Source organism: Lathamus discolor, chromosome 3 (genome assembly GCF_037157495.1).
Source record: "Lathamus discolor isolate bLatDis1 chromosome 3, bLatDis1.hap1, whole genome shotgun sequence".
NCBI classification, from domain to species: Eukaryota; Metazoa; Chordata; class Aves; order Psittaciformes; family Psittacidae; genus Lathamus; species Lathamus discolor.
Window position 1 is genome coordinate 53,112,394 of NC_088886.1, and position 144,179 is coordinate 53,256,572.

The window sequence follows — 144,179 nt, forward strand, 5'->3', positions numbered from 1 at the left end:
ATAAGATCAGTATTCATGTCATGTCTAAAAATGAAAATCATACCTCCATAATACATATTTTTATACTGGAATTCAAGATTCCCAATTTATACATACACAGTAATAAATTCATTTGGGGCACTCATATCAAACCCAATGCTCATTTGTAACCAAGAAACACAAGAAAGAAGAAGGTTGAAACATCTATTGTGCTATTAAAATAAAAACTAACACAGAATTAGGGAATTGGGTAAGAAGAGGCTACTGACCAACTTTTTGCATTGAACAACTAGAGAATACCTCTTATTTGTTCATGGTCTCCAGGCAAAACAGGTGACATTTAGGCATCCTACAGAAACAACACCTAAGAAATAGAACTTGCCCACATGCGTGGATAGTTCACTACGCAAAACAACCAGGACCATCTTTCGTGAGAAATACAGACACACAACTTGAAATACTTTTTCTGGTTAGCACAGAACAATATAAAATCTTTAGGATATATTCAATATTTTTCTTGTAGTAGACTTCAGTCTAATAACTATCTAAACAGCAGGCTTAAACTCTGCAATATGACATAGAATACAAAACCTAGAAAAGCAACACAACCAGAGTTTACCTGGCTGCAGAGAACTGCAGACAGGTTCAGGCAGATCCAGAGAAAGGAGAAATGAGAAAATTTACTACATGTTTTTGAAGCTTGATAATTCTATGACCAAATCAAATAACCAATACTGAACACTTTTTCCAAAGACATTATCACATGCCTTCCACATTAAGGACTGGTTATCCCTCATAGCTGAAAGGAAAACACAAACCAGCCTACTAAGATACTGAATACACTGAACTCAAGGGAGTAAATAAATGGGTGGTGGGGTGGGATAGAAAGCAGAAGAGGAATCAGATTCAGCTGAATCCAATTTAGGCTGATCACCCCCATCCAATTCAGGTCTAACCACTGCACCTGATCTCACTTAAGAAGTGCTTATTACATTAACTTTATGTTTTCTGTGCAAGATATTCAGAGCAAAAATCAAAAATGTACTGTAGGTTTTATCAAGCTGGCCATAAACCCATGTGGTCAGAACAATAACTTCTGTAGAGATTGCTTATCTTGACAGGGTAGTCCTTTAAAGTACTGATGGACTTTGAATAGAGCTTTTAAGTGTGCAAAGACAACTCCTGCACAGCTGGGTTAGTTGACAGGTCAATTGAGATGTCAAAAAGTTCTGTAAAGTAGTTAAGTAACTGCAGACAGGTCGAACTTGTCATTCATACAGCACAGTTACTCACTGACATCTACATGTCTAACATGTTTGTCTCAAATATGATGTGGCTTCTGCTGATGAGATATGGTTTAAATTTATGAAAAATAAGAGAATGTTCTTAGAATGGATGAGTGAAAACAATTGTTCCCAAGTGTGCCTTTTACATCCCTCCTCTTCTTTCATTACGCCTTTTTTCTTAGGGGTCCTCAGGCATGAGGCCCAAGATCTATTTGCAGACTTTAATGTAAGCTCTGCATTTTTAGACACAAATGGAATTTGAACTCTTCTTCTTCACACATTAAAGCTTACATCACATCTACTACTGTCAGAGACTTAAGTATTGCCTTACCACCCACCCTATGTAAAACAGAAAAAGACAACATGTAGCATAAGCTGATGAGGCTCACTTACTGACTCCTTCACTACTAGTGGATATTGAACCTGGTTCACTTATTGACTCCTTCACTACTAGTGGATATGGAGCCAAGTGTGGTTTACCTTTTAATGAGTAGACAGCACAAACCATCTTGTATACCGTCCCTAGAGGTGTTAAGATGGAGTTACCATTTATCTCCTTAGGCATTTCTAGCAATCAGGCTGCACTGTTTTTCAGGCATGATAGGATCTACTGTTTCTTGAACAGATTTTTTTTCTCTAAGAAGCACCTACTGAGATACTTGAGTGAGATTTCCATGGCTTTTGTGCAATTAAAATAATTCTTAATTTCAGTTGAGGTGCTTTTAATCACAAGCAAGACAGTTTATCATTCAGAATTCAAGCAAGGCAGGAAAGTTTCGTTCTGCTACAGATTTTCAATAGATCTTCTGTGAATATGCATTTGTTACTTCAAAAAACGTGTGACTTAAGTTCTCTTAAAAAATATTTCACTAAGGGGTGGAGGGAAAAATCCAGCACCTGCACTGAAAACAAGGATGTAAGTTAGGAATCATTAACACAAACAGAATACATCATAGCTGATTACATGGGGGAATCATCTGAGCCTCTTGTGGTTCAAACTACTCTATCCAAAAGAAAGACTACAAACCATCATAGAAGATATTTCTTAAGTTGATAGAATATTTCTGAGCTAAAAAATGAAAAAAATTCACTATTTTCTCATACTTTTTAAGCTTGAACTCACAGGAACAGAGATCACAAAAAAGTCAACATCTACAAATATCTTTTGTACTAGTTAAGGAGTGGGGGGTGCTTAGCCTTGAGTAGGTAACACTGCTCCTTTAGGGGAATTCTATGCAGTTTCATCTGTGCAAGATCTAATCTTAATATTCTTTTCAACCTATTTTTTTCTTTTTCTTTTTTTAGTAATGCACTCCGTGAGAACACATCTATACGGAAATTGGTTACGAAGATTGTTGTAAGAAATACTTGTCAAGTATATGGTATTGATAGAGCATTTCTTAAATATAAAGAGTAAGATTAAGATATGAAAAATCAAAAGTTATTCCATATCTGCACTTTTTACATTGCTAAGCACAGTACCTGCGTGCTTTCTGTATTAAATGAAAATGATTATCTAAACATCGTATATGCAAGAAGGGTTCAGCCTCAGCACACAAATTGATTAATATATCCACTACCATTTTAACAGTAAGCAATTACCCTTTACCACAAAAAAAAGTACCCAGTGAAGCTAGAGCTTCCATGAGATATTTATACATGTTTTGGGTTCTTTTTTAAGATGTATTATACATGGATTGCTTCTCAAATACTTACTGTTATCTTCTTAGATCAAATGAGAGAAGCACTGTTTTTCCTAGAGCCTTAGCCCATCAACACTACAACAGGCACTAGCAGTTGTTCAGAGCACAGAGTTTTCTTGCGAAGTTCTGTAAATGAGATAGTTGAAAAAAGGGAATAGTTTCTGGAATTGAAGACTGACCAAAAGACTGTATTTATATACCTATATATGAATAAGTATTGTCTAAAACATGCAAACAAATACTGACTGCTGAGCTAGGTATTAGAAATTGCTGAGTTAGGTATTAGAAATTGAAGTTAGTCCACTCTATTATGTTAGTACACGAAATGAAGCTGAACCAGCACAATTACAGTCATATCATATCCAATGGCTTTATTTCACCAAATTCAGAGCCACCAGCCAAGAAATAATAATGTTTCTTCTAATCAAGGAAAACAGATTTCCCAACAAAATCAGTTAAGTTCACATTTCTTTCTGATCTTTAAGATGGAGGATGCTTTTCTCTCTCACATCACCTTCCTGCTCTTCCTCTGGTCCCTGCTGGAGCGTTGTGAGTGGCTGATGTCCAGCCCACAGGTGGGGTGCAGCTGAGGCCCATGCTCCTCACAGGCAATATACCATGGAGCAAGGCTTGCTCTGTTGCTTTTTCAGTGCCATTCCACAAGCTCAGTGAGACAGGCAGGGGTTTGTGGCTCCTCAACTCACAGAAAATGTGAAAAATTGCACAAATATCAAAGCTATCCGTGTAACACTGGATGAAGCTTTTGTGTTCTTTAACTGATCAGATCCTCTCAGCATGAGCAGAAGGAATTTTGTTCACCCAAAGGAAAAATAATTTGGGTTAGAATATGTAAAACTTAAAGTGCCTTCTGAAAAAAAAAAAAAAAAAGACATTTATGTATTTATGCTCTTGTGCCAAATTAGAGAGCTCTTAAATGCTAGCAACTATTTCAGGCTGTTTAACTGCTGTGTTTCCTTTCTTTTTTGCCCTGGAGCATGGAGACATATTTTCCAGTGCAGGATAACATGGAAATAAGCACCATAATCTCACTGGTCTCTATTTTTTTGCCTGAAAACCAGAAGCATAGTTGTTACTAAGCTGTTTATTCAGGCCAAATCCCCAGGAGGGCTGCAGCAACCCTCCAGGGGGTTTCTCTGGGCACAGTCGCACCCCAGCAGACTGTGCCCCCTGTGCAGTGTTTGATCTCCTCTGTTGAGTTTCTCTCAATCCCTACTATAACTTAAACTTTGATTCATGAGGAATTAAATTTAATCTGTTTCAGTATATTTTATGCTCCTCTGATTTATTCAAAGCTGAATAAAAGCATTGCAGTACTTACATTTCCTATTTTATTTTGGGAACTGTATTATTAGTAGCCCCATTCAGGAACTAGATTAACTCAAGTCAAGCAGATTAAAAACCCAAGCTACACCTGTGGTATTCAGCTTGCACTTTAATCTTATCCACTAAATTAAAAAAGGTCTGGATAAAAATGAGACAGATTAACATATCACTTGTCTCACAAAAGGGTCTTTATGGCAAAAGAAGATTCAGTTCTGCAAGTCAGGTAAATTTTCCCCTGCTTTGGTGGAAAATACCACCTCCTCACCAAACTATTCTATTCCATTGAACAAAACAAAACAGTCCTTTTGAGCTGTACTTGCAAAAATCTGGTTTTAATATATACCCAAATGAAAGGAAAACACTACATTTCTCATGTTTGATTAATACTGGAAGAAAAATTAAAATCCTTTATTCTATAGCCAATAAATTTATTATTTGATACTCCTTTTTAAATGAGATTCTTGTATTTCTTCTTCTAGTCACATTCTTATGTTATGTGAGTGAGCTTTCTGGTTTTAAAATGAAGTAGAATTGAATAAAGGATTAAGATAATAAATATATATAAGAATGATATTAATATAATGTGTATTTTTATACATAAATATATTATATGAGCAGCTAGTCCATTTTTTATTTTGCTCTGTATAAGGTAGAATATATCTAAATAAGCTCAGACAGATTGAACAATAAAATGAACATGACAAAATGGGGTTTAAGTCAGGAAACAGAACAGTAGAACAATTTCCTGAGTTATTTAAATGCTTTCATTGGAGAAATGTCATTACATACTTGAATTACACTGGAATATAATTATATAAACACCACAAATAACAATGTTTTGCCAAGAAAAACAGAAGTTAAGAGATGGGAATTATTTCCTGCCATATTTCTTCATTTTGAGATCAGGTTCTGGTTGCTGTAAGAAATAAATCAAAAGAAAAATTCTAAATTTATTTTAGGAGCCTATGTCCTTTACCCTTATGCACATACTTATCTTAAAGTACTGCACATACTTATCTTAAAGTACTGCACATACTTACCTTAAAGTATTTGATATGTGAATAGCTCAATATATTTAATCCCCTGCAGGTTTAAGATGCAGCCCTTACTAGAAAGCCCTCCCTTTGAACTGTTTTGGTGACCTTAATCAGAATTTCAACTCCAAAATTTAGCATCACTGAGGATGCTTATGAAAAAGTGCTCAAGAGCAGCTATTACTAATATTTTCTTTTCATTGGCAAAGTCAGAGAAAGGCTTTTCTTCTTTTTACGTGTTATTCTTAATTGTTGTACTATATGTAATATAAATTTAAAGCAAACATTTGCCTGGTGTGTCTAGCTGAAATGAAAAACTTCAGAACAACACTATAAGAAATAGAGACAAAACTATCTGGGAAGTTGTGTTTACTTAAGAGCATAGAAGTTGAGTGAAGCTTAATGGCCCGAAAGTGGTCAGACAAGCAGGTAATTATAAAATTTGTATTATGGAATGCTTACTATCACTTAGACTTTTAGATAAGTAAATTGTTGTAATTGAGCACAAAATAACACATATTACTATTCTAACACACTGATTTTAGGGATTGCTACAAAAATATGTATGAGCAGAATGTGAGCCTTATCCAGCTCCCAGATATCCATTAAAACTTGAAAGCTGGCTGTAGCTCTTCCTACTTGATTTGTCATTAACCTAAACAACCCTGATTCTAATCAGGTGCACACATCATGGGTAATAGTCACTTTTCTACTCATAGAGACACCATATTTCTAGAAGGACGTTAAGCTATATTCTATCACGTTATGAATTGAAAAGGGGGCCTGCGTGGAGACAGTTTCAGTTTAAATACACTACAATTAAATTCATTAATTGTTCCATTAAGCTGTATGTTATATGCAAGCATCTCATCTTAAAGCAGCTTTTTTCTTAAACTTAGCTTTTGGGAAAGATTAATTTTAAGTAAGTGACAAAGAACTTTCTCTCCAAATATGGCGCCAAACTGAAACAGATCCATTTTTCCTCTCCTGTCTTCCCCAGTCCTTACTGATATCATTTATACCCAGGGATGAGGTAGAGACAAGAAAGACTGAATAGCAGTGGATTATTTTTTCATTCCATCCCCTGTTACAAACTCCCACATCAGTCACTACTTAGGCTTTTTTTCCAGAAACAGCAAATGTTATTTCCTACAACATCCAGCTGAACCTACAACCGGACAGCAGCTTTACAAACAGACATTCTTGCTTTCCTTTGTGCCTCAGTTTCCCCATTTGCAAAAAAGAGGTAATAATAATACCCATCTTTTATAAAGATATATTATTTTTGAACATTGTTCGAATAATACTCAGTTTTCTGAAAAAACTATTCTAAGTGCACAATTTGTTAAAGCTAATGCAACAGAATAATGTTGGCAAAATGCAACGGATATTTGCATCATTGTAAGGCAGACAGTAAGTGAATTAACCTGTAATATTCGAACTTAGAACAGACAACAGCTGTAAGAGTTAAAATATTTATAATATTTGTGAAGTTTTTATCCTAAGTTTGACAGTACATTGATTGAGGGAAGTAGTCTTGGTTTATTTATTAGCACAAAGTTAGTGGTCAAGAAAAACTAGTACTCTTCCAAGAAAGCCATAAATAAGTTGAAATCTCTAATTTTGAGGTATTACTTTTTGATTATTAGATATATTGCACTTACATGTATGTTTCTCCTTATACAGACATAAAACACTAACATTAAAAGAAATGAAAAGAAAGTCAAGTTAGGCTACCATAATCTCTCAGAATAGGAAGAATCACTGTCAAAGATAAATAAACCAAGTACAAGGGGAAGTGAGGTGAAGTATAATACCATTTGGGGGAAAAAAATCAAGGCAATAATATTCTTTCCAAGCAGTGGCACATACTTTTGGCCATCAATAGAAAGATCTTTTTCTTTATAGTACCTTTATTTATATCCCAATATGAAAGCTATGTAAGCACAGCAGGGAACAGAAAAATATGATGTGTTTCTATTATGAAGAGAATCTCGATGTATTATTGATTCAGATTAAGATTATGCCTGTTTTAAAATACATCCTGTCCTTAAATAAAACAGTCCACTCAATCAATAAATTTTAAATCAAGTAAAGACAGAATTGTTGGAAACTCAAAATGTGGACTTCGGAGGTAATTTGTTTAGTACAAACATACTGGTTGCTGTAGCACATTGCAGCTACAATCTGACCTGTGTAAAGACGACATGCCCATGGAGGGCCCCTGGACACACACCAAGAAAACTGTTCATTTGAACCAGTGTGCAGAAGCATAACATAAATGATATAGAAAGCCTTGAAAGAAATGACTTATACAATGATTTTATTGATTCTGTACCTTGTTTTTGTCAAGAAATTTCCTGTCAGAAGAGGCGAGGACCTGCCATACAAAACCAATAGAATAGTCCACCCACAGCAGACAAAAATAAAGAATTTTGGACTATCAAGAAATTAAAGCAATTTTTGTGTTTGAGCATATTGGAGAATAGAGGTTTGGATTCAAAAGAAAAATATCACTTCTTCCTGACAGTCTGTTAAAATAATATGACATGCTTCCATAGTAATACTACTGGAAGGTACACAATTCTTTATGTGTGGGGACTGTCTTCAATAAACAGTAGTAGAACATTATAGGATTTTATTAATTAAATCAGTTAATGACAGTGTATTTAATTTCTAATACTTGCATGGCCTTATGGTCTGTCCCTAAGATCCCCAGAGGTTTTTATGTTTAGCTTCATTAAGGCAACTGCAAATGGAACTACATTACAGTGGGGTGGGAAGGGATGGTGGAAAACCACATGAAGATAGGAAAAGCTGTTGAAAAATCACATCAGACTCAGGGACCTGAGGTCCTATTCTCAGGTTAAGGACAAGTTTCCTCAGAGAATTTGTTCAACCTGAAGGGCCACAAGGACTCATGTCCTTGAGCATTGCAAAGGTAATTGTAGTAAACGATAGTCACAATTACAGCTTTTGGTCCAATTGAAGTTAAGGCTTCCTGAGGTTTCCTGAGGATTTTCTGCAGGAGGAAAGGAGGAGACAGCTGAAGTCACCCCAGCAATGTGTCTGCATGTGGCTTCATGAGTATATTTCCACCACTTAAAAGTCTCTGTATTCTGCTATTCTTACATATTCACACACACACACACACACCCCTCCCACCCCCTCCACCTGCTGGCCACACTCCTTTTGATGCAGCCCAGCATACGGTAGCCTTTCTGGGCTGCAAGTGCACACTGCTGGGTTAATTAAACTTTTTGTCAATCAATTCCCCAAGCCATGAAGATGATAAGAAGGCTGGAGCACCTCTCCTATGAAGACAGGCTGAGAGAGCTGCGGTTATTCATCCTGAAGAAGACTGCAGGAAGACCTGATAGCAACCTTACAGTACCTAAATGGGACCTACAAGAAGTCTGGAGTGGGACTTGTTACAAGGATGTGTAGTGATAGGACCAGGGGGAATGGCTTTAAACTGAAAGTAGGTAGATTTAGAATAGATTTTAGGAAGAAACTCTTCACTTTGAAGGTGGTGAGACAATGGAACGGGTTGCCCAGAGAAGCTGTGATTGTCCCATCCCTGTCAGTGTTTGAGGCTAGGCTGGATGGGGCTTGCAGCAGCCTGTTTAGTGTGAGGCATCCCTACCCATGGCAGGGGGCTTGGAATTAGATGACCTTTAAGGTCCCATCCAATGCAAATCATTCTATGATTCTATGATTTGTTCAGACAAACACCATTTAGGCTACAATGTAATCTCTAGTGGGAGCAAGCTGAAGCCTAAAAGTGCCTTGCATTTCAGACAAATGGCCCTATATTTGACTTTTCATCAAAATTAGTGGGATGTTTTTCCAAAAAAAAAACCCAAGAAAACCTAACTTTTTGTCTTCCTGCTTTCTTTACTTCACATAATGATACATGAGAAAGCCAATTAAATGAGAGGAAAAGGAAGAGAGAAGAATGAAAAGCAAGAGATTTTTTTTAATTACTTCTATATACATTCTGACTTTTTGTTAACAGATTCTGATGACCAGAAATATAATCAGATTATCAAAAAAATGACAGACAGATCACACAGTGAATTAATGTGCTGGCAGATTCACTGAACATCCATGTCAGGCAGAGAATTAAAGAAAAGTCTTTTTGCAAGTGTTTCAGCTACATCTTTTATGCAAATTTCCTTCTTTCAGCTACATTCAGGGACTGCAAAAAGATAACATACCATGTCATGCAAAAATGTCTATGCACTTTAAAGACATGACATGCAATGCATGTACACAAAAAGGGTCATCTCTAGCTGACAATACATATTGCTCATGCTGTTAATAGAAAATATAGCATTCTTACAAGAGGAGAATACACCCGTTTTTCTTTCAACCACAGTAAAAGCACTAACATTATCAACACCTTTCTCAAAAAACCTTTACTTCAAGGGGTGTCCTCTAGTTGTGGGCACCCAGATAAAGACACTGCAGTCTTGTATTGCTTTTAACATGAAGCTTAGGGAAGATAATAAAACAAATGTTTTTCTAGGCCCCTTTCATTCAATCCTTTCTCTAAATATCAAGTTGAGTATTTTCAGTCAACAAGAATACCTCACACTGCTGTAAGGCACTATAGTTTGCAGCACATGTAGTTCAGGATTACAGGCTTGTTATTAACTGTGGATGTAACATGTAGAGTTCTCTAGATGACACAAGTTGTTGGAAACAACATGTAGAGATTTTCTGTTAGGAGGTAGGTTACATCCATATGACTGAGGAAAAGATGGTGAGGGACCTTACAAGAGGTTTCTATAGTCATAGACAAACAATGTAATTGATAGAAAAGCACAAAGAAGAGGTTTTGTTTTACCAATCCAGCGCTCTTTTTGAGCCTTTCACTCATTCTAAACATGTTGGGAATTTTATGAATATGTTTGAAGCAAGTTTAAAGGACCTGTCTCCACACCTGTACCGCTTCCAGAGAAGCACTGGCTTTTCATGATAACATTATCAAGCAAATATAAACACCAGAGATTATGAAGAGGGTAACTATGGCACCACAGGCTGGCCTGAGACCATACTCTTTGAATAAATATGATAACCCATTGAAGGCTTTCCCTATTAGCTCCATTTTTCCTTTATCTCAGATCTGCTTCCTTCACAAAATTATCTGGCTTGAGGTAGCTACACTAGTGTAGGGTGCTGTTGGAGTCTTATGCTCATCCACTAATAACAGTGCAACAGTTTAAACTCTTTCCCAATGCTAAACCACAATTTTATTTTTTAAGAGCTGATTCTATCATGTCAGCAAGATTGAGCAGAGTGACTCAATGAACTAATTGCAAATACCTGCATTTCTAAAGACAGTCATATACTATGGCTTCCTTCTTCCTCTGTCCCTGTTTGTCTCTGTCTCCAGAAAAGGTCCTTTAGTGTTCAACTGCCTGTTGTGTTTATCCTTCCCTGAGGAAAGAGTTAAAGGAGGAAGGAGGAAAACATCTACAATTAAACTGCTCTTTATATTGTTCCTGCCTCTTGGCAACTGTATGTTGTTATTCAGTGGTTTACAACTCTCCCTCATCAGTTTAGAAATAATAAATAACATAGGGTCTTACATTCATATTTGCAGTAGAAAAGGAATGCTGGGAGTTACAAATTGCTGCTGAAAAAAGTCAACTACACTCAAGGGGGCAAAGGCTGGAAAGTTAAATCTCTCAAAAGGTTCTCTAAGACAAGAAAACACTAAAGAAAATCAAGTCTGTAATGGCTTGAAGAAATTCCTAATTCGAGTATGGTTTGTTTAGAAGTTTGCATATCTGTCTAAAAGCCTAAGTAGAAAGCAAACTTATCTTGCAGGATAAGAATAGGTTTAAGACATACCTGTAAGGAATTTTCTTGCAAAACTGCCAGCTTGTGACCTGCACAAAGGTCTAGTTTTTATTACACTTTTATTAGCCCAAGGTTGTAGAGGTCTTTGGGAAACACTTGCCAATTAGTCTATATTCAATGTTTTATTCTCTTCACAATTGAACAAAATCATCAAATAAACTTGAAAGCACAACTGTCTTCGGGTCTAGTGATTCAGGGGTCTGACAGGTGAGCTTTGGAATCACAGATTTTCAGACTGGCTTGAGGAATCATAGAATAGTTAGGGTTGGAAATGACCTCAAGATCACCTAGTTCCAACCCCCCTGCCATGGGCAGAGACACCTCACACTAAACCATCCCACACAAGGCTTCATCCAAGCTGGCCTTGAACACCGCCAGGGATGGAGCACTCACAGCCTCCCTGGGCAACCCATTCCAGTGCCTCACCACCCTAACAGGAAAGAATTTCTTCCTTATATCCAATCTAAACTTCCCCTGTTTAAGTTTCAACCCATTACCCCTTGTCCTGTCACTACAGTCCCTGACGAAGAGTCCCTCCCCAGCATCCCTATAGGCCCCCTTCAGGTACTGGAAGGCTGCTATGAGGTCTCCACACAGCCTTCTCTTCTCCAGGCTGAACAGTCCCAACTTTCTCAGCCTGTCTTCATACGGGAGGTGCTCCAGTCCCCTGATCATCCTCGTGGCCCTCCTCTGGACTTGTTCCAACAGTTCCATGTCCTTTTTATGTTGAGGACACCAGAACTGCACACAATACTCCAGGTGAGGTCTCACGAGAGCAGAGTAGAGGGGCAGGATCACCTCCTTCGACCTGCTGGTCACGCTCCTTTTGATGCAGCCCAGGATACGGTTGGCTTTCTGGGCTGCGAGCGCACACTGAAGCGGCTCATGTTCATTTTCTCATCGACCAGCACCCCCAAGTCCTTCTCTGCAGGGCTGCTCTGAATCTCTTCCTTGCCCAATCTGTAGCTGTGCCTGGGATTGCTCCGACCCAGGTGTACGACCTTGCACTTGGCATGGTTGAACTTCATAAGGATGGCATCAGCCCACCTCACAAGCGTGTCAAGGTCCCTCTGGATGGCATCCCTTCCCTCCAGCATATCAACCGAACCACACAGCTTGGTGTCATCGGCAAACTTGCTGAGGGCACACTCAATCCCACTGTCCATGTCAGCGACGAAGATGTTAAACAAGACCGGTCCCAACACCGATCCCTGAGGGACACCACTCGTTACTGGACTCCAGCCAGACATCAAGCCATTGCTAGTCGGGTTAAAGACAATAGAAAGGGCTTCTTCAAATACATAGCAAATAAAACTAAAACAAGAGGCAATATAGGCCCACTGCTGAACGAAGTGGGTACCCTGGAGACAGAGGATATAAAGAAGGCAGAGGTGCTGAATGCCTTCTTTGCCTCTGTCTTTACTCCTGCAGACTCTCCCCGAGGGCCCCGGATTTCTATAGCCCCAGAAGGAGTCAGGACAAAGGAGGAGTTTGCTTTGGTAGATGAGGATTGGGTTAGGGATCAGCTATGCAAACTGGACATCTGTAAATCGATGGGTCCGGATGGAATGCACCCACGGGTGCTGAGGGAGCTGGTGGAGGTCATTGCTAGGCCACTTTCCATCATCTTTGGTAAGTCGTGGGAAATGGGCGAGGTGCCTGAGGATTGGCGGATGGCAAAGGTCACACCAATCTATAAGAAGGGCAAGAAGGAGGACCCGGGTAGTTATAGACCGGTCAGCCTTACCTCCATCCCTGGAAAGATGATGGAACAACTTATTCTTGACTCCATCACTAGGCATATCAAGGATGAGGGGGTCATTAAGAACAGCCAACATGGTTTTATGAGGGGGAAGTCATGTATGACCAACCTTATAGCCTTCTATGAGGAAGTGACTAGGTGGAGGGATGATGGTAGAGCGGTAGATGTGGTTTTTCTTGATTTCAGTAAGGCATTTGATACTGTCTCCCACAACATCCTCATAGATAAGCTGAGGAAGTGTGGGCTTGACGATCAAGTAGTGAGGTGGATCGAGAACTGGTTGAAAGGAAGAAGGCAGAGAGTTGTGGTCAATGGCGCAGAATCTAGCTGGAGGTCTGTGACTAGTGGAGTTCCTCAGGGGTCGGTGCTGGGACCGGTGCTGTTTAATATTTTCATCAATGACCTGGATGAGGGAACTGAGTGCACCCTCAGCAAGTTTGCTGATGACACAAAACTGGGAGGAGTGGCTGACACACCAGAGGACTGTGCTGCCATTCAGCGAGACCTGGACAGGCTGGAGAGTTGGGCGGGGAGAAACTTGATGAAATTTAACAAGGGCAAGTGTAGAGTCTTGCATCTGGGGAAGAACAACCCCATGTACCAGTACAGGTTGGGGGGTGACCTGCTGGAAAGTAGTGAACGGGAAAGGGACCTGGGGGTCCTGGTGGATAGGAGGATGACCATGAGCCAGCAATGTGCTCTTGTGGCCAAGAAGGCAAATGGCATCTTAGGGTGCATTAGAAAGGGAGTGGTTAGTAGGTCAAGAGAGGTTCTCCTCCCCCTCTACTCAGCCTTGGTGAGGCCGCATCTGGAATATTGCGTCCAGTTCTGGGCCCCTCTGTTCAAGAAGGACAGGGAATTGCTTGAAGGAGTCCAGCGCAGAGCCACAAAGATGATTAAGGGAGTGGAACATCTCCCTTATGAGGAGAGGCTGAGGGAGCTGGGTCTCTTTAGCTTGCAAAAGAGGAGACTGAGGGGTGACCTCATCAATGTTTACAAATGTGTAAAGGGTAGGTGTCAGGATGATGGAGCTAGGCTTTTTTCAGTGATATCCAGTGATAGGACAAGGGGCAATGGGTGTGAACTGGAACATAGGAAGTTCCACGTTAACATCAGGAAGAACTTCTTTACTGTAAGAGTGACAGAGCACTGGAACAGGTTGCCCAGGGGGGTTGTGGAGTCTCCTACACTGGAGATATTCAAGGCCCGCCTGGACAAGTTCCTGTGTGATGTACTGTAGGTTACCCTGCTCTTGCAGGGGGGTTGGACTAGATGATCTTTTTAGGTCCCTTCCAGCCCTTGGGATTCTGTGATTCTGTGATTCTGTGTGTGGCCATCCAGCCAGTTCTTTATCCACCAAGTGGTCCATCCATCAAATTGATATCTCTCCAATTTAGAGACAAGGATGTCGTGTGGGACAGTGTCAAACGTTTTGCACAAGTCCAGGTAGATGACATCAACTGCTTTACCCTTGTCCATCAGTTCTGTAGCCCCATCATAGAAGGCCACCAAATTGGTCAGGCAGGATTTCCCCTTAGTGAAGCCATGCTGGCTGTCACCAAGCACCTTGCTGTTTTTCATGTGCCTTAGCATGCCTTCCAGTAGAATGTGTTCCAAGATTTTGCCAGGCACAGAGGTGAGACTGACTGGTCTGTAATTCCCTGGGTCTTCCATTTTCCCCTTCTTGAAAATGGGGGTTATATTTCCCTTTTTCCAGTCTTTGGGAACTTCACTTGACTGCCATGATTTTTCAAATATGATGGCCAGTGGCTTAGCAACTTCATTCGTCAGCTCCTTCAGCACCCACGGATGGATTTCATCAGGTCCCGTGGACTTGTGTACGTTCAGGTTTTTAAGATGGTCTCGAACCAGATCCTCTCCTACAGTAGGCCCAGGGTCTTCATTCTCACAGTCCCTGCGTCTACCTTCTAAGACTTGGGTGGTGCGGTCAGAGCCTTTGCCAGTGAAGACCGAGGCAAAGAAAGGAGGAAGGGAGGCACCTCTGGAGATCATCTGGTCCAATGACACGGTCAGAGTAGGGCCTGCCACTGCAGGTTGGTCAGGGCCATGTCCAGTCAGGTTTCAAATGTCTCTAAGGACAGAGACTTCACAACCTCTCTGGACAACCTGTTCCTCTATTACATCTTCCTTATGTTTATAGGGAATTTCCTGTATTTCAGTTGTGCCCATCTCCCCCTGTCCTGTAAACAGGGCACCACTAAGAAAAGCCTGGATCCATCTTCTTAATTCCCTCCCTTCAGTGTTTAACCACACTGATAAGATCCCTCCTGAGCCTTCTCTTCTCTAAGGTGAACAACTGCAGTTGTTTCAGCCTCTACTCAGATGCTTGAGTCTCTTGATCTTGCAGTCCCTTCACTGAACTCACTTCCAGTATGTCCAAGCATCTCTTGCCCTGGGGAGCCCAGAATTAGACACACAGACCAGATGTGTTTAACCAGTGCAGAGTTATGGGGGAGTATCATGTTCCTGGACTTCCTGGCAATATTCTTGTGCACCATGACCCCAAAGTCCTCCAATGCACAGCTGCTTTCTAGCTGGTTGGGCCCCAGCCATGTACTGCTGCATAGCATTACTCTTGCCCAGGTGCAGCAATTCACTTTTCTCTTTGTTGAACTCCATGAGACTTCTATCAGCCTGTTTCTCTCAAGGTCCATCTGAATGACAGCACAACCACCTGATACATCCAAAACTCCGCCCAAAACTCTCCCCAGTCTTGTATCAACAGGAAAGCTATGCAGGGAGCACTCTTCCTCTTTGTTCAGGTCATTAAGAAAGATGTTAACGCAGTAGTGGACTTAGTATTCCTGAAGGCTGGTCTTATCAGTAAAGATTGAGCCCCAAAAGGCATTGAATATCTTGGCCTTTCTCATGTCCTACACCAGATCCCCTTCCCCATTCAGGAACAAGTCCACATTTGCCTCAAGCATTTAGCTGCTGTGATTTAAAATGTTCCCTCTGGCCAGCTCTACCCCAGTATTTTAAAATGGGATATATTTTCACAGTTTGGGAGTTTTACCTTCATCAGCAGTTTAAGCTAAGTTGCTGGACTTACATGACGCCGGAGCTACATGACACATCCAGTCTGTTGCCTCTGCTCTTCAGGTAGTTACTTCCAGCTGAGAAGAAAGGTGTAAAGGGTTAGCATTCTCTATCACTGCATCTAAATCTGCCAGAGCTAATCTGTCAGAGCCCTGACTTACATGTATAAAATGCCCAGCTTGTGAGCACCTCTAATAGGCAGTACCTTCTCTCCAAAGGACAAAGGGTGAAATATTGTAACAAACAGGTACAAAATGAATGCTTACTAGACTAGAATTAACTGGTAACAGAAAGCAACCAACAAGTAGGGATCTCCTCTCTTTTTTCCTTTAATGCTATTTGCTCCCTATTCTTTCACCATTCACAGTGTAAACATGGGAAAAACTTAAATTTTTTATCCACTGCCTGAGGTTCAGTACTACAGGACATACTCAGTGCATGACAGTGAGGTGAGTGACAGCATGTCACTCATCACACCACTTAGGATGTGGTATGTTACAAAATGGCAGTAACATATCAAAGAAAATACGTGACATGACAATCACTTCAGTGATAGCCATGTAGGTTACTCAAAAAATCTGCAGTCTTTGCTTGCTTGCTCTCAGTCCCTCCTCACTTGGAATAAATGCTTGTGCCAAATGTAAAATGTTTTAATAGCAATGTTTGGAATATACAATTACATGATAAACTTTCAGGGTAATTATCTGCCTTAATTTTTTAGCACAATTATAAGCACTGTCCACAGAATACTTTCTCCATCTGAAATGATACTGTCAGTAGCTGCTCAGAGAATAGACTATGCACCCTTGCACAGCTTATTCTGCTGGAATAACACAGGAGAAAGCAGGAATTCATGGTCCCCCTTACTTCATTGACATAGAATCATAGAATGGTTTGGGTTGGAATTCCCTGGGCAGCGATACCTTCCCCTAGACCAGGTTTCTTAAAGCCCCATCCAATCTGACCTTGAACAACTTCTATGGGCAACCTGTTCAAGTGCCTCATTACCCTCACAGTGAAGATCTAACACAGACTAGTAATTTTCCACCGAAATCATCAGTCACTGAGAATGAGCATTACCACAGGCTCCCATGTCTTCTCACAGGTGACTACTTCCCAGCACAGGAAAGGTGTTGCAAATGGGAAGGCCCCTTTCCTGGAGGGAAAAGGGCATGAAGATGACCTTTACTAAGGGAAGAATAGGACTAAGAAAAGGTGAAGGATTCATTTAGCAAGTTTAAATACCTGCTCAAAACTGAGAGTTTAAACACAATATCAGTAGAGAGAAACAGCACTGATCTAAAATTTCTTCATATGTTCAGAGCTAGCAATATGACAAATGAGAGTTCAGAATTACTTCTCCAGCTTTAATTCAAAGACCCAGAGTCAGTGAGGGGAATACTTTCTACAGCTCCCTGACTGCAGTTTTTTTCCAAATAAATTTTCAAAGAAGGATTACGACATAGTTTTTGTATTAAAAAAAAAAAAGGCAGAAAAACACTTTTAGAGCACACAACAACAGAACTGAAATCCAGCAGTTCCACCTCCCATAAACTGATGCTTGATTAGATGCTGAAGAAAAGTGAAAATAAAAAAGAATCTCTCATCAATTAGTTTGGACAATGAAACTAAATAAATAGTGCAGATAATGACAAATACACAAGAAGATTTTTTTTTAATTATTATTTTTTATCTCTAAATCCCGTAAGATGTTATTAGAAACAAAAGTCAAACAATGAAGCCTGCAATAAATGCAGCTTGGTTTCCTGTGGATTTGTGTCTCAAGATTTAAGCTCTGATTTGAGCTTCTCCCCAGTACGGGAATTCATAACCTTTCTCTCAAAATGTGTTCCCTCTCTTTGTTGTCTTTCCCTCAGTCCAAATGCTTATGGGGTCTTACTTTGACAATACTACAGAGAACTCAATTATCTTTGATACTTCTGCCCTTCTGTCAAATTTGGTTTACAATGGCCAGCAGGTTCAAAAGTTATTAGACAAGACATTTAGACAGTCACATACAAGCCAAACAAACACAAAAATAGCTATAAAAATTAGGGTAAAAAATATTTTTACAATAATCTCTTATCTTTTTATGTTCAGTTTCATGCACAGAGAAATATGTGACACCTGCAACCTTATAATAAGGAAATTCTAATGAATAAGTCAGATTGCTGTTTAAGACTGAAGAATTTCAGAGGACAGAATAACACTGCAAGATTTCCTAGCAGCTGAAATTGTTTTGGCAAACACTGACCCTTCCAAATCTTTACAAAATAACACCAAATGCTACTTGTGCTAATGAAACCAGCTTTTTACTAAATTAAACAGGAAGTAAAGGTAGCAGGCTGAGCTCACAATACGGACTTCAGGGCTCAGCCCAGCAGCATCTAAACTGATGTCCACTTTCAAGACACTGGTAAATCTGTTTGATTCACTATCTTTTTTTTTTTTCCAGCTATTTAGGTCAGATCAAATAACGTGTAATTTTGGATTAAATGTAAAAGTGCAGATAAGATGACCTCTTTTTATTTATCCCTGTACACTTTTTACATCTAAACACCCTAGAAGTACCCAGAGTTTGCATTTTGCTAAATAAAGCACTTTAAGTAAGATTTTTGTAATGAATGTCATAGTTTTTAATGCATATGTTAGTCTCTTATTCAGAAAATATACTACTATGATATTTAAAGACACAAAGATTACTTTTGTAACACAATGTCTATGTGTTCATTTATGGGGGGGGGGGGGTAGCTAATGAAAAGATTAACCTGAACACTAAGGATACATTTAACATAATCCTGTCTCAGGCTCATCGCTACCTCTGTGGCACTGCTGACCTTGAGAAGCTTTCATGTTAGCAAAAAAAGGTCATACAGACCTAGGACACAGAACTAAAAAATAAAAAATGCATTGCCATTAAGACTGTTCATCACTCTGCAACATGAAAATTGCCACAGGTTCCTGCCTTCAAATGACATTTTTGGGTTTTGTTTCATTAATTAATTTATTCAGTAGTGTTAATCAGAACATATAAACAGGACATTTATATGAATGCCATGTTTTCTATGGCAAGAGCAGCTGAAATAAAAATATCATAGCACCTGACCTCATATGACAGAGAAAGACAAAGGCAGAAAGTCACCTTCCAACCGCCAGTTTTGGAGAGTAGTCCAGCAGAAACAAACCAAAGAAGGCGGCCCAGTGGAATGATCATAAAGGGAGAAGTTGAGACTCCTGTCATGAGTGGACTAGGCAGTGTCTTTCTCAGCATGGGGCACTGGCAATCCCACAACACTAGATCTACATACTGCAGGAGTCGGTCATTTGACAAATCCATGACTGCAAGAAGGAAGCAGCGTTCTGACAGGAAAGATTCCAGCTTCTTAAAACTCAAAGCTAACTTATTTCACAAACTTCTGGGTACAGATCAAGGTCTCACTTTTCATTAAGCTGCCTAAGTAAACACTAGAGCTTTTTTAGTAGCAAAATGAATACATTTTATAAGTCTCTTTAATGTCACAGAAACAGAAATCTGATGGTTTTGATTGTTTTCTGGGTTTAAACCATGACAGTGGGTTAAAAGTGGTTTCAGCATTGTGAGAATGCACACTATTAAAAATCAGCCAATAAAATTCTTACCACAACATCTATAAAGTTTTGTGTACTTAATTCAGGATTAGGCTCTGCTTGCATTGAATCAGTGGAGCACACAGTGCCTCTATGGCCTGCACCTCTGAAAAACTGCCTTTTAGAGAACAAAACCACTAGCAAGATAAATAGGAAATGCAAAATAAGATAAACATAGATTGCATAGAATGACATAATTTAAATCAGATGAACAAGCAACCTCAGCAAATTCAGGCATAACTTGTAGGTAGCTAACATTTCTCTGTGATCTTCATGGTTCATTTTTCTTGTACAGCAACAATACTAAGACATCAATTTTTTTTTTTTTTTTATTTCAAGGTCATTATTAATGTGCTTTCATTTAAAATACTTTGCTTAAATTTATTTCACTCTGGTTAAAATGGAAGAGAGTACTTTCAAAAGACCAACAAGATTTGCACTTTGTTGTCTAGAACTCTCCATTTACTTGTGTCCACAGCAGTTTGGGATGACTGAGATCAAAGGCTGAAGTTAATTCTCCAATTCAAATAGTAAAAAGTAGAAACAGTTAATATTTCTTTCTTCAAACTCACTGTGTCAAGACAACAAAAACATATTGCCCCTGGAGGTAAGGGAAGGAAAAATGATCATATTAAAGATTTGGTTTTAATCAGTTCAAATTGTGAAATATGCAACAAAAAAGTTAGCATACTAAATGACAGAAAAGGCAAAAATGGCAGTGCATTTAACGCTCTCCCAGGGTACTTTTATCACAGAGCTGCGGGAACTAGGCTTTTCTCAGCAGCCTGCAGTTACCCTCAGTTCATCTGGCCAGGTCTTTTACTGAAAGAGAGCTTTTCTTTCAGTATTTATGTAGTGCAGCAGGCATCTGTTTACCTCAGAGGCATAAAAGTAAATCTGGATGTGTTTGATCCATCGTGCCACAGCAGCTCGGTTGCCTATGGAAACACAGGCTCCCTTTCAGGGAGTTCACACAACAGGCCTTGCAGTGCTAGAGAATGCCATCCATTTCAGCCACTCTATTATTTGTAGGTATTCTGCTGATATATATAAACACACACGTACATATATAACAAAATATTGTCTGTCATACTCCAATATGATTGAATGAGACAGGCCCTGAGTCTCATATTAATCATCTGTTTATTTAAAAAACATAATCCCCTTTTAAACAAATTGATAGTTCAAATCTAATAAATGTTCAAGATATAGCCACCTGTTTTGTTCCTCCACCTTTCACTGGGCAGATTGTTAAGCACTTTGTGGACAGGAGCTTGAAAAATGTTTCATACTTAGTCACAAATTTAGCTTTTGAAGATGACCCTGAGCATGGACTTTTAAAATGCTGCAGAGAATGGACAACACACCAGCAGCACCGTTCTTAAAGGTTTCCTTTCAAAAATCACTTATTTGTGAATATGTTGTAACTTCCTAAGTGCCATTAATGTGTAAAACCCTGTACATTTTCCAGATAACTGATCAAGTATGACACATTTCAACAGATCTCAGCGCAGTGTAACAATAGTCTTTTTCCCAATAAGAACCTGAGGTGCTACAGAAGGAAAGTGGTCAGATCCATGACTTCAGTGCAAAATGCACGATGTCTTTGCTCCATGTACAATGCAAGAATGGGGTAAATCTTCAGCTGTAGACACCAGCAGCTCCAGTGTTGTAAAGAACATGGATCAATGCCTCCTCCTTCTTCATTGACATGATTGAAGAACATCTTCATAAAAGTTATACATTAGGTGATTTTGCTTCAAGAAATCTTGCAGGAACCTTCAGATTTCAATTTAAGACAAATAGCAGGTGAGACGATCTTATTAAATCTGCTTTTATTTACAATTCCTCAATGTTTATAACTTGCATTTTGGCATATGATTACATTACTAGGTATCAAAACAAATCAACAATGCTCAACATCTTCAGTTAAAATGAGAAGCCTTAATTTTACCTTTCTTTATAAGCATTACTTTATATGCAGTAATAATGTTTCATATCAAATAAAAATAACAAAAACCCCAAAACTCCAAACAAAAACTAACCAACCAAACAAAAAACCTGCAACAATTTAAACTGGAATGTCTTTTTACATTAAGAATCTAGGGCCAAAGAAACCTTGAAATTGTCATTTCTATAAATATTCATATACCTGTGAACAGAGAACTTCAGAAGCAGATTTGACAGTGAAGACAAAGAATAGCTTCTTCTTAGATGACTAAGATCATTTGAACAATTTATTGATAAGTCAATGTACAGAATAAGTACAAAGAGGACAAGCTGCACTTGTTGCCAAAAAAATTGATTACGAGAATGCCCGGCATCTGAATTCATAAGTGTAAGAGTACTAGGGGTAGTTTTGCTTTGCAAAAGTCTCACATCATAAGAGATATATATCAACAATCTGAAGTTTCCATGACCTCTACTTTTTTTGTTTGGGTGTTTTTATTTGCTTGAGGGTTCGGTTTGTATTTTTTATAACTGGAAGTATGTTGAAATTCATACAAGGTTGTTTTTTTGGTTTTTGGTTTTTTTTTGGTTTTTTTTTTTAATCTTTCTATTGAGCCTGAGTTATGCCACAATTTGCAACAATACAGCTGTGGGGAAATCCAAGACAATAAACTTTCATGTCAGAACAACCAGGTTATGGTCAATTTAGCTGCCAGTTCTGTCATCCTTCCTATATAAAGTGGTACTCACATGAGTAATCCCATTAAAAACAGAAGTATGACTTGTGCGCTAAGTGCTATTTAATGGAAGGGTAGCAGGCTGGATGTGGATAAAGCAAGACTTATTAGTTGATAAACCCATTGCTTCCTGGGGAAGGGCAAGGGGAACTTCTGGATATCATCTAATTTCCCAGAGGTACCAACAATTTCCATCTGTAAAAGCTAAATACTTCAGAAGTTATATGAGCGATCAAAAGCTACACAGGATTGGCAATGACTGCTTAAGATGTCATAGCATCAGCTTTAAGAAATATATGTCAAAACTCAAGCTCCATCACATGTGAGACATTTTGAGGCATTTTTATTTCAGGGCTACATCTGTAGCTGTGTCATCTTAAAACCTGTCCTGTAGCTGGGTTGCTGGTTACTGTACAACATACAGACATACTGCAGGAGGATGAATAAACAAAATGGTGCAACAAGGAGAGACATTTTTACCTAAAACCTTGTACATGGAACTATGCTGATTTCTTTTCTTAGCTCAGTATAATTTTCTATACCCTTTCTGCCCTATAACCCAGCAAGACCCAGGTTCAGCACCAGAACCCTACTGATCTGCAGATTTGGATACACTTGACAAATATACTCCTTTAGTCCTTTTCCATCCTGCATACAAAATAAACTAAAACATAATCTGGCCACCCCACCAAGTATTCATGCTGATTAACAGCTGTCAAGATTTAGGCCTTCTAGTAGATATATTTAACAAAGCAAGGAAGACTAAAATTCTGGAATAAACCAGTTTCTCATAAAATGTAGCTCCTAGAATGTTAGCCTACTTAAACTCTTAGGCTTTTTCTCACTATCTGGACAAGAGAGCAAAAGACAGAATATTGCTTTTTAAAGGGTCACAACATGTCTGGTACTTGATTGAAAAAAACTCACAGATATTCTTAACGTTGTTGTATTAATTATGTTCAGGATACCTGACACAGCAATAACTCTGTAATAAATGCATACGCTGGTTTTGGCTGGGATGGAGTTAGTATTCTTTGTAGTAACTTGCATGAGCTATGCTTTTAATTTCTGCTGAAAACACTGTTGATGACACAGGGATGCTTTTGTTATTCCTTAGCAGTGCTTACACAGCATCAAGGCCTTTTCCACTTCTCACACCACTCCACCAGTGAGCAGACTGGGGATGAATAAAAACCTGGGAGGGGACACAGCTGGGACAGCTAACCTCAACAGACCAAAGAGATATTCCATATGACATCATGCTCAGCATAGAAAGCTGGGGGAAGAAGAAGGAAGAGGGGACATTTGGAGTGATTGCATTTGTCTTCTCAAGTATGTCTTTTCTGGAGATGGCTGAACACCTGTCTGCTGTTGGGAAGCAGTAAGTGAATTCTTCACTTTGCTTTGCTTGTGTGCGTGTCTTTTCCTTTACTTACTAAACTGTCTTTGTCTCAAATCATAGGGTTTCTCACTTTTACTCTTTTGATTCTCTTCCCGCATCCCACTGTGGGGGGAGTGAGAAAGTGGCTCTGTGGGTCTTGGTTGCCAGCTGGGGTTAAAGCATAGCAATGCATCATCCTATAGACCTAAGAAATGGGAAGACAGCAGCCATAAATAAAGAGTAACCATCAGCTGAACACTTTCAAACAGGTGGAAACACTAAACTTCTGCATTACAAACTTAAAAGAGTTAGGATAAGAGAATAATTTTAAAAGAAAGTCCAGCAATAGCTTCAAAGCTAAATATTTTATGCCATGTTCTGTTTGTTTGTTGATTTTTTTTTTATTTCAGCCTTTAATAAGAGGGGGTTGAACTAGAACAAAAATTCAGGTTGAAAAGCAGGCACATTTGACAAGTTTGGTAATACATGAATAGAACTTCAAGCATTATATGCAGATTAAAGATTGAAAAAAGGTTGTTCTTCATAATTAAAGAAACCATACGCTCTATGAAATCAGTCCTGGCAGTAGGATAGTTTGCAATTACAGCCTTATTTTTAAACAAATCTTGTTAATTCTGCTATATTCTCTATTCCTTCTTTATTTACTAAAATATTAAGATCACAGAGTTGTTATGAAAAAGCGCGCTTCACAGTTGAAAGAGTATCACAGAAATAATCATGCTACCTCTCCACCTACAAACAGGTGATAGGTGTTAAAGATTATTTTCTTCTTTAAAGTGAAAACTCAAGAAATAAATTAAGAAAAAAAAAAAAAAGTACTGCCACAATGAGTTGGTCTTGCTCAGGATACTGCCTGCATAGATATGATAATGAACAGTGTTCAAATGGAAAGAAGCCTGCAGTACTGCCTACACATTCTAAAACTAGAAGGGTCATTGGGACATCTAATTCAAGCAACCATCTCACCATAGTCTTCGGATTCCTCCAAATATTTTTAAAGTGGGAGTGGACATTATTATTTTTGTAACTGTATTTATCTGTATGGTATAAAGCTTTGACTTCTGTTTTTGTCTTTGTTTAACCCCAGCCAGCAACTCAGCCCCACACAGCCACTCTGCCACATGATAGCATGGGGGAGAGAATCAGAAGAGTAAAAGTGAGAAACTCATGGGTTGAGATAAGAACAGTTTAAAAGGTAAAAAAAAAAAAAAGCCATGTGCACAAGCAAAGCAAACTGAGGAATTCATTCACCACTTATCATCATCAGGCAGGTGTTCAACCAGCTCCAGAAAAGCAGGGTTCCATTGGATGTAATGGTTACTTGGAAGACAAAACCCCATGACTCTGAATGTCCCCCCTTCTTCCTTCTTCCCCCACCTTTATATGCTGAGCATGACCCCATATGATATGAAATATCCCCTGGGTCAGCTGTGGTCAGCTGTCCTTACTGTCTCCCCTCCCAGCTCCTTGTTCCCCCCTAGCCTGTTCTCTGATCGGGTGGCGAGAGGCAGAGAAGGCCCTGACTGTGCAAGCACTGCTAAGCAGTAAGGAAAACATCCCTGTGTTACCAACACTGTTTTCAGCACAAATCCAAAACTTTGTCCCATACTATCTACTCTGAAGAAATTTAATTCTACCCCAGCCAAAACCAGCAAAATTTTTTAGACTTTTTTTCAGTAAAATTTACCCATACCTCTCCCTTTTGAATAGAAATAAATTTAATATATCATTCATCAAGAGTCTCCAAAAGATCAATGCTATCCTTATTACTTCCATTATAAAAACTCATAATAGGGTGGTTTCATATATGGAGCTATTAGTCAGTTTCACAGACATGCAGGCACGTTTTTATAACTATATAATAGGTACAATTTACAAGCATAAATCACAGTTTTCCTAGATGCCAGAGTTCCAACACAATAAAAATCAGTCTGCCTATATAAAAACATGAATCACCCTCTACACATCAGAAATGCAATTCACTTGAGAAGAAAACTTCTTCCTAAGAAATTTAATGCAACTTAATTTAAGCTAGTCATTTCACTGTACTTGCAGTCCTGTGAGGCCCAGGTCCCCTTCCTTACTAACCACTCAAGTTAAGATTCTAGATTTACATGGCTTGCACTTACCTGTATTCATTGCCACCATCCCACAGGCACGCATACTGTGCAGCTCACATCCCTTCAAGCATTAACATCAAGCAGCTGAAAATGGCTTATGCCAGTTCTGCTGTTCTGACTGCTGAGCAAAAAGGACAGGAAATCATTATAGTCAAAACATTTCTTAAAAAGGTCACTTTAATACAAAATTACATCAATCACCTTTAAGAAAAAAACTACCTTTCAATTGATGTTATTCATCCATGGGCTAATATCAGCCTTAGTTTTAAAAAAGTTAGGCTGGTTCTGGAGAAAAATCATTAAAAATTAACTATGTCTTTCAAGAGAGATTTAAGTCTTGTATGAGAAGGTAAATTTACATGAGTTGTTTCATATTATAATCAAAATGGTCATTTGAAAAGTTTTTTTCCTGAAGACATTACTGTGAAAATAGTTTTAATGCAAAAGAATCAGCCAAAGAAGATGACTGTGGACTGGTTACGCACACCATAGAATCCAAGCCTTTAGCTCACACATGTAGCATTATACAAGTAAAATAAGCAAAATTAAGCCTATAATTCATATACCTATAAATCATAACACATACACATATTCAGAACTCAGACACTTTACATGAGGTATGTGACTTTGTATGAAACTTCAGGAGTGGATTTTGACATGGCCACTGTTTTAGAACATCTTTTGGATTTGCAGATAAAGTTTTCTATGTCTAAAACATTTTACTGGGAATGGCTAACTGCATTTGCAGGTATAAATAAGGCCCCAGCTTTCAGCCAATAATACTCACATAGCTGCTAAAGTCAGTAATAAAACTTCCAGTGACTTTGGTGATACAGGATCATGCTCATGCATCTTAATTCAGACTATAAACCACACTTACCTATATCAGGGTAGATAAGCATGTGCTTAGGAGCATGTGTTCAAATGGAAGTGAAGGACCTAACCATGTGTTATGTGATTCGCTGAAGAAGGATGGATAGATAGTTTGGAAGCAGTGACAATATCTACGGTGGTATTACAGAACTGAATTCTACATGCACACAAATTTCTTATTTAAATGTAACCTGTTTAATTTTTATATATATATAATTAACATACATACAAAAATCATGTACAAGCAATGTAATTATACAGAATTTTACAACATGTGGCATACATCCAATCTCCGCAATTTTGTCCTATGCATCATAATCAGACCCATATTCTGCTACATTAAAAAAATATCTAGTATCTGCAGGGCATCTGCTAGTGGGATTACTTACCTACACCATATTGATTCCAGTGAAGGTTTTTCAAAGCTAAGGGCTAACCTTGTAAGTTAACATGTATGCTGCAATCTTAAAAACAATGCCTCAAAGTTTTATTTTGATTTATCTGCAACACATCTGTGCATGGATTTCTAAATATTATATTCAAGCTAGTTAATTTCAAATCAACTGCAGCACTATTTTAAAAAGTGTTGGTACAAAACTAAATGTCACTTGATTGTTATTCTGCTTAGCGGAGACTACAAATGAAGGATCACTGAGGGAGCAGAAAGAAACTCCAGTGAGAAGTAGGATGAAAATGGAGCTGAGAATGTGAAGAATGAACAATTGAGTGTGAAAAAGAGAAGCACAGATGGAGAATAAAAAATTCTCATACATTGAGACAAGAAGGAACAAGAAGCTTACACAGGCCATTGAGCTGTGCTGTTGTCACTTTTTGAGGGTTGGCATAGTCACACAGTGATAATCTGGCATAGTGCTTTCTTCAAGTGAAGGTTGACTTAAGAAAGGTTGACTACATTGAAATAATAACTCACAAGATGTAACTAATAACTAAAACATAATTTTCTATGCTCTGCAACCCCCTCATATCCATCCTTTGTATCCCCTTGTCAAGGGTACACAATCTGGTATGCATGAATATACTGGAGACTTCAGTCCCTTTTAAAAGCAACCAACTCTTTCAAACTTGCAGCCCTACCCAGAAGAAACAACTGAGATGAGAAGCTTGCTGCTCTGTGAGCAGAGCATCCTGAGCTCACGTGACGTTTCTGTCATGCTGTGCTGGGGTTGTTCTCCTTGAAGGTAAGGAACCATCCTGAAGAGCTGCAGACATGCTGCTGCCCCCTGGCTCTGGAAAAGCCATTGCAACATAACTGCAATGGCAGGAGTGGAATTGTTCACTTTCCAGTTTTTCAAACCATGGTTTCTAAAGGTAACTGCGGTAATTAGTCCTAAATGTGCCATAGAGAAATGTACGAGAACATTTCCAGCAGGTAAGGTTTTTTAAAAGTCTTTGCCAACACTTTGATCACAGAATGAATTGTCTGGAATACTGTGAACTCTTACGAAAAATGAAACTGGGGTGTTGCATCAATGAAAGATATTTTATTGTATTCTGTCAATGAGACATATGCTATTATATTGTAAAGGTACAGATTCAGACTATAAAATCAGCTTTCCATTTCTCTTAATAAGAGACTTTACCAAAAGTAAATTACATGAGTTTTCATCTCTGTATTCTTAATAAGGAGGTGGTTTTTTTTTTTTGCTTTTTGTTAGAAAGCTAATATAGTATTTATGAAGTCTGTGCACTGAGGAGTTAAGGACTAATACTGAATATTCAAAATGTTACAGGATTTTTAATCAAAAGGGAGTATGATAATATAAAAACCAAAGCATTTTGTCAAGAAAAAAAAAAAAAAAAAAAGAAAGGGTAACAAAAAAAGAGGAATGTTTAATATTGTACGAAGGGAAGGGTAAAGATGGCGAAAGCCAACTAGCATTTCATAAATTAAAACAGGGTGTATTTTTTTAAAACAGAAGATGCCTTCTAGACTTCATTTGTGTTTTCAGATGAAAGAAGCAACTCTCTAAAGAGAGCAAATATAGACACTGAAAAATCATCACTGCATCTAAAAAGAAATGTGTTCTTATTTTATAACCATAAAACTATGGACTGCATCTTTTATTATTTAAGGGGTCTTGCTTTTCTGTTCTGTCAAGAAGACTTCAAGGTCAAAATGTCTGTGTACTTAATGCCACTTTAGATGCCAACGAAAGGAGATTACAAGAAAAATGAGAACCCTGGGGCTTGCCAGGCCTTTCTGGGTTAAATGCACCTCGTAAAGGCAAGGTTATATAAATGAAGAGAATCCATCACCTGATATTGTCATGGGGAATTTATTCACATTAAAAAAAAAATAATAAATAGGTTAATAATACAAAATAGCAGAATGTAGTGTGTATGAAAAAGAAAATTTAACAGTATAATATGTATAATAGAAAGTCACAAATTCTGCTATTATTTCAAGTGTAGGGGGAAGTACTTGTTAGATGTCGGAGAAGAACTTCAAATGAGGCTAAACCTTTTCAAGTTGGCATAGTCTGTTCCTTAGAAACATAAGGACCTGCTGAAGGTAATCCAAGATTGAAGGGAACTTGTCTAGAATCCAGGAAGGTAGGAGAAACTTGCCCACATCTCAAAAACATAAAATTTACATCTATTTATATTAGAAAAATGTACTAAAGTGTGCAACCCAAGGAATCCTGTTGGTGGCAACATTTCAGATGACAATATTGTTTATCATCAGTGTAGACACACATGTGGAGAGAAGTTTCCCTGTCACAGAGTTTCAGCACTCTGTAATAGTTGTAGTCTTGCCCAGAAAGATACAGTAAGAGTTGCTTCTCTTGACTTACTGTAGAATGGCTAAACAGATTTTCAAGGTCTCCACAATCTCTGTTTTTCTTAAGGATTGATGGATTTTTACTTTTTTGTTTCTCTGTTTCAGTCCTCTCACGTTGTTGGAGATAGGGCAACAAGACATGAAGCCACATCTTATTATAATAAGAAACTCAACTCAACATGCTAGACATACGATTTGTTAGTCATAAATCCTGCATTAAAATCAACAACTCTGAACAGCTGAGTTCAGTAAAGACAGTGCACATGTTTAGCTATTTAATTTCCTTTTCTCAATACCCTGATAGAAGTAAATGAGGGTTTCCTGATAAGTTTAAGGTCTAGAGAAAATTCTTTCCATCCGTTTGTTATCCTTGGTGTTCAGATTTGGAGCAATATTCCTCTTTGGTACACAGATGTAATCAAATGCTGATATCAAGTAGATCAAAGACGGAATTACTCCTCTGGAATTTATAGCAAATTTTACTGCTGCTAATTGAAAAGAGTATGCCTTTTTGTAGAGACTATATACTGCTGTAGTGGAGGCAATACATTAAACAAGGCAAAGAAAGGTGTCAGGAAACAGTTTGTACACAGTTTCCAGGAGTAAAAGCTGTCAGAAAAGGAAGAAGAAAAAGAGCCCTTTACAAAGGGGTTTAAGTGAGGAAAGAGACTGAGACCAGGATGAAAGGAAGAGAAGCAATGAAGAGAGAGGAGATGCACAGAAGGTTAAGGGACCAGAGTCTGACTGCTGGTTCAGAAGGACAAATGGGTTTAGAGCTACAAAACTTTCTCTGCCAGAAGAACCGCCCCCCCAGACTAGTTGAAAACGAGGCCTCTGCAAGAGCATGCTCAAAGAAATGAAACAATACCAATTTCTCATATGGTGCTATGATATTCTCTTCCACTACAGGAATACAGCAGCTTTCTTGTCCACAAAACCTCCCTTGAAATCTTTTTGACCTTCGTGCATCTTTCATAGAGGAAAAAGAGCAGGCAGAGTATAGTTCCTGCCAGAATACTATCCTCTGGTGTTTGCTGTCTTAACCATGGGACACCAGAAAAGCAGAGTCAGCAGCTGCAGGTGTTAACATACATATTTTAGGAACAGAATGCTACACACAGGAAAGGAAACACCCTCCACTTCAAAAAGGCACCTTATCATTAGGCAAGGGCTCTAGCACAGTACTGCACGCACTTATTTTGGCCCCAGTCTCATTCTTCTTCATTGCAACTTGTAGGTTATCCTGTTCTTTACTAATGTCTTAGGCTGGGCTCTTTACCAATGACAGAAAACAGGAGGCTCTGCAGCACCTAGAGGAGCTAATATTCTTCCTTGCTTGCAGAAACAGCACAAGCCCTGTAACCAACTTAAGTTGCATATAAAGTCTGCAAGATTTCCAGCTGCAATCTTGTTTGTTGAAGCTTAATAAATGCTTTCTTACATAACAGCTGGAGGATCAAACTGGTATTTTGATTTCAAATTGTTCTGTAAATGTGGACCTTCCAAGGCATAAGTAGCCAGAGAAGTAGGTGTCAGTGACACACTGAGATTGAGCCCACCAAAGTCCATAAAAATACTTTTTGTAAAACCACAGGATTTTTGATTGACCTTTAAATCAAATTTTCTGATTTAGCCCTGTGATTCATTGTATACAGGCAGACATGGAGCATGACTATTGTGCAAGTTTCCAAGATAAGAAAGAGGGTACTCACAGCTGAAAGCTGCAGTGTTACTATCAGCCCTGGTGACACTAAACCAGCAGATCTGATGGTTTCCATCCCATGGCTTGCTTCTGGCTATATCTTGATTTATACCAACACTCTTGAAGCATTATTAATGTCACAAGAGGCAGACCTGTCAACTGGAATAAGACTCTTGGCAAATTTGCTCCTACCTACTTTCACTTTCAGGTTCATCAGATATGGCACTTGTTTCTGTCATCGCTCAACTACAGATATGAAACATGAGAAAAACACATTGCCAGTAATTACAGAGGCAAAGTAAGAATACTTAAATGAAGGAAGTTGGGCAAAAGCAACATTACTTTTTACAAGCCCAGTGTACTCATCTTTTAACTCCAATCAGAGCTGAAAGTAGACTGCAGTGCTTTTGTATTACATTGAAAAGGCAAAATAATTAGCAGAACATAATTTGTACCCTAACATTATTCCCTCTGCAAAATCAATACTCCCATATATGATTTCAAATAGTATCCAAGGGAAATACCGGGAATCCCACAGGGGAAGCTTAACACATGCAGTAACGTTTGCAAGGTCAAGATCCTCTTCTTCCACCAAGGTTAATGTGTACAAGATCCTGGACAAGGCCTATGGATCACTGGAGCCCACTCAAACCCCAGCTGCACAGAAAAGAACATTTAAGGCCATAGATTCATGAACTGGTTATAATAAAATATCTTCTAGCACAAGAAATATAAAACTTTGGGGTTTGTTAGGGTTTTAGGGTTTGGTTTGGGTTTTTTTTTATGGCGAAAAGCTCAAACCCATACACATACTTCCAAGTAATCTGCAAGTACTACACTTGTGAAAAAGCTGGATCTGAACTTACATTGAATATTTAGTGATAAAATATCTGAGATATTTTTAGAGACAAAACCACTCACTGGAATGTTGATTTCTCTGCCACCTTGAGCTTCTGTAAAACTGTTTTGCTGGGGGTGTTCTAACGTGGCAGAGATAGTGCTTTCCATTCTCTGTAGTTGCCTCCTTATGAAAACCTTAAAGACAAATTAGTCATTTGATTTTAACAGCACTGCAATTAGATATTGATTTATTGGCACTCAAGGCTAGTTACAAACCTGGTATTTAGAAAATGTCCTTCCATGCCACTAAACTTAAGCAGGAAGACTGTGAGCTAGAAATAATCCAGATCCTATAACATGGAAACCTATGCTCTAATTCATTATGTTTAGACAACAACAAGATAGAGGTTCTAGATGTTTATTCCAGTTTTATTATTATTTTGATATTGAGAAACCTTTCCTCCAAGAGAGACAAACTAAATGAGTCATGAGGGCATTATTTAGTTTGGAAGAGGTCATGTAACATTAGCACCCTGGGTTACTCAAAGCTAAAATTTACTATCCTAACTGTGAGCATCAGATTTGAAAGGGATGAATGGGTGAAGCAGCTCAGGAGGGAGTTTCTTTCATTTTCTTTGCTTTTGGGAAGAGGAATATGTGAGAAGAATACAAATCTATTGATTCACACCTATCTGTTAGTCATGCCTCTGGTGTGCTGGTTGCTTATTCTGTAGACATTCTTTGTTGTATAAATAAGGTGCATTGCCTCAGGGTTTAATATAGTATGCCTTTATACATTTGTTTTCTAGTTTTCCTTCTAACACCTGATCATTCTGCACTTTCCGTCATATATTTTGTAATTCAGCTAAATAATTTTGTAACACAAAAAGTTGGTGCCATTCACATTCTTTCCAATTAAGAATTGCTGCATTTTTAACCTGTGGATGGCCATTCATTTCCTTAAGAAAAATATCTGTTTATTTTATTACTTCTAGAGAAAAAAAATATATTTTCACTGAACCTTAAAACTGAAGAAATACAGAGATACTGTGATCTTTTAAAAAATATATTATGAGGAAAGATGTTTATTTCCAAAACTATTTCACAAGAGGGTACTTTAAATTTCTTGATGTATATTCCAAGTTGGTTTTGTTCATGAAAAAAAAAAAAAAATCATCTTGCACTTGACTAACATGAAGCAGTATGCTTTTAAACAACTAATTTAACATTTATTCCTCTTTAAACAACAATTTTAGGGAGAACTATTAGCATGGGTACCATATTTGATGAAAAAAAAAATCCCACTTTGAATTAGACTAAAAGATATGCCATGTTATAAATTTGAGCAAGCTTCAAAGAAAATCTGGGGGAGGAGCATACAGGACGAAATTCAAAACCTCCTTGCCAGGGATTTCTAATCTCTCTGCATATATTATTTAAGGCTTTGCACAAGGCTACTCTGCAGTGCTGAATAATTATTTTTCATGTATAAGCTCAAATATTCCATCTTCTTTTTCCTGCTTTGATTTACTAGTGATGATTTTTTAGCAAAAAAGAAAATGATATGAATTTATATTCAATTAAAACACAGAAGTTACCTTAACATTGGTATTTTTATCCCAATATCTGTGTGTGCTGTATGAATGCAGAAGAAATCTGACATTATACATAGCCAAACTTGCAGTGAAAAATACGTTAGTAGTATGTGACTTGACAAAAAAGAGGTTTAATAGTGTTAAGTGATTGTTTTGGCATTAACCTGTACATTTCAAGTCAAGGGTACAATAACCTTAGTTGATGTGGTTTGGAACTTATTAGTTGTGATTGGTACAGAAATTTAATGCTGGTGTACTTCACCTCATGCCGACACTGAGATTTCCTAGCTCCAGTATGCCCTATTCTTTTAACCTTGACATGAAAACAGCTTAAAAAGTTAGCACAATAATTTGTTTCTGGAAATTATAGCTAGGGGGTTTTGTTGTTGCTGCTTTTGTTTTTACAAAAACAAAAAAAAAAGTATGGTTCACAGGCATTGTTTTTTCTCAAATTTTAACGAAACCTCAAAATAACTCATATAATTATATTACCGATATAATTATCAAATATAATCAATCTTTCTCCAAAGCAAAACAGACAAAATTCAGAAGTGGTTATTCAAGGGAAATATGCTCTAGCTTCATTTGGAGATTTGTCCAATTACAACTTAACACACATTCTTTGAGATTTAGCTCAGTGAACATTCATCCATGCAAGAGTTCTCCAATGACCACCCAAGTCCAGTTTCATGTGCCAGGTTTATGAAGCACAACACTTATAACCATGCTGATAATACTAGCATCATGTCCTTGGTTCTAAGTAGTTAAAAGGAAAACTTACTATAGCACTAATCTGAAAGTGAGCTCACTTGCTGGGAGACACATACGTAAATCCTTCTAAGAATACTGCAAGTGCAGTCTCTTGGGCCTGGAGGCAAGAGTAACCATCTAAATGTCAGTGGTATTCAACACAGACCCTTACAGTGAATAACCGATTTAAAGTAGAGCAGATCTGAAACCAATGAAGCTTCCAACATTATCCCTTATAGAGGGGGATGTCACAAATTTGGCCAGACCATTACTGCATCAGCAGCATTGAGGTCTATGGGAGTTTTTCCACTTCAGTAGACAATCAGTTATATAGAAAGACACTGAGTGGAAGTCAAAATCTTAAAGAAAGGAACTCTCCCTTCATCTGGTCACTTTTTTCTTTGACCTCTGCCAGGCACCCCACTGCTGTTTCCAGATGAAAAAAAGACATACCTCTGTTGTGTTTGACTAGCTTCTTAGATGCGTTTAATTATTATTGCAGAAATTGCCTATGCATTCAGCCATCATGTCTTGTTCTGGTTGCGTCCATTGTATGTAAACCTAGTCATCTTTTATTGCAGTTACCATTCTTGAGGGAGAGAGGAATGTGTCATTTTTAGTTTAGTTTTACCATGTTTATATTTTTTTCCAAACAAATTTCTCTCCCTCATGGTAAGAGCACCTGACATTTGCATCTAGCCTAAGGAACATTCTTTGATATATTGTCTTGGCTAGAAGTATTCAACTCCCTGACTGTTTTGTGTCATGAGTGTAAGAACAGGCAAACCTTTTCTCTTTTCAATTCTCTTAATTCAAATCTCTGCCAAACATGAATCATTGACAGATTAAAGTAAATCCGTCACAGTGAGATTATCATGAGCATAAAAAGTTGCTCAGTATGTGTGCCATTTTCCTTTCTGTGGGCTCAGATGAAAGCATAGGAATCATAAAGACAGGTTTGGCTTGATACAAAATACAGGGCCTCTTATTTATGTAACATGAACTAATGGGGGAAAATGTGAAGTCATATTTAATGGCTTCTATAATTCATTTAAAAATCCTGGGGTTTTGCCACAGTTAGAGAGGTTTGGTTTGAGAAGGTTGTAAAGTACAGGGGAGGAAGGCTTAAGGAGGGTTTCTGTAGTACTACTGAAATTGAACTAAACACAACAATCCAATCTGAACTGGAATATCATCCAAGAAGTATTTTAGCCTAATGATTAATGGTAATATTTTATATTTATCTGATAGAATATAAGAATAAAATTCAAATAAAATAAAAATGTGACTGGTATTGAGCATTATTAATTTAACCAGGCATTAAACAGTAAGGAAATTCTAGGTTTGAATCTTTCAGCAAGAAGTTATCAAATTAATATTAAGCTAAGAAAACAGATTAAATACTTTATCATAATTTTTATTTAATAAATATCAGGGTTTCCTTTTAAGTCTTTCAAACAGTATGGATTCCTCTTTGTGGAGGTTTTGGTGGGGTTTTTTTAAAAATACTTCTTGGTGAGATTACTGAAATCAGCAGAAATAATCCCAATAAATACAACAAGTTTGGAATTAATTTGATGAGCTAGGATTTCCAAGTAAACTAATCAAGAAAGGTCTGAATGTGGTATTCTAGTGCACTGGAACAGCACATATTCTCTATCTCATGAAACATCTATACTCAAACTGCCTCTGACAAAATCACTTTTATTTAAAGGAATTATTAATGTAGTTAGTGGTACCTTTTTTCTACAGAGAAAACATTATTGGATACATTTAACCTTTCTCCATCCTCTCCAAACACACAGGAAAGAAATCAGTGAGACATTATAATTCCATGTGTCTCTAATCCATACACAATGAGGAGGAAAATATTCATTATAATTACAACCTATACAAGTTAGCTTTTGCTGCTCTGAATTTGCAGGGTATAACATGACAAAAACCAAGTCTTATCATCATCAAACCATGAACTGGTAAGAAATGTGCATTAGACAGAGGATTACCTGTGTCTCTGATCTCTGTCATTTACATTATTAAGTTTCCTTGCGGTTTAATATGTTAGCAAAACGCTTGAAAGCAGGCATATCAGAACACAAAATTACACTAAGAGGCAAGATGAAAGTTTGCATGTGACAAAACATTCCATCGAAAGGAGACACTGAGTGACCCACACTGTGATTTGGCAGATTGGTGGGAAGAATTTGAAAATATCCCCAGGCCATCTATGGAAAACAACAGAAAAGTATGATTGTAGGAATTCATTCCATATCTTTCCATTTTGGATCAAATTCCCCATCAGTATGACAACTTCTTTGATCCTGTAATATCTATATTGCCTACATGAAAGGCTTTAGGCACTTTTTGGTCATTACATAATGTTGTTCCATACTGCAGGGAAGTAGATAATGAAAAATGACCAGTTATGTGCCAATCCTTGTGCTTCCCTTTTATCCTTTAAAGGCTTTCTTAACTGGCTTCAGCATTGGACAAGATGAGTCTCAGGAAGGAATGGCCTCATGTCACAGGAGGCTGTGACTGATCATTAACTGCTTAGGTCATTATGGAGGATTCCCTATGCTGCCAAAAGAGAAATCTACAAAGAATAATCTGTGATTTTCGGCTGACTATAGTGAAGAAGTAATTGAATTTAACAATTAATTGTCAAAAATTACTTTATTTTAAAAATGTATTTTCCCTTATTTACACTTAGGAATGAAGAACACTTCAATTTTAGATTATTAGGAAAACTATAGATAAAGCAGTTATTTTTTACAGCTTCCTAAAGAATATGGAATGATAATATATTGTACTGCTGAAACCACTTAAGGCCAAGGGGATTGAAAGAACTGCTAAGAAAACCAAAAGATAAACCATAATCATTGGTTATAAATAAAGGAATTTTCCCTCATGTCTCTAGAGATTATTCTAGTTTTGTGGGTTTTTTTCTTTTCATTCTCTCACATGTTTATTTTGTTTTACTTCTCCAAGTATATATGCACATTTCCAAAGATGTCAAGTCTCAGCATGGCACCTTTCAAAATAGAGAAGTTTTGTGGAAATATCAGCCAGGGAGCAAAGGTCTTGTTTTTTCTGATCAAACTCAGTGGCAGACCTCTCACTGACTTCGAATGATCAAGCTCCATTTCCTTACTTGTTAGTCAATCTCAGCGGTAGACTGATCCAAGCAGTAAAGGTGTTAACACCATATGGTTCCCTGAATAATACAGCACATTCACTTTAAAGTTTGTTATTTTCAGCAACACGTTTAGACCCAAATTCTTAAACAAATACACATAGGCTGTGCTCATCCTACCACTGTGTCCATTTTCTCACTTGTTTTTCCACTAGGTTTTTTTTGCAAAGCATGTTTTTGCAATACTTATTTCTCTAGACAAAACTCTGAACAAATTAAAACCCAAGTTTCTAGGACTTAGGATTCTGAGGTTGTGAGAATGAGTTTTGATGCAAAAATAACATGTGGAGTTACACTTACAAAAATGTGAAATAAATATATTGTAATCTCTATGCTTAATCAAAATAGTCATTTTTTTTTTATTCTAAATGCCAAAAACTGATTATATTCACTACTGTTCTTCATTTTATCACCCATTCCATACCATACTAATAAAAAATAAAGTACTCAAAGTATTGCACAATCTGAATAAAGGACATATGATGGACCATGAGAGCATTTCCATATTCATCAGTTTTTCTTGCAAAATACTTGATTAAATAAAATTTTCTGTTATCATTTTGGGGTCTTTTTATTACTTATTGTACTCTGAACTGCTCTCTTGTTCTGACATGGAAGTATCTAGAAACTTTCACTGAGTAAAGACAACATACTACATAAATCATCTAACAGTGATGTTTGCAAACCTGGTTTGTCTTAACAACATGACTCTTCCCAAAGTCTGGAGAAAGGCTAGACCCTCAGAAGTCAATTACCCTAAAAGAGAACATGCTTCAATAAGACAACAGAAAATGGTTAGATACGCTTTAAACATAATCGTTTGATCAAATCTATAATTTGGTGACCCAGATAAGCTTTATATAAATATGAAAGTTTGTCACCCAGATACACCAAAGCTGTACTGCCCATAGTGGATGCTGTCACAGTCAAAAAAGACTGAATTCCACATTAAACTGGTCTTACATTAGACTACTGCAGGAAAAAAAAAAAAGTAATTAGCACAAAGAAACATTCTTCTAAGCAAATTCAAGTCAGTGCTGCTTGAAAACAGAAGACATAGAAGGTCAAAGACTTTCAATAAAGTCCACATATATCTTCATTATACAATTCTCTGCTTGTTTAGTCTTATTTAAGATCAGATATTGAATACTACCTTTAAATAGACATGAAAGTTTTGGTGATGAGAAATACAGAAACCTCATCATATGGCCCAGTAATATTTATCATAATTGTAACTACTCAAGTAGCTCATTTAAAGTCTGGATATAATCAAAATAGAGTCCTCACCCCACATGCACATACAAAATCCAGCTCTGTTAATTCACAAATATGAAGCCTTATTCCTGGATGACTGCTTCACCTACCGTAATAAATTACAGCAAACCTGCGTCCACTGGGGTTGTATAGCAAAAGGAGACTGGTTAGCCAAAAGGAACCAGACCACGCTGCTTCCTTAGCTGGAGGAAGAGTACTGCAAGTCTGACTGACAGAAACCCCACAAGTAGAATAATCCCTTTCATAGTGAAAAGTTTTGAAGGGAAGTAGAGGATAACAAATTCATGGGAATTAATAATTTAAAACCTAGGATTCTGTGAATTCTCTTCTTCAGCTGCTGAATGTTACAGCTTTCTGTATACTCCTAGCAATTCTTTTTAAATTCAGATTACATATTTCACAAAGGTTCAGATTCTGAAGCTCTTATTCAGAAACTGGTTTAGGTAAAAGTCCTACTGAAGCTGCTGGGAATTTTATTTTAATTGAGACTGCATAAATATTGAGTGTGGGTTTCTGGATTTCATTCTCTAGAGTAATAAATTGTGTAAACTAGAAAGAATGACTGGAGGGCCTAGTTAAGTAACCAGGCTCTTTTAAGTAATTAATATTATTCCTATGAAAACATTTAACACTGTGCTTCCTATGATAATTATTGTCAGGGAAAAATACAAGAAAGAATATTTTTAATTTCTAAACACCTAAAAATCTAAATCTTAACTAATAAGATTGTCTGCTGTTGTACCAACATTTGCCCATTCTTATTACAATTGTGGGTAGTCCAACATAGTGATCCTATACTTCTGTAATTCACACATAACTACTGAGTATAGTACTACATTTTTAGATGTAGACAAAAACTGAAACAATTTCCCTACTGATGAAATATTATGTACAAAGCCAATTTGATTTCCCCAGCAAATAACCTTGAAAAAACTGTGGCTGAGACAGGATCTGAACCTAAATGTTGACGATCTATACCCTGTGTTCATCACCATGATACACAGACATATTCATGTTTAAAAATTACTTGGGTTGCTGTCGTGGTTTAAACAAAATCACACGGCTCGTTCACTCACTCCCCCACTTCCTTTCCTCCCTCTACTCCTGGAGGGATGGAGAGGAGAATCGAAAAGAATGCAACTCCCACGGGTTGAGATAAGAACAGTTCAGTAACTAAGGTATAACAAATCACTACTGCTACCACCAACAATAATAATGATAAAAGAAATAACAAGGGAAGAAAATACAACACCTCAGCACCCGCCAACCGATAAAACTCGCCCCCACCAACCAACCAAGCATCGACCGATACCTCGTCCAACCCTGCAGCATACTAGCCCTTCCAGGTCACTCTCGGTTACATCCTGGGCATGACGTGCTGTGGTATGGAATACTGCTTTGGCTAGTTTGGGTCAGGTGTCCTGTCTCTGCTTCCTCCTGGCTTCCCCTCCTCCCTGGCAGAGCATAAGGCTCAGAAAGTCCTTAGCCAGACCAAACTTTTGAGCAGCAACTAAAAACATCGGCATTATCAACACTGCTTTGAGGCCGAAAAGTCAAAACACAGCGCTGCACCAGCTACTAAGAAGGAAAAAAGTAACTGCTACTGCTGAACCCAGGACATAGGCTTTCTGACTAATACTAGTCAATGCACATGGATGGTGCTCTATGAGGTATTTGCTCAGAAAGAAAAGTCTGCAATTTTTGACTCTAATCCCATTTACCCCATTGGGATAAAGCATGAGAAAATGAAAATACCCTTAATTTCTCATAAATCTGCACTCAGCAAGAGAGTAACTTTCACATATCCATGATTAAGTTTGGGCTATGATCATTGCTGCAACTGTCCTTCCCCAGCTCACTAGAAGCCACATTTTCTTACAAGCTCTGGCAGAGGTTCTTGTGCCATACTGGGCTCAACCGCAACTGCAACCACAGTGTTTTTAGTGGGGTTATAAGTATGAGCTATTTATCAAGGCTAGAAAATAACATTTTGACCCTTTCCATGTACTAGCACACAGGAAGTTATGTTACCCTATATTCATATAAAGCATAGTAGCTCTGGCAAACTGTGAGGCAGCAGGCAGTAAATGATTGCACTAGATATATAAAGGGTACGAAATTTAGAGGCATATATTGCCCCATGCTTCAGTAAAACAAGTTAAAGTCAACTATTTATAGAATGAAACTTTGAGCATGAAGATTTCTCCTTATTGTTCAAAATTCTCATGACAAATATCTTTCTCCATGAATTTTTTTAATTTATTCATCTTGCTGCTCTTTATAGAAATTTTTAAATGCTTCTGCAAACATGGAAAATTGAAATTAGCATAAAGAGAAGCTTGTTCCCATTTATTTCCACAACAGAATGCTGACATTCTTTTAAAATTAACTTGAATTTTCTATTTGCTTATAAACTATGGAAATATTGTTGAAATTTTATATAAGGCTTTATATTAAACTAGTTCAACATTTAAAATTAAACATGGAGTTATATGCTCTACCTCCATACTAGCTAAATAAAAATTAAGTGAAATTCCTCTTTCCATCTGCTCCTCTGATTATAGCTTTAGAAATCCCAAAACTAGTTCTTTCCAATGAACAATCCTAACTTCAAGGAAAATGATTTGGTGAGAAACCATGTGATACCACAGATAAAGAATTTTCTTTGCTTCCCCTTAATCTCCTTAAATCCCTTCTTCCTATGGAAAGATATATTTCAAGAGGAGAATAGGAGAAAAGCATGAATAAGAAGCCCAAAGTTCTGCCTGGAACCTCTTGGTTGACTGATGTTCATCCTCCCATTTCCTCTATTATGTAATAAGCAATCTATTTACTTTTAGTTCTATTTTGTATTAATCCCATCCACAGCAAAGCAGCAGCATTCTACCAATCTCAAAATGGATTTTTATTCTCACAGAGACCTGGTACTGCAGTTGGCCTAGCCAGGTCTGATGAAAACTGTGCTTGCTTAACATAAGCAAAGCTTAACTGCTTCTTACACAAGCTCATTTATTAAACGTCAAGGAACATTTTCCAAAGTTATGTCAGGGTTTTGTTGGTTCCTCTCCTCCCCTATATAATTTACCTTAAAATTTTGTCAATATGAGAATACATGTCAGCATAAGACCAGAAATGCAAACATTCACAGGGCAACTATCTTGGTGTCTTGCCTCAGCAGTTCCTCAACTGTCTGCTCTCATTTATCAGCCAGAGAGGAAAACAAAGCCATAAAGAGTTTAGGATGATGGTTCAAAGTATTGTGCAATCTTACAGGACAACAACCATAATTCGTAGATCTTTGTCCTAAGAATGGGTCTCTGACTTTTCTTTTATCCTGAGGATTTAGGAGTATAGACAAGCTTAGATTTTGAATGGTACCTCTACAACACAGTTAAATCTAGGATCAGACATCAACAAAAGGATTGCTTTGTGTAAATCTTTAAACTAGTCTTTTTTCCTCACAGCTGTATCATAAAGTTTTTCAAAGTCTTTTATTAACATGACTCGCTGGCACGCTACCACATGTTATATTTGAAAAATTATTTCATTGCCATACCAAATGTAAGAAACATGTTGCTTACTTTTTTTCTGGAAAGGTTGAGCTTGAAAACCTCTCTGCTGTAAGTACAATAGCTGTATTTTTTTTTTTTTCTGTAGCTTTAATTGATCCATGGGTATGAATAAAGAGAAGCTATTTCTAAAAAAAAAAAAAAAACAAAAAAAAACAAAAATAATTTTCATTAGCAAGAAATGCCTACTTTCCATCAGGTATGTACTTTTACTATTAAGATTGCTGAGCTCTTGCTATTACTTTTGTGACATGAGAGAAGATGTTGTGATCAGTACCTATAAATGAAGAAAAATACCAACAGATTTGACTACTGAGATAATTATTGTGAAGTTTTAGTATTTTACAAGATGTTAACATATTGTTCATAAAATGGCACAAAGAAAGCAATCAACTGTAACAAACATTTGTTGTTTGGACATTCTTGTTTATTTTTTGACAATATTCTGGTTCACCTTATCTTGAAGACATTGTAAATATTCAAAGGAAAGTTAGCAGGCAAAAATACACCACAAACATGTCTGATTCTAAACTAAATGGTACTTCCCTAAAAACATACAGTATTGAAGCATTTAAACTAACACCTCTTGAAGCAATTACAGTATTTTGATTTAATTTAACAGTAACTCCACTAGTCCTTTTTCTGGTTCATTAAGCAGCAAAAGACTAATCACAGACTGTCTAGATTTGAACTAAAGCTTCCCAAAACATGGGGGCTGTTTCAAAAAAAAGTACACAACCCCATTTAATTCGAGATATCTTTCAGGTTATTTAACACCAGCTTCCTCTACACACTCTTCAATTATTCACAAAAATATCTTTGGTCATTTTAACCGTGTGAAATCTTGACAGTTTGTGACAGGACCTCAGCTTTGCCCAAGGTTTCAAATAGACCTGCCTGGACTTTCTGCTTTTACAAGATAAGCAAAAAGCTTCTAAATGCATAATAGCAAGATGCTTTTAAAATATATATTTTAGATAGAGAAAAGCCAAAGTGGCTGGACTGCACGGTATAGAAAAAGGCCAAAATGACCAAGGACCAAGCAGGACAGAAACAGAAGGGAGTTGTGAACAGTTGTGTCTGCCAGAATTTCATGCTTTGGGCTGATTCCAGATGCTCTCCCCCCTTACAGCAGGCTGCATGGATCCCCATTGCATCCTCATAGAAGCTGCAGGTCCCCAGCTACTTCCTGATGATAAATGTGGGCTGAGAGCTTCCGCTGACTCATGGCCACCTCAGCCACCCATGTCTCCTGAATCAAAGGCAACAGCCAGGAGGAAAATACACAACATGATGACAAGCATTTGCCTGTTCATTCAGTACCAAGAAGAGAAGCGGCAGCTGCAAGAACTGCTCAAGCTCCCCTTCCCAGGTCATGCCACTAGCCCAGGCCTATATGGTTTTGGCTGCTGAATTTGGTAGTGCTCCAGGTTTTGCCTCAGGTGGCTACCCAAGTTTGGACAGGAAGGTGGTGAACACCCCAGTGCCACCCTTCACAAAGTCCCACATCTTTTGTTAACCAGCCCTGTGAGGTGTGCAGATGAGTCCAGCACTGCAGGATGCATAGGAAGCACGAACAAGGCAACAGGAGTACCCAGACCATAGGGTACACTGAGGAAAATGAGGTGCTGCAGCACCAGTCAAGCAGATTTCCTTTGCACAGACACTAGGTCCACCAGCCATGGATACTAGGTGGTTTCAACTCAGTGTGTATGTGTAGCCTCTGGGATCCTCTCACCAACCTGCTGACACTGAAACACAAGCAAGAAGCTGGGCAGGTGAACCAGGATACCTGAGCTGGAGTCAAGGTGCTCATGAGGCCTCCCTTGGCAATTAAGGAAAGAGAAGGAAGAGCTCAGCAGCATTGATCTAAATCTGACCCACCTGAAGTATATTAAAAGAGGCAGTCTCAAAATTTACTGCAGAATGAAAGTGATACCAAAAACTTTCGTATGAATATACTTTTTTCCCTTATACCATTCAGTTTACAGTGTATCCACATATGCTTTCTAAAAAAGACTAATCTTTTTACCCTTCAAATAAAGCTAGTCATTGCCATCTAATTGCAATAATAAATTCTAAATTGCATTTTATGTGTCTATAATGTAACTGTGTTGAAGATTTCAGACTAGACCAAACTAGACAGGTGGATGATTTTTTTCACTGTATATTTTCAAATGTTAATAGTATCATTTGCATGCTAAAGAAATGAAATTTTGATTTTACAGAGGCCACTAAGGATTAATTTAATGATTTGGATAGAGTTTAGTCTGCTTCACAAAGGGAGTGAAGGTTAAAAGGTACATCTTGCTAAATATTTAAAATCTTCAACCTTTTAGGTGCAGAACCAACTGATTTGAAGTCCACAATTCTGTTACTTATATAGGAAAGTTTTAACTTGCTTAAAATTTATATTTCTGATCTGTAAATCCTGAGGTATTGTACAGGACTTACTTTATTGTGTAATGATTTATAATAACATTTTAAAACTTCACTTGATGTATTTTCAACACCCTTATCAAATCCCCTAGGCTTTCTGTTCCCATCAAGAAAAGAGAATGCTTCTCACTGCAGCAGTATTTTTCTCCTTTCAGTTCAAGATACAGACTCACTCATAACCAAATGTAGCTGTTGAATAGCGCATTCTAGCATCTTACAAAAAAAAAAAAAAAAAAACAACAGATAACAAGTTACTGGTAAATGAGTTCTTGGACCTTCTATACACATTGATTAGCTGACATCTGGTATTCCCCTCACACACTGTCAAAACACAGAGCCAGTCCATATGTATGAAGTTTTTGGCAACAAAGCACCCTTCGTAGAGAAGTGGGTTCCTTTTTCTATCAGATGAGTTCTCCTTCCACTACGCATGATACATTACAAGAAATCTGTCAAAAATACAACTAAACTGAGTCATCTTTGTAAATATCTCCACAGGATGTCTTTAGATTAGTTTCTAAGGAATGTACAAGTTGTTTATACATACAAGCAAGACTGTAGGTTCTTGAATATGTGATCTTATTAAACAAAGTATCAAGAATATTTGGTCAATCAGGAAAAACATCTAAAGGACAACAGCGCAAAGATAAAAGATGAAGGCTAGAGCTGATTTTTAACCACTGAAGGACATTACTATGTCATGCCTAGCATTGATGCTCATGTACTTCAGGTGCATTGATCTGGTGTCTGCTCACTAAGTCTTAGCTCTTTTCAAGTGGTACCTTTCCTGACTCTTAATATCTCAGATTTTCAGACTTAGAGGCTTTCATAACTTCTTGTTTAGAGGCTTTTTTTGATAATAAGCTAAAAATTCTACAGTTTTGTCTACTGTGTTCTAATCATTGTGCAGAATTTCAAGATAATTTTCATCTCGTAACCTGGGAGTTACACCTATTCAATTTAACAGGTGAACACTGAAGGGCACCATGCTGCATGAGGTACAGGTAAGCTACTTGTAGAGGAAGGTGCCTCTTCAACGATACCATAAACAGGATATGGCAGATTCTACGTAAGGTAAAACATATGACAATGCTCCCCAAGAGCTGCAAAATCAAGAAAAAAATGGCACAGTGCAAAGGTAAGATTTGCTTTTTCAAATGCTCTAGAAAGTCCAGCTGGATGTATACCTACCTCTTCTAAAAATAGTTCTCCAGTCTTACCACCCCCAAAGTAACATAAAAATATATTGTCATGTGAAAGTGAATTACAATTACATGAGATTATATATATTATTATGAATATTCTATGTGTAGTATTATGAATTTAACATACTATAACACAATTCTAGTGGGCTAATCGTAAGCACTGATCAAAACTAACCCAATCTTTGAAATACAGATGCTATTACTGAATTCTGTTTATATGGATTCATTGTGCCATTCCCCAATACTGATTTCCATAAATTCTTCACACAGCAGCAGACAAAGGTGAGGAACCACCTTCTATGGCTGAAGCACAAATGGGAAGCCATGCCTTTGGCATAAGCTTAATGGGAACAATTACGATGCCTTTGAATCATTTTTAATATGTCAGAAAATAAGATGAATGAACTTTAATATTTTCTTTCTAACTACGACTTTAATTTTGCTTCTGAAAATACATTCTGGGAGTGTCTTTTACAAAAAAAGTTTTGATGATGAAGTTTGTCACATCAAGGAAATTCAGGGCAACCACAGTAATTAGTAAAAATTGATTTTAAATAGTATAATGGGTTTTGGTAAAAATATTGTATTATACTATATGCTTGCTCCTTCTAATGCAACAGAATTTAATTCTCTTTGTCTTGTTATTAAAATGAATATTTCTAGATTTTAATTTAAAAAAGAAATCAAGGTTCTTATTCTTCAAAAGGAAAAAACACACAAACCCATTCTGCCTGCCAGAATTTGAGTCAGCTACAGTATGCTGTATGCTATACCTTGATAAAGTCAATGAGCCAGGAACTGCCACAAACAGAATCTCAAGTTGAGTCATCAAAAAGGGCTGAATTAAGCGGTTTAAAAATCCTTCACTTTCAAAAAAAAAAAAAATTTAAAATTAAGACTGCTTCTAATTTCCTGACTAAAGTCATTGTGATTTGCAGATGGATGGCAGAGCGGGCTTGATACTAAATACATCAGGTTAGAAAAATCAATGGCTGTTTATGGATACTGAAATAAAAATAAAACTTTTTGGGAACAGAGATATGAGGCAAGCTTCCAAAACTGCCCTATTAAGAACTTATGGACCTAGAGTTGCCTTTATTTAAAGAGGCAGAGAAATATTCCTGCTCCTGTCTTTGGCAGAGGCAACAGCAATGTCCACTTGTCATTTAATTTAATCCCAGCTATGCAATTCCTTTAAAATATAAATTTACTTTAATAAACAATATAGACCTGATTGTCTCTCTACCTATAGCAATGGAAATTAGGAGCAGTTTTGTTAAATGCAATGCACAAAAGCAAATTATTATTGCATTGTGTTGAGGCTGACAGAAATACCTCTGCAAACAGAAATGCTTTCCTAATAGTGGCTCTAATCTATATTTGGTTATCAGTACTTTGATTTTTTAAGTCAGCAACTGGTAGAGCTGCACTCACATGATGCTAAAAAGCACACAAAGTTAACCAGAGTTAGCACGCTATGAGTTAAAACTGCGACTGACTCCAGGAGGGTAAGTCCGAGCAGCTTTATTCCAAGTTGACCTTGCCTACTTTAGAGAATGAGGTAAACCCATCCTATCTACTCATAATAAATACCTGAGATATAAGGGTACAGATAAGTCTCCTGCAGCAAACTAGACTTGGGATTAGGGGGAAAAAACTCTCCCTTTCCTCCCACTCCAAGTGTTTTCCACTTGAAACTGAAGATTTTCTATCTTATAAACTGTTTCTCTGGACATGTATTCCCTTCTCTTAATTCCACCCTGCTCCAGATCTACAGAATAGAGAGAACCTTAAATTTAATCAGTTTCTGATCACTTCCAGTATTTAAGGAACATTAAATGATTCAAGAAACCAACTCTCAATTTTGTATTATTCAGCTTGCCTTAATGCAGAAGCACACTGCAGAAATTGAATGCTCCATGATAGGGATTCAGCATTACTGAGAGCTCAGCCACACATGACAACTCATAACAATAATGTTAGCAACTGAGTATGGAAAGTGTGATGTGTCATATTTGAAATACTGTGTCTATATTCAGCATTCACATTTCACTTCAGTTGCAAAACAATGTTTTGCAAATTTGTTTTTAAATGACTGTATACTGTGGATATTTCTGTTAAAATATGCTCTAAACTCTAACATTTAAGATGAATGCATTTCTGCCTGCATGAGAACACAGAAGCATGCATGTTATGAATGAATAAAAACACTAACCAATATTCAGCAAATTCAAATTAAATGTTGATTTGAAAAGCATAGGGGAATAAAATGTCATCGAGATGAAGACCTGCTGCTTTTGTGAAAGAATCCCTCAATAAAATTGTGAATTTACTGTTCCGCAAGACAGATTTCATCGGTGCCTTAGTACCAGGTAACAGCTGCACATTTAGCATCACTCTTTTGTACAAAAAGATTTTGTCTAGCTTTCCAATTCATTTGATGGTCATATTGTCCAATGACATATCCTTCAACTGAAAACAATTAGCAAATATATCAGATTCATATAATCATTTAATCATCTCAAATGATCAGTCTTTCCCACAGCCTTTTATCATAATGCTCAGCAAAAACTAATAAAATTTGTTGTTAAGCTAGAATTGGACCAGAGATAGAACAACATAAGTGACTTTCAGAAACTCCTAATCTAAAAAAAAAAAAAACAAAACTATGTAGACATACATAAATCCCATACACTTAAGCTGCACAATGATTAATATCCTAAATTGTATGTGGCAATTTTTGAATCAATGCAGAGAGGCAGTATGAAAACACTGTAAAGTAAATTCAAAGTTTCTGATTCTAAGATTACTTGGGTAAAGAAAAGTAGTAATTTATAGGGAAGCTGACTCTTCAGTCAGATGCGAATGAAGAAAATTTAGGTTCCATTTCCATCACTAACAGCTACAGCACCAAGTCAGTAAAATCTAACTACTAGGTAACTTAGCACATAACAAACTGGAACACTGAGAAGCAAGGAAACAGGATAGCTTGGGCCTTGCAAAACCTCTTGTGATTTTTTTGTGCTTTCTTTTATGTTTTTGTGTTTCTGTAAAGGAACATTTTTAAAAAATGGAAGACGTCTCAAGCAGACATCTACTGTACTGCTTGACCCCACCTCAAAGGTTTCAGTTCTGTAAGCCTCCATCACTGAAATTCCATAACCTACAAGACAGTCATTTCCAACATCAAAACTTCCTAGTTTTGATATTAACAGGATTATTCCCCATGCCTAACATCAGTCATTCTTGCTACAATGCACAATAATTATTTCCTGTCCTATTCACTGTGGACAGGGAGAATGCATCATTCTCTTCTGCTTTGCAGTAACATTTTATATCTTTGAAGATATGTCCCTCTTGAGTCTTCCCCCATAGACTCAACTTTTCTTTATAAAGCTTGTGTTTCTATATACCTAATTGTTCTCTTTTCTATTCTGTATTATTATTCTTTTTGTCTGCATCTATCTTGAATTGCAGATGCAGCTGCAGCTGAAGCTTGCTTAGTAACTAAAAAAATTTAGCTTATACATCTGGGAAGGTGTATTATAGTTTATACCAGTTTCACAGACTTGTTTGGATCACATTTCCCTAGACTGCTTATGACAAACCTTTCTAGCCACTGCAAAAATAACAAGTTTTAGACAAATTAGAACCATGTTCACCCCATAATCCACTTGAAGCCCATGGCCCCTTCCTGCAGCTTGGTAGCAAGCTGCTCCTGCTTTCACTCCTACAGAGCATAACCATCAGACTTCATCCCTCTTCTTCTTAATAGTTTTTTAATTTTTCAAGATAATTTTTTTATTCCTTTTCCATCCTCCAACATATCCAAAATGTCTCCCAGATTTGATTCGGAATAAAAAAGCTGACACACTACTGTATCCTCTAGCTCGCTCATTAAAAACTAAATAAATGCATACAAAAAAGAATTAGACCCAAGACATAGCTGAACAGCCCTGTTCAACATTGCAATCCATTTTGATGCTGGATCACCAAATGACTCTCTGAATATGGATTCCCAATCAGTTCTGCAACTGCCTGTAGTAATTTCATTTACATTGTGCTTCCCTAGATTATCATGGAATTATTTTCCTTAAAAGAAGGAATTGCTTTCTGAATTGGACCAGACTTTCAGAAAAAAGTAATTTAGGAGTTCTCCGTAACAGTTGAAAACAATCTTTGTGAAATATCTTGGTTTCTTTCATGCAAATTTTTAAGTTTTTTGTTTGCTTTGGAGGAACAGGTTGTTTCTGCTCTGAAAGGTAAGAACCTTTCCAGAAGCTGCAGGCTCTATTGCTTATTGGCTGTCCTCTCATTCAAACTACCTCCAACTTTAATATTAATCAGCCAGAACTTATCTAGCAGGTATAATAAAGTCTACAAAAACAACTCTCTGAAACTTTTTTCTCTATTATGAACTAAAAGAAGAGATATCACATGATATAATTAAAACGACTGGTTTGTACCTACTATATTCGCTTCACAACTCAGTCACTTAAAACCCCCCCTTATCACACCATCATGTGCCTTGGGTTATTCTGTCCATTGCTGACCAACAGCTTCACTCTGATGTTTCCAGTTCATAGTACTCACATTTCTTTTCTCCTAGCTGTCACCAAAAGATCACATTATTTTGACAGGATTTTTGTCTTTCTTGATATCGGCCTTGCTTGCAGCTTCTAATCATCCTACCCGTACAGATCCTAATTTAAAGCTCTTCACTGGGGTGAGGAGGCTCATGAACACTGGTGTATTTTCCAGGCTGAACCAAGGGACGGTGCTCCAGCAGAGGAACAAGCCAAAATGAGGACTTAAGCTAAAGCATTGTCACTTTACCTGGCTATTCTCCATCTGCTATTTCTTTCTGCTTTATCACACCTGACGTATGAATGAAAGAAAAAATGCGCTAACACATACAAATGAGAACATTAAAAGGAACTCAGTGGTCACAATCCCCTAGTCTCAGATGCATTATAGGATTCCATGCCAGTTACACCAGCATGATATTATTTACAATACTTCTGCCTTTACTTGAATTATTTTTAAAATTAATGAAATTCCTTTCTGTTTAAAAACAGGGGAAGGAAAAATTCTATATTCAGGAGATATTTTGCAAAATATATGTATAGATACTTACTAGATATTGATTAATGACTGAAAGAATGAGGTGTGTGTATTTAAGGCACATGAAAGTATTTACTGACACTAAGTAAAGACAAAAATAGTGATTCTGTATACGCAAAAAAGTTTAACCTTCTACTACATTATATATCGACAATGCTCAGTGCCTGAAAAGACATACTTGATAAACCCAAATTCTTTTTTCATTACTTTTATTTTTTAAAAAAGGAAATCATAATGGAATAACTATTTTATCATTTGAAACTACACTTTCACCTAGAGACTCCACAGATGGAGCCATGATTGAACTCAGACTTTTAATAGAAACTCATGGGCAGTAAACCCCACCCAAAAGACTGCAAGCAGAAACCCCTCTTTTCAGTAATTGTGAGGTTCAAGCCAGGAGTACCACCCCCACACATATTTCCAGATCTCAAAAGCATCAAAATAAGCTTATGTGTCAGCTTCCCAACCTTGCAACAGAAAAAGTTTAAAGTAAAATTCTTGGTTTTCATTGAATTAAATAAAACAAACTTTGAAGAGCCACAGCTTATTTAAATTATGCTTCTGCCACACAATTTTTTTACTATATTTTTAAGTCCATTAATGCCATAAAAGACCACAGTACATGCTAAAATACAGCAAAATAGCATTTAAAATAAAAGTGCAGATAAAAAAAAAAAAAAAAAAAAAAAAAGAACAATAACTTTGTAGTAAAAAAAACCCTGAAAGTCTGCACACAGACAAGGCAAATGGAAAAGCAGGCAGAACTTTCTCAGAAATTCTATTTCCATTCAAGTCTGCGGTTTTTTTTATAGGATCAGCATTACCTTATATATTGCTTTTTCCTCACATAGGAAACTAGCCTAGGGCTGATATGGACATTATTTATGAATGAGGTTGAAGAGTTAAGGCACCAGCCCCACCATGACGCCTCCAGGACGGGCTGTCCCAACCCTGGCTACTAGAACAGGCTGGCAGGAATGCCTCCTGGGGCCCTCAAAAGCCCAGCCACAGCTCAGAGCCCTCAGCCTCACATCAGGGTCTCTGTGCTACGCAAAATCAACTTGAGAAGTTATACTTGCCTAGCAACCTGGAGAGAAAAACCACCATCATCCTTTTATATGTGGTTGCTTGGTAGTTTTTTGGGTTTTTTTTTGGGGGGGGTTAGGCAATCATATTATAAACAATCAAATGGATTATTTAAGAAACAAATAAAACAACCCTTATTACAGTGGCTGCTCCACAGCTACAAAGTGCCAAGAGTCCATATTAGTTTTCTGCTTCTTGCCTTACTTTGATTAAAAGCTAGAACCACTAAATCTGATGATGAAAATCAGAGGAAACCAAAACTGCTTACTTAAGCCAATTAAGCCAACCTAATTTTCACCAGCTGAGGATATAGCCTCAATTTTTATTCTTTTAAATTATCACTGAAATAACTCATTTATATCCACATATTTATAACCACTTTCTCTGTATTCAGGGACCTCAGGCTGTTTTATGAAATCCATTTTTTTTATTAATCTGGTACCACCACTGATGCTGAAAAGTATGATCACTGTTTCCCTGTCTGCTTAAAAGCCCATTTAGATTGGTAACATTTAGATTGGTAGATCCTAACAGAAAAAATCACTTATCTGATAAGACTATTAATTCATTTTCACCTTATTCTACCTATGCGAAAAGTGTGAATCATATGTACAAACAGTGATAATTATTCAGCACCATCACAGCTAGTATTTTGCTACCTTAACCACACCCCTCATGAAGTAGAGTTATTTCCCAGCGCACTTTTATACAATAAGATTATGCTACCAAAGTAAGTTTCCGTAAAACAGAAAACACTTCATTATTTCAGAGATCTGAAGAACATCGCAGTTTATGAATACTACAGCTTGCTGTGGCTTCCTGTATCACTTCTTCAAAATTATAACTACTGCCCATCAAAATAGAAGTCTGGAGGACCCTAGAATCTCTACAGTGTCTTCATGTGAAGTGCTTGATGCAGCACTTCACAATGCTATGTGTTGAATGTTTTCTGAGTCAGATGTTTGTGTCAATAGTTTTGCCTTTTAATTACTCAACATTTCCCTTTCCTGGATAGGTTGTAGGGGCTAGTGGCTTTATCTGACACTATCACAAGGCCAGATAAAGATTCTGAAACTGAGGCAGGATGACCTTTACACAAAACTTTAGACCTTAACGACTGGATTTCTCCAGTTTAGAGGCACACAGCAGCCTCTAGAAGAATAGAATAAGGCTGGGAAGCTGGCATTACTTTGAGGTTTCACAGACTACCTACCTTCCTTGATTTCCAAGTACAAGAATGCAGCAGGGTGACTTCCTGTCACTGTTCCACTATTTCACCTCTTCAATCTTAAGAGCACAGCATGGCCCCAGTGCTTTCAACAATATCTCTGGTGTCCCCAACACAGAGTCAATCATCTTTCAGTACATGATGCACTCTGGCACAAGCCAGATGCCCCAAGCATCACAAGAACAAGACACTGCAAAGGAAAGAGGTGAGGGCTTCTTTCAAAGGCAGGGAGAACTGAAGAGACCACATGCAGACAGTCACACTGTAGCTGAAAAAAGAAACACCTGAAAGCTCTATAAATTACTAAATGGAGAAACCTGGGACAAGGAACTGAAATAGTGCTTAAACAAAATGTTACATTCAGGAAGAATTTTGTGCTGGTTTTCAGGTACAAGATATCTGTTCCATGGGGCCAACAATATATCCAAGGTAAACTACTAGATGGAGCAAATTACACCTTTTGTCTCCAAATTTTTCCACTTTCTTTTCTCCTGAGTTCTGTTCTTTCTGTTTTGGTTTATCAGCTTTCAACTACTATGGATATCCAGGTAATACTGTGCAATCTCTTAGTTTCACAACATTTGGTATTTCATAACTCTGAGCAGTTTAAAATGCTAAAATCTGGTGATTTTTGTGAAGGTGAACTTTCAATTTACAAGAAAAAGGAAAAATCCTCATAACTACAGAGAAAAGCTGAAAACACATCCCCTAAAAAGCTCAAAACTCCCAAACAGGAAGTTTCTTAAACATCCTATAAGTTATGTTCTCAGTTTTAAGGTCCTTATTAATTTTTTAAGTTTGACAGAGGCTACACTTTCCCTGTATAGTTTTCAGACTCATTTCTAGCTCATCCAGCTGGATTCCAAAAAAAGCAGATTAGAAGCAGGAAAAACGTAAGTTGTTTGCAGTGTCTTTCCTGTCATACCCTCCTCTGTATTATTCAGGTTTGACTGCTTCAAATGTAAGCTCATGCAATATTCTTGTACACTTTCCCTAGTACCATGAAAAATTGTTGGGGGGGGGTAATGATGACGACATGACACAGACAGGACTTTGCAATTGTAAGAAATGTTAAGTTTCTGTGATGAGAGCACATCCTTGCAGGGATGTTCATTTCACTGGAGAGTAGAGGATAACTCCTGCCTGGGACTGCAGCGTCTGCTGGACTTCCTCTGTCAGCTTTCAATTTATGACCTTTACAGACCAGAGGTTCCCAGTTGTTACAGTAACTAAGTTTCAGCTACTAGAACTATGAAACTGTTTTTGCATTTTCCTATGTACAATAATAAAACAATGCTACTGCTTCTTACAACCACTAGAATCCTCTCTTTAAATGAGAAATGTTTAATTCTTCTCAAAATTATACTTTATATGCAGATGAATTTTTACAGAAGAGTTCATTAATGAGGATGCTCTTTTTTAAGCAGTTACTGTCAGTTGCAAAGTTTCTGAAATTACAGTTGACAACAACTTTGCATTTTCAGTCCTAACATTTTATATTGGCTGTATGCTGTTTTGGCAGTCATAAAGCATTTGTTCAAGCTTCATCGTCTCTTTGTAATCACTGACTATTAAAGTCATGATAGTTGTATTCAAAGCAAGTCTATTCATATGTGCACTGAGTGCATAATTCTGCAAAACCTCTCCTTTGATACATATGGGGAGAGGGGTGTTGGTCCACCTTCAGGTAGAATAACTACTGCTTCCAGAAGAGACATGCTCAGTTTTGCAGAAACATCATCACCTCTGTAATGATTTGGAGGGTCAGCCCTGTAATGTCATCCTGCACCGTGGTACATCACAGCACTAATGGGTTCCACATAATTGCTAAGTCTTCAGGCTAAAAACCAGTTATTGCTTTTCTTTCAGCTCATTCCCTTCTTATGCCTGGATCCACTTTTGCGCAGAGCAAGATCATTTGTGTTTGGAGCTCATTCCTCTTTGTTTTATTACCTACCTTGATAGCACCTGGGTCATTCTTGGTGCCATACAAACAAGAGATAATAATGCATTGCATTCATTTTCTTTGGTGGAGGCAAAGATTCAGAATGATTCATCCCCCTTATCCCAGATGCAATGATGTGTCCCTGAACAGATGAAATCATGCGGTTTTGGCTAGGCAAATTCTTTCAGAGAAAGCCAATTAGTTTAGGATATATTTGTGGGAAGAATGCTTTTAATCACAGCTTTTAGAAGGCTCAACTATGGTGCTAAATAATAGAGAGACAAAGCAATATTGATTGTGTGGGCTGATGTAAACAAAATTAATCCATTTGAGAATCTGAAGGTCATTTTACATTGTTACATATTATACTCGTATATTCATGTTGTCTTGCATGTTCAAAATTTCCTTTTCCTTTATCTATCAGTAGCTATTCTTCCTTCAGTCAGTGGGATGATATATGGTAAAATATGACTTAGACTGCCTACACTATAGATGGAATTTATACACATTTTTCTTTCCTAGTCTGATCAGGTCTTGGTATGACACATGGGTTTTCAGTAACAGCAAAACAGGATGAGTAAAATAAAACAAGAAACCAGACCAAAACACTTTCACATGGTGAAAATTAGCAGCAACTCTGATTCAGTGGAGGTGAGTGATGCTGCTATAGAGCTGTAATAAGATCAGAACAGGAGTAGAGACACGTGTGATCTAAACTTAGTTCTTTTGAAAATAGGTGCATTTTACTGACCAGTCTTAATAAACGTTGTCACAAATAGTTACAACCTTAGATGAAATTCTCTCCAATCCTAACTGAGCTTAGTAAAAAAATTAGAGTTGCTATTCTATAATGGATACTGAAATGTGGGTCTGTAATCAACCAATGCATGAAGATACCAGACCTGTGTCATTTTACCTTTTGCAAAACATTTCATTTAGGTGTGACCATTCTGGTATTTATTACAAAAATAATAAAAGAGCTGAAAAGAACTTTAAGATGTCATCCCATTTATACCATGAAACTCGATACAAGGTCAAGTATAACTATGCTGCGCATGCAAGATATTTGTCTAACCCATAATTAAAATTCTGCAGTAAAGGGCATTTCACAGCCTCTACACGTAGCCTTCTTCTCTTCTTAAATATCTGTATAATTAACATATTTTTACTTAATCTAAATCATCTTTTCTTAAAATTAAGGTAATTACTCCCTTTTTCATAGCCTTTTAATTCTTATAAACTATTAAAACTTCTCCCTCCAGCCACTTTTCTGAGCTAAACAAGCACAACATCTTAGCTCGTAGTTTTTAAACATTTTATAAACCTTACATATATTGTGTGGTGTTACATATATATTTAGCTTCAACCCTGAAATTCTAACAGTGCAATAAAGTGTTTTGCACTTGCTGAAACAAAAAAATTTACAATATTGCATTAAATTTTTATCACCGAGGTATGCTCCTGTGTAAATCTGCAAATAGCTGTCATTTCTTACGTCAGCATTTTCCATTAGAAAACAATGCACCTGAATAAAATCAAACCCACAGGACTTGCTCTGTATTGGCAACATTTAGAAGGCCCAAGCGCAATCTCAGATATATATTATTTACTACAATTAGGTCTTATTCATTGCAAACTTCAAATGCTTGGCCTTGCGACAGGCAATAATCTGTTCAGATTCATGTGTCATCAAAACTGCTTGTTGTAACAGTCCTATGTCCTGGTTCCACTAGCGCTAAATCAGATAGATCTTTATGAAATTACCTTCTTTTTCCTAACCAGACTCATACAAGACAGTACTGCTTAATAAAAGAAAAAAAAAAAAAAGTCTGTAGGAAAGCCCTCAGATTCAGTTTTCGTCATCTCTTTCACCAAAAATAAAGGGTTTTGACTGAAAAAAAAAAAAAAAAGCCTGCCCTTGAAGAGTTCTTTTACAAACCTGGACTCTAATAGAATTTTACCAAGACAAAAGCCATTACAACTCCAAATTTCTGGTCTGTCCTGCCGTAAATGATGCATTTACATAGCAACCCTCTTTCTTTAGAGGTTCAGAGAGGAAAACAAAGGAACTGGACAATTTTAGATATATTGGCTTAATGTCAATGTACAGAAAAAAAGTCTGGAACTTTTATTAAATAGTATTCATAAGCATTTTCACAGTAACAAGGAGATTAACAGCAGCCAGTGTGTTTGTCAAGAACAAATGTCAAATCAGTTCAATTTCCTTTCAAGACAGACTGCATGAACAAGAAAGGAATAGATATCATATACCTTGTTTTCAGTAAAGCTTTTGACACAGATTTGCATGGCATCCTCATAGGGAAGCTTTAGAAATACAATGCAAGTGAAATTGCTACTAGATGAATACAAAAATAGGTAGATAACTGACACAGAGTTGAGAGGGACTGCAGGTAACAGTGACAAACAGGATTACAGTTTGAAATAATCTTGACAGAGGAAATAATCTTAAAAAGACAACAAAATTCCAAAGTGACAAATACAAGTTGCTGTATGTGGGCAAGAAAAATGAGTTGCAAAAATCAAAGCACCTGCCCAGGGAACCATATCACAGAGAAGGGTCTAGGAGTTGCTGCAAATTCATATACCAAAGTAGAGTCAGTAACACCACAAATGCTGTTTCAGGGTGTACCAGGATAAACCAAGCCTGCAAAACACACAGCCTGGAATTCCTCCCATCTAACTTGACATAACAGCTGGCTGTCTACATTATTTACACAGGTTCTTATCATTTTGAAGACTCTGAATAGATCATGTAAAAAAATAAAAAATAAAAAATATGAGCCCTTAGTTTTTTACCTTCAGCTGACAGTTCCAATGAGGTGATCCTCTCTCCAAAGAGAATGGAGATAAACAGTCTTGTAGTCACTTGGAAATATATACTTGTACAAGTTACTGAAACCCTTTCAATATTTTTTCATGCACCCTCATTGTTGTCATCATTACAAGTCCAGAGTAATAAAAAATTGATCACAGAGCTAATAAAATAAAAATACTATGTGTTGCTTGTCTCATTTGGTCATAAAATCTGACCAAAAGGATTAGGCCCCAGATATGCAGTAATTAAGTAAAATATTGGTGTCCTGTTTGCCATTAGAATCAAGTGAGCAAGGTACAAAGGAACGCTCCTGTCAAGGGGAAAAAAAAACAATCCACAAATGTTAAAATTCAAGCTTTTCTTGCAAAGATTATGTAGCTCCTTTGAACTATTGTGTAAAGTGAACTGATCTCAGTGAATAAGCACTGAAAAATTTGGGGTAGGTCAGACTCTAACCTCTTTTGGGCTTTTTAGCTCTCACCATATTTCAGTCATCTCCCTTTTAAATCTTATCTTTTCAAGTGGGTCAGATAAAGCGTATCTGTTGCACTCAAGTTCTTGTGGGCTTATCCAACCTGACCCTAAAAATCAACAAGTCTGAGTCACTGCCTATGCAATCCTTTTAAATCTGTATTACAGGGCCAGCTTCATTGAAGATGGTACAGAAAGAGTGAAACTGGGGCTCTGAACTCTGCAGGTTGTGTTCCTATTCTCAGCTTTACCAGGAAGGCTTCTTCTGGGGCAGAAAGCAGTATCCCTTCTTTGGTGTGCTCAGGAGGGAATGCATGTGGGTCTGATGATATCTGTCTGCAGCCATGGAAAATCTGCTGACAAGCTGTACTCTGTGTCTGCTGCAAGAGAAGAGGTCTGACTCACCTTCCCTGTTTATTCTCTTCTAGGTATCTGATTTATTGTTGCATGACTTGAACTTGGCGATCCACTAAGGCAGAGAAGAGGAACAGTTTCAGAGGTGAGGCCCAAATACATGTCCTTAAAGAAAAAAAAGTAAAAATAACATCTGAAGATGTGGTTCAGTAAAACAACCTTTCATTTTACACCGGCTGAGCTGGAGGGACCAGAGTGTCACTCTGTGCCAGCAAACAAATGAACACCCTTGCCCCAGGCACCGTGGGCTGTTAAGACACCTTAATAGTGTGAGTTTGCCACTGTCCAGTCATCTTAACACACCTTTGCAGACTACTTGTTGTTTTTAATACATTGTGAAGGATCAGTTGGCTTCTTGCTGAATACTCCCAACAGAAAAAAATGTTAATGCACTTTTTTTTTCTTAGACATCCAGATTTTTTCTGATATGCAAATGAAATTGGTTCATACCATATAGCATGGCTATCACCTTTTTTCACACTCAGTCATGTCTTACTCTTTAAGCAAATTCCATTGAACTCATGTTATCAGTACACTTTAACACTGGTAAAGCAGCAGAATTTAGCTCTTAGTTAAGACACCTTCAAAAAAATAATAGACTAAAAATCAGTCCCATCACAGACAGTGGTGAAATACTATCCCATTCAAAGCTACTCCATTTCATGGAAGTCACATAAATTATCAGATGACATAATTTCGCTAAATAATTATCTAAGAGTTAATTGGTCTAAAATACAAATGCTATTCAGCAACTCCACAGTTATTTTCAGCCACTGAAAAAGCTGACTATCAATGACAATTGTCATACCCTACCTTATTTAATAAAGACTTTGGGCAGTAATAGAAAAAAGAGATACTGCATTATTTTTCCAGAAAGCTCTGGAGTTTTAATGGTTGCTGATGCTATACTTTTAATTGAATAGAACTTGGTGATAAAAATGATGAAATATTTTGTAAACTGTGTCAACATTTCACAGTTGGTGGGGAGGATATTTCAATAAAACAGGATTCGAGCACTGGAAATCAATAAAGAATGTGAGCAGAATGAAAATTGGACATTGCAGAGAAGTACCTCTGATTTCTATTGAAACTGGAAGAGGGATCATTATTCTGAGCATGATACTGTTATACTGCAACTTCATCCACCATAGTCTACTCAAGGTGGCCTTTGATATGCTTTAAGTTCAGCAGGTAAAAGATTACCCTGCAAGGACCAAATGAATGTCATAAAAGACCTCACAAATGCAGAGTGGAAACATTTTGTAGGTAAGAACAGAATACTGAAAGAAAGTAAAAGAACTTTCAAAATAAAGTTCCAGTACTTAACACAAAACCACAGAATACATTTCTCAAAGCAATAAAGACTTTTACACATTGACAATCTTGCTGTCTCAATAGGGCAGCTGGATGTAGTCACAATACCAAGGCAAAAGTACCACCTCAAGCCTTCTGCACCCTGGAAGAATAAAGAGCCACCGTATCTGGGACAAGATGATTTAAATTGGTTACAATGGAGAAAGCATGACAATTTCATAGCTCCTGACGTACTTCCTGATACCCAATCTGCATGCAGCATTGAAAGCAAGAAATTTTGCTCTCTTTGCTAGAGGCAGACAGGTTACCACAGGGGCAACAGCTGTTATTACTGGAATAAAGCTAGAAGAGCATGAAAAAGAGAAATATAAAAAGTATTCACATCAAACAAAAATGAGGCAGAAAAAAAAAGGCCTCCTACTACTTTATGAGGCCCCAGGCTGTCAAAGTGGATAGGTCTGCATGCCACAAGAGAACGTTTAGGCAGCAAGAGCCAGCTTGCAGATATTAACCATTACCAGTAATAGTAGTTTCCTGTTAAAACTGGCAGGAAGGATCAATTTAATTCTTTCAGTATTTCACATGGAGCAAAGTGAAATACTAAAGCAAAAGAATCAGAAAAACTTTTGTCTTTCTCTGTAAAAAAAATTTTTATAAAAATTTTGGCTTTTTCTATATAATAGGTTATACACATTGTTTTGCTATGCTCTAATGTTCTGCTCCTGCTTCTTTAAAACGTATATTTTAGTGAAGTAAGAACTGAAATAGAAATAACAGAAATATCTCTCCTGATGAACTACGCAAGAAGGTACAATTTTCCTTGGTACTTTAATATTTCTGATATGATATATGTGACTTTATAAATGCATCTTTGTCATTTTGCACTCCTTTCAAAGCTGGGCTATGTCTGAGGTGTCATAGCTGGTTCCAGTGAGCTAAATGTCTAATAACACAACAAAGTTTCAGCTACTTAGAATAAATAAATTCTCCAAATACATCAGATACAGAGCTTTTAAGTATAGTTAAACTAAAATACAGACCCAAAGACTGGTGAAACCTTCCTTTCTTTCAAGCATGAAAGAACTTGAATGTCAACCATGATATTTCACTATTTTACCTAAAGGAAAGACTTCTCAGTGATATTCAATTGCCATGTAATCCACTGGAAAAATCAAAGACCAAACAGTGTTATTAAGCAGTCAAATATGAAAAAAATGAGAGGAAAACATACAATAAAATAGTAAATATCCTGCCGTAAAGTCTCCATATTTTTCCAAAAGCTTTGGAAGATTCTTTTCATTTTTAAATGGCTTCCACCATTGAAATACAACTTTTGGCCTTTATATATATGCTTCCTATGTTTCAAGGCACAAACACCAAGTAGCATTAAAAGCATTAACAACATCAAGCTCATTTTCAGCAAAGCACACAAGCAAGCTTAAGCACAGATACTACATTATACAAGTTAAGCACGTGCTGGCAGGTTTTTCTAAGCAAAACCTGTGTGCATACTACAATTCGTATGCTTCAAGCTTTGATTCAACCCACATAATACCAATTTAATCTGTATCTAATTGAAGTGGATCAACACCAAATCAAGGATACCTCTAACTATGTGGGACAGAAGTTATTTCCTGAGACTTTCCATTTCCAGACTGATATTACAGAGATAACCATGAGGAAAAAAATCTCATTTTATTATGTGAGATAGCCTGATAAGAAAATGGAGGTGAGGAGACTAAAAAATGTGGGAATTCAGCCTACAGTTTTTAAACAAGCAATTTGAAATGAACTTTAATTCTTCATATACTCTCTCTCTGAGTCCACTTCCTACTTTTCAGCATCACAGCCCTTTGTTATTCACATCCACTTTCCTCCACATGCATTAACACCTGCACAAAGAGGACTGGCCTTTCCTTCACCAAGTTATGGCTTGCCACCTACCCTGGGGGCTTGTCTAGAACTGTCTCACCTTACCTGTGGACCTCTAATGACTTTCCACAAATTCTACTCAACCCTTGAGAGTTTACTAACTCCCTGGGAGGTTTAATGCCTCTTTCTACAGAGGAAATACTCAAAACCGTCTGTCATATGAATTCCTGTTTTTCATGTAAAATTTGAAGTGGCATTCATACTTAGTCAGCTGTAGAACATGTGTATGTGCAATCAGTCCTATTAGATATCAGCCATGCCAGTGACCTTGTAGTGATAATGATCTCAAGAAAATGAGCTTCTCCATCCCAGGGTCACATACCAAATAGCAGTTAAATGGTGTTCATTGAAAATAGAGTAGTAGATAATATGCTTCCTATGACTAACTAGGATTTTAAAATGTAGAAAGGGTTATACGTTTTTTCATTTCGCTGGAATCCAGCTAGTACCAGAAGTACAGTGTTAAACCTTCCTTGTTGAAACTGCACTCTCTTTAAAACAGTCTCACATGAGAGCCACTAAAAACAACCCATTGAAGCATGAGCCATGCCCCAGCACCACATGCTCTTCTCCATTTCTATATTTCCAGCTTACATCAATGAGGAAACTGCAAGTTTGATACCAGTCATTTATAAATTATACGCCACTTGGTAATACTTGACTGAGTCAAGTTCTTTTTCGAGTAATTTCGGTGCAAGTCCACATAGACTTCACTGACTGAAGCAGTTATTCTGGATTTCTAGCAGTTCAGCTGAAAGCTAAATTTGACCAAATTCTCAGCAGGGCTTTTAGCAGAATTGGACCCTTTATGCTAGATGTAGGATCAAGAACAAATGTGTTAGAATATAACCCTGTAGCTTGAAAAGCTCTCTCTCTTTCCTATCAAAATTAAGCAAATATTACAGGTTTAGCTCTGTATCCACCATAAATCATGGGTACTTCAGGTCTTTTAAAAACAATTAGATAGATTCAAATCTGCTAACAGTTTATCAGCTACCATTCGTACCGTATCTTTGTTCTCAAAGGACCTGTCAAATGATTCTTAGAGAATATTGTCTGAAGCCAAATTTACCTCAGGGATTATAGTTTTCTGTCAACACATTATATAATTTGTTTTCAGAACTGTCCTATTCAAGGGCAGAACTAGAGCATATGCTGTAGCATACCTCCCCCATGTACTGCTTCTACTGCTCCTTCCCGTTGGTAGCTTTCACAGAGATTAATTTAGCAAGTGTATAGTAAAAATCTGGATAAAATAAGATTTTACTGGATGTGGATCAAATTACTATATATAGCACTGTTTTGTCCCTATTCAGTAAGTAACATGTACTTGACAATCTGATATTTACTCCAGTCTAGAATTTATGAAGGCCAAACCTTTAAAAATTTTTGGATGTGAAGTACCTGACATCTGCCTGATTTCTGCCTCCAGTACCTGGAAAGAGCACCTCTCTTAGCATTAGAGTTAATAATACCATTCTGGTGGGGTTTCTTTGACCAAAAAATAGCCAAAACAAACAAATAAAAAAAAAAAAAACCAACCCCCCAAAAAAAGGCAAAACAAACAAAAAGTACACCACCAAAGAAAATTAGAAGTAAACCCATGCCTTAAAAAAAAAAATACGTTTTTCCTTACATTCTATCAAACAAAAAAATACACAAATTTTACATTAAAAACAGACATGTCTTGAATTTCAGGTATCTAGACATGAAAATATATTTTTTTTTTTTTGCTTTGTTCATTTTGTTTAAAACCTGTCCTTCTCAGGCAAATTCTCTAAAGATCACCCCTATCCCAGATCTTAGTCTATTCACATTTTCTTTATGATGTCAGCTAGCTGTCTGATAGCTCTAGCCAACAAATTAAAAGCTGAAACACAGTCATAATATGTTTTTTTTCACTCCAGCCTCTCTGAATTCTCTCCTCTCTCCATTGATTTTTCAGAGTTTTATCTCTATTTGCCTCCAAATTTCTGTGGTGGTTCTAGAAATCTCTTTTATTCATCAGCCTTTATTCCTGCTGCTTTGATCAGAAGTGCTAGCTACTGTCTTGATATGGACAGTTCAAATCTATGGATGTAGGGGATCTGTGGTGCAAAAGGCAAGCTGAAATCTTAATCACCAAAATCATAACCAAGTTCCAGCTGTAAGATGAAGCTCCTGTGGGAAATTCACACTGAGTACGTACAACAATAATACACCATGCTGAAATGCATAAAATTGGGAAAATGACAACAAAATCTATAGAAATTAAGCTCCCATACTGTAACAACTTATGAAGTTTAGCTAATTGATGCATGGCAGAGATTTCCTCGTTTTCCTAAACCTCTGTTTTGTAATGCCACCACTGCATATCCTTATTACGACAATATAAAAAATATTTCAGCAAGTTTAGTAAAGTTCTTCTGAGACCAAATAGCCTTTAGCTGAGAGCCATCCTATCTCTGAAGTCACTGTATTTTACAAACATTTGCCTTCACGTCATTTTTTTTAGTGTAAGCTCCATTTCCTCATCTTTTTGCAAAGAGACTTTTCCATATCAAGCGCCCCACTAGGCATCCCAGGTCATCAGGGCCATGTCCCTCAGTCCCTTCACATGGGAAAGGACTGACATTGGCCCCCACTGTGTGTGGGTAGCCAAGGCCTACCAAGGACCTTTGTACTCCTCCCTCCTTGAAAGCTTGCCCATCGCCTCCACTCTTACACACTTCTTGGTGCAAAATTAAAATCATTACAATCGGGCACATTGCATAATTAAGCTATGAACCATAGAAACCACTTATGGCACTTCTAGTAATACTTAGGGTCTCTAAAATGATCATTACTGAAGTCTTTATCTGCCTATGCCATTTGTTATAAGCTTCTTATTTTGAGAGCTTATTATTAAGATGATATCACCAGTTTCTTACTGTAACTTATGCAATAAATGCATTATCTCTTACTAACTTTCTACAGATGGCTTCAGAGCCAACATTTCTGTCAGGAAAGACACTGACAGCAGCAGCAGCTTCTTGATTTTGGGGAATAAAACAAAAATAAAGTTCAGTATTTCTTCAAAATAAAATCACTTTATGTCCTGTTCGGTCTGGCTCCTCACCAAGGAAGCCTTGGGAAAGTATTTCTAAATCTTAACTCATATATGGAAACTTTGGTATCTGTTTTGGGGATTTCCACTTTGGAGGGAGGGTTGCAGAGGTGGTGGTGGTCCTAGTGGTGTGTTTTGGAAAGGTTTATGTTTGGTGTGTACTTTTTAGGTTCATTCTCTTCAACACTGCATTTAACATTTAAATGTTTCACTTGACTGTAGCAATAACAAAACATGGCCAGTCACAGCTGCGTGAATTCAACTTGAATTTTCCCTTAGGTGCCTGTCACAAATATTAGTTTGTAATACAGCAGTGAGCATGAGGTCTGCTTTCCATTTCTGAACCAAAATTTGTTTTGAGCATGCCTTAGTCCTACTATAAGAACTTGTTTGTAAATCACTAAGCATTTGTAATTACTGGGATTTTATTGGGGTTTTTCTCTGTGGCAGTCCTTCCTTGGAGATAATAGGATGCTCAAAAAAATATTTAATTCTCTGCTGCTCAGTAGGTGCAGCAGAGGGAACTTCTCTCTCAGGTTTGCTTTACCTTTGCATTTTGAACCACACAGTGTGAAGCAGACTTAATTACCAGCTTACATGCCCTCTTCTTGGATTTCTTTTACAGAAGGAGAAAGGCTGGAGGACAGTTGTCTTTGCAATCCCATGAGAAATAAAAACAAAGCAATCTGTTCGTTCACTTTTTGGAAACCAAAGTTTGGTCACTCTTAACTTCTTAGTTTCCCTTTTCCCCCCTTCCTAAAATATGAATTGTATTTAGCCTATTATGAAAAAAAACACACTTTCGAACATGCCATGTACTTTATTTACTACTCTGGTCACAATAGTTACACTTTAAATTTATTGAAAAAAACCAAACACAACCCCCACCAAACTAGATTATACCTTCCTTCTTTCGTTAACTAGGCAAGTTGAAATGCTTCACTTTCCACCAAGCTGCCATCTCCCTTCTATGTATATCTAGGATTTTTTTTTAAATCATAAATTATGTTCATATAAATCACTACCACACTCTCCTTCAGGCCTTTAATCCACTAAAGCTCCCTGTTGCTTCAGCACACCTATAGCTTGATTCCCCCATTTATCCAGCCATGGTACCATTTCTTATTAATTCTTTACTGCCAGACCCATCTGGTATGTCTGTCCTGGTTAGGTGCTGTTAATGAAACCTGAATATGAATGGGTATAAGGCACTATTTTCTTCTCTGAGATCCCTTTAGGTGTAACTGATCAGAGTGAATTAATAACTAGGCATTCGCATCATCACAAAATTTATGCATCAAAAGGGAAATAACAGAATACAATAAAAACATAGCACCTATTTTGTATCAAATTCTAACATAAGAACATTTCACACTCATTGTTACTCTGCATTTTTCAATTCTTTTGTTGTGATCACTAATACTAATTAGAGTTCCAGCCATACTGCTAGTTTGCCTTAGAATCGCATTATTACTATCTATTTCTAGGATAATTTTTAGCGCTTGACCTGGGGGTTTTGTTTGGCTTTGGGATTTATATACCACAACAAAATCCTTTACAGAGACATCCTTTTTTAGTTTTTCACCTTCTAATTTAGAGAGACTGTTGCTTTAGGTCTTATTTTTAGTTTGCGGTGGAAAGGAGTCAATTTCTTGCTTTTTAAATGCAATCATTAAATCTGCTACAATACAAATTGTTCCATCATTCAAAACTTCTGAAAAAAACCCAAAATCAAACATATTTTTACCACTTTTCTCAGATCTCTTACTCTTATTTTTACATATTTAAATCTGCAGAGTTGTGTATTGACTATTGCTATCCCCATCAATCTAAGAATTTACAGGGCCCCTGAGAGTGTTATTTATTCCACACAAGTTTCCAGGTTTATTGAGCACTATTATCAATAGCACTAGGAGACTCAAGATAGTTCCATGAAAGCCACATTAACACAGTATCCCAAAGATGGGGTTGTCTACATAAATATTCTGGGGCTGACCTGTATGCATTTCAGTCTGAAGAATTTATTATTTTCAATTTTCTTCTGCCAGCATGAATTTTCAATGGTGGGATTATGGTAGGACTTTTTATAAAGTGATGGATCATTTACTTTTGAAAGAAACCAAAATATCCAAAAGTCAACGCAAAACAAATGTGATAATTAGTAGTGTCAAAGCATCATATGGATGAAAAATGAGGAAAAAGTAGTCGGACTATATCTTTGGTGGGATATGGGCTCCACAATAAAAGGGTACAAAAATATTAGATTCTGTCCAAAGAAAAGCAACAAAAATTATGAAGACATGACTTATGAAGAGTGGCTCAGGCTACTAAGTTTTTCCAGCTTAAGAGAAGACTGAGGAGTAACCTCACTGCTGTATCTGACTTCCTTATGTGGGAGAAGAGAGAGATGATGATCTCTCTGGCATCCAGTAATAGGATACAAGGTAATAGATTAAAGCTATGTCAAGCTGTATTGGGGGTTTGTCTGGCAGGGTTTTGGGGGGGGGGGGGGGGGGGGGGGGTTGTGCTACAGAGGTGACTTCAGTGAGAAGCTGCTAGAAGCTTCCCTTGTGTCCCATAAAGCCAATGTCAGCTGGCTTCAAGTTGGACCTGCTGCTGGGCAAGGCTGAGTCCATCAGTGACGGTGGTAGCACCTCTGGAACAGCATATTTAAGAAGGGAAAAAAAACCCTGCACAATAGAAACTGCAGCCATTAATGATGAGCTACGTAATAGAAGCCCCCAATTTAGAGATTCTCTGGAATTATGCCATTGTGCCAGAAATTCTATCAGTCTGGCAAAAAAATCTAATTACTAGAGTAGTAATGCAGTAGCTCATAGTGCTATAGTTTGATTTGGCCAACTACATAGTTTATGAAGAATTCAAAATGGATCTGGGTAAGAGTAAGCAGCAACTTCTTGTTATTACATTAGATTTCAAAAGGATAGGTGTAAAAAAATATATCTTGTGATATGTATCCTTGAGTTGCAATATCATATAGAAAAATCTGTATTTTAATGCTACAACTTGAAATATTTTATGAGCAACTATTTTTAAATATAAACATTTCTGATTTTTCAGATCCTTACCATGTCACAAGCATACATGTATACTTCCAGAATTTCTACTTTGACTAAAAAATTCTGATTATTAATAGCATGGTCTACATCTATGTTCACCAAGCTTTTACATTCATTGCTTTAGAGAGAATTTTAAATAGAGATTATGTGGCCTCTGCCTTGTAATAGTTTCTGCATAATGCCCTTGTACTGCAGGGAATTTCATTAGCATGTGCCCTGATCTTTTCCTCTAAACCCTCATTGCTTTAGACAAGCATGGATTTAATTGAGAGAAAACCAAGCTGTGACTGTGGCTCAGGTGTGAAGGCTGCTTCCCTCAGCAAATTAAATTCAATGTAATGATTGAGCTTTCTCTTTCTTACTATCCACTTATGAGAGATTTAATACTGCATATTAATTATTACGTTGTGCTGTTTAACTATGATGTTGTTTTTCCCCTCATTTAGTGGGAGATTGATGCACATATAAAATTGACTCTACTGTGTGTATTGAGTGTAATGTGAGGATGATTAACACCTTGAGGATAGATCACAAGGTTATTTTAAGTCACCAATTTTTGTATGGCTTCTACTTTAAACTCGAAAATTCAACAAATGGTAGTGCCTGCTGACACCATGTTGTATTTGGCTGAGCCCTATAGCTCTTGCACCAGAGGTTTCTGCAGAAAGGCCCTTCTCTTATCCTCCATACTTGTGGTGAGCTCTCAAAGTACCATGAACTCCTACATCATATCCAGCAACTAACACCTGCTTGTCATCAGTACCCACCCAAATACTCATGGGTAATAGCTTCAATCAAAGCTTGATTTATGGTAGCTCCAAACTCAGAATAAACTATACAGGTATGAACCAGCTGTCCACTTTTGAGGAAGTGAGAAAGGATGCAGACCATAAGAGATACTACACTGATAGAGTGGATATGAGAAGTCTGAAAAACAGGGCGGTGATTTCTGTGTGAAAGTGTTTCAGAAGCACAAATCTGAACTGCCAGACCTGATCTACCCAAAGATATGCATTAGTCACTACATGTGACTGAAAGAGCTATGCATCTCTAATATAATTAATATATTCCATGCATGCACACATGTACAGACACAAGCACACCAAATGAATGAATCTAAAAGATGGAGCACTATTTCTCACTTCCAATTATATGGAATGAAGCAATATGATGTCTCTTGTTGGGATTTTAAGCAGTAGCTATACCTGCATGCAAATCCTGTTTATCACAATTGCCATCATGTTTATGGGCATATAAATTTCTTTTCATAATACTTTTTCATCAGAGGTCAATCAGCAGCCAGTAGCAAATCACCAAAAAATAAATTAATTTATATAATTGATTTGCTATATTACATTCAAGAAATCATTCTAAAGAGTTTCCTATACAGCATGCAAAGTCTCAATTCCAATAAATTTAATGAGTGACAGGAAGTTAAGGAACTGTAGTAAATCTACTGGCCTTTTTATCTCCAAGAATTCAACCTAAACACATTATTTCTCTTACACTGTATGATCTTTGGTCCATATCATTAAGCATGCTACAGTCAAGCAGATAGAGCCAGCTATCGATAAGATTAATAGAAATTAAATAAATTTATAATCCTATAAATTGCACCCCCGTATAGACATTTATACTTAAATGGTAAGAAAAAGGAAGTTCATTAGCTACCCTATCCCCATGGACTCATAGTGTTTAGACAATATGGCATTTTTGCCACCCACTGAGTTAGAAGCTTACAGTCTAAGAGACATAGTGCTAAGTGCTGGCTGGAAAGAGAGATTGCTATTTTGTCCTGTGTCCCCAGCTAGCATCAACCATTAATAAATCGCCAGCAGAGTTAAAAATACTACCACATTTCTCACCTTCTGTAATACTATAAAAAGAGGCGGAACTAAAGAGCACCAAGATTGAGAATGGGACTGGCAACTTGGAAAAGCCCTAGGCTGACTTGTTCCAACACAAAACCATTTGTGCGTTATTATTCTCCGAGCTTCAGCTGCTCAAAAAATAACTTTGAGCAAAGATGTGCTATTACAGATGGAAGCTGAGATGCACCCTACAAGTCTTCAAGTTTTTGTTTTGTAGGGTCATTTTAAACCAAAACTTTAAATTTAAAAGGTTACATATTTCCACTCCAAAAACCTGTATTCAAATAGAAGTCTTCCAATGGAAACAGAAAGAAGCTAAGAATGAAGCGAATGGCTCTAGAATACCAAATAAAATACTGAATCTTCTCTCTTGAACCCTGCACTAAGAAGTAAATATAAACTATCTGTTCTTAAGTGCCTGATATAACAAATCTGATCATAAACAGTTATAAACTTGAATGCATTCCTTCACCACCCCTCTCTTCCAAACTTCTTCAATGCTTCTCTCCATTTCACTTTTTCCATGCATATCCTGTTTGTTATTTTGTAACTCAGTCCTTCAGAAAAACTAAGTTTTCATCAGATGATTTAGAAGTCTTTCAGTGTTTCATCTCGTTTTTCTTCTTTTCCGAATAAGGCTTTTGTACAAACAAATGACACATTCCCAAAATGCTTAGTAAGAGCTCTGACTGACCTCAGTGAATAAAATCCTCCATGAATAAAACTGTTTAAAAAAGACATTAAAATAAAAAAGGCTCAAAACCCCCCAGACATCCCAACTGAGACCGCACTGGCTATAGGGTGGCAGCAGCCATATTAACCTGGTATTTCTTCATGAAAACTGACTTTTATTACTCAGATAACACAAGTGACATAGCCTTCAGAAGGAAAGAGACAAATTTGCCTTAGCTGAAAATCTAGCTTTATATTTCAGGAAAACTTGCTATGAGCTGCTTTATAAGACAACAGTATTACCGCACATTACAAGTTTTCCTCCTCTCAGATTAATCCCCTAAATTATGCCTAAGGGTGGCTGTAGTCCTGCTAACAAGAACAGCATAGAAGTTGGCTGGAGTGACCTTAACCATGCACCTCTGTCATTCAGAATTCTCTGGTTTCATTGACATTCAGCCTTGATAATGAGCTTTTGCCAGTGTTTTAAACTTTGTGAGAATATCATAGTTTATATATGTAAATATACAAAGTCACACACTGTATATACACAATATGTATAAAATATTCCTGTAATGCTCTTCATCCTTAAATTACTCCAGTGTTATCAAGCTTGTTAGCACTTTAACAAGGTACTCTGGCTGGGAATAATAGAAATTGCAAAGCCAGAGAACAGATACTTCCTGTTCAAGATTTCTTGAAAAGCCCCAAATGACTGAACTGAAGGACAACAGAATAAACTAAAGACAAGGAAAGCAAGAAGCCTGTTGAATCAATAATAGACTGTTCCACTCTGAAGTACCCTGAAGAGATTGCTCCTGGGTCATGAGCCTGGGTAGGTTTCAAACACCCTCCTTTTCAGAGGATTTAGCCTTTTGGCTTTCCCTGTTCTGTGTAAAAGTCATCTAGCTGCCAAGACTATAAGATGGTATCTCAATCAATATATTCTTTAAATATTTCTGGCAGGCACTCTGCTCTGGTTGACAACAATCTACTTTTTTTTTTTTTGCTGATTTCAGCCAGACTTTCCTTCCTATTGAATGCTTCATAGAGAAAAAATACTTATCAAAGGCTAGTATTATGCCATGAGGTTTATTTTTAAAAGCTTCTCCAAAACATTTTTATAACATCTAAAAATGTGATAAGAACCTTTTCTTCCAGTACTATCAGTAAGAATTAATAGCTTCATAAATTCAAGTTTTATTTACATATAAAATGTAGTAAACTGTTATGCAATGAGTCAGAATAGCATCTTTTTGAGAAACAGAATTATTTATTATTAACAGCCCAGAACAGATATAAGTCCTTGTTCAGGCTGGCAAAATTTAAGATTTATGCTGGTCTTAAATAGCTAAGGATCCAGCCTGTTCTTGTAACAGGCAAAGGAAGGTATCTAACAACTCCACATGCCATTAAGGTTAACTCTTCATCTGGAAGAGGTGGGTGATACACAGAGTGCATTATACACGGGCTAGTAACTGGATGGGCAAGGCCAGTGGTCTTTCACTAATCCCAGAAACATATCCACAATCAACATTCTATTGATGTTTTATTCTGTTAAAATATTTTCCTTAAATACACTGCTTAATTTTATCTCCAAGTAGCTCTAGAGTGTTAGGTCATAAATTAGCAAAACATTTAAATAGGTATGTCATTCCTAAGATATTCAGTGAGAATGTTAATCATGGTCAAAACTAAACATGCACATTCCTGTACCAGAATATCTTCCTGCATTTGTTTTTCGGTGTTCTTTACAGATTGAGTCACTGTTTTGCAATATTTCTAAGCAATTGTATAGCTGTTATCAATGCAGACCAGTTTAATTGGCACATTCTATGGTAATAGCTGGTGTGGGATGCATAAATGTTTACTTCTTTATATATATTCAATTTAATCTCTCCTTTTTTGTCAATATTATATCTGTACACCTTTCTCATGGCAGAGAATTGCTGAGCTGCAGGAAAATAAGAGGAACAAATAATGACTACAGAAAAACTGTGGGTAAGTGGCTAAACAGGGGCTCTTGCGAGCATTTATAGTTTTAATACAGCTAGTAGCACTTCAAAAATATTTGTCAGTATTTGAAGCTTAGTGTGCTGCCATCCTACACTGTCCAAGGAAAGCACACTGCTCTGGGGCGTCTCGGACCAGTCATTTATTTTAAGCCACAGTTAACATTCCCCAAAAACATGCTTTCTGCAGAATTATAGCCTCAGTTCAAATCTTCAATCACAGAAGTATTTGAGTACAAGTTACTTTTACATCTTTAAGAAGGAATTAAAGCAGGACAGTTTCAGACAATGCCACTAAACATTAATCCACGCAGGGCCCACATTTTGCTGGCTTACTGCGTTTCATTACCACTGAGAATTGAATATGAACTGCTGCACCTTTCTGCAGGAGCAGTAGGAACAACCCAGATTTCCAGGCAGGTGGGATTCCTCCTCCTTTATTATAAGCTTGTCTTTATCATTCTGTGGAACTGTTCCTCCCAACCCACTTTTTATGGTTCGAATTCATATGTATATACAACCTCATGGATGATGGTTGAAAAGATACTGATCCATAAGAGGTTTAGATATCATGCCAGTGGCTCCAGAACCATTTAATTCAAGTTAGTGAAAGGATGACAACTTCCCTATGCTAACAGAAAAATTTAAGTTACTTGGAATACAGGATTAGATTTACTGCCCAGTCAATCCTTCTTAGGTCCAGAATCACAGTTATCCTGCTGCCTCTCCATTACAGCCAAGAAGCCGGTATCTCCACTGAGAAAGGACAGTGCTGGTACAAAAGCACATGGTCCCTGTTTGACCAAGGGAGACATGATTCAGCATCTGCCCCTGGGCTGAAGAAACTCGCTCAGCAGAGTGCTGCATCAGAGCCTTGAACAGGCTTGTGAAGCCACCCTCCCATCAGAGCAGCTCCTCTGCAATGCAGCTGCTCTCCAAGGGAGCAGACTGGTGCCAAATTGCCCAAGGCCAGATTCATAGCTAAGATTCAGTTTGTGTTTGATTTATTTTGTTTGCCATTACACTCTTTCTGCTCTTTTTTCCAGACAGTAGCCTATGATTTTAATAGAAGACACCTTGTTAAATGCTGTTTAACACTATGAATGCACCCACAGGGTCTATTTCACCTGTTTTTAAGTAGTGCTATAATGCTTTCTTTACTTAATAGACGACAGGTGAACTATTCCCAGATTCCCAAAATAACCATAGGAAAATATTGAATATATATTTATAAAACATGTCTGGGAAAGGAGTTATATCCATGCAGTGAAATGTCTCCAGCATGGAAGTGCCTAAATGAAAGACAGAAGTTAAATAATGCTTCATGATGCTGGAGCACTTGAGGAACCAATTTGAGAGACAGCATTTCAAAAGCCACTCAGTACTCATCAGCATGCTACACGGAACCACTCATGCAGATGGGACAAGGGTTCATACCTATGAACAATCTATGTTGCGCAGTCAATCAGTCGTAGACGTACACCCTTTTCATTATTTGGAGTATATTATTAGAGTATATCTGCTGTTCTCGTCTAGTTTACTGGAGGACGTGTCTTCTACAGAAAAGCACTTTGTGTGTCTGCTAACCTTGAGTATCTGAGAAACACCAAGCGCTCGTGCAGGTGTTGGTAGAACTCCTTATTCTCAAACCTTCTCCCCAGGAAGAGAATAACTGCAGATAGCCTTTGTTGCCAAGAGCAAAAGCAAAATCAGGACACGCTTGGCTCAAGCTGAAATTGTTAATTCAAAGTTTGTTGCAAGATTTTCATGCGTAAAAAATAGCCATAGCTGTTAATATAACTAAATATTGTAATAACGCCGTAAGTGAAACAAAACATGCTCTAAAATTCATAGTAGATGTTTTTCCAAGCTAATTGTAACCATTTAGAAAAAGACTGGAATGCAATAATGCAAAAAAAGAAGTTTCCATGGTGGTATCCTTCAAAAAACTGTTCAGAATTACTGTGAAATGAAGTATTCTAGTAACGTTCTGAAGGCAGATGTCAAAATCATATGTAAAGGCAGCAGCCTTGAAAACCTAGACTGTGCGTTTGAAATCAACCACGATAACAAGCAAGGCAGACCCTGGGATTAGATCCTCTCATTTCCAAGGCTAATCATGAATGAAATCATGGGTTTGCTTCTTGCCTGACAGAAATACTTTTGTTTGTTTTGACTGGTATTTTGGTTTCCTTCACTTCTTGTTTTCTGTTTTTGAAAAGGTACCACGTGGACTTATTCTGTGCAAGGTCGTTAAAAGCCTGAATCTACACTGCACTCCAAAAGTTTCACTGTCTTTTACAAGTGCCCCTGGGTAATGTCAACCCCCCAATATGATGTGAATCTCTTATCTTTGGGAAATACCAAATCCACACTATAAAAAAAAATATTTTGGTCTTCATATTTTACTGCCTGAAAGTGAAGTCTCTCCCTGTCCTTCTAACTAAACTGCAAGAATGGGATTTTTGCAAGTACTACCCAGTAATAATAGCCTATAAAAAAGCCCTTTCAAAAAGTGATCTAATGCAAAAGATTAGTCCAAGACCTAGAAATGCAAAAGGTACAGGCAAGAGCATAAAACTTCATGGGATTTCCTGGCAGAGATAATTTTTTAATCTCTTACAGCAAAACTGAGGCATGCAAACATCAGAAATGATGTTTTCAAAAAGGTCATAACTAACCTCTGTCTTATACTCTTGTGTGTAAGATAGAGCTAACAGCGGTGCCCAGTGTTTGCAACAGACCTGATATTTTGAAAGAAAAATCTCTACCCAGGTGCCAGGTAGGACCAGGTATGCTGATAAGTAACCAAGTCACATGCTTCTTACCATATATTCTTATTTAAAGAGAGAGAAGGGACCATGCATTTCTTCCACTGACAGTCTTCCCTCCTCAATAAGGAACTGCAGAAATGAGGAGCAACATTATTTCTATTCTTTACAATAATAATAATAATTCATGAAAAAGGAAAGACTATACATAACTTTCAGACAACACAAGCTACCCACGGGATATACAGAAGCTAGAGATAAGCAGTGTCTATTATGCAGAGATACAGGTCATGAGTGAAAGGGGTTTCAAAAAGAAAAAGCCTTTGCATTTAATGGATGGCAGGTTATCACAGTTTAAGCTCAGTGACCTAATCTTTGAACTCAAACACCAAGAGGAATGAGTAACTATTTATCAGACAGTTGTCACACTCTCAATACTCCTTCTGTTTCTCCAGGTATTAAAGGTTCACCATTGAGCAAGCTTAGGATATTTTTTTAGGGTAATGAATATCCACAGATAAAAATGTGATCATTTTAATGTATTTCTGCATAGAGAGGATGATATTTTCCATTAGGATAAACCCAGTGAGGTCAAAGCTGTGCCAGAAGAGAATCTGACTCCCAGTGTTCATCTCACTGCAAATCAAAGATAGCATAGCAGAAAGTTCTAGTCAATTACTATACTAGCTATATTCAGGCAAATTATTCAACAATGCAATTGAAACTGAGAAATAATGCACACCGCATAAGCTGTAACAGTTTACATCTAAACTGTTAACATGAGAATTTACAGAAATGAAATCAAAAGTTTTTAACTATGACAGATGACATCTTGAAAATACATATCAAAAGTGTGTTATGGATTACTGTGAGTCAAAGCATCATTTTAGCAAAGCCACAAATTATTTATATCAATGGGTAAAGTGAATCATTAATACTAACCACCATTCCATAAATGGGTTGAACTCTTTCAGCCAGAGGACCAGAGTGTTTTACTGTCTGTATTCATGGTACAAGCTCGCTGTCTGCATAAATGGGCTTTCATTCTGGAAAACGAAGAAATAATTGATGGCAAGGCTCATTCTCCATTGTACCAATGACTTCTATGCATGACATCAGCCAAGCTATTAGGCTTGCCTGCATTCTCCACTGCACAGGCTTGTGCTCTTACGAGTTCATCACAACATCCTAGAATTTTCATGTTGTTACAAAGGAAGTATAAAACTAAAGTCTGCCACTGAGAACCCTTGGGCCCTGTGGTGACCTCCAGACCTGTTAAAGCTGAAAGGAGTTTCAGCAAAACTATTGTCAATATCACCAAGTGGTAAAGCAAAGGACTAGGGCAGGGAGGAATAAATGCTCTCAGATGCAATCTACTTCTGATTATTTCTCAAACTTCTCTAGAGTTAGACAAAGTGAGAAGTGCAAAAAAAAACACTGTCTTGGTAAGAACTGTGTCACTGACAGGGAGTAAAGTTTTCCTTAACATTTAGCCAACTGAAATATCATTTGCTGTGAAAAAGATACATGCTTCAAACAAAACAGAACAACGTGAAGTACACAAAAGAGATTTGTAGTAGTGTGTTAAGAGATTAATAATAATTTTCTTACTCCATCAAATGTATTTATGCTTATAACAACATACACAGCATAATTACGACACGTGATAACCAGTTCTAAGTGAATTCAACAGGGAATGCGAACATCCAATACCAAAAGCTCACTCCCAGCACTTCCAGATGGAATAGATGCAGGACCAGACTTTCATAAGAGCCCAGAGGCTTATTTTCAAGAGCTCAGCACCCTCGGCTGCAGACAGATTTTCAATATGCCAGTGTCATATTTAGACATTTTCACTAGACACTGATTGCTACAGCCACAGAAGTAAATCCCTCTGTGGCAGTGCCACAGAGATCAAGACTCTGTGTACATACACCCCCATCTCTGAGCATTTTGGTTGAACACAATCACTTTGTTTTGGTGCCTAAACTGGGGATGAGCTTGTGAAGGAAGTCTGGCTCATATTGTGGGCAATGACTTTTCTTTGAAAAATCTGCTCCACAGAGCATTCTTGGATTTCTGACAAGAATCTCCCTTCACATCTAAATCCAGACAGATCAACTGGGTGACCTGCTGTGCATAGTTACATGGAAGCTGAAAGCTTATTGCTCTGCTTGAAGTGTGTATGGCCAAGCATCCTGACTATAAGTGAATGCAAGTTGTAGTTTCTCTTCTTTAGTTTATTTGTAAAATTTTCAGGTCTCCCATTTATCTAGAAGGCGTTATGTGGTGCTACAGTAACATCTGACAGCCTTTACAAATTAGCTTTGTAATGCTGTATCACTGCATTACTACCACAGCCGAAGACTCCAACTGATATTGTGTCCTAATACACTAATTGTAGCCCAAAGAATGTTGCAATAGGTTCATATGCACAAAGATTTATTAATTGGATCTGTAGCTAATAGCATATTGACTTAATATTTAAAGTTACTTTGGTGAAAAAAATAGTAAAACAATAGGACAGAGAAAAGGGAAACAATTTCTCTCCAGTAGCCAGCTGGTGGGAAATAAACATCCTCTCTATCTTGGGCATCCTCGCCAGTGCGGCAGGTTGCCTAACCCCAGTACACCTCCCACTGTTACTGTAACCATCTTAGTTTTACCAGGACCTTATCAAACTCCCGACAGGTTGCGCTCCTGCTTATGATGCTGCTTGCACTGACTGAAGCACACATTAATCAGGGACAAAGTACTGCACACCAGCTAGGCTGTAATCTTTACACATGCCTACCATTGAGTCCCCTGCTGTAAACCAAGAGCTACGGCCAACTGCCAGGAAGAAGACGGTGGGCAGTGAGAGACAAGACTCTTCCTGGGTGTGACTGCTTCCTGTGAGAACTGTCAGCACTCAGTATAGGGTTTGCAGGAGCACAGCCAGGATAAAGGCAGCATGAGAGCACAGGACAAACAGTGCGCATTAGGTCAGAGAGAGGTTACAGAGCCCTAGATATGGGGCAGGCTGCATGTGGGGCTGCGGCAGGACAAAGGCTAAAGCACGACTCTTCAGTCACAGATTGCTCCTTGGCAGAGTTAGTGTCCTCATTATGAAAAGCCCTTAAACAGTTAAATTAAGTCAGGAAGGTAAATCATCTTGCCTAGAATTTCAGCACTGTTCCAGCATAACAAAGGGGCTAAAGCATCCCAACTGTGGCATTGTTTCCTTGTGCATTCCAGGTAATTCCAAATCTGTGTCACTTATACAGCAGTGACTCTATACAAATATTCTCTATGTACTCTGCCTACACATTAAAATGGAGGGTGGAGAGGGGAAGCAGGGCAAGCAGGGCTGCAGTCAGTGCAGCATGAGGTCTGAGCTAAGAAGATAGATGGGGTCTCAGGCAGCACATATACATGGCTTGCACTCAACTCGCAGCCCTTGTGCACTTCCACTCACAGGGGAGCGGACTGCTCCGACTTGAGTTTGAAAATGACTGTGTCGACAGATCTGTTCTATTCTGAGGAGTAAGTGCGGAAACATCTGTACTAATGCTAAGGCAAATACTGTATGCAGTGTGGGAGAAACAATTGACTAACACTTATTTTGTGCTTTGTACGTATTCCCTGGAAAGCTTCAAGGCCTAAAAAGAGACTTTGAGAGGTGTCAGTATATCTACCTTTCAAGGTATTGCATACACTTTTATCCTTCAGCATCACGATGAGCACACGCGCTCAGAAGTCTCAAACAGCAAAAGACATGATGTTTTGACCTACACTGGGGTATGTTTTCTCCTTGGAGACGCAAAAAATTAACACTGAAAGACAGGGAAATTCCTGACTGGCCAATAAAACAATGAGCACATTATCAAATAGGTTTTCCAGCTGGTGGATATAACCGTCTTTCAAGACCTGATACTTTGAAAGGCCACTTCCTAACAGGTGTTGTGAAATGGTATCCACCAAACCCCTCAGATACAGCAAACAGGCTGTGAAAGAAGAAGTAAACAGTTACTAAACTCCACTAGGAAATATGTGCAATAAGCACTAATGCACTATGGGTGTTCTGCTCTCTAAGCTTATAAACACTATCTGTGCCAACAAACACCTTTGTTGGATCTTCATAAAATCCCTAGCAGAAGTCGTCATGGAAGCCCCATAGGTCAAATCAACACCACACAGCCAGGAACAACTCTTGTTGACATTTATACCATTACCAAAACTGGAAGCTACCAGCAGCATGGTATTAAGGGGAACACATTGCTTTTGAGACATGAAGAACCATTTCTACATAATGATGTCCTGCCCACTGTGGATAACTCTCTACACTTCAAACAGTACAGAGAATTATATATTGTGCAATTATTTACAGTGTAGACACATGTAAAATATCATTCAGAGCAAAGATTAGGTTGAAAGAAGCCTATGTTAATCTCTTCTTTGTACTAGAAGATATGGGGAAAGCAGCAAATGAATTGCTATCACTGTATTATAATAGTGGGAATACTACTGTTTTCTTCATCAAGAGCTTTCACCTTTTTTTAATAACTGCATAAATCTAGGGATTTGTAACAAGTCATAAAAGCCTTTCTAATTATGATAGAATGCTTTGCTCGGTTATTTGCTGTAAATCCACAAGAACGTCAGATAAGGTCAATCAGTAAATCACTGTGGAGAAAGATTCTGACCTCCCTGGGCACACGTGGTGCACACACTTAGATTGGACAGAGGAAGCTGGGTACTCCTTGCAAACCATTTGAAACAGGAAACTGTTTCCAATTTTTATGAAAATGTTTGATATAAGGGGAAAGACAGCTTGTCAGAGCACAGAAGAAGGGGTCTGTAGTCCCTAGCTTACAAAACCAGCCCCCATCCCAAAGGGCTTATTATCGCAGTTTTGCTGTGTTTGTACAGTACCTGGCTACAGTGGAGTGCAAGTCAATAACTGGTGCTTCTCAGCAATGTCTCAGGAAAAAAGAAAGTACATTACTCTGCCATGTTACAGGGTATGTCATGATGTACTTTACTCACTCCTCCACTCATCCCTCCTGAGAGGAGTAAAACTCAGAGATTAAACAGTATTTACTCCCACTCTCCTGTTAAGGATGCCTGAAGCTTTAACTTTTTGACAGGCTGTTCCTGTTTCTCCTTTCTCGCTTCTCACTGTGAGTTCATGAAAAGGCTTTTGCAGACATGCACTCCCATGGCTTATGCATCTGCTCCCTCATGGGTGGACAGTGCCCTCAGGGGCCAGCCTCCTTAAAGGGCTTCTGTGCCTGGCCTGCTTAATGGGATGGACAAAGCCAACCACTTTATCCTCTGAGACAGCCATGGGAACTTGAGCCTGGCTAGATTAAATCCTACAGCCACAGAGACCCTGGCATCAACCCAGAGGCAGGCATCCACAAGGAAGGAGCAGTTCTTCCTTAGTAAGGTATCTGTAGGATCCCTTCCTTCCTGCTTAACTGCAGAAAGCTTTAGCTCAAGAACAGCTCACTTCCTGGGGACATCCCCTCCAAATCCCTAAAGCACTTGACTGGATTTTTGGCCAATAGCACCTTTTTGTTCTCCCTGCCATATGGCCATCTCCATCACACCCTTCTGAAAAACAAGGTTAAGGCAGAGATGGCTCCACGAACTGCCCTTGAGGAAAGTCACCTGGGCTGAAGGCACATCTGAACTGACCATCTTCTGTGGCAATAAGGTCTCCTTGATTCCTGGGCTGGAATGAGGGGCCTCATTTTGCCTCAAAGTTTCTGGCATGGGGCACAGACCCAGGTGCCACCTCACCATCCCAGAGGGACCCCACAGCAACTTCTCTTCAGTGAGATGCAGCCCTTCTCCTATGCCTGCTATGCTCAAAGTCACTAAACCACTGAAGGCAAAAAACTGACATTATCTTCATTTCAGGTCAAGAGAACCACACCTCTCTGCCTACACTGAGATGGTAGGGAGAGCAGAGGAGGGCCAGGCCCTGGGAAAACAAGAGGAACAGGGCACAAAATGGCAGAGGAAGCTGCCTTGCCTAGGGTGCACACCAAACACATGCCTCAGCAGCATCTGTCCTTCGAGATCCCAGGCTCTCCAAGGACAAAACACATTTCAAAACCAGCACAGTCCAGTATGATTTTTGACTAATTATTCTTAATCTCTTTGCCTTCAGTCCTCCTAAATAGAATAATATAGCACATTGCTGAGCAGCTTAAGAAGGATCAGGCTCTGGTCTCAGCAATGGGAGCTCAGTCGGGAGTGTCCCAAAACAGGAGTTATATGGGGCTACACTCCCTGTTTTAAGTTTCTCAATCTTCATTCAAAGAGTGCGTTATGTTTTATTTGAGGAGTAGTGAAGTGGGTGTAACAACAGGTCTGCTAAATTGAGAGTAATGAAACCCAAGGATTATACTGCTGGTAAATCAGCCATGATCAGTATAATTTATTTTTTTTTTATTTTTTATCTTGTTGTAATGTTTTCAAATTGCCTGAACATTCTGACTAGCATGACAATTATCTAAAATTGCCATAACTGTTAGTATACAAATGCTACAAGATATTACTCCTCTTGTTAATTTTTCATTCCCCTCTGCCCTAAAAAAGGAAAGGAAGCTGCAAGCAAATAGTGTTATAGAAAGGGACAAACAAACAACTGGAAATTGACAAAACGTGAATATCTTCAAAAACCACTAAACCCCCCTTTCATTTCTGTAAGGTTGTTGTTTCTTCTGTTTGGTGGTAGGTGCTTAACAAATAAAAATCTATGAATTGGGCCTAGAAAGGCCCTGTTTGTGATAGAGAGAAAAACATTTTGACCTCAGTTTCACCATAGAGAGCTGTAACAACTGACTTCCACAGTGCTCCCCTACATTTATCCTGAGGCAACCCAGTCTAGACCCTGGGCCTTGAATTGTTTGCTGAGAATCAAATGCAGCCTTATGACTCTTGAGAATAGCCACATTAGTAAAATGGGTACTTGAAATCATGCGAAGTGCCTCTTCAATAATGCTGTTTGTGAAGCTACAGTGTGTTTGGTTCATAATAGATGACTTCTCTGGTTCAGCACTGGGCAACAGTTCTTAGAGAATGCAACAAAGGAGATCCATAGGATATCAACTTTTACTGAAACAAGTAAAATCATTTTGAAGAACAGGAAACATCCAGGTGGACAAGATGACACAGCAACAATTACACAGTGACCAGCAGTTTTGTGACAGATACCCAAAAGAGAAAGAGATCTCTATAGAACAGAAGGAACTGATGTTGACAATGCTTTTAAGAAAACTTTGCAGAAGATGCCCTTTGTTCTAAGACCAAAATGTTTTCCAGGACCATTATACCTTCCGGGCTCCTCATCCCCTTCATTTTTAATTAGCTTTTTTTCTTATCTGTGCTTCGTTCCATTTCTTCTGTAATAGCTGTCTTTACTGCTGTCCTCGTACCAGAAACACTAGCAGGCAATCAGTGCTCTTGGAATAGGCACTTGGATTATAAAGGCACAACGAAGATTTATGGGTCACGCTTCTCTTGCCTTTGGGCAGTAAACTGTTCTGAGTAGGGGGGGAGTGGTCTAGTCAAAACTGATCAACAGGCACACCTTGTAGTACCAGATATCTAGCTACAGGTAGAAGAGAGCCAGTTCAGAGAAATAATGAGGCAAATACTTGAACATGTATTGCTTTAACAGTAAACATAACTTCATAAGCAGAACTCAAGTCTCCACAGCCACAAGGTTAGATTTTGTTAGTTATACTTCTGTAATGCCATTCCATTCATTTTAATAAAGGGATTTCTGGCTTCTACCACTGCATCTTAGACCAGAACCTAAAACCTAGCTTTCTTTAACAGGAACCAATAAATCAACCTTACTAACTTATTTGTATTATCTCCTTTCCCTCCAAGGCTCTTAAACTTCTCAAAGAGTTGACCCTTGGAATTTTGGTTTCATTCCCTTAAATTCCCTGAAATATCCCATAATGCTGTAGTTTTATCTCCCCACCTATATTGTCTGCTCTCTCTCAAATGGATTTTTAGCCAGTAGCAAAAAGTCTGTAGAAACTAAGCGAAGTATGCAAATACAATAGAATTGGACACCATTTAACATCCAGCAGCCACTTCTGCTGTTCTCATTGAACTTGAGCACAAACTTGGTAGAAGTCTCAGATTTTGTGCCTCCCATTTTCACCAACCACTCAGTTCTGCTGTCACTTCTAGTAAGGAGTATATCAGGGGAAAGTAAGAAACACCACCTTCTTCTTACCACTGATGAAGGGCATTACAAAGTGCACCATTATCAAAGGCAACCAGGTTGACAATCACCTGCAAGCATGTCTTTTTCCAGGAGCTGATTCTGGGATTCTGCTAATCCATACTGTTCACTACCATAACTGTTTGTAAAGACAAGACCATCGAAAAAGCATATTGCATGCAGAAAGCTCTCTGTAAGCAGTCGTGGGGAGGACCAAACCAAACAAAGAAAGGACAAAAAGCATCTAAGACCAAAAAAACCAATATCATAGAGATTCCCAAATCCCTGAACTTAGATCACTAAACCATTTCTCTTTCCAGGATTAGCTTATTTATGACACATTTTCATGCTTTCTAGTCCCTGCTAACCCCAGGGGATAACCAAGATATGCAAAAATAATTATCAGTTTCTCAAGCCTTCAGTATTTTTTAATATTAACTATAGGTTCAGTTTAATTCTATTTTTATCTGAACTAGTATGCGCATACTAATGGCTTGGTTATATGCCAAAAAAAAACCCTCTCTCTAATTTTAGAAAAGAGATTTCAACTCACTCTTTTATAAATGCTTTAAGGCCTCCATGCTACAGATATTTTTTCCCCTTCCATGTTAGTAAGAATAGAAGTAATTTCTGTTCAAATTTGCTTAATTAGTACACAGCACTGTATAAAATATTTGGCAGTATTAAGTTCCTCAAACTGATGATCTTGCAATTACGCATCCTAAATTGCAATGACAGAAGACCAACTCTGTTCCTTCAAAATTAACAGCGTCAGCATCAAAGGGCTGTCTCCCCAAGCCTGTTTACTCTTATCTACAGATCTTACCAAGAGCATAATGAATTATTAAGATGTATGACAACAAAGACTCTTCCTTGAATGATACTACAAAGACATTATTATCATGCTAAAATTATGCTCATAACCAAAGAAATTAAAGGAGGTGAGAAGATCAAGGAGGGTCCAGTATAAGATTCATTCCAGGAAGATGTGGGCTTATGGTCCTCTAAGGAAAGAGGAGAGCCAGTCAAGGGAGAACACTCAATCTAAGGCATTTCACCAGAGTGCTATTACCATCCTCCATTCAGAGTGACTGTGTAAACTACTGAAAGAAAAGGTTACGGTCCAATATTCTGTTGGCAAAGTACAGACCCTGCCATTTATTTGATCATGATAATAGCCCTTGGCAGGCTATCCTTCCCAGCAATAAGCAAACATTGCCTTTTTAGCTAAGCAGTTTAGAGAGCTTTGCAAAAATAAACCACAACTAAGCAGTTTCAACCCAAGAGTTAAAACAACAGTAATTATTACTTAATTCCTACTCATTTGCAGCTCCAGTTGTGGCAGCACAGAAGAAGTAGCCAGTGGGGATTCATTTCCTGGGCACGGGCGACAAAACATATCTGCTTAGTTGTCAACTAAAATTATCAACAAATTTTCACTGAAGGGATGCATTTGCTTAGTGAAATAAAATTGATAAGCCTTTGGGATGAGCAGACAGTGATGGACAATGAATAGGTGGACAATTGAAAAGAGCTGAAGACTGCTAGCAAAAAAAAGTTTCAGACCACTAGCACTAGTGTGTACTGGACTTCAATCAACAGCAAGCTTTCAGCCCGCAACATCTCCTTAATTTTCATTTTGTACTTAAAACTTGGATCTTCTAGAATACTGTGCACATATTATCATTTCCCTTTATGTTGAAATTGTGCTTTTTTTCAACATGCTCAAATCACTTATATTGAGGCGATATACCTTGCTGCTGACTGCAGAAAAAGAGTGTTTTCACAGAAAGGGATCAAGGAGAGAGGAGAAACTGAAGTGCTCAGTTACAAGAACTGGTAGCTTTGAATGGAAATGATTTCCACACACACCCCTCACACCAGTACCGCATTTAGATCTTGGACCAGTCATAGATTCAGCCTTTCTGTTCCTCAGAGTCTCACTCTCTAGCATTTGATAAGTCTTTGAGAGCCTGGAAAAGAATATTTTCTCCAGATCAAGAGGTTATTACCATTCATCTGTAGTCTGCTTACGGCTTTAATGGGGATAGGACTCAGCTGTGAATGCACATAATGCTCCCATAAGCAGCAACAGAAGTCAAATATAGAGAAACAGACAGCTCACCTGGTAGGTACTAAATAAATATACAAGTGTAGGCCCAATTGCTCCACAGTATACATTCTCCAAATGATACACTCTAATGCAGGAGAGAAGCTATACCAATTACAGAAGCACAAAGTTGACCCTTCAAACTGACTGAATGCACTCACCAGACATATAATAGTTCTGAGAAATAATGTGCTCTTTCGGATAAAGTATGCAAGATTAAAGAACTGGAACTGACTCACTGGACACCCAGTATAGTCTCAGCCACACACAATTGTCTCAACACCTGATTATTTTCCAGTTTAAATCTCCCTTTTTGATATGAAAGTGACAGCCCACCTGCTGCACCCACTACCAAGAAAGCAGAGGCACAGTCAAGCCTGGCTGCTTCGGTCTTTGTAGTAGAAGTAGAAAAAAAGGTCTTGTCTCCAAATTATGCCCTTCTCTGCTTTCGTCTGCAGCCATATGGCTCAATTTCCCACTTACTGATCTTGCTAGAAAGATGCTCCAGACCCTCACTTCAGGAAGATTAGAAACCTGCTTCTAAATCAGTCTAAACATTCATAATTAATAAACCTTTTCCTTCTTTACATTAAATTAAAACACACATGATGCTTACAGTTTTCATGTATTTGTGATTCTTCATTGTATTTCCCTCCATATACTTTTAAATTATACCCTTAAAAATCTTTTCCTGATAGCTAAAATGAAGTATAGTGCATTTCCTTTGTCAGTCACCTTATTAATGTTTGATACCAGCTTAATCTACCCTTGGTAAACTAATGAATGTATACTGTTTATTCTCCTCTTCCCATCATGTATCACTATTTTTTCTTTTCTTTTAAAGTTAGTTAGGGAAATGAAAGCTATTCCAGGGTCAAAGAAGGCTGTACTAGTTAAATAGATAAATACTGTACTTTTCTAAAATTAATGGATTTATTTAACTGACATTAAGTGCCTGTTCTGTACTGTAGTTAAATAACCAGCCTGAATAACCATCTGGTTCGAGTTTAAAAACCTTTCAAATTTCACTCCTGCAAATATCTTTCCTGATCCTAGCTCTATGAGAGAAAGAGCTACAGGAATGATTGGGCTGCTCGAGAACATACCCCACAAGCCTGATCTTGCAAGGTGACAAATCGTTAATTCTGACTGAATTTAATGAGACATCAAGTTCTCAGCAGATTTTGGGTTACAGCTCCCAAGCTCAGAACCAAACACTGGTAAGATGCTCTCAGTGAACATCCGCTGTTCAGAGCAACCACAGAGAACAGGAAGATTGAAGAGTTTACAGAAGAATAGGTAAAAGGACAGAGAAAACTGGAGAAAAATAATTTGAACATAAATCTTTAAACATCTAAAAACCCAGACTAGCAGTCAATGCACATGTTGAATAAATGAGCCATTTTTCTTGCGCAAATAATCACAGCAGCATGCATTTTGGTGCCTGTTTGAAGAGATTAGAGCAGTGATAATATTAGAGTCAGTAAACAGCTAGTGTATGTATATTAGTATTCCACACATTTTATTACTTAACCCTTTGGAATAGCAATTAGTCTTCAGTTTAATTGACCAAATGAAGTTGGTAGAAAATTTAAAATGTCTTTTCCGAATGACAAAACTGAGGCCTTTTATCAATAATAAAGGTTTTTAATGCAAATTGAGGACTGCTGAGGTAGCGGAACTGTCTACAATAGGTTACAGTGTACAGCAATAAACTTCCCATCTCCTATCAAGCCTTCAGTGTGCTGTTCACTATGCAGTCTTTATCTTCACATGCTGACACATGTAATCGAATGTTCTCACTTTACCACAGTAGAAGCAATTGCTTGACAATTTGATTATGGCTTCCTGTCAGCTCATACACAGAATATTCTCTGAGCTTTCAGGAATTGCAAAATATTTTGATTTTACAATGATAATCTTCTGGGGAAAATATCATTTAAAATATTGATTTCTGATAGCAAAGCGCCTCCAGATCTGCATGCAGAAACTGCTCTGAACATCGAAAAGCTGATAACACTGCACATGAGAAGAGAGGCAGAAATGACAGTAATGTGCAAATAGCAGAGGGAGAGGACTGGTGAATGAAAGCAGTTACTATCTGACAGCTGCTCTGCATCATGTGTGAAATAAGCGGATGCTCCCAGTCTGGGCTATGGGAGACAAGCATCCTCCCCACAAAATTCCAGACAGTCTGAGCACAGAGGCTAAATCCTTAAAGGACACTTTACGTCTAAATATGGCTTCAGAAAATCCTGGGTGAGGTCCATGGGCAAAGAACAGTGGAAGACATGCCTGGCTGCTGCCTTTTTGGTTGCATTGAGACAACAAAGCACTTCACAGCAATTGCCGTCAGTCTAGCACATTGGGTTTGTTTTTCCAGGACAATATGTTATACAGCTCTTTACATGTGGGTTGCAGCCAAAGAGCTGTTGCCTAAGTCAGAGGGTGGGATCAAAACTGAACTGATGCCACCTCTGCATTCCCTCTGTCTAGTGCTGGCTTAGTACTAAATTGCCCCCCTCATAGTTGGTTCTATTTTACATTAAATGTCAAAACCTGCAGTAGGTCAAGATGATGTCTTAATACCATGCAGCAAAGTCTCAGTTAATCTGTTTTCCTCTGGCCATATCCTAGAAGCTTAGTATTCACGCAGATTTCTTGGTACCAGCCAGAGATGCCACGTGGGCTGTCTGCACTACCAAAAGGGCCAGAACAGCTGCAGCACACTTCCTAAGCTAAGCCCATGCAGTTATGTTAGCTCCCTCCAAATAAAACTTCAAGAAACATTTTTGTAACAAAAGAACAAGTTTCACTCAATGTTAAGTGATATAGATGTCTACATCCTCAGGAACACATCGTGGTAACAGTTTAAAAACCAGTTTCTTTCACCATATAGCAAGGACTCCTACCTCCAGTTCAAGGAAATGGAATACAGACATCTAAATCGTTTTGCCTGTGTGGCCGTTAAGCATTTGTGGAAACATTACCCTAAAAGTCAAATTGTTTTGTTGCAAAAAAGTCAAAATATACCTATTATTTACTTAAAATGTAGAGATGTGGTGGGTTTTTTGTTTGTTTAAATTGCTATTTTCATCAAGACATCAAAATATATTTTGTTTTTGTTCTTCTTGATGGTGTTGTCCCTGACAGTTACACGTAAGAAAACATGGGAATATCTAGAAAGGGAGTGATGCAAGACAGGGCAGTCCTGGAGCTTAAAATGGAAGAGAAATGGCTGAAAGTAATATTTTTGAAACTGCATGACTAAATAATTTACATGCACCCAGGAACATATGTGCACCCCCAGACCACAATCAATCACTTCACCTGGAATTCAGCTACTCAGCACTGTAATATTCATATATACAAGCTGTTAGCTACCATTAATCAAAAAGCTTTTAATTAATTACTTAAACTTTTAAACAACAGTTTTATGAATTTACACTAAATTACTAAATTAACACAGAATCATAGAATCATAGAATAGTTAGGGTTGGAAAAGACTTTAAGATCATCAAGTTCCAACCCCCCTGCCATGGGCAGGGACACCTCACACTAAACCATCTCACCCAAGGCTCTGACAACCTGGCCTTGAACACTGCCAGGGATAGAGCATTCACAACTTCCCTGGGCAACCCATTCCAGGGCCTCACCACCCTTACAGTAATGAATTTCTTCCTTATATCCAATCTAAACTTCCCCTGTTTAAGTTTTAACCCGTTACCCCTTGTCCTGTCACCAGAGTCCCTAATGAAGAGTCCATCCCCAGCATTCTTGTAGGGCCCCATCAGATATTGGAAGGCTGCTATGAAGTCTCCATGCAGCCTTCTCTTCTCCAGGCTGAACAGCCCCAACTTTCTCAGCCTATCTTCATAAGGGAGGTGCTCCAGTCCCCTGATCATCCTCATGGCTTCCTCTGGACTTGTTCCAACAGTTCCATGTCCTTTTTATGTTGAAGACACCAGAACTGCACACAATACTCCAGGTGAGGTCTCACAAGAGCAGAGTAGAGGGACAGGATCACCTCCTTGGACCTGCTGGTCACACTCCTTTTGATGCGGCCCAGGATACAGTTGGCTTTCTGGGCTGCGAGCGCACACTGAAGGCTCATGTTAAGTTTCTTATCAACCAACACCCCCAAGACCTTCTCCGCAGGGCTGCTCCGAACCTCTTCTCTGCCAACCTGTAGCTGTGCCTGACATTGCTCTGACCCAGGTGTAGGTTTTCACCTAAATGCTAGAGACCACCTATGTGTGTCATTGAGAAGCAAATATGTCAAATTAGATAGCCAGTACTGAGCCAAGTCTGAAGAGCTATCACATGCTGCAAGATGGAGAAGTCTCAGCAGACTTACAGTTTAGCTCCCTTACATCCAAGGGGATCACAAGAAATCTCCAGATATAAAACATCGAAAAGAAATTAGCCATACTCACTTGCACTATGGCATACCACAATTCACTGAAGTCAGTTAATTGTTGGAAAGGAGGAAGAGCTTTTTAGAGCTCCTTTTTGAGCTCCAAAAGAGCTTAAAGGAGTCTATTAGGAAATAGTTTCCTTTATATTACACTAGATGGTTCCTGCCTTCCACCAAACTCAGAAAAGGACAAAAAGCTTCTCTCAACCTTGTTAGATGAGACTGTCTAACCTGCTGCCCTATAGTTTAAAGGGGAATGATTTAGTTATAACCAGTTGATTCCACTGTTGTGCTGTAGCCAGTCTTGCCAAGTGAGTTAGAATACTATTACTAATATATTACTATTTCAAGCTAGACTTTTTGGTAAGAAAAAAGAAAGATGACAGCTCTTACTGAGAAAGGAGTATAAACTACTGAAACAGAGTACTTTGCAAGCATCATTTGGGATTAGATTAATTGCAATTATTTTTTTTTAAATGGCATTATGATTACATTTTGTAAGTAATGCTGCTTTACACATACAAATAAAATGAAGAATGTAAAGTAATGCTCAGCAAAATGTAACTCAGCTTTTTAAATTCATATGAAGTTTTCCATCTTTAAAGCTATCTAAAATTTAAACTGAAGTGCTTCTGTAGGTGGTGTCTAAATGGCTGAAAGGGCTTCTTCTCTGTTCAAGCTTAACTTTTTGGAGACCAATATAATATTTTTCACCAAACTCTTCTTTTCAGAAGAAATACAATATCTGAGGCTGCTCTGCCCAGTAGTATAGATATATCTATAGTCATATTCCCATATAGGTGTATAGATAGTCTCAATAAAAACTTCAGGAGATTTTTTTTTTCCACAATTGTTTTCAATACTATGCAGACACCTTTCCTAGAAGCTGCACAGAAACCACAAGTCAAGTAGCATCAAAACCATATTGTTGGTCCTTTGTGGTCTAATAAACATTGACAATATATAGAGATTACCAAAAAGAACTGCCTTTTATTTCTCTGGTTGACTCCCCAGTGCATAGAATTTGTTTTATAATAAAGAAAATATATTTTTATAATTGCAGCAGGTGTGGAATATAAGTGACTCTTTATGTTAATAATTAAGAGTCGGGCCTATCACATCCCTGATCATTTAAGTCACTTTAATGATACATGAAATATAAGAGACTACTTGACTAAAGGACTCTAAAAAGGGCAACACCACTAAATGAGAAGGATTATTAATGCTGGGGCAAACTTGAAAGGAGATGGCATTCATACAAAATGCAATTTACTTTGACAGTAATTCTCTCTATTTTCCCTGCTATTATTGAAGATATATGTGTTGGAATAAGAGCTTTTTTCTTTAAGAAGACAGCTGTTCACTCTGTTTGGTCTGCAGTTAAGTCATAGTCCTGTGTTAATGGCTTCAACACTTACTACATAAGAAAAATTATTATGATGTCATTAATTTATCATTTAGAGCCCTACTGCAGGGTCAAGTAACTGAATGAAGTGTCATGAGAAACTGAACTGCAGGGTGCCCTGAGAAAAATCATTGCTTTCAGAATTGTGGGGCAGGTTTATTTTGTTTAAATGGCTTTTGTTTAAAACAAGACAAACCTGAGTGACACAAGCAGTTGCTCAGGGGTATGTGCTTTTATGTGGGTGCTACAGAGACTTATTTCAAACGCCCATTTTTGACATCTCTGCATTAATTTTCTTGAATACACTGTTTACCTTTAAAACAGGACCAGTTCTCTTTTTCCTACCTCTTTATTCAGAGTGGTCAAACATGATTACAAATGTCCTTACAGGCTTTTAATTCTGAAATCATTTAAGGAAATATTTTACCTTCACCATTCACTGTACATCAGGGGTTTTTCCTTCTAAAAGTTTCTGTCCCTTTGTGGTGGGCATTATCCAGCTTATCATCATGTCAACAGCATTTGCAAGTACTGTTCTGCTTAAACAACCTCAGTGGGAGCAGGCAGAGGGACTCCTGAGTGCTGTGCAATAACAGACACTAGGCATGAGGAAGAGAATTGATCTTCCTCAAAGTTAGGGCTTGATCCAGGCCAAGGTACTTCCAGGTGACATGTGAGTGAGACCAGGTGATGTTGGGCTGCCAACCCCAATTGCTGCCTAGAAAAACAGTGACCCTGAACCCAAACCAGGGAACAAGGCATTTTTTACCCACCCACTGCAAAAGAAGGATATGTTAATGTTGTTCCTTGTGTTTCTGATGAACACTCAGAGAGGTGACCTGCAGCATGATGAGAACATGCACTTTGAGTCCTACATACAGATAAGTGCTGGCAAGGTCTCAGCCCAAGGTTCTTAATCTCAGATCAACTACATTCCTCCAAAGGAGTTCTTCTGGCCCCAAAGTTCTTAGAGGCTGCTGGAAACCAAATATAATTCAACAAAGACTGATAAAAAAAATAACAATATGGAAAGGTCAATAATGAGGCGGTGGTCCAACAGAGAGATTCGGAAACAAATCAAGCTGCAAAACCATTACAATATATTCACTGCTCCAGAAGACGTGTTTACAGTTACACATTTGAGCACATTTAGACAGAAAAGTTACTTAACATAATTGACATACTACAGCTATTAACATAATCCTATAAAAATCATGCACTGATCTTCAAGGTCAGAATATTTTTCTTCCCTTCCAAGTTGCGACACTCAAAATAATACTTAACTGATCCTTCCTATATGCACGTTATCCTTCGCCTCCAGGTGTTATCCAGTGATATGTAATAGCTCAGATATTAACAGCTTGACACCATTATTCCTTCTTGTTAGAGCATCATAAAATATACCTAGCAAATTTTGTTAGAATATGGATGTCCAGAGATCTTATCCTGGCCTCTAATGGTTAGACCCCATAGCTTTTTTCACGAGTAGATGTGGCTACAAGACCATGTTTTGCCTGGAGATTAACAATAGCATTTAATGCAGTTTTCCTTTCTTTACTACCCATCTGAAACAGAAAAGGTTAAAGCACTGGACCAAATCAGTTGTCCTTATTGCCAGCATTGTGGCATTAAAAAAAAAAATTTAAACTACCTGAAAATGTGTAGATTGCAATTCATTCCCTTCTCAGTCAGTTCTCTGCATGGAGAAGCCAATGCTCAGCTTCTTCACATTGTTATACAAAACGCTTTCTGCGTGCAGGGTTGACAGACTTAGCGGAGAAAAGAACCACGCAGCTCTAATTGTATTTTTGTTTGGCATCACTGAAATTATTGAACTGATATCAAATATGGTCTTCAGAGTGAAAAAGACTTGACCCCATTAATTTCGATGTCTTTGGTTTCTATATAGCCCCAACAGAGAAGATTAGACTGCACCTGAAACTACTACCCAAGAGACTATGCAAACATATGAAATTAAAATGAATGAGTTCGGTCACATAGAGTTTAAATGTGAATGGTGGATGAAGAATAATTTCAGAGTTCTTATTCTACTCCAAAAATCAATATGGTGAAGGCAGATAATTAACAAATCCATTTACAGAGATTATTTCTGAATGATCATAAATGATTATAAATACTAGGTTTAGTCCCTGTATTTTCACCTTCAGGGACCTCAAATCACTCCAAAAGGAGAACTCTGAGGACAAAACATAAGTTTAATGAGGAACCATTGTGAACCCTTCCCAGAAAAACCAGGCACTCTGGCATTGTAGGAAGACACTGTTGATGTCACTGTAGGAAGACAGACTTCAATGTCCACTAATCTGAAGCCTTTAGATATAGTCAATGGAAGTCAGTATAGCCTAAAATAAACCAATTACCTATTTTCGTCTTCAATTTACACAGATTTGTGACACAGTAGTTAGAGAAGACAGTATGAATCGGTATGCTTCTGCATTATACGGCCCTCAGAGGAAAGGCAGAAGTGTCCCTCTTTCCTCTGGCCTGCACAGACCAAGGTCAGATGTGTCAGCACCTCCTTGTCACCATCACTGTCCACCCTGTCCCCCTTCCTCCCAAGACCAGCCTGCTGCTAGCAGCAGTCTCCTTCCTTTACTAGTGCTCTGCATTCATTTCCATGCACCTTGTTTTCAGACCTTGTTTTCAACCCATTGGTGCAGTCTTCTGGAATAAGTTTGTCTTTATTAGTGTTGTCATTTAAAAACCATATAGATGTAGAACAGCACTTTTGGGGAGTACTCTTTTAGCAACTGCATTGGTTCATGGTATGTATATGTAAAAATCAGGAGAAGCAGGAACACATATATATTTATTTTAGTAGTGTTATTATTCTCTGCATAGTTTTATAAATTACTTCCTTCTATTGGCAACCATTTATGTCCGGAAAAAAAAAAAAAAAAAAAAATCCCCTCTCAAATCATAGCAATGCTGACTTATTTTGCTTTACCAGTGCGCTCTTATGTTCTTACAAGGTAAAATTAGTATAAGCGGTCGCATGTTTCCACAAGGCACAGCAATGAAGCTGTCACATCGGGAAAGCTGGTTTATCTCACTAAAAAAAAAAATTACAGGGAATACAAGCCACGGAAGGCTTTTGCTGAGAAGCCATCTGCTTTAACTATCAGACCATTTCCTGCTCATTTTCTTATGCTATTGCAGTGGTAAAAACAACAAAGAATTTCTCCCTCTGTCAAGCAGTCTCCTTGCACAGGAGTCTGAGATCTAGACAGCTTAGATATGACTCTTATAAAATCTATGTTTTACAAAACTATCTTAAAGACTGAAAAGGGGCAGACAACTGAGGAGAAACCTTTCCCTTGGCACTGAGAGCATGAGTGAGTAGGTACAGCAGAGTAGACACTAAGCTTCAATACTTGAGAACAGAGCCACCTCTGTATTCAGGAACCCAGAATTTCTCACAGCTTCTCCAGCCTCATATACTTCAGCTTCCAGGGACTATCTACATGCAAGTAATTAAGCCACTCTTCATGCTGAGTCAAGGTGGAAAAACAAGACAGACAAGCAAGCAATGCCAGCAGTTACTATTTAATAGTCACAACCTTATCAAGAACTGATCATGTATACTTTCCACCTTCTTCCTGCTGCTGAGCATCTCCCTGCCATCTGCAAGCTCTGCTGCAATAACTGCTCTTATAAGGAATTATAGTCTTGCACTGACCTGCACTAGGCTCCTTCAGTGGCTTGCATTTCATCTATGCTTTGTTTCTCAATGACTACAAACTGGTTTGGTATTTTGTTTACATCCCAAAGCAAGTTCACACTATTCTATCCAGTTGGTGCCTGTCCAGAAGCCTGTGTAAAATGAGTTGATGACCACTTTCCAGTTTTGCAGCAATAAATACATTATCCCAGTCAGCATCCATGCTTGTCCCGTGAGGCTCAGCATTTTACCTGAAGTCCAGCAAACACCAGACCTCAAGGGCTGCTCTTTGAGGTTGTTGTGGCAATGAGGAATAGCTCAACCAAACCACACTTATTTTCTGAATGCATCATCTGCATTTATCATACAGACTTCACCTTGCCTGCAGATATCAACAGATGAGCAGGGGAAGGGATGTCCGATCATCTACTCACTATCTTGTCTGCAGAAACACCTCGTGTAAAGCCAGTAATACCATCAGTCTTGCGCCCTCATCAGAACAGCTAATATTGCTCACTGGAGCTGCTCTTAGTTTAACTGTTGCAAGGCAGTCAGGCCAAATCTGTACTTTAAAAGAGGATGTGCTAAGAGGGTTTTGGTACTACTCCCCTGATGAGGAAGGGTTCCTGATGCAAAAAGAGCTAAGCAACACATGTGTGACCCACCCTGCCACACAGTTGCTTCCACTAGTGGTGGTATCACCTCCCCTACAGTCATTTCCCCCCCTTCCCACACAAGGAGCAGAGCAAGAGCTTCCACATGTGTTTCCATTAAACACAAAAGCTCAGGAGTAACTCAGACTGAATCACCTCTGCCCATAATAAATAGAAGTCCAGTTCTCTCATGGTTAAACAAATGATTTCACACCATGAAAGAAAAGAATTAAAGCTGTTGAGCCATTAGATGACTCATAATTATGTGCAAAAAATGTTCAGATTTCGATGGTAAAAGGTGTGAGCGTTAGTAATTAAATATTACATGTTGCCAGTAAAGATTAAGCTTAGTTATCAGAACACTGGTTGACCTCTTGAAACTCCAGATCATTGCAAATGAGATCTTTTTTTCACTACACAGTTAAGTGTTCAGATACAGCATCCTATTTCTGATGAATATAGCAGGCAGAAGGGGTATTTCTTACAGTGATTTCCCTACAGGTTTCAGAAGCCTGGAGAGGGGAAGAAGGAATTTAAACAACTAGCTGCTGACAAGTTGGTTTATACTATAATTACTATCATAAATTATTTTAACCTGAATATTCTGCTCTGTATTCCAGTCATATAAGGGTAAGGGTTTTTTATTTTTTGGACTGAACATTTTAACTACTTAACATATAATTTACATACCAGGCAGTAGAATTCCTGGTCTAGTTTCCAATAGGGCTTTCAGAGAAGTAGGCATAAATACTTAATACCTGCTCCCCAAGTGACAATCTCTGGCTGCTCAGCATACATCCCACAGCAGCAGATCATGTGTGCTGGGCATTCTCTTGAGAAAACGAAAAATCTGTCCTCTGCTACAAGCTGCTGCTAATGCTAAAAGTAGCCACCATGTTATTCTCTTGCTTACTGAGTTTTTCTATTCCCAGCAGAAAGCAGGAGACCCATTTTACACAATGTTTAATTTAGCCCAGCTGCTGGTGGGTGGCTGGCCACATCCTTTCTTCCTCATGTTTTTAGAAACGGAATCTGCTCTGGAGCCTACCAGCATGTAAGGGAAGGTCATTTGCTGACAACCATAATGGCATATGTCAACCTGTCATAGTGGCAGTGACTGGAGTAGCTGTGGACTTTCTCTCTTTTATGCAGCTCATAGTATCAGCACACAGTGAAGAAGCACCACTTGGGAAAGGGCAGCAGGCTAGGAGAATCCAGTAGGAGCTACAGATGCCTCTACCTGTCAGTGCACTAATTCCTGGAACCACCTCTACCTCATGCTGTATACACAAAGGCAAAAAAAAAGCAGATCCCAGCCTGTGAAACACTGTAGTTCTACTGTGTCTGCTGTGGAGAAGGGCAAATCAAGAGCAGGCTCTGCTTCCCCAGCTGTCCTCATTTCTCACCATTTGCAGAGCAAGCCCATCCAAACCTACCTACTGCCAGTTTTCCACAGTACTGTCACCAGGTTTTCTTCAGTTCAAGTTTATGGTGAAATGCAAAGTACTTATAAGGATGCAAGCTATGAAAACCAGTTTGTAATGGCCATTCAAACCTGACAGCAATGCTTGAATAACCTGGCTGCCCAAATCTCCTCCACCTCATTCTGCTGCAGCATTATATTATAGACTAATAGAATAGTTTCAGTTGAAGGGACCTTCAAAGGTCATCTAGTCCAACCCCCTGCAATGAACAGGGATATTTTTAACTAGATAAAGGTTTTCCAGTACCATAGCCTGGCCCTCAGTATCTCCAGGGATGGCACATCTAACACCACTCTGAGCAATCTCTGCCAATATTTACCATCCTCATTGTAAAGAATTTTTAGCTCGCAGCTAGCCTTAATCTCCCCTCTTTTAGTTTAAAACCATCACCCCTCATCCTATTGCAACAGGACCCGCTAAGAAGTCTCTCCCATCTTTCTAATAGGCCCCTTTTAAGAACTGATCACCCTGAAGTGTGGGGCAAATGGGATTCATTTCATGAAAACAGGGATAAATGTAATTTGCTTTTACATTCCAGAACAACATTTTAAAGAGGAGAAAACTTCATTAAACACACTCAACTATATTTGCTCAATTATTAATCTAACAAAAGCCAAGCACAGAACATATATTCTGGAAATACTGCATTTTTTATTCATTAACTAAAAAAAAATGATAAAAGAAGTCTCCTAGTAGGTTGCACTAAGACTCACTATTGCTTAGGAATGAGGATTTCTAAATAAGAAAGATAAATTTCTTTATAATTAGCATAACTTGGAATTCATCATGTACACAAACTAACATATGTATTGATATCACTATTTCTACAAGCAGTCCTTGTAAAAGCTCACGCACTGTACATTATACAAAGGAATCACACTGGGTTTTACGCCACACAAAATAGTCCCCATGGCTGAAAGAGCTCCTGAGGTTCAGAAAATTTAGAGGTTATACTTGGGAATCCAATTGCTCTTCTTTGCAATAGCTTTGAAAGGCTGTTCTGACCATCCTTCCTAACTACTTGCCTCAGAAATACTGTGCCAAAATAAAACTTGCCATGTTTTGGGATATCTGAACAAAGGAATGGTTTTACACTGATGGGCAGCCATTCAGCATGCTACACTGTACAGCAGTCAGCAGTGGCCTCCAGCCTTGCTCAAGCTCCCGGGCTAGGCAAAAGACTCCAGCTGTTTCTCTCCTCAGCTGTAATCTCCACAGAGAATTTACCTGAGAAAGCAGGCAATGTCTTTCCCAGGTGGTGAGGTAATACTCATTGGGATATGTAAGTGGGCCAAAAGTAATCTTCCTACTAAGAGTTTCTAGTGAAAGGAAGTATTAAGCCAAATAGAAATCCACCCATCCATCCTATAGAATTTCCAGCAATTACATCTACTCCTACCACAAAGCCACGGATAGAAACTAGATTTATATGTCTGTCCTATTTGTGGTTCTGGAAGAGGCTTACTACAGTTTCCCAGATGCTTCCTATCCAATATCACTACTAAAAGCAATTAAAAAGAGACAACCCCACCCCTCTCTTGTTCCTTTCCAATCAAAATCTGTGTTCCAGAGTCAACTAGTCCTTGAACACAGATCTTCTTTTCCAGTTTGTTTTTGTAGAATTTTGAAGAAGGTATGGTAGAAGTTTATTGAATTTCTGTAATGCATAAGTATTTACCTACCATCATTCAAGCCCCTCTTGGAAAGGGACCCAAAGTTGGCTCTGCTTAGAGCTAGTGGCTACAATTTGCAGCATTACTCATGGAAACTACATTAAATGCAGAGTGTGCCCTACAGTACTCTCAGGAACAGTTATCCAGTAATGATATAGTATTACTGACTCAGTTACTAGATGTCAGACAGCAAAAAACATACACAGCATTACATACTTTGGTAAACTGAGATTAAAGAATTTGGTATCTCTTTGTACATGAAAGTACTTAGACAATAAATCACCTGATTCTCCTGCAAGATTCTGCTTGCTGTGGGATCTTGTCTACTACTTCTAGTAGCCAATTTTTTTTACTAGAATTGCTGTTCATAATTTTTAGCTTCTTCACTTTTCTTTGTCCTTTGCAAAACCTTTTCCGGCTCAGAAACATAAGCAGGGCTTTTTGATAGAGGCACAGCTGCTGACGGCAGCACAGACATCTGGGGTGGTTTCATACCCAGCTAATTCCCAGCAGACAGGCATGGCAGAAGGTCCATGTACCTTGGAACAAGCAAGTAGCAGCATTCCCTCTGCAGTTGTTTCCCGCCTGTGTGTAGTGCTGGGTACCAGCTTGCCAGTGCCCATGTTCCTACACTGCTGTTCCACCCAGCTACTAGACAGCAGTGAGAACTGATGCTACAACTTAGGGGATGGGCTGTATTATCTCTGCAACAAATGCAAGACAGACCTATTCTTTCAATATCAACATTGCTGCACTGATTTGTACCAGTCAAAACTGGGCATTGCCTTCACTACCACAAAAATACCTTGGATGAATTATTTATTAAAAACTTCGCTTTATGCCTGTATTGTATTAATTAACATATGCTCCTGACCAATGTCTCTATAGCCTATGCCAGTCTACCCGTTCATCTAAAACACAAAAGAAACCAAATACTACCTGAGGACCAAGCTCCTAATTAAAGAAATGGATGGAAAATATATCTTTGACATTAGCTTTTAGAATTAATACTAATTTTGAAGTGCCACTTAGCAAGATATAGCTTTCCTCCAGATTTAGTGTTGAATTTCCTTCTATAATTCTTATGTCCATAAGAGTATAAGCTTGCACACTTCCAAGCTCATGCCTAGAAAATATCCGTTCAGTCTTTTTTCTTTCTTTTTTTTCCCCCCTTTTTTTGACCTTTCTGTGCATAGCTACATAAATTATATAATAGCAGTCTCTGTTTTAAAATCTTTTTCTCATTAGTGTCTGCTCTCAGTTCTATAAATCACTGAGCTGTACATGTGATTGTGCCCTGCCACGCAACTCCAACTACAGAAGTAGACAAATGAAGCTGTTACTAACTAATACTGTTTGACATTTTTAACCCATACATTTTGAGAACTTTTTAATTACATATTTACTATGATTTCTAATTAAACCAAAATTGCTTTCAATAGCACATAATAAATCACACCACAGGATTATTCCCATTGTTCCCAAATGTAGTGAAATAATTTGTTTGCCACATTTGTCACTGAAGTCCATCTTGCACTAAGAAAAAAATAAATTAAAGAAAGTACTTCCAGATATTCTGACAACTTCAGATGACTTACCCTCCAATGGAGGATTTCTACACCTTCTTCAGACAAAAGATGACCTAACAGGAGCTATGTGCACAGCACTGCCTGCCAGTAAAGGTGGCTGTATCTGCAGCTTTGTACCAGAGCCCCAAGAGAGCTAGGAGGATTGCACTTTGTGGTCAGCTTATCCAAGTATTACAACTGCTAAAGAGTTCAAATTCTCCACAGCCAAACACTTCAGTGAGAAATAAAGTAATCAGCAACTTATTTTCTTCATCTGTCCAGGCCTTGCTTCTCTAAGAGGTGACTTTCCTCACTGTCTCAAGCTCTTATTTCCCTCTTATTTCTCATATTCTTCAATGAAGCTACAGCCAACTTCTAGAAATAGCTAGGCATGAAGAAAAAATGCTTGACATTCGAGTACTTTATGTAAAAGTCAGAATTAATGAACACAATATTGATAATTTCTTTTATACTGATCTAAAAGAAGTCCCTGGACTTGTCATCTGGACTATGCAAATATCTGTATTAAATATATTTACAATCACTTTTGCTCTCATAGGCCTGTATGCCTTATATTTCATTGCAATGAAAAATATGGCCATTGCCAGCTAAAGAATAGGAACTAGTAATTCATGGGGAAAAAAGTTTTCTTCAGTGCTCTTTTTTTATGCAGCAGCTCTTTCTCCTGTGAGGGTGTCAGCTGTATCTCAGTACTTTAGAACATAACGCCACTCAACTGTCATGCAATTCTTCAAGATTAAATTTAGACTTCTTACTAGGAAGAGGTTTTATTTACTTCTTCCTAGTACGGAGATTACGAAGTCAGCAACACAGACTAATAAAGGATAAAAAGTTGTGCTTACTCAGTTTTAATTTATGCTTCTAAAGCCCTCTCATACAAAATGTGGGATTTTACTACCCTGTGACAGCCTACTTAGTATAACACTTACTTTGGAAGCATGGAAGCCTGGGAAACAATTCCTGTAATTCTTTTGAGTAACACAGGAAGAGACATCCACTATACAGAGAATCTTGGCTTTACAGAGGATATGGGACACAAAATTACTAGCAGTTCAGTGCACAATGCAAGTAGCCACAACAAGGCTGAGCTTTGGCATGCAGACAGCTATTACAGCTAAGTTCCCTTCAACTCCTAAGTTAATCACAGAATCACAGAATCACAGAATCCCAAGGGTTGGAAGGGACCTAAAAAGATCATCTAGTCCAACCCCCCTGCAAGAGCAGGGTAACCTACAGTACATCACACAGGAACTTGTCCAGGCGGGCCTTGAATATCTCCAGTGTAGGAGACTCCACAACCCCCCTGGGCAACCTGTTCCAGTGCTCTGTCACTCTTACAGTAAAGAAGTTCTTCCTGATGTTAACGTGGAACTTCCTATGTTCCAGTTTACACCCATTGCCCCTTGTCCTATCACTGGATATCACTGAAAAAAGCCTAGCTCCATCATCCTGACACCTACCCTTCACATATTTGTAAACATTGATGAGGTCACCCCTCAGTCTCCTCTTCTCCAAGCTAAAGAGACCCAGCTCCCTCAGCCTCTCCTCATAAGGGAGATGTTCCACTCCCTTAATCATCTTTGTGGCTCTGCGCTGGACTCCTTCAAGCAATTCCCTGTCCTTCTTGAACAGAGGGGCCCAGAACTGGACGCAATATTCCAGATGCGGCCTCACCAAGGCTGAGTAGAGGGGGAGGAGAACCTCTCTTGACCTACTAACCACTCCCTTTCTAATGCACCCTAAGATGCCATTTGCCTTCTTGGCCACAAGAGCACATTGCTGGCTCATGCTCATCTTCCTATCCACCAGGACCCCCAGGTCCCTTTCCCCTTCCCTACTTTCCAGCAGGTCAACCCCCAACCTGTACTGGTACATGGGGTTGTTCTTCCCCAGATGCAAGACTCTACACTTGCCCTTGTTAAATTTCATCAAGTTTCTCCCCGCCCAACTCTCCAGCCTGTCCAGGTCTCGCTGAATGGCAGCACAGCCTTCTGGTGTGTCAGCCACTCCTCCCAGTTTTGTGTCATCAGCAAACTTGCTGAGGGTGCACTCAGTTCCCTCATCCAGGTCATTGATGAAAATATTAAACAGCACCGGTCCCAGCACCGACCCCTGAGGAACTCCACTAGTCACAGACCTCCAGCTAGATTCTGCGCCATTGACCACAACTCTCTGCCTTCTTCCTTTCAACCAGTTCTCGATCCACCTCACTACTTGATCGTCAAGCCCACACTTCCTTAGCTTATCTATGAGGATGCTGTGGGAGACAGTATCAAATGCCTTACAGAAATCAAGAAAAACTACATCTACCGCTCTACCATCATCCCTCCACCTAGTCACTTCCTCATAGAAGGCTATAAGGTTGGTCATACATGACTTCCCCCTCATAAAACCATGTTGGCTGTTCTTAATGACCCCCTCATCCTTGATATGCCTAGTGATGGAGTCAAGAATAAGTTGTTCCATCATCTTTCCAGGGATGGAGGTAAGGCTGACCGGTCTATAATTACCCGGGTCCTCCTTCTTGCCCTTCTTATAGATTGGTGTGACCTTTGCCATCCGCCAATCCTCAGGCACCTCGCCCGTTTCCCACGACTTACCAAAGATGATGGAAAGTGGCCTAGCAATGACCTCCGCCAGCTCCCTCAGCACCCGTGGGTGCATTCCATCCGGACCCATCGATTTACAGATGTCCAGTTTGCATAGCTGATCCCTAACCCAATCCTCATCTACCAAAGCAAACTCCTCCTTTGTCCTGACTCCTTCTGGGGCTATAGAAATCCGGGGCCCTCGGGGAGAGTCTGCAGGAGTAATGAGTGAATTTCTGGGGAAGGAGCCATCAACAATTCAAATTCACCCCCTCAACCAAAACCAGAGTAAATTCCCTGTTTTGCTTACTCTTTATCTTGGGAGAAAGTCAGGTTTATCACTGCTATGCCCTGGCCAAGGGACCATTATAAAAAACAAAGCCAAAACCCAAAAAGAAAGCAGCAGCATGTGCCTGCCTTGAAGCTTCACAGGGCAGCTGCATCTAGGTAACTACATTGAAGGACAAGACCCCCAAATTAGGTTTCTAAATTGATCATGCAAAACAGGTAGTTTGAAATCCTGGAAAACAGAACTTTTAAACTCTCCTGCTATCTCATCTGTTGGTTTCATGCCTTTCTAGGGGAATCATACCACAAAAAAGAATTTTAATCAGACACTTGTCTTTTATTCAACAACCTATCTTTAAGCTGAATGGCAAGAAACAATCAATGCCTTGATGAATAAACTGCCAATCAACCCATATCCCTACATTTGGTTACCCTGAGCTTCCTCAGAGCTCTGTGAAAGAATACTCCTGTAATTAACCCTATCTGCAGTGTCAGCAATGGGACGGTTAATCCATTTTCCATCTACCTTTAACAGCACTGATCAAATCAATTCTCACAACAGTAATCTTCTGTTTTAGTCCCTCATTGTGCCACTTCGGACACCCTGTCAAAAACATTCTCCAGATGATTCTTTTTCTACTGTGCCATTTCTAGCATGGTAAGTGCTAATCATACTGATCCATTTTGCAATACAAAACATTCAATTAAGCTGCACACAACATTAACAGTGATTACTAGAGATCAGACTGAAGGGCAACCAGAAGTGATTTATCTGTGCTCAAGTCTGTTGACCCCTTCTTTCCTTGCCAGGGAACGTGAAGGAACAGATTAATCAAACACAATGGCCATATGTTTACAATCTTTTTTTTAATAAGCAATCAGACTTCCACAGTCAAAAGCACTGACAAGTTGAAGTTGATGTGTGATTTCCCCAGCACTCGCAGCTTACAAAAACCTGTGTTTGTAATCAAACTGCAGCAAATAGCTGTATCTCTATGTGCCGCCATGGCTCAAAGGGAAGACATGAGTTGTGTGCAAGTATTATTCCCAGGATGTATTCCCCCACATGCTGGAAAAAAGTTGCTGAAGACATTCTTAATGCAAGTCCTTTGACTGAAATACCTCTACCATTTATAGTAAGATCTACAATTTTAAAGCTATTCCCCCCCATCTCCCCACATTAAGGGGGAAATGTGAAAGAACATATACTGATGAGAAGAACCTTATATTAATGGATTGACAGAGAGAGTTTTGTGGATGACGATAGAACTGAACTTATTCATTTTTAATCATAATGTATTAACCTGTGGTAGAGAAGGCCAAAGTCAGCAATGCATTTAAGGAAATCTTTAAATCAAAGCAGGCAAACAGCCACACTACTGGCTACTACCACCAGATCATTAAGATGTTTGGAATTAAGTACAGGCTTAACATATTGCTGGATTATGGCACTAACATTGGCAGAGCAGAAAAGTAGGAAATCCAGAATATTTAAGTTGTATCTTACAAATATGTGCTTTCATTGCAGGATTCTGAACTTAACAAGAAAAAAAAAAAGAAAAAAAAAGAAAAAAAAAAAAGGAGCCTTCCTACATTCCTTTTGAGTGAAGGTTGTGGTTTTAAATTTAGGAATTACTCTCATAGTGATTGACGTTTGAGTAGGATGGTCAGACTGTGTGGTTTACAGGAATACATCCCAGCCTGAAAGTCTGCCATTATGTCCCAGCAGATGATGCAGAACAAGGAATTTGACCCAGTTCTGGCATGACTGCCATTTAAAGATGACTGGCTTTCCTGGTTTTACCTCTTTTAATTCTCCTTTCCAATGCATTTACCTTTTTTTTTGTTTGTTTGTTTGTTTTTTATTGTTGTGGGGGTTTTTCTATTTGGCTGTTTTGTTTTAGGTTTGGTTTTATTGGGTTTTGGTCGTTAGGGGTTTTTTTTGGGGGGGGTGGGGGTGTTGTTTTTTTTTTTAAATCAAGATTTCTGTTCTAGGCATCCTGATGAATTGGATGCACTTACCAACGCCTGGTTCATTTTAAACCATGGAACAGCCTGGTGGTGAAAAGACATTCTCTGCAAACACAATTATATAGAAACTAAAGCAGTCTTCCTGCAGACAGAAAATGCCACTTAAGAGGGGAAAGCAGGAGAGAAGATAGGTTGATTGGGCCCAGTTTTCCTAACTGGTCAGCTGCTTACACAATCTAGCACATTGTGCCATGCAATGCATGCCAACTGGAAAAAAGCAGGTACACGAATAAGTGAGCCTATTCACAATCCTACTACTGAACTGTCAAAGGATCACCTCAAAAGCCATATTACACAGAAGCCCAAACAACAGGTGGTTTTGTGGAGCTTCAGGATTACCTACTTAATCTTCTTAAAGAATGAAATAGAACAGCCATAGAGGGCTCTTACAGAGGAAGATCACAAAGTTCATCAGCCAAGATGTGATTATAAGAAAGCTAATCAGTTCAGCCACAAAGTAGATGATGCTATTTGTTCTTTGGAAAGCTCCTCAGCTGCCTCAGATTCTTTTTTCTCCCCTTTCCCTGTCCTTGTCCCCCTTCTGTTTACTTCCTTTTATCCACATACACAGACTTACATCTTATTTAAATATTTCATCTTAACCAAGTAAAAATTAGTATATATTAAAAATATTTTCTACATACCAGTGGTATTCCAATGCAGTACAGTAAGAGCCTTAAAAATCTAGGAAATGATCACTCAAAAATTATAATTCCCCTTTGTGATTCTCATTTCTGTTTACATCTATATTTGCTGTGTTGCCGTACTCAGTGCCCAGTGGAAACCAGCTCAGGGGCTTGCACGGCAGGAAGTTTCACAAAACCACCAAGATGCCATACATCTGCATGGGTAGGACAACCCGAAATTAATCAGGCCACGGAAAACAAATACACTATTTTAACTGGAGCAAGAAAAAGCACTGTTACCATGTCCTCTCCTAACGCAGGGTTCTCCAGAAACTCTGCTCTCCTGCCAGAAAATAATTCCACTTATGCCTAAATGCTCATTTAAATAAGACCTTTCAGACCATGCACTAGGATGCTCCTCCACAGAGAGTCAATACTTTTATTATGAGCCATCTTCACCTAATACACAGAAATAGCACCTAGTGCACAACTGAAAGCTGAAACCTTCTCGACAATGCCATCATTGACCCTTATTTTCTGCATTCCATCCTCAATATGAAACTACAACTTCAGGGAACTTTATTTTAAGATTACCAAAACACAGGTAGTAAGAGCTGCAGGATTTATTCTCTGAACACACACTTGAGAGGCTTGGATTAAAGTCACAAGTTCATTTCACTTACCAGTCAATAAATAATTAACTTTCTGTAATTCCTCCGGCTATTCAGGCTTCATAGCTACATACAGAAGTTAAAAGTTCACAATTCCAGTAACTACATAACCCCACTACTTCTTTTACATATTTTATTTTTCAATACCTATTCTTATAAACCTCTTAGCAACAATTGCCTTAAGGGTTCCCTAATATCACTTAGGGAGTGGCCTGATTGGCTAACTGCAAAGTCATCACCATCTGCAGATTGATAAGGATCAGGTGAGTCAGTCAGTTGCCAGATTTTGGGTCTTGTCATCTGATAGGACAAAACGCCTTTACCATCCAGGATTATTTCCATATCAGAGTACTTACATACCTTAAGCCTCTACTTTGAGGGAAACCCTAATAGTAAATTTTTGTCATATTCTCATTTTCTATTCTTTTCCTGCTTGCACTCACTAAATCAATATAATGAAAATCTATAAGACAGATGTAAAAATCATGGCATGTATCAAAAATTAAGTATGAGTTAAAGAAAATATTACAGAGTATAACAGGAAACAGCTAAATTGATGTAACTTGCATAATAAAATTTTAACTTCCATTTACTTTTCTTTGATTTTTAGCCATCTTTGAGTTTAAAATTGCAGAAGGGTTCTCTGTTTGCTACTTTACAGAAATCATCTCATTAACTCTAAAAAGTTAATAATGTTTAACCATCAGGACCAATTTTAATGCATTCACAGACCTGCTCAGCTGCTTTCAGCATCTGTCCCAGTTCCCTATGCAAAGGGCAGAAGTAGCTGGTTACCTGGTTCCAGGGTAATGAAGCAGCACCACGTTGGTGTTGATGTGGTCAGTGTGCAATGGGATTTTGCATATGTATTTATGCACCAGGCCAAGAAATTATCTAATAGAGGTCTTTGGCAACACTTCTACACATAAGAGAAGACCTGTGTGGCAACCACCTCTATAATAACTGAGAGTTTTTTTTAAGGTGCAGCATTTATGGCTATTCTTATCTTTAAAGAAGGATTCTGTAAACAGAGCACTTTATATACACCTTTCACAGAATACTGATCCAAGACAAGTTAAATCAGTTTCCCACTTTCGTGGTCTTACTCCTTATCTGGTACTATGTATTACACAGATCCAACACCACCTTGCCTCTGACACACATTTCTTTGTGACTGAGATGACATAACTCAATATTATCTCCTGTTAACAGGCTGTTAACTTTGTAATCTCAGAGAAGATGTCTGAGAAAACTTGCAGTACCAACTAAGGTCACTGAGAAATTCAAACAAATTCTGAGAATATTGTTTATGTAGCTATGTAGAGCATTCCACTTGCTAGATACTATATCTGAGATTAAATTAAAACCATAAAAAATTTTGTCCTGCATTCCTATAGTCTCTTCAGGCAGGGCTTTATGATCAACTCTGGTGATATTTTACTTCCTTAGACAAAAAGCAAGTAAACTTCCCTAACTAGACAGACAGACTTATGCTAAAACACATTTTTTCTTTCACTGAGCTTTAAACAAAAAGCCATGAGAGAAACTGAATCTGTAGCCTTTATTGAAAAACAAAATCAGTACTTGTCTAAAAATGTTCAGTGTTATAGGAATTGTATGAAGGGAACCAAAACCTAGATCCAAAACTAGTTCTCTTTAATATACACCATACTCTAGATTGCCTGTCAAGCTGGGGAACACTGCAGATATGAATGCAGCCAATGCATATGCTGGTTTTCTAAATAAAACCTGTCAGCTTCATATTCAATGGTCTGTTTTCCATGTCTGTCTTCTCAAGCTAACCTCTTTCAGCACCCTACTGTAAATTAAAAACCAAAGTTTCCAGGAGTGCAGCTGTTGCTCAAGAGTGGAGACAACACTTCCAATCTTTGATGACTTCCACTGTCTCAGGCATGGACTTATGTGGGCGGTTAGGAAGAAGAGCTGTGGGGATGTGCTCCTCCACCACTGCCAGGGCTGTGTAGTGGTAAACTCCGCACCACTCCCATCCATAAACCAGCTATTCACATCTGAGCTACTTCATCCCTGACATCTGAGTTATTTCAGCCTCCATTGCTGATCTCAGACTGTATTTCTGGAATGGCCCCTACTGTAAGTTATTGATTATGACTCAAACTGTGGTCTCTTTGAAACCAATGACAAAAATCTCAATGTATTTTTAGGATTTTTGCCACTCAGCTAGGAAGGGTCACTTTTGCATTTGTGAGTCATATTTTTATGGATTAATTGAAAAGTCTCCTTCTGTAGTGACTTACAAAGGAAGTTTTTGATTAGGTGAAGTAGTTAGCTACTACTAAAGTAGTAGATTCATTTATTTCAATGCCGATTTGAGTTCCTACTGTTCCCAGACTGCTTGCTGCTTATACTAATTGATACAACCTCAGTATTTCTCTGAGCTCCACCAACTAACTCCATTGCCTCCTGATTTAGTTTCAGAAATTACTTAGGACAAAGTTTGTCTTTCTGCCTGTGTGTAACTATTACACGGAGTCCATTATGTGCCTGGAGTTCATGTGCAACAATAATTCAGCTCCGAACTACTAACTCTGAGAGTAAACAGGTCCACAGGCCATTTCCAGCTCATGTGTGTGAAATCCATGAGCTTCGTGCCAACAAAGGACTGTATATCTCATCCTCTGCCAGGTGACATGTTCTCAGTTGAGTGTATTAGAGTGATAATCTCACAGGCAGCTGGAGGCTCTACACAGAGGGCTTTGGATCTAAGACAGAAATTGTGAACTGGACCTTACTCAACAGGAACCCAGGCAGACAGCACAGTGCAAGGTGATGAGTTGATGGTAATCTGCATTACTAAGCCAGTAAGTGGCTTGCAGCAGTTAGAGGGTTTTCACAGTATTTATCTTAAGACTTTGATGTAATGAATTGCAATACTGAAAGTTAATAAGCTTACGTACATGGATCATGATTTCTAGACCTTTCTAAGAAAAGGGGGCTCAATTTTCAATCTGATTTGTGGCAAAGAAAAATAAGTGTGCTTTATATACCACAGAACAACACCAAGATAAGCCTGCTGGATCATTCCCTTCACAGAGACACTGTGGAAATAAGTCCTAAATTCATACCTTGAGAAGCCAAACACTTAAGTTCCAGTATTATCTTCTTAAATGAAATACTTTCTTAAAGGAATAAAACATGATAGAATCAATTTTTATTGCTCTATCATGCCTCTCAATCAATTGCAGCTGTAATAAAATTAGGGATCCCATTTCATTTAAAGCAAGGGAAGTAATTTTATTTACTTTTTTCAGTCACACCCCCACATGAGTACACGCACAGAGCAATCAGCTGCTGCACTTGTTAGCTTGCTGATTAAATACTTTGTCACTTAACTCTGAACTAATTAAAGAAAATTGAAGCTGCCTGTGCGTCAGCTAACATGGCATTAACTTTAACTGAAATTCCTATGCTGTGCTCATTCCTTGTCTGCAGAGCTGGGGGAGGGAGATCCTTCTTGCTTCTTTCAGCCAGCAGTTCTAGTAAAAGATCTGTCCTTCTTTAGTCAATAACTTTTGATAGCTGTACTAAACCAATAAAATTTCCTAGTATCTGCAGTGTGTGCATGGTGGAAGTACAGTAGTGAAAGATGGCTAGCAATTCAACACCACAGTTCTAGATAGTGTCCATTACACGCTAGTGATATTGGAGGGCACACAGAGCCTGGTTATCTAACCACTGAAAATGTTTGTCAGAATAATCACTAATTGTTAGAACTTGTTCAAAGTCCCAGACCCTAGATGTCTACTAATTTGTGAAAATCATAGCTATGTTTTTAAGGGTTTTTTTTTCTTCCCCTGTTTTTTCTGTTTTGATTTTGAGACACAAACTCCAAAGCCTCAAAGTCTAGGGACTAACCAAAAAGTTTTCCAAGTCTTTACTTTTGAAAAGTCATGATTTGTAAGCCAGCAGCAGGATTCCTGAGAGTTTGTCTCACCAATTTCAAATTTTGTCACCAAAGTGGAATTATAGCCCAGGGAAAACGTATATACATGTAGCCCACGAAAAACCTTCTTATTCCAAAGTTAACTATGCTTAACATATGCATTTGTCCTCCACCTTCTAAACGAAATACACTTTTGTTTGAATGAAGTATCGGTCGGTTAGCTGCAGAGGTATGTGTCTGTTTTTGCAGTTTATGGAGCTGGCAAATTAGTCTTGACAGACACTTAGACTGTACATGTTTCACCATCACGTTTTTTGGAATATAGTGAAACAGATGGTGCAGGAACATCACAATATATCTCAGGTTCCCAGAAGGAGTTAATTTTCTTTAGAATGGCAGCTCGTGATATATCATAACTAAGGTCGTGTCACCTTTTTCCCTATAAACTATGATTTTCAAGGGTTTATGATGTTACCATAAAAATTTGCTCACACTAGAAAAAATAGCCTGAAACCAAGAACTCAGCTTTTGTTGAGAAATGTCAAGCAAGCCATCCCATGTTTATAAAGTTTTCATTTTTTACATTTTCCCCATGTATTCACATAAACTGGGAGAAGAGGGAAGGGAGAAATCCTAAAAATAAATAAACACTTTAAAGAAGGTAGATACTTTGCAGTAATTTTAAAGATGTTTCATACATGCCAACTAGGTTTTTATTATACTTGTCCATATTATTAGCCAACAAAAGCCATGAAACTAAAACAAAGAACAATACCCTAGCTTGGCCAAAGCTTTGGGTTTTGTTTTGGTTTGTTTTTTTAACATCTGCATTGGAGAGAAAAAAGCTCCCCGGAGAGAGGTCACTAGTATCAGGCTTAGCCAGTGCTGTCAGGGTGTAGAAGTATCATCTTGCTTCTGCTACAGGTTGGGTTAACTCACTTTTATTTCACATACTCCCCTTTCACAGGTGAAAACAGCATCAAAACAAGATCCAGAGAAGGAAAATATGTCTTTCCTTGAGGTTCTAAATCTATGGTCTCACCGGCAAAATTTTGTTTAGAATTTTATGTTGGGTAGGTTCAGGTATGTGCATGTAGACACATGAACACATGTCTTTTCTTACTGTACTTTGTTTTAAATATATCAAGCCTGCCCTGCTGAGCATCCTTATTTGTCTGTCCTTGTCATGCCTCTGGTTTATACTGTTATCCCTAGATTTTTGGGGTAAGATGTATAAGCTCACATCCACGCCCAAAACTTGCTCTCCTTAATTCTACATGATGGGCTGTGTGTTATTTCTCTTTGGAAGCACTGTGGGTTAGACAGCAGATGAGATAGAAAACAAAACCATGCAGCATTTCAGAGCTCCCTTCCCTACCATTGCACTCTGTTGTCTCTCCAGTTTCCCTCTCCTTCATGTTTTCTGTCATTTTTCTTACTGTTGGGTGGGGTTTTTTTCCGTCCAAGTCTGTAAAATGGGATTTCTCTGCAAAATTCCTCAAACACCCATATGAATAATTTCCTGTGCATGTTGTATAACTGTGGCTTTGGTAGAAAGGCACACAACAGAATGACTGTGCCGGCAATGCAATAGTCCTGCTGTCCTTTGCACAGCACAAACCAACCCCCTGAAGCTGTTCTTGAGTGGCACTGCGCATGCCAGCCCTGGACAGCCAGCACAGTGCAGTGAGCTGGGGCAGCAGAGGGAAATTACTGGGGTGGGTGAATTGTACCAAATTCCCTTGACTACAGAACAAAATCACCTGCAGTGGGAGGTCTGGGACACGTCAGTAGCTCTGCTGAGACACAGCTCAGTGCTGCCATGCAGGCTGAGTCTGACTCACTTTGCTTTGCCTGGCTGAAGCACAGGCTTGTCCCACACAGCCTCTCTGCAGGCACCTATCAGGAACACAAGTGGCACAAAAGCCATAGGAGTATACAGGCAGAACTGACTGTCCCATAAATGGACAAAACAAAGGGAAAACAAGCATCACATTCTTATGTCCTTGGCCTTCTGCTGTCCTAAGACCCCAGGGGGCCACAGAGCTAAATTAGTGCAGCAGAAGTAATGACTGGCTGTGACCCGGATTCATGTATTACATACCCCATGGCACCCCCAGGGCTCAGCCCCTGGTCCCTGGTATGCTCCTGTCTGCTCTACCTTTTACACATCTGAACATCAGGGCAATCATCAGCTGTTCCTCTATGGCAAGTTCTGGTTGGGCTGCACTGAAACAAAGGTAAAAAAAAAGGATTCAGAGGACATGTTTAATACAAAATAAAATTTATCTGCACAGAAGACTGGAAAACAGCTTTACATCTGTTACAAAACAGTGCTAATTACGTATTACTTTAAATGATGAATCCTGGCCCGTTCCCATGTGAACAGCTGGCAAATGTACTGTTAAAATCAGGTGGTATTTGGGGGGGTTAGGGGTGTTGGCTTTTTTGTACAAAGATACTTTTTCATAATCACGGTCTATTAAGATCATTTCATTAATTTATTAAGACTTTTGCTTATTATCTGCATGAGCTACACTGAGTGTCTCATGTACCCCTAAATAACACTTCTGTTGAATACAAAATAATGGCATTCACAGTAAAAAAAAAAAGTCACCAAATACTCTAATAAAGCCTTTTGAAAGTGTAGGCTTAATCTGCACTCTTTGTGATCGTTTGAGTGATGAAAGACTTTTGTCCACAGCATCCTTGTTTATTCAGATGCTTGACTGCTACATGATCACGATTTTTTTTGTTTTTCTCATTCAGCATATGTTTCATGCCTTGTAAACTGCATACCTGTGAGAAGCATCCTATCTTGTTTAGATTAAAGAGATCAGTACATACTGTGCTCTTTTTCTGAACAGATTTGCCTGGAACACTTTCAGGCTGACATTAACAAGATAAGGCAATATGCAGCAGAGATGTGCTATACTACTTAGAATCATCTTTAAGCTGAATTGTGTGCAAGTCTGGGTTGTTTTTTTGTCACTTACTGCAGGCCCACGCCTATTTATGATATTAGTCATGGTCAGTGACTTTTTACTAACAAATTGCAAACAAAGTTTTCCATTGATCTTTCCCATGCCAGAGAAAATGAAATCTGTTGCCTTGGTGTACTGAGGGAAAAAACCTTGATTCAGCAGCTCCCAAAGTGTAATGTCATAAGGATAATGCAGTTCTTGGTGGTTCCTTGCATGCATCAGTGTAGGATAGAGTAAGACAGGCTAAATGCTTCTAAAACCTGATAACAGTTCACTTTAGATGGTCAGTGCTCATCCAGTGAAATCAAGGAAATCTATTTGCACTACTGACAGCAGAATTAGTTCTTATCTATCATATTCCGGGGGGGGGGGGGGGGGGGAGGAGAAAACAGAGTAAGATCGGCTTTGATGACAAACCTTCTTCTGTCTTCTCACACAGTACCCAAGACACACTGAACCCAAGTCATGACTCTAACCTTTAGGAACTGGCACAAAGAGGAGTAACATGATGTTCCTTACGTGACATCCTGTGGTGTCTTTGCTGACACTATGCACACGGACTGCTTACTGCTTAAACATCTTAGAAGAGCTGAAACACCAAGATACCTGCTTTCGCCAGCCTACTATGCATGTCATTTAATCCTTTTGAGATCCTTACTTTGACAATTGCAGTTTGTCACTGGGTAAAATATGGGAAATGTCACTTATTTTAAAAGGCTATATTTAACACACATAGAAACTGCATTCAAATGCAGTTAAGGTTGTGACAAGGCATGAAATGTGTAAAATTACAAATAATGCAAAATGGGTTTCTTAGAGAAATTAAAGGTTTCAAAGTACATGAAACCTTTGCCTCCTTCCCATGTAACTCAGCAGTGTAGAACTGGGGATGCTGAACAGCTGGTAATTTACTATGCCATTGGTAAAGAAAACACGTTACTTTTTACTCTGTCTTTCTGTGGGAAATTATCTTCAATTTTATTATAATGCAGTGCAAGTATCAAGCTTATTCTTAGCAGCATGTGTCTTTAGTCATGTTGTGAAAGTAATTGTAACAAAGGAAGCCTGAAAAGTATTACTAGTAAGAATAACGTCTTTTTACATTTTCAGCCTCAGCACACTTCTTGTAGGTGTGTGGCTGTTAAACCTGTGAAAAGGACACTGGAGAAGACTGAAGGATAGACACACTATTGGCTCAGAGAAGGCAAGCTTTATGAGGATAGCTTGTATTCAAAGGTATCCTTCCCCTAAATTAAAACTGAAATACATCTAGATTGGTTGCTCTTCCAATAGCAGAAGGAAATTGGGCACACAGGGTGTGGCAATAGAATCCCATCAGGATCATTCTTTTAGGCTTTATCACTTCCATTTTAAGCAACTATCATCCACTAAAAGTAAATGCTTATGGTAAGTCTGCAGTTGGTTGTGGTAACTCCACCCTGGTAGCACACAATATTGGATCAATTTTGCTTACTTGCACAAAGTATAATGCCATGCTAAAATTGTTGCTGGTGTCACAGATGAAGCAGTGTAATTATCTGCTTAGAATCTGAGAGGGGAAAACATAAATTAGTAAACCATTGTCATAATTTTCTATCTCTTCCAAACAATGGTATCTCCAGCAGCCTATAATGCTGGCTTAATAGCATGTTCTTATTAAAGGTATTTTGATGTTGAGTGGAAGAATCTCGTAAGTATCTCCCAAAAGTCAGACTTCAGGTTTCAAAGACTCAGTCTAGCTTCAGTCTAGCACATAGGAGGGCTAAGAAATGCGATGTAAATTTGCCATGGATGCAGGAGGACAGAAAGGGTCACCAGATCAAATGCATACAAAATGTTTCAAACTGCCCAAGATGATTCCTCTGGAGCAGAACAGAAAGGATAGAGAGAAAATGGACTTTTGAGGACACAAAAAATTAAGTAAACTAGAAGAGCAGAAGTGTAAACAAACGAATCCTAAGCTAATGAATGCATATGAAGAACAAGGCAATTGCTTGTCTGTGCACACACACTGGTAGACATTCAACCTCCTGTGCAAAAAACATCTTGGGGGAACAGTAAGCCTTTTCACTGACAAAAACATGCATCTTCCTCCCTTTTGTTTTTTATCATTTCTTCAATTTTCTGGCTAGAAATCAATGGTTTGGCCACAATAAACTGTCAAGAGAAGTAACATCTGTTATGGAAGGCATATTGGCGAAGACTATGTTAAAGTGGGATTTGAATAATGGTTGTTTTCCTCAAAATGTAGACTATTTCCATTTTTTTTATAACTACAGATATAATTAATGAATTCATATAAAATCAGGCCACACACTGTTTTGATTCCTGAGCTTGGATTTCAGCTATAAACAGTTGTATCTGAACATGCATTCTGATGAGAATTAGGCCTAAACTGAAGTCTCCAAAATTCTCTCCCAAAGAAGAGAACTTGCTCAGAATTAGGGCTTCATTTGCCTCAATTTTATATTTGTTTTTCACCTTAATAAATTCTGTGGAGTTGTTTCAGATTTATCCTTATATACTTATGAAGAAAATCCTTGTACAAAGGTTGGTCCTAGATAGCAGCTTGCTTTCTCGTTCTAAATTTAGTTGTCACATTGACCTAGTATTCATAGTCTTATTTCCATTCCTAATTTTCAGCAGAAGTATATCAGCCACAAATGTGATAAATACATATGCATTTGCTGTATATCTATTTATTTTACCATGGAAAAGTACTTTATGGTGTCATAAAAACAAGTATATACATAGTAGGAAGCATTAAAATGTAGGATCAGTCACTGTATTTTGAAGAATCACTTCCTCTTTCAGCCTGTATGGGCCTACCATTCTAATGACTACCATATCAGGAAAGGGATTCCAGTTATGTATATTCCTGATATTGACACCTTTACTGGAACAGAGCAGTGGAAACAACATAAGCAGAAACATAAATTCTCATTTTATGCTTTCTATTAATATATGGAAATGAAATGTTAAGTTTGCGTTTAATACAGATTCCTTTAAAAGAGTTGAGAGGGCACAGGGAGGAATATGTGCTCATTCCTGCACAAGTTTCTAATTCCTGCTTAGTATTTTGGTGAGAGCAGCAACCCTGGCAGTGATACTTCATACCTGCGTTACTCAAACTTGAAGATGAAATTACACTCCTAGAATATGTGCACACTGGGGGAAAAAAGGTATGGGTAAGCACTATAAAAGCTACTCTTAACCTTCCCCTTGTTGTTCTCTTGTTCTCCTCTTCTCCCCATTTTATAAACTCCAAACAATCAACTGTCACAATGAATCTATCTTTTTTTTTTCCCCCCTAAATTACAACTATTTTGAATTTAGCTCCTTGTGTGATTACCCAGAGGAGCTGCCATTGTCCTGACCCTTTATGCCCCTCAAGTGAGATTTTTGCCCAAGGGAGTCCTACTACTTGCTAAAATGTAATTCAGATTTTTTGTCATGAGCAAGTCAATGCTGCTTCTAATAAGCCAAAGCGTAGCAATGTCAGTCAGCGCACTCTGCACCTTTGCAAGAGGTTTTCTCCACCATGATTTGCTGGTAAATGAGTACGAAGCATATAAAATACACCAACCAACATGTTGTGGCAATTTAAGAAACCTAAGGTTTTTCTCCTCATATTTATTCTTCCCCATGGGAAGCTCAGACATGTGTAAGGCACACTGGGCAGTGGGCAGAGCCATTTAAACCTGCCCCTCCATCACTGTCTGCAAGAGAGGTAGGGCCTGGGCAAGCTGGAGCTGTTGTCTCCCTTTCAGGGGGACTCTAGGATGGGTGCCACCAGCAGAGGCAGGGGAGCTATTCACTCTCTGGGGCCAAGGTCACTTGTACGAACACCCTTCTATCTTGTCCCTGCACCAAACCTCTACCTACACCAAATATCACATTGCTAGTTGTGATTTGCCATTGCTAAATTATGTTTTCAGAAAAAGTACTCAGTCTGCATCTTCAGGTTTCACACACTAGCACTTTCAAATGTATTTTAACGTGGTCTAACAATGTAACTTTAGTTCTTGTTCCAGTTTCACATATTTTTGGCTGAAAGAGTCTTCCATTGGAAAACAGTGTTATCAATATATTATTTCTCTGCAGGAATAACTCAATTTTGTTTAAAGATCTTAATCTTCCAGCCAAGACAACTGAAGAACAATTTCTTCAAAGTAACACTTCAAAATAGCTCTTACTCTAAATAAAGATTTGAAACAATCATTTTAATGTTGTGTTTTTTTTTTTTTTTTTTTGCTTGCTGAATCTAAATTGGAAATTTGATTTTAACATGTGAAATTGCTTCTGACTGACAGAGCAGTCAGTGCTTCCTGCTTTGGCATTTCTGATCTAAAACTTTTTGGAAGTTCTTTCTCTTGTGGAACTGTTGAAAATACCAACTTTCATTCTAATTTGAACCTGAGGTAGTACCAGATTATAACTATTCTCCCATGAAAGGATGATTTGGCTTCAGATGCAGGGAGGGAACACAGGAATTGCTCCTGAATGAGCACAGGAACTGTTCATGCTTTTCTGATTTTTTCTTTTTACTGCTATACATACTCATCTGTATGTTTTAACTGAGCAGCCTCAGGTAATGAGAACTATATACAAGTTTATTCCAGTTCCAGAGTAATGCAGGTTTTATATGCAGTGTTTAAAGGCATGGGTTTTCATCTTGCATTTAATCAGTTTAGGGAAATAAATGGAAGAGTCATCAATGCCCTGCAACGCCTGACAGAAGATGCTTTCCCAGCCTGGCTACATTTCCTGTCATGTTCAAGGCACATCTGACAGAGTGGCATGACAAGCATTGCCAGTAACACAAGGGCTGGCAAACCACACTTGAAGCTTGTTGTGGTTCCCTGATTCACGAGGCAGAGGGGAGACCGTGTAAACAGCGCCTGAAAACTGTGCCACTGAGCCATCAGGAAAAGCAGCTTCTTCCAGGAACAGGATCTGCCACAGCATTTCTGTTTCATCAGGAGCACAGCTAGACCTACGGAGGAGGGAAGGGGTGGGCAGCTGGCACCCTTCATCACTCCAACCCTCTTAAGCTTTAGAAAGACACAGGAAGAGGAAAGGTGGTACTGGTCAAATGGGGCCCTCCAAGAGCTGATTCATAGATATACAGCATGCTCAGAGAGAAACTCTGCTCTCTTTATATATAAAGCAGAGCTGCCAGTGGGGCAGATGATGCACAGGAGCCTCTGTGGATATGGGTGCAAGGAGGGAAGCTGCCCCAGCTCTTTAGCCCCCACTTCCTACCCTGCTCCCAGGCAGGGACCCTGGCTGGCGCATCTGAGAATAGTAACACACGTGAACAAAAGCCATGTCAAGATGTTTCAGTTCCAGTAGGGACACTCCTGTTACTCTCTCCCAGTAAATAAGTCTGCAAGAGGAAGAGTCAAGAGATCCAACACAATCTTCCAGGGGCAATCCTGGTGCTTGTGCAAGGAGGGGGTGGCTGTGCCGACAGGCAACCCAGCCTCAGGGGGAAACATCAAGCCACGGTCTCAGGGACAGTGACTGGTAAAGAGCCGGAGGCATTTTCTGCAAGTGTGGGAGTGCTAAACATAACAGTATCTGGAAGAAATTTCAATTTGGATAAACTAAATTACTGCTGGATTTACAGTCAGATGCAGAATTATTTTTGCTTTCTCCGCCAAATTGTTCTGTGGGATTTTTGAGCTACTGTGGCCCAGACAAGAAACAGGTGAAATGATTCCTGCCTTGAGAGGAAGTGTCTTTTCATCCCCATTCCCCCCAACCCCCTTTTTTGTTAACTCACAGAACAGCTAAAATTGAAATCTAGAAGTAGTGCTACAATATCTGTTCACTCTATTTTGTATACAATTAAAGCAATAACGTGTAAGACTAAAATGCTGTTATAGTACACTCGATTATTTTTAACAGTACTTGTGGGGCGTTACCATCAGCTCAGCTCTGGGATTATTAAATCCATTATATTCTAAATGTAGCTGAAGAGAGGTTATTCTCCATTTGGAAACTTGTATCTCTACTGTTCAAGAATTTTTGTCTTTATTACTATTTCTTTTCTTGTAGATTTATCACTGTAACCCTTGGCATTCAACTGTTCACATTGAACACGTAACATAAAGGGTATGCTTGTATTTATTTTAAAAGCAACTTCCTTACTGTCCACATGAAATACCCAGATATTATGTTATTAAGCATACTTACAATGTGTGCACTTAATTTCCCTATGCAAAACAAAGCAGATAAAAACATTAGCCTGTTTCATTTGTTTTCTTTTAGAATACATGGGCGACTATTGAACTGAATGAGGCATTTCAGATATATTTTATGCAGTGGACCAGTCTGATCATCTTAAAATAATAAAAAACAACAACAAACAAGCAAACACAGAACAAAACCACAGAAAAACCCAAACCCCAATGCTTCACTTGAAATACCCATACAAATGGAATAATAATGAAGGGAACATGAATCTTAATTTAAATATTTGTAAAGGCTTGTGAATTTCCCTTATGAACACCTCTATGGAATTAAAAGTTAAAATATATGATGCAGGAATTCTACATTACTAACCACCCTATTCTCTGATGGAAAGTGAGAGAGAGTATGACTGCCTGAGTTGTGCTTCTTATTGGCTCCTGTATCATTGATTCCTTTTGGCACTTTCTATCTAGAATACAATTAAGTTGTTCAATCTTCATCATCACGCTACCTGCCAAGCTTTGTACTGCCTGAATTGCACTGCTTTATTTGGAAAGAATTAAAAATTATGTACTACAAAGGGTGAGAGTGTTTGATGCTCCAGTTTCAGAATTAGGGGCTGTTCTCATAGTCATCTATCAGAGTATCAAGAACACATTACTGTTGCATGCGCTGACTATAAGAATTCATTTAAACTATGTGAGAGCCAAAACAACAAGTGTAGATCATTAGCTTTGCTTTTAAATTTTGTGCTCATGTTGAGATAAACTTTTCATTACCATTTCATCATCCATCTCATTCTGCTCAAATCATAGAATCATAGAATAGTTAAGGCTGGAAAGGACCTTAAGATCATCAAGTTCCAAACCCCCTGCCATGGGCAGGGACACCTCACACTAAACCATGTCACCCAAGGCTCTGTCCAACCTGGCCTTGAACACTGCTAGGGATGGAGCATTCACAACTTCCCTGGGCAACCCATTCTAGTGCCTCACCACCATCACAGCAAAGAACTTCTTCCTTATACCCAATCTAAACTTCCCCTGTTTAAGTTTTAACCCGTTACCCCTTGTCCTGTCACTACAGTCCCTAATGAAGAGTCCCTCCCCAGCATCCTTATAGGCCCCTTTCAGATACTGGAAGGCTGCTATGAAGTCTCCACTCAGCCTTTTCTTCTCCAGGCTGAACAGCCCTGAATTTCTCAGCCTATCTTCATACAGGAGATTCTCCAGCCCCCTGATCGTCCTTGTGGCACTCCTCAGGCTGTTTTCAAGACCCAAATTAGCATACACAAAGTGCAGTCCTAGCTCCTTTTCCTCATAAAATCTTGCACATATCAAAGTCAAAAGGAGGTTGTACTCATGACTCTTCTAAAACTTACTCAAAATTAGGTTACTTGCATTTCCAGCAGATGAAGTCATTACTCATCAATGGAGGTTCATGCACAATCACAGACACTCGTCTATGAACGAGCAGATCAGCTGGTAATATAAAAGACTGGCTAGGAATTACAGCATTTTCTGCTGCCCCAATGCTATTGCATGAGTTGTGAGATGAGGAGTACTCTGCAATCCAATTTTAAGAAAAGAGCAGTATGTCTGAAAAATAACCAAGGAGAATTGTGGACAGCCATAAACAGGAAATCTCTAAGCAACATGTACTTTGAGCATGCCTCTGGCTAGAGGGGCCACTATCAGGACTTTATTCCCACACAGAATTACACAGAGGTGCAGTTTGACGCAATAAAAATGTGCTTTTAATTGTTCATAATTAGAGAACCCAAACAGCAGCATAAATAACAACAGGCAAAGAGAGTGCGAGCATTGCATTGAAGAGGAAGTATTGTTGCAATGTGGATAGACAGCAGAGGGTCAGATTTGTGTTTTCCAACTAAAACTGGTCATCTAATAAAAGACATTATCCTTCCAAAAACCTTGCCCATTTAAATTCTTATAACATCAGCACTACAATAACACTTATGAGGCTCTTACTTATACACATATTCCCATTATAAAGACTTGCATTGATAAGCATCTTGTTTAGGATATTTCTTAACTTTTTTAGCATACTAATGATCATCGCACTATCAGGGAGGGGCATGACAAAAAGAAGAATTTCTCTAGCTCATTTACCATGAATAATGATCTGTCCTTATGAAGTAAGATTCATGACCATCTATGGAAAATGTTTGAGTTGGAACTACAGCAGCTTACTGTCATACAGGACAGATATAAGTATCAAATTCCTTCATTTATTCACAGTTAAAGCTACAGGAATAGCATCTAAAAAGCAGGTACTTAGTGTTCAAAACTAGCCCATGGAATGAAGGCAGCTTAAGAAGTTCTTTGTAGGCTGCACTTAGATTCCACTTCTCAATTTATGAATACCTCCGTAACCTCCAAAAGCCACAGCCAAAAGCCAAAATACCCATTTGAAAGATCACTTTCTATGATCCCCAAAATACAGATGATAAAATTTAGTGTGAGGACTGAGATGCATTTGTACAGTATTGAGGAAAAAGCATACCTGCTCAGAGGGAATTAGCTTTTGCCAGGCAAAGACATCTGTTTTCTTTCCTTTTCTCTTTTCCCCACCCTTTTTATTCTAGTGAGAGGATAACTGAAGTTGCTTGCATTCGCTTTGCACAGGTTCAGGCTTTATGAAAGTAACAAAAAGCACTAAATCCCATCGCCAGTGTTTAGCAAGAACTATACTGAGAACAGGGACCTAAACAGCAGCAAACAACTTCCCAAACACATACCAGCTTCCCAGTCTGTGCCCATTCTGCCTTCCCCACCCAGCAAGGCTCACGGCTTTTGGAAGAACAAAGAACATGCTCAGCTCTGCAGCAGGCAGTTGGGTGCTTCTGCCAGCCAGAATTTAGGAACAGGGCAAGGGAATTGGTACTGCTGCTGACTCAGCATTTGTCAGCGCAGTAGGTCACTCCAGCATAGAAGCCAGCAGTGACCATGGGCTGCAGAATTAGGATCAAGCAGAGGAGGAATGAGGGTCATTAGAACACTTGCAGCTAACAAAAATAAAGAAAAAGAATCAGCCTGGCAAGCTTGGAAACCACTATGGTCAGCAGAAATTTGTAAAATAAATCTTATTGTAAAATACAGCTTTCTGAGGTTTTATTTTTATAGCAAGCTTTATTTTTTGAGAATTGATATTCAGTCTGACGAGATATTTACAGCTCTTATGAGCACAGCAATTCCTGCTTTCCTTACTGTTTTGATGTTAGAATACAATGAACACCTTCAGGTGTGTTGATCTTTATTGTCAACTGCAGCTACAGTGAAATCTCAAAGGAAAATGATGTTGGCTCACCTGTTTGTAAGAGCCATTCATTACAATGTGCAGAGAATTGGGCTGCACACAAACTCTAATCACAGTAAGTAGAAGGCTGGAAATATTTGCCATTGACAAAAAAAAAAAAAACACCAAAAATCCCCAAATTGGGTACTCTCATTTTTATTATTTATTTATTGCAAAACAGCTGAGGTGATTTTACTCTGCAGACACCGCACTCTCTGCCCATGAAGCCAATTAGCATAGTCGCAGTTTGTTCATTACTCGAACCTATGTCCTCCAATTTACACTACCCATATGCTGGGCTAATTCTGTATGGCATAAGATGCCAGAGAAAGGTGCCAGATCACTAATACGTAAAAATTACAAATATTGCAATGGCTCAGCTGACAGGCAGGACTGCTTCCAGGATGGAGCTCTGGACCAGTCTGTCACAAAATTCACCCTGCCCGTATGAATACTTTAAATCATTTTTTTCCAAGCTAAAATTGGATTTTAGCAATGTGAGGGTGCAGAAGGGGAAGGATTTTCCATGATAACTGGGTTTGGTGGTGACTGTGCAGAACTGTGCAGGAGGTATTGAAGAGATTAAAAGAGATCACTCTCTAATGGTCTGAAGGGGGGTGTGTGTCTAAACATGCATTCATCACATAAATAACTCTGAAGACAGAAAATAGATTTCCACACCAATCCTCTACACTATGCCACAAACCAGAGAGACATATGATTAAGTTTATAGAAAAAGGCATTGCAAAGGTGCTGCTGAGGTGAGGTCTGACAAGTCCGGGTTTCCCCTGTAGCTCAAGGGGGTAAGCATCTCCCTGTTTTAAGACTCTTAGACACTGTGATACATGGGAAGACATCACCAGCATCAACAAGGACATGGAGATTCCTGTGCCTGATACGGAAGGCAGCAGTGAGACTTCTTAGGGTCTGGAGGAAGAAAAGTGTCTCCCCTGTTTAACCCCTTGGTGGCATGCAGACAGGTGCCTGCTGGCCTCTCAGAGAGTGGCCCTGTCTAAATGAATGCCCAGCCTCAATGCTGCCAGCACACATCCTACTGCAACAGAAAACAGGGGTTTAGTGGCCTACTCTCTCCCCCATCCCAGGTGGATCTGAGACTGTGGCTGCTCTCTGCCCCACTGCTTTTCCAGCTGAGCTCTCCTCACCTCTCTTCCCACCCCAGCAGGAACTTTCCGCACACCCTCATGTACAGACATGCCAGTACAGGGTATGGAAAAGCTGTTTACTACAGCAAAGAAATTCAGAAACATTTTCAACTTTCAAGCTAAGCTGAATATAGAGAGAAATTTCTGAAAATAAAATTTGAGTAGTTGTGGGGTTTGTTTTTTTTTTCCTTTACTCCTACTAAGGAAGACAAAGTAGTGGTCCAGGGGCAATGTGAACTTCTCACCATGCATTACTGTTCATTACACAGCCCCATCCAGCAGGGAACACCAATCAAACAGGCCACATGAAAGGCAGAAGCACCATTAGCACCCAAATAGCAACTAACAAGGATGAGGCACAGTCCTCTTCGAGGGCAGGAATTCAGGTACACAGCCTCCTTTATCTTCATTATCACATAACACAACTGCACAGAGTTGTAAAAGGAAGATCCTCCTGCTGAGGCCAACCGCAGATGCAAACATAACTGTCTACAGAAATTAGTAAGGCAAACAGATCAGCAGAATCTTATTGAGGCTTGTGACTGTTATTATATTTGGCTGCCACAGCTTCCCTGGTCGATATCAAAGGCTAAGTGAAGGGAAGAAAAAAAATCTATTGCACCTTCCCTGACAGCGAGCCATGTGCAATCTAGCCTGTAAATAGCTAATTCACAACTGTCACATTTATAAATGCCACCAAAGTGCCAGAGAGAATGCAGAAATCTGGAGCCATGCATTGTCCCTGATCAGCAAGAACAACACTACCAACCCCTGCTCCGCTTCCGCCAAAGGGCGCTGAGCTAATGTTGCTGGTAAGTGTAATTCAGAAGGCCAACTGTCAGAGCAGATGAAATGCATGTTTTCTTCCCAGCCTTGTAAGGCAGGTCAGTATGTCCTGTCAAAAAATGACAATTTCACGTTCCTTTCTTGTACCCGAATGAAAAAGGTGCCTGTTCTCAAGACTTGCAGTCATATTCGCTTTATGCATAGGCCAGTGAAAGCAGCTAGCTACACTATGAGACTTGCCATAGCTACACTATAAGCCATGCCAACATCCCCTGTCAGACCTAAAGCATGCAAGCAGAGGTTACATCAGGCACAATTTAGATGTACAGTCATGTCCACTAGGAACTAAACCAAACGTACAAGTTCAGTATGCACACATGGACGAATTCTGGAGAAAAATATAAACCACCTGCTTCTTCCTAACTGGCAAAGCAATAAGGCTGTACTCTGAAGAAAAAAAAAAAAAGTATTTTTGCATCGTGTGACCTTGTCATAAAGCCAACATCATCCGCTTTAGTGCACACACAAAAATGTTGCTCATGTCCTGCCCCTGCTATAAGAATCTCATCACTTCAGAAAATACATTAAACATTACAGGAGTTTAAGCCTCTACTGAAACCTTTTAAAAATGTCACATACAGCTCCTCAAAGCCCCAACCCCAGAGCCTTCCTGAGGATAATGAAGAAGTTAAATCAACTTTACTCTAAGATTACATTGCCCTTCCAAGTATCCCCTTGGCCAGAAGTAACGTATTACAAGATTACCTCCATTAAAAACAATTCTCTATCCTCCTTGAAAGTATTTCCTTCCAAAGGGTAAAGAGCTTATGCTAGACTTGGAAAAGCTGGTTAATCAGAAGGACATCTGAGTTAATTTCTCTAACGTTCTTTGCAAAGTGCTGGCATCACAGACGGTCTGCTCAGGTGTGTGGCCAGCCATCCTGCCCATCTTTCCTACATCTATTACAGGCACATCAGTTGTGCACATCATACTGCTTTTAATAACATCTCTGACGGGTAAGTGGTAGATGAGCTATCTCATTAACAGCCACTGCTCTCAGTCTGTGTATTAGTGATTTACAGTTCAATGGCTGGAGCTCTTTGCATAGATGTATAGGACAGTAAAAAATACAACATAGGAAAGCGTTAATGAATTCTTAAAGTATACTGACAGACAGGGTCAATGATGTATTTATTATCTTAAAAAATAGATCAATATGGCCTTGATAGAACAGTATAAAAGGTGGTTCTGTCAGTAGGAACATGTGAAATCCCTATCTGTCAGCAGAGTAAACATAAAAATAACCTTAAATACCAAGTCTTCCGTGCCAAGAAAACTGTTTCAGAGAATGCATAATTCAGTCCTTTGAAAGGGTAGAGATACATTTTTTATCTGTTTAAATTATATTTGTTTCTTTCTCAAGAACAATAAAATGTGAAAACAGCAGACAACTTAGCTTGAGGGGAAGCAAGCCAAGGAAGTGTATGCTGGCTTCCCTTGCAGATTAAGCGCATTCGTAGTGGTTTTCAATTTCTAGGTACCCTGTCCACTTCACCAGCTGTCCACAGGCGGCTGTCCACAGGCTGCTCTCCAGGCTGCACTGCCTCTGGTAGGTGGAGAGCAACCACCACACATGGATAGAAATGGGATACCCCTTCCCCAGGGGGAGCAGGATCAGGCTCCTTGCCCAAAACCATTGCTCCCCAACAAACCCCAACTTCAACAAGAACCCCGAGACAATAAGAAAATTGCATCAGTCAAGAACATAAAATGTTAATTCCAGTACTTTGACGGTAAGCAGACTGGATTTTAGCTGCATTGCTTAAAAAAAAAACCCAAAAAAAACACAAAAAAAAAACAAAAACAAAACCAAAAAACACCCAGATATGAAAGGATCATTAAAGTGTAACTTTAGATTTCACACACAGTAGAACTGGGTTTCATAAATGATGCACTGACACAAGAGACACTAGAATAGAGGTTTTCCTCTTTTATGACATGCCTTTTACTACTTGGTGGTTTGAGCTTTATCAGCTCAGCCTCTTTCTGGCATTTTAGATGCATGTTCTACCTGCCCTCCTCTCTCCCCACCCTCCCAACACCCTGTCATTTACATAAGGAAGGATTTTGATTAGTGAGTTCTTCCTGCCAAAAAGATAGCCTCACAAGCAATGGAATGAAAATAAGTTAGATTGCATGGAGTAACATAAATACAGTACTTCAACACAAAAATCCCCAATTAGTAGCCAGGCGCTCTTGCTTGTGAGTCATTAATGAATATTTCTATATGCTGCACATTTATATCTTTCTGTTTGTGACACCGCCTCCAAGCTTGACCCCCTGTCATCACATCACAAGGATCAAGGTTTTAAATGAGGTATTAGCAATTTCATAAATAGCTTCTTTTAAACAGCATGGAAAAACTATTGAACCATGACTGTTCGGTCATAGACGACTATCAAAATTCCAACGCATCATCTCCCCAGTCCTTCAGCAGCTGAACGCCTGAACACCAAGTGTTTTACCATATATAGCATTCCTGTGCAAGAGTGCAGGAATTTTTGGTTGTTTAGACCCTGGCCCCACACTGAAGTCTCTGTGGGCAGTTCCCCTGCACTCACATGGAGGTTTGTGGGTACAGACAGGAGAAAAGCCAGTGCTTGTAAGACATGAGGCTGAACTTGCCTGTGATTCACTTTGACTTCTAAAAGGCAGCTTGATTCCTCCAGGTATAAAGATCAGACAGAAAATTAATTAGCATGTCTTTTATTCTTCTACTCTTTACCAGCCCTATAACTGCCTTCTTAATTATTCACAACTTACTCTGTATTTTAAAATAATGTAATTCCCAAATTTGGGTAAATCACATTTTTTTTAAACTTACAATGGCTGATAACATTTCATTCTTTAGACCACATTGGCACCAACAATACCAGTGAGTATCACAAGAGTAGCAAACAAGGGGTCTGACTGACATTTTCAAGTGGGGAAGCAGCTTCTGTCTGCCCTCAGCCCTCCCCTGCAAAGCCAGAATAAAACTTCCCTTTTCCCCACCAAAGGCTGCAATACCAGCAGTACTCATCTGACTTGGCCTTCTCTCTGGAGTACTCCACACCCGCAATATATTTGCTACCGCAGGTATCACCAAATCAACATGGTATTAGCGTGCTCCTAGGGCTGGCCTAGCAGGACTGGCCATGGCACGATCCCTAGTTGGGCACAACTCCTATCCCCTCCACAAAGTTTCTAGGTTTGCGTCCATCATGTCAGCAGTTGTGACACAGCTAGGTGGCCTCTCCTGGGGATATGTGCCGCTGTTCACCTTCCCTTCAATGAATCAGAGGATTTTACTGCAATCTGGTTCATGCAAAAGTGGAGCAGCAAGATTCAGAAACATTCAGCTGGCCTCTCTGCCTAATAAATGAATGCTGTTGAAAGAAATCCAGTTCCTGTTATTTTGAAGCTTGCATAGGGTCATTGTATGATGATTGTTCCTTGGGGGGAGGGAAGGAGGGAAGCAATTTTTGTGGTAGATTGCTGCTTTTAGATATGAGCAGCTGTGTAAGGCAGCAGATGTTAAAAAAAAAAAAAGAAGAAGAATGTACAGAAGAAGCCCACATACATTATTTTATTTTAGGCTAGAGGAAATACCTTACAGTGAGAGACCTGAACAGCTCAATCTGTTTAGCTTATCAGGAAGAAGATTGAGTGGTGAGTTGATAACAACAGATAAGCACCACATGGGGAGAAAATACCGGGCACTAAAGTGATCTTTAATCTAGCAGGGAAAAGTAGAACAAGAAGCAAGGACTGAAAGCTGCAGGCAGATTAATTCAAACTGAAAATTAAGAACATATTTTTAATTATAAATTCAGTGAGTTACTGAGCCTGCTAGCGAACAGTGAGAAACTGAATGATCTAACAGAAAGAGAATGTCTGACCGGCCACTCCCAAGATCCTTCTGGCCCTGCACTCCAAATTTCAGAGTGGGGTGGGGAACTGGGATGCATTCTGGTTTAAGAAAGTGCAATTCATACTTCTCATCAAAACAAAAGAATTTCACTCTCCCAGGCTTGATTCCTTTCTTGCAGTCATCAGTGAAAAGGATATTGTTGATTTTGTTAAGCATATTTCTACCAGCTACATAATTTGTGTATTTTAATGCACATTTGTACTGTAACTTCTAATGAAGTCACATCCAGATAACATGTTAATAAGTACTAGGAAGTACCATTCTCAATAGTTGTTGATTAATATTTTATATTAAATATATGTTTCATAGCACCAGAAAAATAAAGCTGGAGGGCTAGAACTAGAACCAGATGAAGGATGGTTATGAAGATTCATTAGATGGGACAACTCAAAAGGGCAAGAAAAGAGGCAGTGTTCAGCTCCAGAAGAGACTGAGATGCACCCCTTGGCCCCCTCCATGTTGCATAGGGATCCAGCCCACCTCATGCTGTGGGCACACCAGCTTGGCTGGGATGGGTGGGAGAGATCTCACACTGCAGCATTACACAGACATGACAAAGGGTCCTCATCTCAGCCCGGCTAATAGAGCTGTAGCTTGGGGATCTCTTACACGTCTCACTGGCCATTTCTTGATCAGGTGCTTGGACGAGAGTGCTGGAGAAAGCATTTTGCTTGTGTGAAAACAACTATTTCTGTGCATTTTCAATTCCAGATTGCTATAGCCACTGGAAAAACAGCGCTGAAAAACAAAGCCTGTATAGAAATTGACTGCTTTCCTGTAGCATTCCCTGTTGTGCTATGGGGAGCTATAAAGCTACCAATATTTACCTTGGGTTTTATTCTTCTATTTACTGTAGAATTCAGTTAAAGCTATTGCTCTGGAAAACCTCATGCCAGTTAGTATAATCTCAATATATATTGTACATTTCTTTCAAATGCACATGTGCTACAAAGAATGCAGAGTATCATAGGAACTGCTACTTTTTAATTAGAAATTGCATTTACCTAGACAAAATTTAATAAATTAAATTCTGCTCAGTTTTAACAATATAATCCAATGGACATTAGTAATATTACATTCCTGTAAATGAGTGCAGAATTTCACTCAGGTTTATTCTCTAATGAAGAAAGAAGAAAAGGAACCACACTGTGATAGTCCATCACTTCCCCATCAAGCAAAACAAGGTTTAGATACCACCTGCAACCTTGCCCAGTCAGATGACCTGGTGAGTGAAGAAGCTCAGTGCCTGGGAACAAAACACAGCAATCTCCCATCTCAGTATTAGGATTCCTGATCATTCTCAAGAAGGAAATTGAATACACATTGGTTCCTATACAAGGTGACAGCCAGGAAGCTTCAGGAATCGCCAGAAAACATTTGGCCAACATTGGAAATTGCTTATGGTGAGAAGTGAAATTATAAGACTTCTATGACTATCTCGTTAAAAAAAAAAAAAAAGAAAAAAGCTGTGGATGCTACATAACAGCTTATGCAGTGTGAAGATCTCTTAAGAGTGTGGGATTTTAGTATCTATAGTAAATGCTCTTTACTAATCAGCTTAAACAGCAATTTGAATTTCCTGTGGATGAGAAGTCCATTGAGGTCACACAGGACCAAAGAGCCTGCATTGATGAGCTACCTCAACTGAAAGACACCCACAGGAAAACAAGAGAAGCTTCTACACCAAAATGACACATCAAAAAATTCATCTGCAAAAGAAGATTTAAAGCAAACAGGAAATCAGAGATTAGGCAATTAAGCAGGCATGGGACAAACACATTTGGATAAATGGAAGTCCTGCATGCTGGTGAAGCTGTGGCAGAGTACTGGGCATCCAGATTAGCAGGGGTAGGCTAAAGTACAGCAGTCCGTTCCCATGGCCTCTGTGTTACGGCAGCAAAAACACATACCAAACACAGCTCAACTTGTCTGCAGTATCATCTCATGTATTTAATACAAAAAACATGAGGTAGTTAAGGGAAGTCTGGTGATGCAGAATGGTGCTGCAGCTGTGTGATCACAGGCAGAAAAACCAGCAGGTCTCAGTACAGCATTAGACAGAGAAATGGAGGATGTTTCTATTCTTGGTCTATGGAGTTGGTCTCAGTTGTTAAGATAGGGGAAAAGGTGAGACAAGAAAATGTTGCACCAATAATAAATTATCCACAGAAAAATCATTACCAGCTTTCAGATATGTAAAATACAGGTAGAAGTAGGGAATAATGAATTTGATGATTACTCAGTTTAATTCCATCTGTAGTCCTGCCTGTCATCTGATTTCCACAGGACAGAAAATATCAGAGAACATCGAACTAAAAGCAAGAACAGCAGGAAAAAATGCCTTTGGCTTGTGAAGAGCAACTGCAAGACATGAATGGCTGTAACCTGGAAGGGAAAAGATCCTAGGGACATGAGCACCATTCAGAAATGCTTTTCAGGGTAATAGCTGACATAAAAGATGGGCATTAATCATGTTCTCAGAAAGGAGCATGACAAGACATAATGAAGCTGTGAAAAGAGAGTTTTAAGCTTGTTAGTTTTCACCAGTGCAAGCAGTCATGCAGCATGAGTGCTGCCCTGCATCCAGCCACAGGGGAGGTGCGATGGAGCGGGGCACCCAGGGTGCCAGCAGGAGGGAGGGTGCAGGCTGGGAACCCGGGTAGCCTTTTGCAGCCCTGCCTGCTGTGATCATAGAATCATCCAGGTTGGAAAAGACCTTTAAGATCACCAAGTCCAACCATTATCCCAGGACTGCCAATACCACCACTAAACTATATCAGTAAGAGTCTCAGCTATATGGTTTTTGAACACTTCCAGGGATAGTGATTCCGCCACTGCCCTGGGAAGCCTGTTCCAATACCTGATTACCCTCTCTGTGAAGAAACTTTTCCTAATTTCTAATCTAAACCACCCCTGGCACAGCTTGAGGCCGTTACCTCTTATCCTATCACTTGTTACTTGGAAGAAGAGATCTACTCCCACCTCACTACAACCTCGTTTCAGGCAGTTGTAGAGAGTGATAAGGTCCCCCCTGAGCCTTATCTTCTCCAGACTAATCAACCCCAATTCCCTCAGCTGTTCCTCATAAGACTTACTCTCCAGACCCTTCACCAGCTTTGTTGCTTTTTTCTGGACCCCCTTCAAAACCTCAATGTCTTTCTTGTAGTGAGGGGCCCAGAACTGAACACAGTATTCAAGGTGCAGCTTCAGGAGTGCCCAGTACAGGAGGATGATCATTGCCCTGGTCCTGCTGGCCACACTATTACTGGTACAGGCCAGGATGCTGTTGGATTTCTTGGAAATTGATTATTTCTGCTAGAGCACAGTGGCTCCCAGGGAGTGAAGGGAGAGCAACACATAGGCTTGTGCCCCAGTTCATGGAATTATTCTCTTAACTGCCCCTTAGGTGACTTCCTAATCACCACGTAAGCAGCTATTTCTTACCAGACCACTATTCTGAATGGGGTTTTCTCTGTCTCCTCTCAACTTTAATTTAATCTGAGAAAAACCCACACCATAATATGTGCATAATAAAGGCTTGATAGTCATTGCAAGAAGCATTGCTCTTTGTCCATTTATACTTCTAATACGTTACTGATGAGTAAGGCTGAGTCAGATTTACAATTAAGATATTTGGTCATGCAATTAATGAAGAAATTATCTGACGTACGTGTCAGTAGTGCAGCATGGCTCCCATGGAGGCTGACAGGAATTCTACTTTTGACTTCAGTGGCAGCAGAGCCAGCCTAATGGTGAGCAATTCAGGGTTTTCAACCTTAAAGCTTTTTAATGCCATGAATAGCATGCTGTATCCTTGGCAGCATATCTTTGAGGCTATCTGTTGGCATGGCTTAATTATCGAGTACCAGTTTTCAATTACAAGCATATGAATTCTGACTTCTGTTAGAAGTCTAACAGCTCTTTACCCAAACCCTACATGTGTTCTCTGGTGTCCTTAGGCACAATTTTTCTTCTCCGTCATAGAAAAATTTGACCTCTTTACTGGCATTGGCAGTGACACTGTACTTCATAAACTATCCTTAGCTGGGGTTGAAATGCATTGTAATGAAGTGAAATGTTTTCCTGGAAAAAAATAGATTCTGCTTGCTGAGGCACTGCCTGCCAGCTTCAACACACGAGAATCCAAATGCTAAAGATATTTTAAGTAAAAAAAAACTGTATGGTAATAAAGTACAGCCTGGTATATACAGGGAGAAGTCATTGTCTTAAGTGTGAAAATAGAAGAGGGCTCAGGTTACATTTTCTCTTAGTCTTCTCATGCATCTTATTACATCTCTCCCACAACAACAGTGACAGAAGACCGGTTTAGAGCAAGTCTTCTCCCTGACGGTAGTCCTGGACTTCAGCTAGTCCTGGTGTTCTCAGAGCTGAAACCCTCCTCTGCTTAACTACAATGAGAAAAATGGTACTGCTACAAGCGGGCTATGGAGAAAATTGCTCTTCTAGAGAAAAGCTTCCTAATTCTATTATGATTGTCATTATGTTGCTGTTTTAAAATGTCCAAATGATAAACTCATAAAAATACATCATGAAAATGGTCATACCATCAACTACAATCAAATGAAATACCATTATAATGAAACTTGCAAGTGCTCCTAGCGTCAGCAATGCAACACAATTCCAACTAAATATGGAAAAGGGTATCCTTTGAAATCTTTTACTCCTGATTCCAAATATTTAGAAAATGTGTGTTTAATGCTGCAAATTATGTTTCTTTATGTTGTTATTTTCCTGAACTGGATGCTGTGGCAGCAGTCTGCATTTCACAAGGCATGGCTTTCAACCAGCAATATCTATTCTCAACAGGAAATATGCTTCACTTAGTCCAAGTGCTCTGAGGACATCAAACAAACTTGTATAAACATGCTGTATCATAATTGAGAGCCTTGCTAGTACTTGGGATTTAGACAGCACTTTACAGCTTCAAGGTGCTGTACAAACATTTAACTTATTTATTAATTAAATTTTCTAACTAGGGACATAACCTAGATTTAGTTATAAGAAAGCTGTGGATGAGAGGAGGTTGGGTAAACAGGTTTATCATTTTTATGTAAAAAGCCATACCAAGTCCTCTTAGAACAGCTTCCTTAGCAAAACAAAAAGGTAAAGCTTCTTAAAAGCTTCTAGTCCCTGGTGGGCAAACTAATGGGCAACTGTACAACAGGCCAGCTTGGATCACCTGGCTGAGGGTTCCAGAGGTATTTGTCACTGGCCTCCTCAGGTTGTCCCCGAGAAGCAAAGATGCTTTCCTTTGGATTCAGTGGAACCTGGATGATTATTTTAAAAAACCTCTTCCTGTCACTCAGCCATGTCCTTCCCTAATCTATAAAACAGAGCGCTGCAAACCAGCAGCCTCAGTACTCTTGCTCTGGCTTCTGGTTTTTATTACCACACTAGGGGATATTTTCAAAGACTCAGGAGTTATGACCTGATTTACAAAACTATTTAGATTTGCAATTCCTACTAGCTGCTTAACATTCAGTGACATCACCAGCAGGGTTTTTTGGTAAGAACCATTTACTTCACGGCTGAATTTTGCTCAGACTCAAAATTTGTTCAATTCAAACACAATATAGCTAAAATCATCTGTCCTCTATGGTTTTATGTTCTGACAACACAGGAGAGTGAAACTCATCTGATATAGAAGCGCCTCTGCAACTTACTACCCTTTCATTGGCAAATTGAGTTCTGGCAATAGCAATACTACTGGGAAATAAAGATAATTAAGAAGCATAAAGCATGTCACTCTTCTTGAACCCAGTTGGAATCTTGGTTTTCTGTGTCTCTCTTGTCGTAGGATTATGAGCCTAGGTTTAAGTCTGTATTCTCATAATTTTACATAATTGACCATTTGCTATCTTCTATAATCTAAAATGTCTAATAACTATGCACAGAAAGTGAGCCCTTTCCATAATATTTATAAATATTTCATATGAATTGGAATTAATACAATTTATTTATAATGCATGTGAGTCTGCAGTGGGTTTATAAAAATAATGGGTGTTAACATGCAGTCATGATTTAATAATCAGAGACTAATTTCTAAAACACATATGGAGAGTGGCTGGTGCCCGTAATTGGTAATAGGATTGAGAGGTACAGATATAGAAAGACGGCTGAGGTATGGTTAATATGCAATACAGGGTGGAACAAAGATGGCACTAAAACCAGTTTCATCCTACTGATACCCTTATTATTTTCAGTATCTGCCAGAACAAAACTAGAATAGCTTCCCCAGAAATCCATTGTCCTGCTAGCAACCACTGTGGCAGAGGATGTTGTCACAAGTATTATGCCATTATGGTGCAATAACAACATCCAAGGATTCCCACCTTCTCAGGAAGCTGCCAAGGAGCCATCAAGCTACATGAACCACTGACTGTCAATTAATTGATTCAAACCTGTTAAAAAGGAAGAAAAGTTCTTTTATCTGTTTCACAGTAAATGCCTCTCTCATCTGATGCACCAATGTTGCTCAACCCACAGCGTTTTAGAGATAGGTGTGAAGAAACCTATCTGCAGGAGAAAACAAACTGGATTGCATGGAGAACACACACACAGCTGAAATGGACTTCCAGGTTTTCATCCACTGTAAATAAAAGAGCAAGCGGATGCACCCGATGGTGAATAATGACAAGACCACAGCTGCAGTGAGACAACCACACACAAGTTATCCTAGAAAGCACCAGGTCAAGGGAATAGACTTTCCATATTAATGTCATAATTTTTGACATGCATCCCAATTGACTTTCCATACTCTCTTAGCAGCCAGTACTACTCTCTAGTAGCCTTTTTACTGCTAGATGCTCATTTCTGCACCTGAGGGAGGGAAGAGCACCTTAACACCCACAATTAGCCCATGAGACTGCTACTCCAGTTATGCACGTGCTTTCTCCCTGCAGTTCCAGCTGCACGTTATTTATTATTCATTATGAGACTAACCACACTTTCTATGGTGGTCAGATAGCTGGACTGAACAAATTAAGGTCTTAAAAAAATACCCCACAAACCTAGATCAGACCTCTATTTTAATAGAAAATTTTAAAAATAAGAATCTGAATGGAGTAAGCAGTGATTTGAGGGTAGCTGGCCGATGTTTCTCAGAAGTAAATGAGCGTGACATGACTTGACTCTAAATATTCCAATTCGCTACCGTAAAAGACTTTGTGGTTTTTGTTTGGTAAGATACCCTGCATATTTATTTACAAGAGAATACAATTACAGAAACAAAGAACCCTTAAGAACTAATATGAAATTATTCCCTGAAGCAGAGTTACCTACAAGCCTCAGCATCTGCAGTTATAAGCTGTACTGCCTCTACCCTCATAAGAGTATTTAGCACACTCTTTTTGCTGGCTCCCCCGCCCCATTTTTCCTGCTGGTGGTGCCTGTTATGTGAAGTTCCAGCAGGGTAACTTCAGATTCCAATCACAGCAGCATGTTTATATTTCCTATGAAAATATAATTTAGACCTATGCCACTAAATATCTACAAATGAAAAATAATATATTTATGACTTTCTATAATACATTTTAAATGTTGTAATACATATTAGTCAAGCGCATAATGCTTTTCATTATGGATATAATCTGTGATTTCAGCAATCAGGTAAAGAATATGAAAAATGAGAACAAGGATTTTAGTTTATATTCTTACCTACGTTGGCGATGCAATTGTGTTCTACTGATTCAACATCCAATTTTATATTCCCCATATGATTTTAATTACCATTTTTCTGTTTAGGAAAAAGTATAGATGAACACTACAGACTGGGGAGTCAGAAGGATACACATGGACAATACTTAAAGTTACAGCTTTAGCTAATGTTGATTCTGATCTGTGTGAAATGCTGGGCAGGACTGGAAGCCAGCTGCCAGATTCCCCAGTGTGACAGATGCTAATATCAAAACACACTCTCCCAGTTCTTAGTCTCTCTGAACCCAGCCCCAGATCTGCAAACAAAGCTGATGAAATCAAAAAGTCAAAGAGGGTAGGTGGTCTGAAGGACACAAGGAAGGCATCTTCAAAAGAAGCAAATCTGAGCCCTGCACCTGTTGAAAGCAGTTATAGCTTTAGCATCAACTACAGATGGATGCTACATGCATGCTCTTAACATTTAACTTCTGTTTTAGAAAGTTTTCTTCGTAATACTTTTTCTGTGTTTATGTGTAAGTGTGGAAAAAAAATCATTTTGTTAAACTATTTGTCTATGGAGATCATTTGTACTTTCGCTTTTACCAGCAGAATGTGTCCATTGCCCAGCTTTTCCACTCTTGACAAACTGCGGGTTCAGCTTGATTCAGTTTTGCTTTTCTGGAATTACTTGTCTATTGTAAGCAGTCCATTTCAAACTCCCTTTTGTAAGAGAAATCTCCAGATTCACACCATTCGTTCCCTGTACATGACTTTCTGGAGCATGGTACAGGGAGTACCCACCCTCTCAGGTCCTGAAATCTGTCCTTGTACTCCTCAAAAGGTCCAAATGAAAAGAGGAGGGGAAGGAACACATGTGCCCATCCCCAGCAGCATCAAGGTCACAACTGTGTGACATTTTTCCTTTCAGCTCTTTCAGTTTTTTAGGTGGAAGCCCTAGCAGTGCATGGAAAGCAGAGCTCCTGCAGCACCTTGCCCAATCAGTGTTCAGGAGTGCCAGGAGCCTACCCAGATAACCTAGCATACTATATTAATACACAAGAATGCAATAATAATGATGTATATAAGAATAAATTTGTAAATATTACTGATCAAACTTCAGATCAATAGATGTTTTACATATCAGAGTAAACATAATCTTCAGTACCATTTTAAGCTTCTAATAATTTAATTCATTGGTTGTTTCATTTGTCTTTTCTAGAATCTGATCTATTGGTCTGGTTCTCCAACATAAAAACCATTATTGCAGCAAATGTCACCATTTTAATTTGTAACCAGGGCCCCAGACACATCCTATAAAATATTGTTTCAATCCCTTAAAAGGAGAAAGGGAATTTTTCACACATTAATTGGACATTAATATAGCAATAAATGTCACTGCACATTAAATATAATAATCAGTCTCTTGCAATGCAGGTGAAATTTAAAATATAAATAAATGTTGACTATAGGAATATGAAAATGCTTATATTTATGTTTAGTTAGTACACGAGTCTGTTAGAGAAAGAAAACAAGTATGAGTCATCTTGGCCCCGACATGCCCCTTTGCTACCACAAGTCTGAAGGAATGGCACTTTTGTGTGAAAGAGAGCGAGGAAATAGACCCAGCACCTCTCTCAAAAGCCGTTCAGCAGTCAACCTAGGGCTGCAGAGACAGCACCCAGGGGATCACTCACCTGGAGCCTACCCCTAAGCCTTAAGGCTCGCAGTTGGGTTCTCTGTTATTAATCCTCCCTAATTCAGATCTTTTACATGGGATGAATCTTTGTTTATCTCACCCCCTCTCACTAGGGAGCCAACACCTACTTTTCTGTACCTAAAGTGTCACAGATGCCTTTGCTACTCTTCACCACTTGAACTTTTTTTGTCAGGAAAGCCAGCTGTATGCCAGACAGACTTGTGTAAAGATATCCTTTAAAGCATTCACATCACACAAACCATTACAAGTACACATTAAGTGGCATAACCTGAATTCATGCTAACAATTCAAATATTCAGAGTGGACAAAAGAACAACTGAAGTGATTCCAGATAAAGCAAGGACTTCTGTTTAGTAACAGTTGAAAACTTTTCTCACAAACTTCCCTTTGGCTTACAGTAGAGGAAAATGCCATGATTACTGGTACATAGTTCACACACCAAAACTTCTGAGGTTAAAGTAGACGCCTTTGGATTAATAGGCAAGGCCTTGGCCAGTGGCTGGTCTTTACAATAATACTTATCATGTGTCTAAGAAGTTAATCAGCAGTGTAACACCCAAAGTGTCAGCAGGAGCCACTCCACTAAACTGCTCCTGGAGACCCCATTCGCTCTGTGGAGAGGAGACACATTTCTCCATCACTCCTTAGCCCCAGGGACTGTCCTGGGTCTGTGCAACCCCACTGCAGCCTGGCTGGGTGGCTAGAGGTTATGGCAGGCACTGTGGATGTAAAAGAGACAGTAAAGCTGAATGTGTGCAGGCTTGCATTTATGCAATGAGTCAAGACGTTCTCTGTAGCACTAAAATACTCCTAGTACTAGAATAATTATTTTCCCTGGAAAAAAGAACAATGTTGCAAATTAAAATTGTTGGTAGCTATTTGAATATGCACAGAGAGGCCTTTCTCTATTATAAAATCACAGTGAAGATCTTTATTTACAGTGTATTCAGTTAATCATCTAACAGGACTGATTCATCTGTTTTTCACAGCCATGACAAACACTTCAGATTCAGAATGATGTATAGCTTTTGGGGTTTTTTTATAAGTAAATAGATGAACTATTGCTTTGAATTTCTAGTATAACATAGCTTCCTATGGAAAGTCAAGATTTTTTTTGAAGGAGTAAAGGGGTTAAGTTGTTAAAGTCATTTTTAAGTGTGCACGTCGGTATAGGACATTTAAAATGATACCAAATAATAGAGCACTTTTTAACATATTTCCTCACAAACACCATAGTTAGTAAGACAGTATTTGTACAAGCTTACAGCTAAATTTTCAGACATGAGGAAAAAAATACAATTGCCAGTGAAAGTTTTCTGATATCCTGCTATATTGAGTATAAATATGAGTTTACCAGACACTGAGAGCATTAGTTCCAAAAAACCCAAAAAACAAGCTGAAGAAAATGTCAGAAATAAGTTAGCGAATCTTATCTACCAATTTGTGTAGAAAAGCCTCCAGTGTTTTGAACTACAAAAACATCTGTATTACTGCTTATGTATTTCCGATAAGAACCATAATTCAATCTGCTAAAATCTGTTTTGATGTGTAGATCCCATACTATAACCTAATAAAGCAATTGAACTGACCATACTCTTAGCAAGAGATTCAGCTTTTCGAGAAATGAAATGCCATTTCTTACAATCCGTCACACACCGTTAATTTGTATCTGCAGAATTCCGCTCTGATGATTACAGAATGCTCTTGAAGTTAGTCTTTTGCAGTAATACAGCAACACAACCTATTTCATAGCAAATCCAGTCAAGCAATTAATGTTTACATCATTTTAAACTTGAAAGCATAATTAGTGATCTTTCTAGTTACCTAAAACTGTTGGTTAGTGCTGCCCTTCACTGGTTCTTAATGGTATACCACAAATCAAAACTAATGGTTACCTGACAAAAGTGTGGTTCAGCCACATGAAAACTAGCTGAGTTCTCCCTGCTTTGCTCTCCAAGAGCAGAGTTCCACACTCCTATCAAATGAACACCCCAAAATGCCTCTTCATAATCCAGGTTTTCAAGGGGTAAATGCTTTTATATACTTATTTCTCCCTTTCAACAGCGGGAATAATCTATTCTCAAATACTACCTCTGTGCACTGTTCTTGTGGTTTTATCCCACGTCAAAGCACTACTGTAATTCACTCCTGAATGTTAACTTATGCTTTTCCTCCATGAAAGAAATTCATCAACAATAGAACAATGAAAAGCATCCCTGGAGGGTTTCTGTTCAAAGTTAAAATATTGGGCCAATTAAAATTCGTACTAAGTAATGTCATACTTGTGTAGAAACACATGTGTGATTGGGTAAATAACTGGTAGTTCTTAGTACGTACCTTTTGCCCTGCTGAGGGAACAGACTATAGCTGGTTCTTAAACACAAAAAACGTAATTGTCATTTTACCCAAACATTAAGTTCTATTGGGGAACCAAATTCAGAGTGTCTGGTTGTTTCATATAGCTATCACATGCATAATATGACAGCTACACATCTCTAAAAAGCTATTTTTGAAAAGGAAATATATTTAGGGTAGTATTAACAGCTGTGAGATATCTGACAACAGATGAATTACTGTTAATTACTGCACATATGTAGCACGTCTGACCTTAGATGCATAACTAAGATTAGAGCAGTGCTAGGCTCCGTACACAAATGTAAGAAGCAGTCCCTGACTCCAAGACCTGACAAGTCTATCTGCTAAAAAAATACAAGGACATGAAATATTTTCAAGATATAGAATTAAAAGATAAAACCTCCATTTCAAAAACAGGTTCAATATTTCTAGACAAATAATCTATTCCTTTTTAGAATATATTATGCTTACTATTATGTTTGAAAAATGGCTGAAGCTTGCAATGGTGCTGTCCATTTCCATGGACCATTTCAATCTTAAAAGCCTTTTTGCAAAATGCAAAAAAAAAAACTTTTGCTGTGCACATTTCTGATCAATTGTATTGATAGCTGTACTCTACGATCACCCATGCATGTGAGTAGGCTCCCCCAGAACTCGACTCAGTTACATCAATGTAAGCCTCCGTGAATCTCTAGGTGTCTGTGGGTTTCCAGCAGGGAGGGTGACATAAGCAGAAGGTGAACTGGGCAGAGAGAAATTGAGAAAATGGGGAATTTTTTAAACTTTCCTCCAAACCACCTTGGACAATACCATTCAGGGAGCTTGCCACTATAAAAATGGCTGAGTCAGCTGAGCCTGGTTACTCTGAACCCATCCTTTTTAGAGCACCCTATTTTCAATTGATTAATTAGTGTTGGCCCCTGAATAGCAATTGGACTTTGATAATCTTTGTATTCTACTGAATGCATAATGATAGTGTGAAAATGGTTCAGATAAATCTCTTCCATCTCCTCACTTATTTCATGCTGGAAAACTAAGGTTTACATTTTCCGGAAGGTTTAACCAGTTTCTGAGGACCTTATGTCATCCACACTGCTAACCACAACCAGTAAACCAAAGAGTTAAGCCTTCAACAAAGATGAGAGTTCTCTAAAGAGAGTTACCAGTTGTTTGGAATAGTATAAATAAAAGCAGAACAAATACAGAAACTAGGAAGTTTTTACAAAACAGACTAACAAAACATCTAATGTTTTATTACTCCTCTGGTGTCAGCATATCACTACCTTTCCAAAAAAGTCAACTCAGGCTCCTCTGGAAAGACAGGTATTTCCAGTGCAGTTCAGCAAACCACAGTAACATGTGGCTTCTCTGGTAAGAAGACAAACTACACTCCATCTTGTACCAGAAATCAGTGTTAAAATATGAAGCAATTTGCTATGCAGAGTTCATAAGCACAGCTACAGCTTTCAGTCCAATGGCTGCTGCTGGCTGTGCCAACACAGTCAGGAGGAGCAGTCACACTAACCGAGAGCAGGCAGACTGCAGGTTGCCAGGTGGGACAGCCATTAAGAGCAATACGACCCAAAGGCTTTTTCAGGTTTCTTAGCTACTGCTGTTTTCTAGGAAAAGATGAAACCTAAAGATACTGAGCTTTGAAGGGAGGAATCAATAGGTGAGAGAAAGTTGTACCTAGATCTGCCACCCTGCACCACTCGGGTATCTTGTTCTGCACTGCATAGAGTCATTCTCTACCCAACTGCTGGAGTGACTTTGACCCTAAGGAGGTTGTTTCCTCCTTTCCACTGCAGGGATGAGGATTGATGCTCTCATATCTCATGTTCCCTTCTCTCCATTGCTGGGATTTTCCAGATTGCTGTCTATGTTTTCTTTGGGAACAGCTGCAAAGATTTTTATATTAGCCACTTCCCTTTTTTTTGATAATTATGAACTATTTTCCTCTTGTGAAAAAAAAAAAAAGTGTGAAGTATTTCTTGTTTTCAAAGGAAAACATTTGGTTTAATGACATATCTGTTCACAAAACAAATCACCAGTGATTGAAAATAGAATGTATGCTACCACTTTGTGAAAGTCATTTACAGCACAGAAAGACCACTTTGGCAGACACATTTATGTCTATACGAGATTAGATTTTGCATTTATTATAGGCATGTGGCATATTATTAATTATTAACACCAAAAATAAATGTTTATGTTTGCAGAAAAACAAGCTGCTAAATTCTGAAAAAATATTGTCAAGGATTTACACATTGTGTCATGTGTGTTATGTAAATGGAAACAGTATTTATTATTAGAACAAAGCATTTTCCATCCTGTGAGCAGAAGTCCAGGCTGTAATTTTTGTGCATCTCTGAATCAACAAGTCTGATACTTAAGAATAACCCTTTTTACATCAAATAACTGACTTTGCCTTCTGAGGGCACACCTTGTGGAACCCCTTTGCTCACATTCCATGGGGAACTGCATGGGAATTACAAACATGCTTCTTCCAGGAGACCTGGAGTGGCTCGTTTTTACATCTGAGACCCGAGGAATGAGTAATGGGGTTCCATGTCCCGCCAATGGGAAACAATCCCAGTCAAATGAAAAACCTTCTGATGAGGTAGTCTCTCTCTCCAGATTTCATATAGACCCAATTTCAAGATCTCAGACCAAGATGTCCTGTTCAGAGA

At 38.6% G+C, this 144,179-nt stretch overlaps 1 long non-coding RNA gene across 3 annotated transcripts; it reads right to left on the reverse strand.

Annotated features, from left to right (window-relative positions):
* Nucleotides 1–20,009: 20,009 nt before the first annotated feature.
* On the reverse strand, nt 20,010–107,567 carry LOC136012234 (uncharacterized). 3 transcript variants are annotated; one of them, XR_010611629.1, is made up of 6 exons: nt 107,429–107,567; nt 76,906–77,009; nt 76,021–76,095; nt 59,218–59,331; nt 25,885–25,996; nt 20,010–21,445 (listed from the first exon to the last, which is right to left on the reverse strand). It is a non-coding gene; the product is annotated as an uncharacterized LOC136012234 (long non-coding RNA). The 3 variants fall into 3 exon arrangements; XR_010611628.1 differs by lacking the exons at nt 76,021–76,095; nt 76,906–77,009 and having other exon boundaries at nt 25,885–25,993; XR_010611627.1 differs by lacking the exons at nt 76,021–76,095; nt 76,906–77,009.
* Nucleotides 107,568–144,179: the final 36,612 nt, after the last annotated feature.